Here is a 114,998-nt window from a genome sequence, read left to right as displayed (position 1 = left end):
CAGCTGCTTGATTGGCACCACATCCACAAACATTCACTCCCTCCACCACTGATGCACTGCAGGAATTCACCAAGGCTCCTTAGACAGTGCCTTCCAAACCCACAACCACTAGTATCTACAACGACAAGGGCACCAGATAGATGGCAATACCACCGCCTGGAAGTTCCCCTCCAAGTCACTCACCACCTTGGCTTGGAAATATATCACTTCCTTCACTGTCGCTGGGTCAAAATCCTGAAACTCCCCTCCTAACAGCACTGTGGGTGTACCTACACCACATGGACTGCAGCGGTTCAAGAAGGCAGCTCACCACCACCACCTCAAGGGCCACTAGGGATGGGCAATGAATGTTGGCCCAGCCAGCGAAGCCCACATCCCGTGAATGAATAAAAAAGTAGAACATCATTCCTAGTTCTGCCTGTAATTGGTTCCTATGTGGACCATGACAATTGGATCCTTCTACTTCAAATTCTTCTCCCAATGTGAGATGTCTTTATCCCTGGCCAGGCATTGATTAACCAGGAATTCCAAATGTTGCAAAGTCAAGGGCCAAGACTCCTCCATCATTATATCCTGGATCCCCATATCTGCCTGACTTGTAATCACACACTCCTGTCCCCGATTGCTGAAAAGCTCAAGTGCTATTTAACCTAAGGGGTGCAATGCCTTCCTGGAATTAAGTGTCCAGATAACTCTTGCCTCCCTGACACTCTTTCGAGTTATCAACAGTCACAGATTGCAACTCTTTTCGAGTACAATCACAGTTCTTGGTTTCCGGGAGTGGGACATGAACCCACAACCCTCTGATTCAAAGGCGAGGGTGCTATGAACTGAGCCACATCTGACACCTCCTTGCCTCCCTGATGCTGCAGTTCAGCCTCCAGCTCAGCAACTCTGAGCTGAAGTTACTCAAGCTGCAGACAAGTACCACAGATGTGATTGTCCAGGATCGCAATGCTCTCCACAAACACCCATTCCCTGCAGTTACAGAATACTAGGGCACCCTTTCATGTCTATTTGACCTTTTTAGATTAATTAATTGGCTTATCTAGTTTAAGTTACTCATTTAGTAAAGTAATAGCATGTTACAGATTCTTCACAGAGACCACAGAAAAACACTCACCTAGCTACTTAAAGGTTTAAAAACCTAAAAAAGCAGTTCCTCTTTTTCCATTCATGGAATGTGGGCGTCACTAGCTAGGCCAGCATTTATTGCCCATCCCTAATTACCTGAGGTGGTGGTAGTTAGCTGCCTTGAACTGCTGCAGCCCATGTGGTGTATGTGCTTTTAGGGAGGGAGTTCCAGGATTTTGACCCAGTAAGTGAAGGAACGGCGATATATTTCCAAGTCGGGGTGGAGAGTGACTTGGAGGGAAACTTTCAGATGGTGGTGTTACCATCTAACTGCTGCCCTTGTCCTTCTAGATGGTAGTGGTCATGGGTTTGGAAGATACTGTCTAAGCTTGGTGAGTTCCTGCAATACTTGTTGTGGATGATACACACTGCTACCACTCTGCATGGTGGAGGGAGTGAATGTTTGTGGATGGGATGCCAGTCAAGCAGGCTGCTTTGTCCTGGATGGTGTCAAGCTTTAAGTGTTGTTGGACCTGCAGTCATCCAGAGTACTCCATCACACCCCTGTCCTGAGCCTTGTAGATTGTGGACAAGCTTTGGGGAGTCAGGAGGTGAGTTACTTGTCGCACGATTCCTAGCCTCTGACCTGCTCTTGTAGCCACGTTATTTATATGGCTAGTCCAGTTCAGTTACTGGTCAATGGTAACCCCCCAGGATGTTTATAGTGGGGGATTCAGCAATGGTTAGATTCTCTCTTGTTGGAGATGGTCATTGCCTGGTACTTGTGTGGCATGAACGTTACTTGCCACTTGTCTGCCCAAACCTGGATATTGTCCAGGTCTTGCTGCATTTGGACATGGACAGCTTCAGTATACGAGGAGTCGCGAATGGTGAACATTGCTACTTCTGACCTTATGATGGAAGGAAGGTCATTGATGAAGCAGCTGAAGATGGTTGGGCCAAGGACACTACACTGAGGAACTCCTGCAGTGTTGCCCTGGAGCTGAGACGATCGAGCTGCAACAACCACAACCATCTTCCTTTGTGCTAGGTGCTCCCAACCAAATTCCCCCTCTGCACCAAATTCACATTGCATGTTCAGGTAGAGTTGTTCTTGCGATGTCAGCGTTAGTACTTTAAGTGGCCTGGGGTATCTGCCTACCTCAGTAGAATGAGGAAGAATCAGAGGTTAAAGGCAAAACACCAATTTTTTAAAAAATTAGTTTACATTTTATTTAGTAACAACTAATCATTCCTATTTTACATTGCATAACACCTGTTGATGGAAACAAGATTTCAAATCAATTTCTGTCTCCAAGATGGACCCCCAATAGAGATTCTTACACATCCCGAGCTCTGTAATCTCTCAAGACAAGGTTCAGAGCGAACTCCAGGCAATTGGCCAAGTGGCTGCACAGCAACAAGTAGAGCCGCTGCATAGTGGGGACTACACGTAAATGTGTAATACAATGCAGTAAAGGTTATAGAATATCAGAAGACAAGCTTGCTGAGAGCAAAATCTGTTTCACAGGTTCAATCCTCCTCTTCTTCCCCACCCACCCCCCCCCCCCCCCCCCCCCCACCCCGCGCCAAATGTCCTTCCATTTTTCTGCAGATTTGACATTGTCCTTTGCTGCTTTACTTCTCTTAGCAACTCATTCCCGATATCGGCGTCGCGTCTTTGGTGTGGAGGATGGAGGGGGCATTGATTGCTCAGTCCTACTGACATCTGGGTGAAGAGAAGAACTGATGTTAAAATGAGCAGTCACAAGTTGTGTTGTTGCTTTGCAAAAAGGACTCTGCATTAGCATGACACATATAGTTGAAATAAAGAACCGCGCTATTGAGGGCAGCAGTGGTAACAGTGTGGTGCAAGAGATGCTATTGCAAATGAGTCTCTGGCACTGATTGAATAGATAATAGAACCAGACAAGAGCAATCCAGCTGGATGACAGTGGAGAGACATTGGAGGAGGATGGTGTTGTCAATCGTCTCAAAGGTTGCAGACAGGTCGCAAAGGTCGAAGAGGGAAAGCTTACCTTTGTCACAGTCACATAGGATGTCGTTTGTACATTAAGAGCTGTTTCTGTACTGTGGCAGGGTGGAAACCTGATTGGAAGCATTCAAACATGGAATTCAAGGAAAGATGGGCACAGATTTGACAGGCAGCACACATTCAAAGACTTGAAAGGAAAGAAATTGGAGATGGCGGGGAGTAGTTTCTCAGGACAGTGGGAGTCAAAGTTCAGTTTTATGAGGAGAGGACAATGATGGAAGATTTAAAGGAGAGAGGGACAACACTTGGAGTCAGAACTGTTAACAGCAAAATACTGTGGATGCTGGATATCTGAAATTAGAACCAAAGCTGTAAAAACTCAGTAGGTCAGGCAGCATCTGTGGGGAGAATTTCAAGTTGATATCTTTTCATCAGAACTGAAGATAGGTATAAATTAAGAATTTTTAAGCCAATAAGAGGGGTTCAAAGAACAAATGGTAAGGTCTGTGATAGGGTAGAGGCCGAGGGAGATTAAATAACAAAAGATTTCATGATGCAACAGCCAAAGAGTAACAGTAATGGATATAGTAAAGAAACAAAGATTGTAGAACCATAGAAAGGTTGTGGTGCAGAAAGAGGCCATTAAACCCACTGTCTCTGTGCCGGCCAAAAAAAAAAGAAACTAGCCACTCATTTTAATCCCACTTTCCAGCACCTGGTCTGTAGCCTTGCAGGTTACGGTACCTTTTAAATGAGCTGAGCATTTCAGCCTCAACCACCAACTTCACTGACAGTGAATTCCAGACGCCCATCACTCTCTGGGTGAAAAGGTTTTTCCTCATGTCCCCTCTAATCCTTCTACCAATCACCTTAAATCTATGCTCCCTGGTAATTGACCCCTCAGCTAGGGGAAACAGGTCTTTCCTGTCTACCCTATCTAGGCCTCTCATAATTTTGACACCTCAATTAGGTCACCCCTTAGCCTCCTCTGTTCTAAGGAAAACAAGCCTAGTCTATTCAATCGCTCATCATAGCTGCAATCTTCAAGCCCTGGCAGCATCCTTGTAAATCTCCTCTGTACTCTCTCCAGAACAATTATGTCCTTCCTGTAATGTGACAACCAGAACTGTACACAAAATTCCAGCTGTGGCCTAACCAGCATTTTATACAATTCCATCATTACATCCCTACTTTTTTATTCAATACCTCACCCAATAAAGGAAAGCATTCCATTTGCTTGCTTTCCCCACATTGAACACCTCTCCTGCCACCTTCAAGGTCCTGTGGACAAGCACTCCAAGGTCACTCGCTTCCTCAAACTCTCAACTTCCCATTTATTGAACATTCCCTTGCTGTGCTTGCCCTCCCCAAATGCATTACCTCACACTTCTCCGTCCGCCTACTCAACTAAACCACTGATATAATTCTGGAGTCAACAGCTACCCTCTTCGCTATCAACTACACAGCCAATTTTTGTGTCATATTCAAAATTCCCAATCATGCCTCCCACATTTAAGTTTAAATCATTAATATATACAACAAACAGCAAGGGCCCAACACTGAGCCCTTTGGAACACCACTGGAAACCGTTTTCCATTCGCAAAAACATTAATCGACTATTACCCCGTTTCCTGTCACTGGGCCAATTTTGGATCCAACCTGCCACCTTCCCCTGTATCCCATGAGATCCCACTTTCCTGACCAGTCTGCTATGTGGGACCTTGTCAAATGCTTACTGAAATCTATGTAGACAACATCCATGGCACTACCCTTATCAATCCTCAAAAAATTCTATTGTTAGTAAGACACAATCTTTTCTAAACACAACCATGCTGACTATCCCTGACCAATCCGTGCCTTTCTAAGTGACAGTTTATCCTGTCTTTCAGAATTGTTTCCAAATAATTTGCCCACCACCGAAGTCAGACTGACCGGCCTATAATTTTCTGGCCTATCCCTTGCACCCTTTTTCAATAACGATACAGCGTTCGCTTACCCCCAATCTTCTGGGACCTCACCTGTATCTAGTGAGGATTGGAAAATGATCCTCAGAGCATCTGCTATTTCCTCCTTGGCTTTCCTTCTTCAACAGCCTGGGTTACAATCCATCTGGCCCTGGTGATTTATCCACCATCCAGGATGGCAACCCCTCCAGTACTTCCTCTCTTATGTTTATTGTATCTAATATTTCACACTCCTCTTTAACTAGAATGTCTGCATCATCCCTCTCCTTAGTGAAGACAGAGACAAAGTACTCATTGAGAAACTTACCCACATCTGCATCACCTACAAAGTACCATGTACATCCCTGATAGGCCCTACCTTTTCCTTAGTTATTCTCTTGCTCTTAATGTACTGGTAAAACATCTTAGGATGTTCTTTGACTTTACCTGCCAATATTTTTTCGTATCGTCTCTTTGCTTTCCTAATTTCCAATTTTACTTCACTCCTGTACTTTCTATACTTCTCCAGGCTTTCTACAGTAGTAAGTCTTTTGTGACTGCCATAAGAGCTTTCTTTTTCTGCTTTATCTTGGCCTCTATATTTCTGGATAACCAGGGGGCTCTAGCTTTGGCAGTAGCATCCTGTTTCTTTGTGGGGACATGTCAACACTGTGCCCGTAGAATCTCACCTTTGAATGCCTCCCACTGGTTTGACAGTTTTTAATAGCTGTATCCAGTCCACTCTCATCAGCTCATCTCTCACCTTTGTAAAATTTGTCTCCCCCCCCAATTTAGTTTATGTTTTAGTTTAGTTAACACAGTTTATGTCCTTTTCCATAATGATGCTAAATTTAACTATATTATGGTCACTATCTCCAAAATGGTCCCCCATTGCTACTTCATCCACTTTCCCAGCTTCATTCCTAAGACAAAATCTAGAATTGTGCCACCTCTCATTGGGCTTGTTACGTCCTGACTATTCTGCTAGTTACGTCCTCAAAGAAATCCAGTAGGTTTGTCAAACATGATTTCCCTTTCAGAAATCCATGTTGACTTTGATATTTTCCAAGTGTCCTGTTATCACATCCTTTTTGCCCCTCAAGCCAAATTTGCGTTATAGCAATGATATAATGCTGCCTTGTGGCTGTGCCCTCAGCTCACTGGCTTTATTTACTATGTTCCTTGCATTTACATATATACTTTTTAACACTGCCAAATTCTTGTGCTGTACACTTTCTAACTTGTGCTGCTTCTGTCTTTCAGAGTCACTCACTAATGCTCCATCTTCCATTGCCTGCTCTGAATTTAGCCGCAGGTTCCCATCTTCCTGTCAACCGAGTTTAAACCACCCCGCCCCCCGCAACAGCACTAGCAAATCTCTCTGCAAGGATATTCGTCCCAGTCCTGTTCAGGTGCAGAGCGTCCAGCTTATACAGGTCCCACTTTCTCCAGAACCAGTCCCGAGGCCCTCCCATCCTACACCAGCTTTCCAGCCTCGTGTTTATTCGTTCAGTTCACTATTTCTATACTCGCTTGCACGTGGGACTGGGAGTAATCCTGAGATTACTGCTTTAGAGGTCCTGTTTTTCAATCTCCTTCCTAGCTCCCTAAAATCTGCTTTCAGGACCTCATTCCCTTTCTTATCTAAGTCATTGGTACCAACATGGACCACCTCTGGCTGATCACCTTCCCCCAGAAGAATGTCCTGCAGCCATTTCGTGACATCCTTGACCCTGGCACCAGGGAGCCAACATACCATCCTGGAGTCACATCTACGGCCACAGAAATGCTCGTCTGTTCCCCTAACTAATGAATCCCCTATTCCCCTCTTCCTCTCCGCTTTCTCCACCCATGTACAGCAAAGCTGACTGTGATGCTACAAACTTGGCTCTCACTGCACTCCTCTGAGGAACCACCGATATCCAAAATGGAAAATTGATTGGGGAGCAGGACTCCTGCATTACCTGCCTAATTTTCTTGGACAGCCTGGCGGTCACCCATTCCCTCTCTGCCTTCAGGCTCCTAAGCTGCGGTGTGACCACCTCTCTGAACGTGCTATCCACAAAGCTCTCGGCCTCGCATACGCGACAGTGACTTCAGCCACCGCTTGGAACCCAGAGCTCAAGGTTCTACAGCTGGCGACACTTCCTGCACATGTGGTCAGCCAATACACTGGTAGTGTCCACAACTTCCCACATATTACAGGGCATCCATTCCACAAGACCAAGCCGTTCTGCATGTCTTCAATTTAGTTCTCTTATGTTAACTTTATTTTACTTTGGTTTACTTATGCAACTTTATTTTACCTGGCCTCAACTCAAACTTTATTTCCCTATTGCTCGTGTTTCTTTCTTAAATGTAAGTAGCCCCTTCTTTTAAAAACAATGATTGTCAGCTACTTGATGACACTCCCCAACAACAATTTCTCACCAACCAATGAACTTATGTTTCTCCTGTGATGTTAGGTGCTAGGTGCTGCTGACCTGCCTGGCTCAGGGTCCTCCTCTCGCACTCTCCTCTAGGTGCTGCTGACTCCCTGTCCCATGGTCCTGCTCTCACACTCTCCTCTAGGTGCTGCTGACTGCCTGGCTCGGGGTCCTCCTCTCACACTCTCCTCTAGGTGCTGCTGACTGCCTGGCTCGGGGGGTCCTACTCTCGCACTCAAAATGAGGTGTGAATTGCTACATAAAAACCACGTGAATGCAACATGAAGGGATAAAGAAAGAAACAAGATGAAGACTGACCAAGCAAAACAAAAAAAATTTAGAACAAGATGGATGCAGAGGTTATGATCTAAAGTTGTTAAATTCAATGTTGTACCTTTCCATGCAAGCATAGGAGATGCAATACCTGCCCTTTCACTTCCTCTCCTCACTGTCCAAGGCCCCAAAAATTCCAACTGAAACAACAATTTACTTGTACTTCTTTCAATTTAATATATTGTTTGCGCTGGTCTCCTCTACGTGGGGAGATTAAACGGAGACTGGGTGACTGCTTTGCAGAATACCTCCATTCAGTTCACAAGCACTGAGCTTCTGCTTGCTTGCATTTTAATTCTCCACCTTGCTCCCATGCTGATCTTTCTGTCCATGGCCTGCTACAGTTCTGAAGCTCAACGCAAGCTCAAAGAACAAGAACCTTTGTGTCTTTACTCTATCTATTACCACTCTCTTTGGCAGTTGCACCTTGAAATCTTTTGTTATTTAATCCCCCCTGTCCTCCACCCTATAACAGACCTTCTCCTTTTTTCTTCCTGCCCCCTCCCCCTTTCCACTGGCTTCAAAACTCTTACATTTCTATCTTCCTGCTAACTCTGTTTCTTTCCACATGCTGCCTGACCTGCTGAGTTTTTCCAGCTTTTTTTGTTCTTAGAACTATTAGCAATATCAGCCAACATGGGGACCAGGATTGGAAGTTGGGTGATGAGCAGTTAAGTGGGGATATGGTCGAGGGAGCAGGAGATGGATCTCATGGACAAGATGAGTGCAGGACTTGAGAGATAGGAGAAAAACTAGAGAAAGATGTAGGGCAGCAGGGAATTTTAGCCCAATGAGATAGTAGGAGGAGGGATGCTGCAAAGGTAGCTGATCAGATGGGTTCAATCTTTGTGATAATGAAGTCCATAAGCTCCCTGCACTTAACGTTGGAGGTGAGGTTGGAGGAGTAATTCAGTAAAATATTTTAAGTTACAGGCTTGAAAAATAATTCATAGAAAATATGATTCAGAAATTAAGTAAACACATTGTTCAGTGCTGCCAGCAACAGACTAGAATCTATAGAACATTTACCCTGGACTCCCGATAACAGCACGTTTACAGAACAGAAACAGGTGGTTCAGTGAAAATCCCCTGTGTGAATAAACTGCAGGTTTCATTTTGTGGAGTTCTAAGAACCATGTGATTCTGTGTCCTAATTTTAATATCCGCTTTCTGTAAATATCCACCCACCCATTATAAACCTTTGCAAACCGAATTTAATGGTCTGACCTTGAGTACTCCAGCTATTTATAGATGGATTAGATGTAGGCGGAGACCAGGGCTAATTAATGCACTTAATATAATAATCTTGCTGATTAAACAGCTGTTACCTGGGATCTCATGAGGCCAGAACTGCCTACAGTTTGGACAGCAAGGGTCACCCCGGCCTCGGAAGTATTTTGCAGCACAGGGGAAATGAATTTTGGCTCCACAGACCTCACACATTTGGCCCTAGAAGTAAAACACAGTTTAAGGATATTTAATCAAATAGCTGAAATAGTAGACACAACACCGAGGGTAAAAGGCCCACAGTGGCTCAGGTGAGTGGCCTGTGTCTCTGTCAATGCTTCCCAAACTATTTTCCAACATGACCCCATTTTAACTTATGAAAATTAATGCCAGCAAAAACAAAACAGCAATAAAGCAGCTTAGTAAAATTCAGTTTATAAACATTAACGTTCATGTATTATGGATCAACATACATCATGAATTTGAAAATCTGTGTTTTTAAAGCACATTTGTAAAAATATATATGTACTCATGTAGGTTTCAGCCAAGCTCTCTAATTTCCCCAGTGACAGAAGACTCAATGAAGCCCCTCTCCCCCCACCCAACCCACATTGTAATCAGTCCCTCTTCACTTTGATGTGGGGAATAGAGTTAATACAATTAATGTGTTATAGTTACATTCATGAAAGCTGTCTCTCACACTACTTTTCCACCACTTGATGTACTTGGCCTATGCATCTGCTATTGTGTTCCTATATGTGTTTTGCTAGAGATGGAGTCACTGTAGCCAATAAGCCAGTGTTGTTTTTGAGTTGTACTTTGTTTTTCTTACATCCTGTACTTCCTCAATAACTTGCAAACAAAATAGCCTGACCAGCTACAACTGTATTGTGTATAAATGTATGTTACTGTAACTGCTCTTTAAGATGCTTCGATTTGCTGAAGCATTCCCCAGATGTCTGTAATAAAGATTCCCTAACTTTAACTAACTCTGGACTCAAGAGTGGCATTTGTCCCACAACAACTTGGCATCACGAACAGGATCCACTGACAGCTCCGATTAAAGGAAGGTTTCCGCAGACAGCAGACACCAGGGTGAGTATTGTTTATTTTATACCACCCGTGTTTAGTTAGGTCTAACTGACCACTGGGGCCTCCTTGGAACCTCTGGGACCCCGAATATTTGAATGGAGTTGGAGTGGCTGAAAGTAAGGGAAAAAAAGGTAAAGAATAACAAAGTGAATAATAGCAGAGATCACTGACAGCTGATAGACAGCTGGGTAGGGGGCTTAATGGCACTCCTCTGAAGTGAAAAGCCACACGACTGTTAGTCACCTTGATAGGGTCAAGGTGGGAATACTTAATTGGTAGTCCCAAAGGCAAGAGTCTTGTGCAAAGGGTCGAGGGCCCAGAAGAGACAGGTTGCAAGCACTAGGTAGGCGAAAGCCAGTCGTGCTATAGAACGTAACCTGAAAGTATGGCAGGGAAGGAGGTGGACACTCAGGGGCCCATCACAGAATACCTGTTCGGGAAATTCACAAAAGTAAAGAGTAATATGATAAATGATGGTTGGGACCCTGAGTGGATCCCAAGCCAACAAAAGGGAAAACTTGTGTGTAATTTGCTGTTTGTGTATTTTATTAGAGTCCTGGGATTTTCTTCTGTATCTGCATGTCAATGCCAAGCGTCTACAAGTCTCTGCACTAAAGGTTGGTTAACCTTTTGCATCTGGTCTTGCGTATTTGTGGTTTAAGTGGCTGTATTTTAAAATCAGGACAGAGGAAATGTGAGCTTCGGTCACTTTGGATTGATCCTGTAGGTGGAAACCTCGAAAGATCCCTCTTCTCCCCCCGCCACTGTAGCTTGATGTTTCATTCGGAGTAGGTTTCGAGAATACGAACATTTTATTGTAAACATTTACTTTTCCCTTTAGCTTTAATTACAGTTTTATTTGAAGAAAGAAGAATCAAAACCACCTTTAAGTTTTGTGTTGTTAAGACAGGTGCCATATGAGCAGAGAATGGAAAGTGTGCAATAAAGAATCTATGTAGATAATATGAGAGAGAGAGCTTTATTGTGTTTTCTTCCCTAAACTGAAATTTTGCATAGGAGTCTCAGCACTTTGGAAACGGGGTAGTTTAATGAGTTGAATTAAAGGAAAGCGCAATTAAACAAATCAGTATCTTCAGTTATAAGGTTCGAGTTGAGGTATCTGGCCAAAAAATTGCAACTTGAACGTGTTGATAAATACGTGGGATTTTTAATCTGGATACAAATTCACACAAGTGAGAACAGGATAGTTTTAATGTTCAATAGTGTAAATTGGAATTTTGAAACAACTGATCCAGAGTTGGATTGATCTTGGGTTAGAGACTTCTTACAAATTTAAAGGATTAAGGTATGGTTCCTGGCAAAGTTCTCAAAAGCAGAAAGGAAATATTTTTAAAGGTTTGGAAACAATTGACATTAATTTAAAATGCTGCAAGTTTCTGTGCTGAAAGAGTGTTTAAAATGTAGTTGTATAACTGTGAAAAGACCAGTTTGTTCTCAAAATATAAAGATAGGCCTGACGTTTTGAAGTTTGGCAGCAATCCAATTTGAACTTTTCAAAACATTTTAAAAAGAACTGCTAAAATTCAAATTAACAACATGTTTTACTGACTATTTCTTTTAAATTTGGTTAAGTAGCAAACATCAAAAATTGAAATGTTTTAAAGGAGAAAAAGAATAAACTCAACAGATATTGGGTGAGAAACAATTATAAAATGATGAAATGTTTCAAAACAATTGGAATTTAATCTAAAATTTGGCCATAGCTGAAGAAGAGCTAACAAAAGAATTAAATAAAGCAGGTCTAAAACGGAGTTTGGTTTTCGATTGAACTTCCCTGATGGAAGTAGGGTTTAAAGAAGTTACGTAAAGTGATGCGATTCCATGCCACGTTTTCGCCACCTCCTCCCGCCCCCAACACACAGCGGAATTAACCCTTTTGTGCTGACAGCTGCGCCCTTTTAAATTTATCACACGCCTTCAGATTACTAAAACTATATTGGGCATTATTAGATTTTAAGTTTCTAAATTTACAGATATGATGGTTTCCAGCTCCAAGTGAATCCAACAGTTTTGAGAATTAAAGCACAGCTTGAAGCCTTTGCCTTTCAAAGACTTGGCCTTAACAATTCAGGCTGTTTGTTACCACTTGTTATCTTTCGAGATAAAGTGCTTGAGAACAGGAGATTTGATGCAAACACACTGACCAATGAGTATCAGGCTTTTCAAAACCATCATTTAAAGCCAACAAACCTGGGCAATTGTTTCTGAAATTAGAATTGATAAAATAACTTCACATGAGTTGCTATTTTAAACATTCAAAGGGAAATTTGCCTGACGTTTAACGGGATACACAAATTCTAATTTTCAAAAAAAAAGCTAATGGAAAAACGGTCTAGGTGATTTTTTGGGATCAAAAAAAATCTGTTGTTTTAATTACATGTTCTTATATGATAATAGCCCAGAAATTAACAATGAACCTGCAAAAGAATAAGGAATATTATTGAGGTGATATCTGCAGGTGGGGAGTTCCCCTGCAAATGGATTCTGACCAAGAAGCCATTGCACAGGCAACTCCAAGGCATAAAAGTGGAAGTAAAATATCAGTAAGAAGCTGCTGACGGAGAGATAGGGAACTGAGCTTAAATCACCTAAGCAGAGTTACAGGACTAAGTAATGGTAAAGATAGTGTCTTCCAAACCAGGACCGGCATCCGTTGGATAGGGCCTCACATAATCCTGATAGCCAGTGACACTTGCATATGTTTGGATATGCTAGCGGGGAATTAATGGAAACACTGGCCTCAGGTTAAACTTTATGACTCACATTCTGTTTCTGCCAGCAGCAGATTTCTTAAATTATTTTATTTCAGATCACCCTCCTGGTAACTGCAGCAGCATGGGAAGCGTCCATCGTGCTCATCAACACAAGCACCTGTCTGCATCCTGGGCAACTTCTTAAAGGAGGCAGGAGAGAGTGGGTAAAGAAACCCAATGTGTGGAAATCAGATAAAATTACCTCAAGTTCACACACAACACAAACAGTTGTAGTACCCATGGGACCTGACTTGGGAAAGACAAATTACATTGCAGAGCCACCTGAATTGAATGGGCATGACATTGCGCTTGATGAACCCCAGCTGCAACACAATAGCAGGCCTCGGCAATCTCAAAGGATGGTATTTCTTACCCAAGGCTTCAAAGACAATGTTGTCAAGAACTGTGCACCAATATTATTAATCAATTAATTAGGATGGCATTGATATAAGATGTTTCAATTTAAGAACATGCGTTTATCGGAAGCCGACGCAGTGTCCCACCACTGTGCCGCCTCCCAAGGATGGCATGATTAGAATAGGGAATCAGGAAATATTGTTGTACAATGTTACCATGGTCAAATTAGAAGTAACATGTAACTTGAGTAGAATAATCCCAATATTGAAGGATAATCACGGGGGATCATCTCGAATCAGTTACTTGGGTAGGGCACAAGCTACTAGTGATTGTAATCACTAATCAGTGATTATAAAATTCGTATAGCCCCTGGAACAAGCAGCATATTTGGGGATGTGGGAAGACTATTCAGTAGTGTTAATTTGGTCTTGAATTCATGGCAACTCTCAAGTATAAACGATTATGCCTCATGGGAGGCGCAAGAGTACACTAGGGGTCTGTAATTTTCTGCTCAAGGAACAAAATACGAATTCACAGCTGTGGAGCTAGAGGGGAAGGGGTTACTAAATGATTGTCAGAACGGGAAGAGGCTGTAATAGTCAACTGATTCCCAGTCCAAAGGATGGATCTGTGATGTACTGGCCCAAGATCTAATTGATAATGTGCAATTAGATATCAAGTATATTAGGCTTGGGACTGTAATCTGGCATATACACGGGGTGATCAGTAGTTCAAGTTTAAGTAATCTGGAGCTAGGAAGATGAAAGCCACTGATAACACAACTGGCCAGCGGCAGGGAAAAAGAATACTTAGTACCTTGTGGCATTACAAGTAGATATCTAAGAATGTACCCAGGAGGGGTATAAAGTTGAATATCTAGAGGTGGTCGCAGATGGATTAGTGTATAGAATATGATCATATGCATATATGGTAAAAGGGACTGACAGCATGTTGCTCATGACCACAGATGAGTGCTGTACTGAATCACATTACATAGTGTGCATGTAACGCCTTAAGATCAATGAATGGCAAATCCTCAGTGACAGTCAAAGTAGGCCCTTGAAGAGGCCTTTCAAACAGTCCAGGCATCTCCAGCCCAGTGGTGCTTCCTGACTGCTGAGAATAATTACTGCTATAGAAGATTGGGCTGTAGGAACAACAATACATTCTGTCTTCAGGTTTGACTCATTCACCCTGGGAGATTTCCACCTGTCAGGGAGAACTGTGATGGGTAGGGTTTTCAGCCCTTGGTAGGATAACAAGTTAAATGAAGATAACGCACCAGGAAAGCTGCTTGAGAAGCAGTTAAAAAGACCTGACTGACAGCCAGAAGCCATACCAATAAGAGTCAGGTTACGGCAAAAAGGACAGTGCAAGTGGATTTAGCCAAAGGGAAGGCCAGGGTATTAAGGTGCTCTGTTAGTGCTAGAGCTGTGGGAAGCCACATACAATATAATTGGTGGGAATTAGGCAGAATAGCTGCCGCTGTAACTTCAGTGCTCATCCTGATCATCAGCATCTCCATATGCTGTTACCAAAGGGTGATGATTTCGCACGTTGTGTAAATAGTAATGATGTCAAACAGTTGCCGTCTCAGCACCACCTCTAAAGAAGGGATGTCAAGATGATAGTTATAGTGTTTAATCTGGCTATTCATGTTCCAAGCCTAGGTGGATATCACTAGGATGACCAACAAAGCTGTAAGAGAACTACAAATTGACTAGGGATGTAAATAGCACCATGGACTTGATGCCCACAGGAGTCCAGTAGGATCCCTGGACAGTCAGCTGAGGTTCCAGTCAGATGAGTTGTGATCGCCTGGGTCAGATGTAATCTGACTGGGGCCAAGAGGAGGGATTGATGTGGGGATTAAAGGCTTAATAAGATTAATGAGTTATAAAGTGAGTTATATTCACGAAAGCTGTCTCTCTCGCTGTACGTTTCCATCACAACCCTTGACCTATTCATCTGCTATTGTTTTCCAGGTGCGTTTAGCTGGAGATGGAGTCACTGTAGCTGATAAGCTCAAGCTGTTTCTTTACATCCTGTACTTTCCTACTAACTCGCAGACAAAACAGCCTGGCCAGCTGCAACTGTTTCGTGTGTTAATGTACGTTAATGTAACTGCTCTTTGAGATGAAAGCAAAAAACTGCGGATGCTGGAAACCCAAACAAAAATAAAAATACCTGGAAAAACTCAGCAGGTCTGGCAGCATCTGCGGAGAGGAACACAGTTAACGTTTCGAGTCCGTATGACTCTTCAACGGAACCAAGTAAAAATAGAAGAGAGATGAAATATAAGCTGGTTTAAGGGGAAGTGGGATAAGTAGAACTGGATAGAGGGCCAGTGATAGGTGGAGATAGCCAAAAGATGTCATAGACAAAAGGACAAAGAGGTGTTGAAGGTGGTGATATTATCTAAGGAATGTGCTAATTAAGGGTAGAAAGCAGGACAAGCAAGGTACAGATAGCCCTAGTGGGGGTGGGGTGAAGGAATCGAAATAGGCTAAAAGGTAGAGATAAAACAATGGATGGAAATACATTTAAAAATAATGGAAATAGGTGGGAAAAGAAAAATCTATATAAATTATTGGAAAAAAAAGGGGGGGATCGGAAAGGGGGTGGGGATGGAGGAGAGAGTTCATGAGCTAAAATTGTTGAACTCAATATTCAGTCCGGAAGGCTGTAAAGTGCCTAGTCGGAAGATGAGGTGCTGTTCCTCCAGTTTGTGTTGAGCTTCACTGGAACATTGCAGCAGGCCAAGGACGGACATGTGGGCATGAGAGCAGGGTGGAGTGTTGAAATGGCAAGCGACAGGGAGGTCTGGGTCATGCTTGCGGACAGACCGAAGGTGTTCTGCAAAGCAGTCACCCAGTCTGCGTTTGGTCTCTCCAATGTAGAGAAAACCGCTCTTTGAGATGCTTCGGTTCACTGAAGCATTCCCCTGCATGCTTTTAATAAAGATTCCCTAACTTTAACTAACTCCGGACCCAGAGTGGCATTTGTCCACAACATTTATCCCCACTCCACATATAGTAATCAACCCCCCCTCCACACCCCCCCCCTCCCCACACAAATAGTAAGGCCATAAGACATAGGAGCAGAAGTAGGCCATTCAGCCCGAGTCTACTCCACCATTCAATGAGATCATGGATTCTCCTCAGCTCCACTTTCCTGCCTTTTCTACATAACCCTCGATTCCCTCATGGATTAAAAATCTGTCCATCTCAATCATCTCCTCTCCTATCACTTCACCACAGCACCCCACCCCCAACCCCCCCTCCTTTGGTCTAGTCATTGGTGCCTACGAAGCTGAGTCACCAGCCCAGGGTAAGGGACCTGTACAACAGGCAGACAAGTGCAGAAACACAGTAAAGTTGAAGCCGCCCCTCATCTTCCCAGCTGAGCTGCATGACCTCTGAGTTTTTCTTGGACTCAGTGATTAAGTTACGCTTGTCGGCCTCTACCAAATAGACACACAGATATCATGGGTCTGCACAGCACTCGCCATTTATAAGTGCTTCCTAAGGTTAAAGGAAGTGTTGGGCTCACCATCCGCCCATTGCTGTTTGGCAGAATCGATCTAGTGGGTCCAGTGCTGTCTCGCTAGAGTCTCCAGAATTGCATTGCTGTCTTCAGAGGGGAGAGCTCAGGTTGCAGCCCACGGTTTGGGAACCACTGCTCTATATATTGCTTTACCATTCCAGCAGAATGAAAGTTCTGATTCACTCTCCTCCCTGCCCCAGGAGCAAACAAAAAGCTCCAACATAGTACACCTCCCCTCACCCCACCCATCATCCCTGTCACAGCATGGGTACCTGAATAGTAATGTTGTGGCAGATGTTGCACTCCTTCACTAGGTCCTGGTACATGTTGCGAATGTATTGTTCCAGCTCCATAATGCAGCGAGTGCTCAGAATGTACTCACCATCATTCTAATGAGGGAAAAGTGAACAGCAAACACACCAGAATATTCATCACAGAGGAAAGAAATTTCATCCACACATGTAAAAGTATAACTTTGATTAGAAGATGTGGTTTCTGCTGTCACCTGCCTCACAAAGCCACCTGTCCTGTACAAACCGCTGCAGCACTTGTTCTACTTCTTTCTTTTTCATTTTCTTGGGTTGCAGTTGATCAGCCAGGTTCAGGATGTCTGTAGAAGAGACCATCCCACTTTCTGACTCCAGAACTAGGTCCATCTGAAAAGAAAGAGCTTTGCATGGAATTCTAAATCATGTGAAACTGCTCCCAATCATCCATCCCAACTGCAACCCATCATCAGTTAGCAAGCTACTGTTGAGGCGCCCCTTGACATGTCAGCCCCTTTACTCTCCCAATCCAACAGGCACAGTTAAGAGACCAGGTGCATACACACTACCTCGGGCAGCCACCAACTACCCAATCAATCTCAGATTCTGAAGGGAGCCAATTCCAGCAAGGAACTGGACACACACATCCTTCTGCCATCAACCAAACGAAGGAAGCAGCAGCTGCTCAGGAACAGTAACTGGCTGATCATTAATGCTGTGCAGCATTTGTCTACCTAAAATCAGGAGCTGATTAAAGTATTTTGTTTGGACGGATGTACACTGGCCTTGAGAGAAAGGCTTCAGTGTGACTCTGAATGGCCAGCGCTATGGTACATTATCAGTCTATTAACGTATTAAAAACAGACAACCCTGATTTATGACAGCCTTTAAATAAAACAAAGAAATGCAAGATGTAACATTCAACATTTCCATTAGCTGGGTGTTGTTAGTTTGTCCAAAACTCTGTTCAAGTCCATGGCTCCATTAATTTTGTCCAGATCAGGTGTTTTGCCAGACACAGTAGAAATAGTTGCCTATGTGCGGAGTTCCCATAATTTGCACTATTACAACATTTTGACATCCCAGGTAGGAAGATCTGAAAAGGTCAAGTTTCCAGAGCAGGAAGATGGTTAAGAGTTGTGTTAAATTCTGATGTGGCTTTGAGTTCCACAAAATTCTTACTTCTATAATTCACTACAAACTGAAAGGTTAGAAACCCGCTGCTGATTTAAAGCTCTTCAGTTTTAATTAAGATTGAAGAGTTTTCACAACAGAAAACTCTCAAAACTTCACAGATGTGGGTGAAATTTAAACAGACAAGTGCGGTGTTTGAAATATGAGGCACTGAAGAGACTGTTGTACTCACAGTTTTCTTGAACAGTTCCAATTCAGTTTCTGTGTAATCGAATGCCATCCTGGTGATCTCAGTCTCCGCAAGGTTAATCTGGAGAAAGTGCAAGAGGGAGATTAATGGCACTTTACAAGAACCTGCAGTCTGGGAGCTTTCATTCAGCAGATAGGTGGCAGATGAAATTCAATGCGGAGAAGTGTGAGGTGATGCATTTTGGTAGGAAGAACATGGAGAGGCAATATAAAGTAAGGGGTACAATTCTTAAGGGGGTGCAGGAGCAGAGGGACCTGGCTTGATATGTGCATAGATCATTGAAGGTGGCAGGACAGGTGGAGAGAGCAGTTAAAGCATACAGTATCCTGGGCTTTATTAAGAGGGGCATAGTGTATAAGAGCAGGGAGGTTATGATGAGCTTATATAAGACACTAGTTAGGCCTCAGCTGGAGTATCGTGTACAGTTCTGGGTGCCACACTGTAGCAAGGATGTGAACGATTTGGAGAGAGTTTACAAGAATGGTTCCAGGGATGAGAAACTTCAGTTACAAAGATAGATTGGAGAGGTTGGGGCTGTTCTCTTTGGAGAGAAGACTAAGAGGAGATTTGATAGAGGTGTTCAAAATCAGGAGGGGGCTGGATAGAGTAGATAGGGAGAAACTGTTCCCGCTCGTAAAAGGATCGAGAACAAGAGGGCACAGATTTAAAGTGATTTGCAAAAGAAGCAAATGAAATATGAGAAAAAACTTTTTCACGCAGCAAGTGGTTCGAGTCTGGAATGCGCTGCCTGGAAGTATGGTGGAAGCAGGTTCAATCAAGGCATTCAAGAGGGCATTAGATGATTATTTAAATCGAAACAATGTGCAGGGTTATGGTAAAAAGGCAGGAGCATGACACTAAGTCATAATGCTCACTTGGAGAGCTGGTACAGACAAGATGGGCTGAATGGCCTCTGTCTGCATCATAACAATTCTGTGATTCTGTAACCAGCTGCGCAGATGCAAAAGCGCACCGATCTGAGGGGCAGGTTCTTGAGAACATGGGCTATCTTGCATACAATGATCAGGTTGAGGTTCAGTTGGCAGGACAGGGTGCAAAGTATCAGAGGTCAGGGATGTTCAAGAGCATTACGCCCCCCATAAACTGATTGTGTGTGTTAATATACACTACCCATTTTCAAACCTAATGGACTCTGCATACTCTTCATTTTTTTTAAGTCACTTCATGCCCCTCCCCATACCAAAATCTGAAAGGTCTTGCCCAGTGATTTTTCCAGAGCTGTTGTCAATACTGTTCTTTTAATTGGTTCGCAAAAGCTGGGCCCACTGGCATTTCAACACCCTTTTCCCCAAAATAGCAGCCCTGTCAAGAACTAGCACAGTTTAATCAAATGATAAGACCATAAGATGTAGGAGCAGAAGTAGGCCATTCAGCCCATCGAGTCTGCTCCGCTAATCAATGAGATCTTAGCTGATCTGAGATCATTTATTATGCCTGCCTCATTACACACTACCAGATCCAAAATAGCCTGATCCCTGGTTGGATCCACAACATATTATTCTAAGAAACTGTCCCGAATACACTCTTATGAATTCTTGCTTGCGGGTATCTCTGCCAATTCGATTTTCCCAATCTACATGAAGATTAAAGGCACCTATGATTAAGGTGCTGCCTTTTTTTTTTACATGCCCTCATTATCTCCTGATTTATTCTCTGCCCTACAGTATAGCTACTGTTAGGGAGTCTATAGACCACTCCTACCGTCTTCCCCTTGTTATTTCATACCTCCACCCACATGGATTCTGCATCTTCTGATCCAAGATCATTTCTTGACATCGTACTTATTCCATCTCGCACTAACAAAGCTACCCCATCACCCTTTCTTTCCTGCCTGTCCTTCCAAAAAGTCACCTATCCCTGAATATTAGTTCCCAGCTTTGATCTCCTTGTAACCATGTCCCCGTATTGGCTATAAGATCATACCCATTAACTTCCATTTGTGCCATTAATTCATTTATTTTGCTCCGAATACTACGTGCATTTAAGTAAAGCAGCATTAATTTTGCTTTTTTACCATTTTTTCCCCCCCCCTTTGACCCTATTTGCTGCTTTTTTAAAAAATGTTTGTACACTCTGGGTATCATTACCTAAATAGCTGCCCTGCAATGCTGCCTTATCTTTTTGCTTTGTAAGCCTACATATTCCCTCTCCAGAACCCTAACCCCCCACCCCCCTCCCCCATTTAGTTTAAACCCCTCTCTACAGCCCTAGTTATTTGATTCACCAGGACACTGGTCCCAGTGCAGTTCAAGTGAAGCCCATCCCGCCAGAACAGCTTCCTTCTGCCCCAGTCCTGGTGCCAGTGCCCCATGCACTGAAACCCATTCCTCCCACACCAATCTTTGAGCCACATCATTTAAATCCTTGACTTTATTTACCCTATGCCAGTTTGCCCGTGGCTCAGGTTGCAACCCTGAGATTATTACCTTGGAGGTTCTGTTTTTTAATTTAGCTCCTAACTGTTCAAATTCTTTCAGCACAACCAACTTTCTAGTCCTATCAATGTTGTTGGTACCATCGTGGACGACGACAACTGGATCCTTCCCCTCCCACTCCAAGTTCCTCTCCAGCCCTGAGATGTCGTCCCTAACCCTGGCACCAGGCAGGCAACGCAACCTTCAGGACTCACACTCACAGCTGCAGAGAAGAGTATTTATCCCCCCAATTATACTGTCGCCTACCACTATGTTCCTATTTCCTCCCCCCACTTGAATGGTTCCCTGTACCATGCTGTCGTGGTCAGTTCGCTTATCCTCCCTGCAGTCCCCGCTCTCATCCACACAGCTTGCAAGAACCTCGTAAGCTGTTGGACAATTGCAGGGGCCAAATTTCCTCGAACGCTACCCCCTGGGTCCCCATACTTGCTTCATCTGTAGTCACACCCTCCTGTCCCTGATCACAGTACAAGTTTGAATTACCTAATCTGAGGAGTGTGACCCCCTCCCTGATGTGGCGCAACGTCTGCAGCTCAGACTCCAGCTCCTCAACTCAAAGATCCTCAAGCTGCAAATGCTTACTACAGATGTGTTTGGTCTGGATCACCTTAGTGTCCAGCAGCTACCATATGCTGTAGCAGCAACACATCACCTGTCCTGCCATCACTATCGTATTTAACTTAATTAATAAATTACTCTAGTATCTCTGGTCTTTAGACTTGAAGAATACCCCACTCTTTACACTTTGTGATTAATTTTTTCTACACCAGTATCGATCTTATACTTAACAAGTTATTTTTATGAAAAAGAGAGAAAAAAGAGACTTCAACACAAACTAAAGACCTTGCTTTTATTTTAAAGACTAGAAATACTCACCAATCAGCTGCTTTCCCTACACTCGCGTCACGTTGTTATTCGTGACTTCTCCCCACTCTCTTTTTTAAACAACGTCTCCCTGCTCTCCGCGCTCCTTTAAAATTAAGTCTCCCCACTCTGCGCTCTTTTTTTTAAAAAAGTGATGTAAATCACTGGAAAGGAATATTTGGGGCCTTGGATAATGAGAGAGGAAATAAAAGGGCAGGTGTTTCATCTCCTGCACTTGTATAGCAGCGGTACAGCACATGGAGGTCTCACCGTAATGTAAAGGAGGTGTATCTCAGACTCAGCCTTCTGGGAACCCTGGGCAGACAACCCTGAGCAGACATTTAAGGTGCAGAAAGTAAGGGATATCAGCCTCCAGTGGCTACCTGTGATAGTTTATTACACCTGTCAGAGGTGCTTATACCCATCTGCCAGTGTAAAGAAGGAACGAAGCCTGAGCACCAAATGTCATCCACAGTTTCTGTGAAGTTCAGTTGGAGGCAAAACAAGAGGATATAACTCAAATCTATAAACTTTGGGTCAGGAGTCAAGCACTCAAGTATAGCAAGAAAACAAGAAACATAAATCAGAGATAGACTTTGGTTTGTCACTGACATGGAACTCAACCTACAGGAAAAAAATGGAAAGAGTTCTACAGCTCCTGTGCTGGATTCAGGGACTCCAAGACAGCATTAGAAAGTAAAGAGGGTAATGAGTCATGTACAGCACGGCTGTGAGAGTGCCCTTGCTGCTCAGTCCTTATCCTTCATCTACAGAGATGACAGAAAGATCTGAAGAGGTCAGTGCATTTCCAGGTTAGTTCACAGATCTTGCTTTTGTAGAATGCTCACTGCTTTGATAAATTGACGCAACTTTTTTTCCCCACTTATAGTTCTGGGCATGTGGTTATTTCATCTAGATAACTTTGCCCAAATTCTGCCCGATCTTCTACCAACCACCAGAAGTGAAAACCACAAAGACATCACACTTCCCACTCACCAGAGCATAATGCTGCTGTCCATCAACCTCACTCATCCCCTTCCTGATCTCCATGAAGAGAGGTTGTAGATGGGTGTTGATATTTTTGATAAACTCATCCAACTGGTCATGCCTGTAATGCACTGGAGATTGAAGAGAATGAACACTCGTTACAGGGCTGGCTCATGTGACAGACAGACTTTGACAGAGAAGCCATTTGTCGGGGAATTTACTTACAATCTCTTGCTCTATCCCCACCCCCATTAATCTAACCTAATTAGGCAAAAAGGAGGAAAACAGTTTTGAGAAGTTTCCTACTTTATAAGAGAAACTTAGTATGTTGCTAGCTTATTGCTAATGCCACTGCCTCTGGACAGAGGGGAGCTGCTTGTCGACCAAGTTTAATAGTGAGCACAAGGCTGGGTATTTGGTAGTGTGGGAGCAAGATATATCAATACGCCCATGTGCCAAGGACAGATGTTTGGGATAGGAGAAGTAAATGACAACCAAAGGCTGACAAAGAGGAGAGCTGTGGAATAAGTGGCATGAGGTGGGAAAGGGAGGTGACACTAGTTAGGTTTGAATTAGTGAAAGGGTCAGGAAGCTGCAGGACACATGCTATGGACAGAAGTTATGATTTGCTTTTGTCTCAGCTGTCAACGGTGATGGTAACTCTTTAACAAAGGCAACTTTCCCTGCATTTTTCTCCAGTGAAAACAACCTTTCAGAGAAACAGGAAGATGTGTAGTAACAGCAAGACATATCTACAACTATTTCTAAACCTAAAGCAACTCAAAGAACACGAGATATTGGAAGCACACAGGCGGTCCTAGAGTATCAAACAGGAAGCAGGCAGGTTTGCCCAGTCACAACTGAAAAGGATTCAATTTGCTGGCATTTTGAAGAGGTTTCCACACCTGAATTGTGGGCGTGTCTTCTCTCCTTACAGGTGCAACTGGATTCCTCTTCCAGCCATTTGTGTTTTTTTATCCCAGATTTCCAACAGCAGCTGTATTTTCCTGATATTTTGCAGCATCTTCTACCCAACCTTGGTTGCACAGTGATTTAATCCAAACTGTTATTGGTGAGGTTTTGGAAGGAGAGTTGGGTGCGATACAGTTGGATGACAGAACACCCGTGGCTCAGTGAACCATTCAACTATTCAGAACACTGGGCCTTATTTTAAAACTATGGCAGGACAAGCAAATATAAAATATTACAGAAAAATAAAGATTAGACTATACATAGTGTTTGAGTAGTTCAGTTACTGTTAATAGTCTGTGCATGAGCTGTAAGACAACCAAACATCTCTGCAGTTCAAGGCCCTTTTTATAGGATGCACACAATTGGAAATTACCAACACGAATATTCCAAAAGCACTGGCGTGATTCCAGCTGAATAAAGATAAGGCCTTTTCTGAGAAGCCTCTACAATGTTGACATGTCATACTATGCTGACAAAGGCCATCTGATAACAAACCAATAACCAAAGTTACACTAATTTAATCAGCAGGTTGATAAAATTCCAGGCATCCTACACAAGTGCTGTTGATTATCTACACTGCTCCCTGCACTTAATTGTTTCAACCACAGATTGAACCAAAGAGAACAATTTGAAACAAAAAAGTATCCAAGCTACAAGTACTTTGTTTATTTGAATCTGTTTTTCAAATCTCACTGTATTTTCATACATCTGGGGCTCAATAGTTTTTAGAAAGCCATGATTGAATCTACCTCCACCACACTCTGGTGTTGATTTCTAGCTCCTAACCACTCATAGAGAGAAAACTTTTTCCAGGTCCCTCAGGTTTGCTAGTCATCTTAAATCAATGTCTTCTGGTTCTCGACCCTTTCGCCAATGGGAACAGTTTTACTCTGCCTAGACCCTTTTGTAATTTTGAGCATCACCATCAAATATCTTCTCCAAGGAGAACAAACACAGCTCCTTCAATAAAATAAAAGCAAAAAAACTGCAGATGCTGGAGATCTAAAATAAAAACAAAGAGCTGGAAGAACTCAGGTCTGGCAACTTCTGTGGAGAAAGAAACAGCGTTAAGAGTTAGGAAGATTGAGCAGTTCAACATATGGTTGAAGAAATGGAGTAGGAGGGACGGCTTTAGATTTCTGAGGCATTGGGCTCAGTTCTGGGCAGGTGGGACCTGTACAAGAAGGACGGGTTACAACTTAACAGGGCTGGGACTAGTGTCCTAGTGGGGAGGTTTGCTAGTGCTGTTGGGGAGGGTTTAACCTAGATTAGCAGGAGAGTGGGAACCTGTGGGAAAATTCAGAGTGCAGAGGAGAAAAACTGGCAGTGGGAAGTAGTGAAGTATCCACTGATAACGAGGATATATCAGAGTTGCATGAAGGTAGATAGAATACTTGGAGACATCTTTGGCAGTCTCTTCTTGGCCTCCACCTATCACTGGCCCTCTATCAAGCTCTCCTGTCCCACCCCCTTCTACCAGCATATATTTCGTCTCATTTCTGTGTCTTAGTTCTGATGAAGGGTCATACGAACTCGAAACATCAACTGTATCCCTCTCCGCAGATGCTGTCAGACCTGCTGAGTTTTTCCAGGTATTTTTGTTTTTGTTCTAGAATACATGGAGACTTTGATAGGAATAGAGTAGGCAACAGTAAGTCATTAGATGGGGTCAGAATAAGCGGGAAAGTAAAAAAGCCTAAATCAGGGCTAATGTGTATGTATGTGAATGCACGGAGTATGATTAATAAGGCAGGTGAACTGCAGGCACAGGTTGACAAATGAAATTATGATATTATTGCTGTAACAGAGACCTGGCTCAAAGAAGGGCATAGCTGGGCATTAAATACTCCTGGGTACAAGGCGTTTAGGAGACAGGAAAGGAAGAAAAGCAGGGATGGGGAGTGGCAATACTGGTTAAGGATGGCATTACAGTACTGGAGAGAGAGGATGTTCCAGAGGGGTCAAGGACAGAATCTCTCTGGCTAGAGGTAAAGAATAGGAAAGGTGCAATAACATTAACTGGTGTAGTATATAGACCACCAACTAGTGGAAGAGATGTGGAGAAACAAATTTGCAAAGAAATTACAGAGAGGTGCAAGAGTTATAGAGTAATCATAATGGAGACTTCAATAATCCAAATATAGACTGGGATAGGAATAGTACAAAAGGACAAAAGGGGCGGGGGGGCGGAGAAAAGAGTCCTTGGAATGTGTTCAAGATAATTTTCTGCAGCAGAATGTTTCCAGTCCAACAAGAGGACATGCACTTTTGGACCTGGCTCTGAGGAATGAGTTGGCTCAAGCAGGTCAAATGTCAGTGGGACAGCAACCATTGTATCACAAGGTTAAGGTTAATCATGGAAAAGGACAGAACAATCCAGAGCAGGGATAATTAATTGGGGGAAAGCCAACTTCGATGGGATGGGAATGCATCTGAGTCGAGCGAGTTGGAATCAAATGTTGAGAAAAAAGACAGTGGCTGAACAATAGGCCACTGTTGGATCCAGTGCCCTTTGGTTTATTGGGGCTAAAAGATCTGGGTTACACACTTGGGGTGGCCGAGTTGGTAGAGACAGAGAACATCAGGAAATTATTAGAATAAATACATGCTGTTTATTTCCAAACTAAACTCAGAAGCTACACTTGTGTGCTCACAACTCAAAACTCTGTCTTCACTCTTCAGTGTCTAACTCAAGACTCTCCCCACAGAGGTAGCCAGCTCTGCTATTGGGTATTAAGATCTTGTGATCTTACATTACAGCACTTGTCTTAAAATGCGTATTACATGGCAGATTACTCCATCACCCTCCCCTTTAATGAAAATTACATTTTACAATTTTTTGATATACCAAGTTATTTACATAGATCAATTATTTACAAAGTCAGTCTCTCTGGGGGTTTCCTTATGCGTGTAGACGCATACAGCTCTACAGCTTCTGAAATTTGATTTGGAACTTCCTTTACTGGAGTCGTCTGAGCATCTAGTTCCTCAGTAGATACCAGTAAATCTGTTTCTTCGACTTTTCAGGTACATTCAGCCCTTCAATCACATTTGTACTCAGTTGAGTTCTTTCAACAGGAAATGTTGATTCAGTCTCGAACACTTGTGGAATCATCTCTGGGTATTTGGTTTCTCCTCTTATGTGATCCACGTGTCTCCTAATTACTCGACCTTCGACTTTCACATGGTAGGAAAGAGGTCCAGTTACTGCACTTATCTTGCCAACCAACCATGCTGGTCCTTCTCTAAAATTTTTCACAAATACTTTCTCTCCTACATTAAATGTTCTGTACCGACTGTGACAATCATGTCCAATTTTTTGACTTTGCTGCCTGCTTTCTACCTTCCCCCCCACCAAAGTTTGTCATGATTAAGCTCAATCTCGATCAGAGACAGCACTTCATCAACAATTCCGCTGGTGTGACACCTGTTGTTGAATGAGGGGCGGTTCTATGCTGGAAATCATGCTAATTTAGTCACTATCGAATCTCCAGACAATTTCTTCATATCTGATTTGAACATCTGAACTGCTCTCTTGGCGAGTCCATTTGAAGAAGTGTGGTATGGCGGTGTTTTCACATGAACAATATCGTTGAGACTTGTAAATTGGTTAAATTCAGCACTTGTGAATACTGCTGCATTATCTGATACTAGCACTTCAGGTAATCCATTAATTACAAAACTTTGTCGTAGCTTGTCTATTGTCGCTGAAGACATGGGTGACCTCACTTTGTACATGTCCATCCATTTTGAATAAGCATCTACGATAAGTAGAAACATTGTTCCCATAAAAAGTCCCACACAGTGTGTACTCACACCCACGGTCTTCCTAGCCAATCCCAGGGGTGTAACGGGGCTGTTGCAGGCAATTTTTGTACTTGTTGACACTGCATACAGCTTCTCACTAAGTTTTCTATTTCTCCATCCATTCCTGGCTACCACATATAGCTACATGTTATTGCCTTCATTTTGGAAATTCCGGGATGTGCAGTGTGAAGTTTGGATAACAATGGCTTTGACCTTCTGGAGAAACAATCACTCGAGGTCCCCACAATAAAATACCTTCTTGGCTGGTTCTCTCATATTTTCTATGGAAATATGGTTTCATTTCATCCGATTCTGGTTTTTGTGACCAACCACGAAGAACTTGATTTCTCACTTTAGATAAGACTGGGTCTCGATTTGTCCAATCTTTCATTTGCCTTGCACATATCGGCGATGAGCCCAGAAAATTCAATAACAAAATGAATTCCTGAGGAATTGGAACATCCTCATCTCTTACTTGCAAGGGTAGAAGATTGAATGCATCTGCATTTGCAATTTGACTTCTGGGTCTATGAATAAAAGTATACTCATACGCTGCCAAGGTCAACGCCCATCTTTGTACTCTTGCTGATGATATAGGGGGTATAGCCTTGTCTTCTTCCCCGAATAGTCCTAATAATGGCTTGTGGTCCGTTATGATAGTAAGGTGACGACCTTGTACATATTGAAGAAGCTTCTTAACACCGAAAATTATTGCCAGGCCTTCTTTTTCAATCTGAGTATTTTTTTCTCTGCAGTACTGAGTGTCCTTGACACATATGCTGTGGGTCATTCTGATCCATCATCCATTCGATGGGAAAGCACTGCTCCCACTCCATAGGGTGATGCGTCACACGTTACTATCAACTTTTTTTTGGGTCAAAATTTACTAGAAGTGTAGATGATTGTAACAACTGTTTCACTTTTGTGAAAGCTTCTTCTTGTGGTGTTTACCATGACCATCTCTGGTTTTTCTTGAGCAAGCAATACAATGATGCCAGTTCTGTCGAAAAATTAGGCAAGAAGCATCCATAGTAATTGATCACCCCCCAAGAATGATTTCAGTTCAAATGTATTCTTTGGATCTAGGGCTTCTCTAATGGCTTTCACTTTTTCTTCAACTGGATGTAGGCCATGTGAATCTACCTTGTGACTTAGGTAAGTTATCTCTTTTGCCTGGAATGTGCACTTTTCCTTTTTCAATCTCACTCCCACCTGCAAAAAACATTTCAGAACTTCTTCCAAGTTCATCAAATGTTCCTTTTCAGTGAGTCCAGTCACGAGAACGTCATCCAAATAAACTACAACACAGGGCAATTCCTGTAGTAGACTTTCCATGGTTCTTTGGAATATGGTGCAAGCAGAAGATATGCCAAAAGGTAAACAGGTGTATTGGTACAATCCCTTACATGTATTTATAGTGACAAACTTCTGGGATGCCTTCTCTAATTCCAATTGTTGGTAGGCATGACTCAAATCTAACTTCGTGTAAGCCCGTTCCACCCGTCAATTTAGCATCTAAATCTTCAATTTTAGGTATGCGGTGTCTATCCAATTTTGCTACTTGATTGACTGATAATTTATAGTCCCCACAAATTTGAATGCTTCAGTCAGGTTTAAGAACAGGTACAATCGGAGCTGCCCACTCAGAAAATTGTACTGGTTGGATCACTCCCAGTTTTTCTAATCTGCCCAATTCGGTGTCTATCCCACATCGCATAAGGTACTGACTGGTCTTGCCTTCATGAATCTTGGTGTTGCCTCTGGGTCTACATGAATTTTTGCTTGTAGCCCCAAATTTTTCCAAGTTCTTCTTTAAAAACTGAGGCATATTTTTGTAGTAGCTGTGAAAGTGCATTAGTTTTCAGTTGGAAGATTTCTGTCCATTCCAACTTAATTTCTTTCAGCCGGTTTCATCTGAGGAGATTAGGTCCCTCACCTTCTACTACCATCAAGGGTAATCTCACTGTTGAGCTCCGCAGTGTACTCTGACATGACATACAAGCCAAGAGCATATGTATTCTCCTGTGTAAGTTTTAAATTTATCAGTTTCTTCTAAATACAGCTTACTTTTAAATACCTGAATCAGGAAGAATGTATGCTCACTGATCACTGTAGTGGCTGCACCAGTATCCATCTCCATTCTGACAGGCTTCTCATTCACACTCATGGTTACATAGATAGGCTCTGTTTTTCCTACCTTTAAATTACATAACGAATAGATATCAGGATCTATTACTTCAGGCTTTTCAATGCTGTTAATCTCATTGCAGACTTGCTTTTGTCTGCAGGTCTGCCTGATTCTATCTTTACAATGTCTCATGAGGTGTCCATATCGATGGTAGAAAGAAACATTCAATCTTTTTAAACTGGTTCATTACAAAGTTGTCTGTTTCCACCTCTATTACTATTATGCCCTGTTTTTGCTGCTAAATTGCCCCTTTTAATTTGTCTGCTAGTGATGGCTGCTTCCCGCTTCTGAATAAAGCTCAGCACTTTCGCGCTCTTTTTGGTTGAGGCTCCCTACCCAATGTGCAGGAAGGCACCATTTTGCACTCCTTATATGGAGTCTGAGTCTTGCACTGCACCTTCCATTACCAGAGCGATTTCCAATGCCTTCTGAAAATCTAAATTTGTTTCAGCCGGTAATCTCTTCCGAATTGCATTTTCCTTTACATCGCACACCAAACTATCTCTAAGCATATCATTGATAGATGTACCGAACTCACAATGTTCAGTTAATTGCTTCAGGCTTGCCACATAACAAGCAACTGTCTTCCCCGCAGCGCTAATTCTTCAGTTAAATTTAAACCATTGCATCGTCACCGATGGCTTGGGTTGGTAATGATTCTTTACGAGGTTCACTAAGTCATCAAAACTTTGAGTCTGGGGCACTGGGCACCAACAGATTTCAAATTAGTCCATATGTCTTACTCCCACACATAGACAGAAGGATCGCGCGCCTCTTCTCCTCCCCTCAATGTCATCCACCTGGAAGAAAAACACGAGGCATTCAACAGTGAGGCCAGTCGTCTGAGGTTGGGTCGAAAGGCTCCACCCAGCCCTTCCAAATTGCAGCATGCTCTGAGGGGACTACTTCGATGATCAAGGAGGAAATTTTCTTTTACTTAAAACTACCGTGCGTAATACGGCGCGATTTTGGTTCTTCTGATTTCCTTCATTCTTCCTCACTTTTTTCCGTGGCTTTTCATTCTTTTACGCTTGTCGCCAGTTTGTTGGATCCAGTGCACTTTGGTTTGTTGGGGCTAAAGGATCTGGGTTGCACGCTTGATTCGGGGTGACCGAGTTGGTACAGAGACAGAGAACATCCGGAGATCATTGTTAGAATAAACACATGCTATTTACTTACAAACTAAACACAGCAGCTACACTTGTGTGCTCACAGCTCAAAACTCTGTCTTCACTCTTTCAGTGTCTAACTCAAGACTCTCCCACAGAGGTAGCCTGTGCTAGTCTGCTATTGGGTATTAAGATCATGTGATCTTACATTACACTTGTCTTAAAGGTGTATTACATATCAGATCACTACTGCCACCTTCAAAGAAAAAGTATTGCAAGCAATGTCAAGGTATATTCCCTTGAAGGGGAAAGGTAGGACAAATAAATCCAGAGTGTCCTGGATGACGAGAGAGATAGAGGTAAAGATGAAAATGAAGAAGTGCACATACGAGAGAGGTCAGGTAGAAAATACAATGGAGAATCAGGCTGAATATAGAAGGATCAGAGGGGAAGTGAAGAAACTAATAAGAAAAGCAAGGAGATAGCATGAAAAGAGGTTGGCAGCAAACATAAAAGGGGATCCCAAGTTCTTTTATAAGCATGTAAATAATAAAAGGGTGGTAAAAGAAAGAGTATGGTCGATTAGGGGCAAAAAAGGGGGCTTGCATGTGAAGGCTGGAGAAATAGCAAAGATGTTGAACGAGTACTTTGCATCTGTCCTTACAAAGGAAGATCTTGCTACCCGGGCCGAGGTGAGAGAGGAGGTAACTGGTACACTAGAAGAACTTACAATTGAGAGGAAGGTGGTGTTGGAAAGGGTATCCTTACTTAAAATAGATAAGGCACCAGGATACATCAAAGAGTACTGAGGGAAGTGAGTGGAAATTGTAGAGGCACTAGTGATAATCTTCCAGTCTTCCTTAGATACAGGGGAGGTGCCAAGGGACTGGAGAACTGCAAATGTTACACCTTTGTTCAAAAAGGGGTGCAAGGATAATGCTGGGAACTACAGGCAAGTTAGTTTGACCTCAGTGGTAGGGAGGCTTTGGGAAACTATAGTACAAGACAAAATCAATAATCACTTAGACAAGTGCAGGATAATTAAGGAAAGCCAGCATGGATTCATCAAGGGAAAATCATGTTTAACTAACTTGCTGGCATTTTTTGAGGAGGTAACAGAGAAGGTTGACAAAGGAAACGCTGTTGATGCGGTGTATGTGGATTTTCAAAAGGCATTTGATACAGTGCCACACAACAGGCTTGTGAGCAAAATTCTAGGTCATGGAATAAAAGGGAAAGTCAGCACTTGGATAAGAAATTGGCTGAGTGACAGGAAACAGATAAATAGTTGATTTTCAGATTGGGGGAAGGTTTATAGCGGAGTTCCTCAGCAGTCAGTGTTGGGACTCTTGCTCTTCCTGATATATATTAATGGCCTAAACTGCGGTCTGCAGGGCATGATTTCAAAATTTGCAGATGATGCAAGGATTAGAAATGTTGTCAACTGTGGTGGGGATGTCATGAAGCTATTAATGTATATATTATTGGAAAATATTTTTCTTTTAAAATAGAGGTTTAGTCTGTGGGTGTGTCTTAATTGGATTAAAGCCAGCTAGTCTGGGTGCTTTGATGTGTACTAGTTTTGAGATGCAAACAGAGAGGTAGAGTGCATTTTTTGAATAGAGCATTCAAGAAGTGGGGTGAAAACTGACACCTATCTAGCAGGTGCCAAGCAATATGTTTATATTGCTAATAAATTGGTACTGCAAAAAGGGTTTTATTGTTAGAAGAGGCTGGTGATACAATGAGAATTTACATTCAGTGGGCTGTGCTAGGTATAACTTCAGCAGTTTTGTGTGTGTAGAGCAGAGGCAATGTGAGATCAAAAGCAGCTGTAAGCCTCCAACTGTCTCCACAGGAACCAAAGTGAAAAAACCTCATTTTCAATTCATAAGGTGAAAATGCTTTGCCTGATGTCTGGTGAAGTCTATGGGTTGCTGTTGCCTTAATGGAGATTAGTTTGGGAATTTGTTAAAAGTTACAATCGTAGTAATTTGTAGCAATGTGTATATATTTAACTTGTGTAAATTAATAAAATGTTTCATTTAGCTTAATATAAAACCTCTCCAAAACTGGTGGTATGATTCCTGAATTATCTCAAACATAACACTTAAAATTATAGGTCATGACAGCTGTTTAAAGTTTCCCGCTGGGGTTTTTAAAAAAAATAACTCAGCTTTACCAACTGCTCGGTCATAACAGGGGATAGTCTGGAACTTCAAAAGGACATAGGCATGTTGGTGGATTGGGCAGACAAGTGGCAGATGAAGCTCAATACAGAGAAGTGTGTGGTGATTTGTTTTGGCAGGAAAGATATGGTGAGACAATGTAAAAATAAAGGGAGAGCCTCTAAAGGAGGTGCAGGAACAGAGGGACCTCGGTGTATACGGACATGGGTCATTGAAGGTGGCAGGGCATGTTGAGAGAGCAGTTAATAAAGCATATAGTATCTCAGGCTTTATTAATAGGGGCGTTGAGTACAAGATTAAGGAGGTTACGCTGAACTTGTATAACACAAATAGGCCTCATCTGGAGTACTACATCCAGTTCTGGGCACCATACTTGAGGAAGGATGTAAAGGCATTGGAGAGAGTACAGAGGAGATTCACAAGAATGATTCCCAGGATGAAGAACTGTAGCTATGAGGATAGATTGGAGAGGTTGGGACTGTTTTCCTTGAGAAAAGGAGACTAAGAGGAGACTTGACAAAGGTATTCAAGATCTTGAGGGGTATTGACAGAATAAAAAGTGAAAAACCGTTCCCACCCAAGAGAACAACAAGAACTAGAGGACACAGATTCAAAATAATTGGCAAAAGGAATAAATGTGGCGTGAGGAAAATTTTTTTCACCCAGAGGGTGGTTGGAGTCTGGAACAAACTTCCTGAATGGGTGGTGGAGGCAGATTTGATCGAGGTATTCAAAAGGAAATTCGATTACTACCGGAAGAAGGTGAATGTGCAAGGTTAATGGGATAAAACAGGGGAGTGGGCCTATGTTGAATGCTCTTTCAGAGAGCCAGTGTAAACTCGATGGGCCGAATGGCCTCCTTCTGCACTGTAAAGATATTGAGATACTGAGTCTAATATGACTTCTTCAGAACCCAGCCTCTCCAATCCATCCAAGTAACTGAAGTCCCTCATCCCTGGAATGTTCGCTAAAGCCTTCACATCCTTCCTGAAGTGCAGTGCCCAGAATTAGGCCCAATAACCCAGTTGAGGTCAAACCAGTGTTTTAGAAAAAAGTTCATCATAACTCCCTTGCTTTTGTACTCTATGCTTCTATCTATGAAGCCCAGGATTACACATACCTTTATAGCCACTTTATTAATCTGCCCTGCCACCTTCAACAATTTGTGCACATATACTGTCAGGGGCCAGGTCCCTCTGCTCCTGCACCCTCTTTAGAATTGTAATCTTTTAATTTGATATTGCCTCTCATTCTTCCTACCAAAATGTATCATTTCACACTTCTCTGCATTAAATCTTAACTGTCATGTATCTGCCCATTCCACCAGCCAATGTCCTCTTGAAGTCCATCATTATCCTCCTAACATTTCACCATACTTCCAAGTTTTGTGACATCTGTAAATTTTGAAATTGCGGCCTGAACACCCAAGTCTAGGTCATTAATGTAAGGTCAGGAAACGCAACGGTCCTAGTACTGACTCCTGGGGAAATCCCACTGTGTACCTTCCTCCAATCCAAAAAACAACAGTTCACAACTACTTTCTGTTTCCTGTCAGTCAACTTTGTACCCATGCTGCCACTGCACCTTTTATCAATGGGCTTCAACTTTGCTGGCAAACTTGTGTAATTATATGGGAAAAATAGTTTAGCTAATTGAGGTTGCAAACAGTTCAGTTCAGGCACCCACAGCCCCCACCTCTCCTATACTTGTATAGAAAGTATGGTTTTATTAGTTATGTTACTGGACTAACAATCCAGAGTACAGAAGTTCAAATCCTACTGTGTGGATTTGAGAGTTTAAATTTAATTAAAAACACCTGCAAACAAAAAGCCAGTTTAGTAAAACTGACCATGAAGCTGTCAGATTGCTGGAAAAACCAAACTGGTTCACTAATGTCCTTTAGGGAAGGAAACGTGGCATCCTTACCCAGTCCAGTCTCTATGTAACTCCAGTCCCAGAGCAATGTGGTTGACTCTGCCAACTGCCCTCCCAAGTGGTCGAGCAAGAAGCACATGTATCAAACTCAGGGCAACTAGGGATAGGTAATAAATACTAGCCTTGCCAATGACATCCACACCCAGCGAATTATCAAAACAAAAGATACGGATTAGCCTCTTTCTGACCCCCACAGGCTCCTGATGCAAAGAAGCAAAACTTATTTGCGTGAATCAAACTCATTAAACAAACAAAAATAAGATTCGCCATTCTACATTACTCCATGAAGTCACCATCCCACTGAGGCCCCAATCTCAGATCCTTCCATCATTGGGACTCCAGAGAAATATTCAGGGTGCCTTGTGGGTGTGTGTTTGTTCCTCTGGACATGGTTCAATTGGAGAGCTGCGGGGTTCTTACTCTACAATGAGTGGGATTTAGACCCTTGTGCTGTTGCTCAGAAGATTAATTTACAGCCAGAAAGAAACCAAAGGAAACTGTGGTTTATCTCAATGGCAGAGATGCTGGCAGGACCCCAAACTGTAGGGGAGAAATACCAGTCAGAGGTCTTGAACCTACTTGCTATCTAGGGACTGCTGTGGCATGTACATGTTTCTGTGCGCATCAGCATCCTGCAGCTAAATATCCTACCAATACCTGAGGAACAGTGCTACTGGATAGGTACTAGAGGGTTGGCAGCAACATTGCCTCAAAGGTGCATGGCTGCACAGCAAACTAAAAGCGTGGCATAGGCTGCACACAAGTTGTCCTCTCTAAATTACAATTAAAAGGGCGACGCACTTAAGTAAATCACCCACACACTCAAAAATTAAAGGGAATGTTACTTGGCAGTACCCGAGTAACTGTGCCATATGAAGTCAATGCCTTCAGGAAAGAAAGTGAAAAAGCACAAACATAAAGCAAATGTGATTCACATCAATGAGCATAATATGATAGAATTTTGCATTAAGCTTGAAAGGAATTAGGTTCATTCTGAAACTAGGGTCTTAAATCTGAACAAAGGAAACTATGAAGGCATGAGGAGCAAGTTGACTATGGTGGATTGGGAAAATACACTAAAAGATTTGACAGTAGGTAGGCAATGGCTAGCATTTAAAGAAATATTACATGGTCTGCAACAAATATACATTTCTCTAAGATACAAAAACCCAACAGGAAAGGTGAATCAACCGTGGTTAACAAAGGATGTTAAAGATTGTATCAGACCAAAAGAAGTGGCTAATAAGGTTGCCAGAAAAAGTGATAAGTCCAAGCACTGGAAGCAATTTAGAATCCAGCAAAGGAGGACCAAGAAACTGAAAGAAAGGAAAAAGAGAATATGTATGCAAGCTAGCGCGAAACATACAGACAGATTATAAAATCTTTTTTTTAGGTACATGAAAAGGAAAAGATTAGCAGGGACATATGTAGGGCTATTACAGGCAGAGACAGGAGAATTATAAGGGAGAATTGGGAAATAGTGAAAAACTAAACAATTACTTTGTATCTGTTTTCACAGAGGAAGATACAGAAAATCTCCCAAAAATACTAGGGAACTAAGGGGCTTGTGAAAATGAGGGACTGAAAGAAATCAGTATTAATAAAGATAGTCATTTAGTAGTATAGAACTTAAGCATTGCTGAAAAGAGACTTTTTTTGACAAAGCTATTCATCTTGCACTCATCAGGACAATTCGCAAGAAAATACCAATGTCAGAGGAAACAACATATTTATACTGTATGAGAAGAGAACACTGATTGGTTGTCAAGTGGACTCTGACTGATAGAGGAGTTGCCATGGAGAATGCAACAGTTGATGATGCCTGACAATTAACAGCCAAGCATAGTTTAAAATTTAAACCAGGCAGCTCGATTCTGATTGGTCAGACATTGACCCGGTGGGTGAACCAGCAAACGGCTGTCACATTTTGTTTAGCTGAAACAGGCACCATGTGTGTAGGTGTTCTTTCTGTCTGCAAAGAAGTTCTTTGGGAACTCTCTGAAAATGTAATTTAAATTGTAAACTTCCGATGGTTCCAACTGTGTTATATCAATAGTTACCCATAAAAAGTTACAAGAATAAAAACGCTTCTAGCTTCTGGATAACTATTCGACAGACACACACCGACCTCTCATGGGCCTCCCCCCTGTGACTGCCTCCCACCCCACCCCATGACTACCTCCACCTCATCCTACAACGCCCACACCCCACCTCTCTCCGCCCCCCAAATTCTGGCTACTTACCCGACAAACCTACCTTGTCCCAGGGTTGAAAGTGGCTGGACCTTTAAACTTACCTGATTTACGGCAGCCAGTGCCATTAAAAAAAGGAGCAAAATTCCATCCAATTCTGCAGCGCTCGACTGAAGGCCTCTGGAGCACGCTGTCCTGCCCAAATCTCACCATGCCAAATCTCAAAAGGTCGGGTGAGACAGGGTCAAGAATATTTCCGGGTAAGAGAGTAGGAATGGAGTGGCAATCCGACTCTGATTGCCACTCCACCGAAATTCAGGCTCTGTACATTCTGGAAAGGTTCCTGAAGACTGGAAAGTAGCTATTTAAGAAGGGAGGGAGAGAGAAAACAGAACTATAGGCCTGTTAGTTTGATGTCAGCAGTGGGAAAAATGTTAGAATCTATTATAAAGGATAACTAGACACTTGGAAAATAATGATTATGATTGGGCAGAGTCGACATGGATTTATGAAAGGGAAATCATGTTTGACAAACTTATTGGAGTTTTTCTGAGGATGTTACTTGGAGTATAGATAAAAGAGAACTGGTGGATGTGATGTATTTGGATTTTTAGAAGGTTTCTGATAAGGTCCAACACAGGTCAGAAAACTAAATTAGAGCACATGGTATTAAGGTAATATACTGATATGGATTGAGGGTTGGTTAGTAGACAGAAAACAGAGTAGGAATAAACAGGTAATTCATAGGATGGCAGGCTGTTACTAGTGGAGTACCATAAGGATCAGTGCTGGGGCCATAGCTGTTCACAAACCATATAAATGATTTGGATGTGGGGACCCATGTAATATTTCCAAATTTGCTGATGACACAAAATTAGGTAGGAGTGTAATTTGTGAGGAGGGTGCAAGAAGGCTTCAAGGGGATTTGGAAAAGCTAAGTGAATGGGAAAGAACATGGCAGATGGAATATAATGCGAATAAGTGTGAAGTTGTCCACTTCTGCAGAAAAATCAGTAAGACAGAGTATTTCTTAAATGGTGGGAGGTTGGGAAGTATTCATGTCTGAGGAACCTGGCCTTGTTCATAAGTCACTAAAAGCTAGCATGCAGGTGCAGCAAGCAATAAGGAAGGCAAATGCTTTGTTGGCCTTCATCACAAGGGGATTTCAGTACAGAAATAAAGATGTCGCGCTGCAATTGTATAAAGCCTTGGTGAGACTGCACCTGGAGTATTGTGTATAGTTTTGGTCTCCTTATCTAAGGAAGGATATACTTGCCATAGAGGGTGTGCAACAGAGGCTCACCAGACTAATCCCTGGGATGGCAGGATTGTCTTGTGAGGAGGGATTGAGGAAAGTGGGCTTGTATTCTCTAGGGTTTCGAAGAATGAGAGGTGATCTCATTGAAACTCTCAAAATTCTTACAGGGCACGACAGGGTAGGCTTAGATAGGATATTTCCCCTGACTGGTGAGTCTGGAACCAGGAGAGACAGCCGCAGAATAAGGGCAGGCGACGTAAGACTGAAATAAGGAGGAATTTCTCCACTCAGAGGATGGTGAGTCTTTGGAATTTTCTACCCCAGAGAGATGTGGAAGCTCAATCTTTGAGCATGTTCAAGACAGAGATCATTAGATGATCAGCCATGATCTAATTGAATGGTGGAGCAGACTCAATGGGCCAAATGGCCTACTTCTGCTCCCACGTTCCTGTGAGCTGCTATTGTAAATTGCAAAAGTGATGAAAAGCAGAATTGCCTAAGTGACTGCTGAGTCTGATGAAGTTCCTTTTTCATCACATCAAATGATTTTGAAATGTTTTTCAAATCTAAAGAACTTCTCATTTTTTGACACAAAACCTAATATCAGATCGAGGCAGCAAAGTTCAACCTCTAGCTCTGCTCCTCCCTCAGCCCCAAACAAGTGGGTATTGATATGTAATGTTCCTATCTAACTACTGAGCAACCATTATGCAAAGCTTAAAGTTTGCATTTAGTGCAATAGTGCAATATTCAACCACATTGAGGATGGGCTGTGAGTGACGCAATACTCAGGCTGAGTGACAGCTCTACCAAAAAAATAAATTGACAAAGTAGACGTGGAGCGGATGTTCCCCTTTCTGGGGCATTCTAGAACGAGAGGCCATAGTTTTAGGCTAAGGTGTGGTAGATTTAAATCAGAGATGAGGAGGAATTACTTTTCTCAAAGGGTCGTGAATTTGTGGAATTCACTACCTCAGACTGCAGTGGATGCCGGGACGCTGAATAAATTTGAGGAGGAGATAGGCAGATTTTTAATTAGAAATGGGTTGAAAGGTTATGGGGAGAGGGCGGGAAATTGGAGTTGAGGCCGAAATTAGATCAGCCATGATCGTAACAAATGGCGGGGCAGGCTCGAGGGGCTGAATTGCCTACTCCTGCTCCTAGTTCTTATGTTCTTAAATGCACTGCACAGAATGAAGTGCACTAAAAGTGGAACTGAGTCCTCAGCTTCTAGTTTTTATTTTACTGAGAAACCTCTAGCGTAAAGGGAGAAAGATAGATGTGCATTTCTATAGCACCTTTCACAAGCTCAGGACATCGTTAAGGTTTTACTGCCAGTGAAGTACTTTTTGAAGCATAGTCATGGTTTTAATGTAGGAAACACGGCCACCAGTTTGCGCACAGCAAAATCCCACAAACAATGTGATAATGACTAGATAATTTGTTTTAGTGATGTTGGTCAAGGGGTAATTATTAGCCAGGACACTGGGAGAACTCACCTGCTCTTCGTCAAATAATCTCACTGGATCCCCCTCAGAACTGCGTAACTCAGGAATCAATCGTAAACTGTACAGCTCGCTACCTCACATAGCCATGGAGCCATTTAAGGGTGTCCAACTTAACACTTACATTAACTTGATTTTAAATTCTTACCTTAGCATTGTTCTGCTGATATCCTACTCAAAATGGGGCAATATGACCCTCATCTTTTGGGCAAATAATTAGTCCATTACATTACAACCTGAGTGTTCACCCTATTGATTCTACATTGGGCAACTGATTCATTCACCAAGTAACTGCCCAAGTATCTCCAATAAGTATGATACACAACTGACAAACAGCAGCCCCAGGCAGATTCACCTACTGAACAAAAATCTGTTCCACACTTCCTTGTCAGATAAACTCAAAATGAAATTGAATATTGCGTGTTAGCACACACATACTCAGTGTTAGGGAAACTGGATATCAGTTATGTTCCTCCGTATTTTAAATATTTTCAAACTTTAAATTTAAATACTTGGCAGAAAGAAAAGCAGGTGCAATTAGCTTTGGCAAGCACTTCCCATGAAGGCCAACAAACTGACAGACACCTTTGTTCACTAGTGATCTACAGTGCTCCTTACTTTGAGAGTTCCATTGATTTAACATTCAGCAGTACACGTGATTTAGTGTTAAACACTAGTGAGGGAAGTCATCATGGAAAGTCATTGGGTGGGAGGCAGGTTGCACACTAACAGAAGTCCTTTTGTACTGTACAATACTGAAATCTCCACACATCCTCTGAAAAAACCACAATCAGCAAGGTGGCTGAGTTCAATGAGACTCCACCTCCGTGTAGGAAAGACTAATGACTTTTTACCCATGTTGGAAGTGAGCAACTATTGCCAATGTAGTGGATAAATTAAGGTGCTTCCCCTACATGTATCTTCCTCGCCCACCGAGACAGCGATCACAGCAACAGGAGTAGGCCATTATCCCCTTGAGCCTGCTTCATCGCTCAATGAGATCATGGTTGATCTGCAGCCGAACTCCACATACCTCCCTTGTGCCTTATATCCCTTAATATTTTCGGTTAACAAAATATTACCAATCTCAGAATTAAAATTAATAATTGATCTAGCATCAATTGCCTCTTACAGAAGAGAATTCCTAATTTCTACCACTCTTGGCATGTAAAAGTGTTCCGTAATTTCATTCCTGAAAGGTCGGGGGCTCTAATTTTTAGGCTTTGCCTCTTAATCCTAGATTCACTAACCAGTGAAAATAGTTTCTATCAACCCTATCCATTCCCCTTAATATCTTGAAAGCTTTAAACAACTCACTTTTTAACCTTGTAAATTCCAGGGAATACACTCAAAGTTTGTGTAATCTCTCCTTGTAATTTATCCTTTGGGGTGCAAATATTCTTGTCAATCTACACTGCATTCCTTCAAGGCCAATATTTCCTTCCTAAGGTGTAGTGCTCTGAACTGCTCACAATACTCCAGGGCTTTGTATAGCTGAAGCATGACCTCCAACCCCAGTATTCATGCCCTTTCAACAGTGACCAGCATTAGCAAATTTGATTTTTAAAATGTCATTAACAGGTGCAGAAACAATCTATATACCTGGACCACCCCATGTTCCCTTGAACCTTCACTGTTTCTAGCTTTCTGTTATTTATAAAGTACCCTGTTCTATCCTTTTTAGGTCAAAAGTGGATGCCCTCATATTTGGCTAATTGAAATGCATTTGCCACAGTTCTGTCCATTCGTTTAATCTATCCATATCATTTTGTCATTGTACACTTCCATCTACATTGCTTAAAATGCTGCTGATTTTTGTCCCAATGACAAATTTGGACATACGGCTTTCTTTCCCATCATCTAGGATATTAATAAATATGGTGAACAGTTGAGGTCCCAAGCCCATACTTGCAGCCTACCACTAGCCACATTCTACAAATTTGAATACCTGCCTATTATTCCTACTCTGCCCCCTGCCACTCAACCAATTTCCTAACCAAGGTCAATAATTTGCCTTCAATTGTGTGAACTTCAACTTTAGCTAACAGTGTCAAGGTCTTCCGGAAGATCATATAAAATAACATGGATCGACATTCCCCCTGTCCACGGCTTCAGTTACCCCTTCAAAAAATTCAGGTTCATCAGACATGACATACTCTTTACAAACCCATGCTGGCTCTGTCTGATCATTTGAAAATTTTCAAGGTGCTCAGACACTCTATCCTTGATTATAAACTCTAATCATTTCCTGCCAACAGATGTTAGCCAACAAGACTATCTACAATTCCCTGATTTCTCTTGGTCACCTTTTTTAAAATAGTGCAGTGACACATGCAATTTTTCAATCTAAAGAAATAGTTTCAGAATCCAGAGAAACCTGGAAAATTGTTAGAGAATCACCAATCCCCTCACCCAAGTCCTTAAAAACCTTGGGATGGAAACCATCTGGCCCTGGGACGTGTCACTTTTTAGTGCCATTATTTTCTTCATTACTGTTATTTTACTTAGACAAGTGCAGGATAATTCAGGAATGGGTTCTTCAAGGGAAAATCATGTTTAACTAACTTGGGGTTTTTTGAGGAGGTAACAGAGAAGGCCGATAATGGAAACACTGATGTGGTGTATATGGGTTTTCAAAAGACATTTGATATAGTGCCACACAACAGACTTGTGAGCAAAATTCCAGGTCATGGAATAAAAGGGAAAGTAGGCACTTGGATAAGAAATTGACTGAGTGACAGGAAACAGAGTAGTGATAAATGGGTTCCAACCAGTTTATATTTCACCCCTCTCCTAATTTTACTCAGTTCTGTTGAAGGGTCATGAGGACTCGAAACGTCAACTCTTTTCTTCTCCGCCGATGCTGCCAGACCTGCTGAGTTTTTCCAGGTAATTCTGTTTTTGTAGTGATAAATGGTTATTTTTCAAGTTGGAGAAAGATTTGTGGTGGAGTTCCTCAGTGGTCAGTGTTGGGACCCTTGCTCTTCCTGATATATTATTAATGACCTAAACTGTGGTGCGCAGGGCATGATTTAAACATCTGAAGATCATACAAAGATTGGGAATGTTGTCAACTGTGATGGGGATAGTCTGGAAATTCAAAAGGACATAGACATGTTGGTGGATTGGGCAGACAAGTGGCAGATGAAGTTCAATACAGAGAAGTGTGAGGTGATTCGCTTTGGCAGGAAAGATATGGTGAGACAGTATAAAATAAAGGGAGAGCCTCTAAAGGAGGTACAGGAACAGAGGGACCTCGGTGTATACGTACATACGTCATTGAAGATGGCAGGGCTTGTTGAAAGAGCGATTAAAGTATATAGTGTCTTAGGCTTTATTAATAGCATAGTAAGGTCATGCTGAACTTGTATAACACACTAGTTAGGCCTCATCTGGAGTATTGCGTCCAGTTCTGGGCACCATACTTGAGGAAGGATGTGAAGGCATTGGAGACAGTACAGAGGAGATTCATAAGAATGATTCCCAGGAGGAAGAACTTAGCCATGAGGATAGATTGAAGAGGTTGGGACTGTTTTCCTTGGAGAAAAGGCAGCTGAGAGGAGAATTGATAGGGGTGTTCAAGATCCTGAGGGGTATGGAGAGGGTAAATAGTGAGAAACTGTTCCCACTCAAGAGAACGTCAAGAACTAGAGGGCACAGATTCAAAATAATTAGTTAAAGGAGTAAATGTGATGTGAGGAAAATCTTTTTTCACCCAGAGTGTGGTTGGAGTCTGAAACAAACTTCCTGAAAGGGTGGAGGAGGCGGGTTCAATCAAGATATTCAGAAGGGAATTGGATTGCTACCTAAAAAGAGAGAATGTGCAAGGTTACGGCATAAGGCAGGGGAGTGGGTGTGGATAGAATGCTCTTTCAGAGAACCTGTGCAGACTAGATGGGCTTAATGGTCTTCTTCTGCACTGTAAAGATACTGTGATATTGTGAAGGTCATTGACGAAGCAGCTGAAGATGGTTGGGCCTAGGACACTACCTTGAGGAACTCCTACAGTGATGTCCTGGGACTGTGATGATTGACTTCCAACAATAACAACCATCTTCTTTTGTGCTCAGTATGACTCCAGTGGAGTGTTTTCCTCCCGATTCCCATTGACTCCAGTTTTGGTAGGGCTCCTTGATGCTACACTCATCAAGGACAGTCACTCTCATCTCACCTCTTAAGTTCAGCTCTTTTGCCCACGCTTGGACCAAGTCTGTGATAAGGTCAAGAGCTGGATGGCTTGTCGGAACCCAAACTGGGTGTCAATGAGCAAGTTATTGACGAGTAAGTGCTGCTTGACAGCACTGTCAAAGACACCTTCCATCGCTTTGCTGATGATTGAGAGTAGATTGATGGGCGGTAATTGGCCAGGTTGGATTTGTCCAGCTGTGTGTGGACAGGATATACCTAGGCAATTTTTCACATTGCCAGGTAGATGCCAGTGCTGTAGCTGTACTGGAATAGCTTGCCTAGTTCTGCAGCACAGCTGATAACATTCTGGCAATAGTACTGAATTGTATCAGGGCCCATAGCTTTTGCAGTATCCAGTGCCTTCAGGTATTTCTTGATGTCACGTGGACTGAATTGAATTGGCTGAAGACTGGCATTTGAACACCTCCTGTCATTTTACCCATTTAACAGATTTGCCCAGTTTATTGTGGACAATCTCTGTTTAATCCCATTGAAGTCAGCCTTACCTAAGTCTCAAATCTTAGCAGCTGTTTCATGTTTCTCCCTTTCAAGCACTACGTAGATAAATACTCATGTACCATTAAGCTGTTAACTAAATACGGGCTCACCACACATTACAAAATCTAATATGGCATGCCCATTGAGCTCATCGCTGGCATCCTCTCCAGAATGTGTCTGATGCTAGGGGATCTGCAAGATTCCAGTGTACCTCCCCCGACAAAAAAAACCTGTAAGCAACAGTTCAGCAATCAAACAAAAAGTGCACTATTGTGGTATCACAGTTTACACTGTGGGGCAGATACAGTGATGTAGGATTATAGTGTATACTGGGGGGCAGATATAGTGACACAGGATTAGAGTTTCTACTGCGGACAGATATAGCAGTGTAGGATTAGAGTTTACACTGTGGGGCAGATATAGTGATGTAGCATTAGAGTGTATACTTTACGGCAGATACAGTGAAGTAGAATTAGTATGTACATTATGGGCAAATACTGTGATGTAGAATGAGTGTACACTGGGACAGATACAATGATGAGGTACCATAGTGTACACTGTCAGGTAGGTCTATGTGAATGGGTCTTTTCATTACTTGCTGTAATGAAAAGTTAATACTCAATCTTGGTACACAGTACCACTCTCACTCCATTGTCCAGCACTGATCCCTGGATATCCGGAACAAGAATCTCAGTTGATTTATCTGTAAATTTCCTTTTCGTAATCCTCAGATGTGGAGACCATTTGTAGCACCCAGACTGGGATCAAATCTGGGAACTTCCAGACTGTCAAAAACTTGCATACCCTCTCTCCCTCCTTCCCATACGCTAGCTGCAATCAACACCATACCACTCACCAGTGCATATGCTTCCAACAAATCATCTTTCCGTGCTCCCAGGCCCCTCCACGTGCTCCCAGAACCAAGGGTTGTTCCCAGTGCAAATAAGATTATGTTCTGTTTACTAAATGACATGACACCCCAATTCCCATAAAAGCTCATGAGAATCACTCGACGGATTAGCAAATACATGTCAGTAAATGACCAATCAGCCACACTGCAGCAGCCCACAAACTCTCCCCTGTGTTGGACCAGCATTCCATTGTAAATTAATGAATATTTCAAATTAAATAAAGCCATTATTAAGACGATTGAAAAAGTGCAGGAAGGGGGATTTCCTACATTCATGCAGATGCATTAATCTACTTTCCCGAAAATGTAGGTAAGACTAAAGATAACAACTTATTCCTTTGAAACCATAAAGGAGCTCCACATGGGCAAGTTTAACAGTGATTGGTAGTGGGTTTTCCACTTTCTACTGTATGTTTCCATGTGTGTTAACAGAGTGACTCCGTTCAATTATGCACTACAATGTGGAGATCAAATTCTCATCAGCTCCGCTTCAACATGAAAATCAATTAAATGAAGACAGTGGAATACAACGCATTTGAACTTGCGTCCACACAACAAGCCCTTAATGGCGTTCGGAAGGCACTGAATTCTAGGTACATCACAGTGACAGAATGGTGGGGAGGCGGCACTGAACATCCCTGCAGGCTACGTCCTCAAAGTTCAGAGAGTCGGCATTACAGGAAGTAATGGAACTATCAGGATACAATTTAATGCGAGTCTTTGACAGTCTGTGAAATTCCCACATATGATCCTAATCTGGGAGCTACAAATGGCCTCCACAACCCAGGATTAGGAAAAGAAATTTTAAAAATAAATCAAATGGGATTGTTGTTCCAGATATCCAGGGATCAGTGCTGGACGATGGAGTGAGAGTGGTACTGTGTGCCGAGGGTGAGCACAGAATCAGACAGCATTAACTTTGCCACCAATAGTTGTTAGTCTAACAGTGCTCAAGGAGAATGGTCACTTTAGTTAGGTCCTGGAAGCAGCCCCTTGAATCACATCCCAGGAGTGTTCAATGTCTCCAGGGTAGGAGCAAAGGGATAGAACTAAAAAAATGCATTGGATAAAGTGTTTAAAGTTACAAAAATATTATTTCCTTCAGAAAAAGTTTCAGTATAATGGGGGACTGTGCAATCATTTCCTTCCTCATTTAGCTATAGTCACAATTTCACGAAAACTGATCTCACTAAGTTCCCAATATGTGGTTAGACAGCAACAACTGGTCAAAAGCAAGGGACTTCATAAGAACATAAGAAATTGGAGGGGTAGGCCACTCAGTCCTTCGAGCCCACGTCGCCATTCAATGAGATCATGCTGATGATCTACTTCAACACCATGTTTTTAATATGTAGAAATCTATCGATCTCAGCCTTGAACATACTTAGCAACTGAGCCATCACAGCTCTCTGGAGCACAGAATTCCAAAAATTTATCAACCTCAGTGAAGAAATTCCTCCTCATCTCAGTCCTAAATGACTTGCCCCTTACTCTGAGACTGTGTCCCCTGGTTCTAGACCTCCTCAGCCAGGGGGTTCCTTCCTGCATCTACACTGTCAGGCCCTGTAAGAATTTCATATGTTTGAATGAGATCGCCTCTCATTCTCCTAAGCTCCAGAGAATAAAGGCCCAGTCTATTTAATCTTTCTTCATAGGACAATCTCTCCATCCCAGGAATTAGTTTGGTGAACCTTCATTGCACTCCTCTAAGGCAAGTATAACTTTAAGGTAAGGAAACCAAAATGACACACAATACTCCAGGTGCAGCTCAAAATAATTGCAGTAAGGCATCTTTACTCCTGTGCTCAAATCCTCTTGTAATAAAGGCCAGCATACCATTTGCCTTCTTAATTGGTTGCCATACCTGCATGTTAGCTTTCAGTGGCTTATGAACAAGAATACCCAAGTCTTTTTGAAATTCAATACTTCCCAGCCTCTCATCATTGAAGAAACTCACTGTATTTCTGTTTTTCCAACCAAAGTGGATAACCTCACATTTCTCCACATTGTATTTCATCTGCCAAATTTTTGCCCACTCTCTTAGCTTATCCAAATCCCCTTGAAGTGTCTTTGTATCCTTCTTGGAACTCTCACTTCCACCTAGTTGTGGGTCATCTGAAAATTTGGAAATATTACATTTAATCCCCACATCCAAATCATTGATGTAAAGTGTGAATAAGTGGGGCCCCAAGCACTGATCCTTGCAGTACCCCACTAGTCACAGTCTGCCAACCTGAAAATGACCAATTTGTTCCTACTCTGATTTCTGTCCTTTAACCAGTTCTCAATCCACACCAGCATATTACCCCCAGTCTCACGGGCTCTAATTTTGTTTACTAACTTCTTGTGGGGGACCTTATCAAGACCTTTCTGAAAATCTAAATATAGCACATCCACCAGTTCCCACTTATCTATTCTGCAAGTTACTGAATTTGTGGCTGAAGTTTCACTCGTTTTTTTATTTATTGCTGGGATGAGGGTGTTGCTGGCTAGGGTGCATTTATTGCTCATCCTTAATTGCAATTTGAGGTGGTGGTGGTGAGCTGCCTTCTTGAATCGCTGCTGTCCATGTAAGTACACCCACAGTGCTGTTAGGGAGGGAGTTCCAGGATTTTGACTCAGCAGTGTAAGAACGGGGATATAGTTCCTAGTCAGGATAGTGAGCAACTTGAAAGAGGACTTCAAGGTGGTGGTATTCCCATGTGTCTGCTGCCCTTGTTCTTCTAGACAGTAGTGATCATGGGTTTGGAAAGTGCTGTCAAAGGAGCCTTGGCGAGTTCCTGCAGTGCATCTTTGAGATGGTACACACTGCAATGGTAACCCCCAGGATACGGATAGTGGGGTTTCAGCAATGATAATGCCAACGACAGTGAAGGAACAGTGATATATTTTTGTGTCAGGATGGTGACTGGCTTGGAGGGGAACTTCCAGGAGGTGGTGTTCCCATGTGTCTGCTGCCCTTCTCCCTCTAGGCAGTAGTAATCATGGGTTTGGAAGGTGCTGTCAAAGGAGGCTTGGCGAGTACCCGCAGTGCATCTTGTGGATGATACAAATGGCTGCCACTGTGCGTCACAGGTGGGGGGAGTGGATGTTTGTGGATGGGGTGCCAATCAAGCAGGCTGCTTTTTCCTGGATGGCGTCAAGCTTCTTGAGTATTGTCGGAGCTGCACTCACCCAGGCAAGTGGAGAGTATTTTATCACACTCCTGACTTGTGCCTTGTAGATGGTGGACAGGAGGTATTATCCGCCGCACGATTCCTAGCCTCTGAACTGCTCTTGTAGCCACAGTATTTATCTGGTTAGTCTAGTTGAGTTTCTAGTCAACAGAAACCCCCTAGGATGTAGATAGTGGGGGATTCAGTGATGGTAATGCCATTGAATGTCGAGAGGCAATGGTTAGATTGTCGCTTGTTGGAGACGGTCATTGCCTGACACTAGTGTAGCATGAATGTTACTTGCTCCTTGTCAGCCCAAACCTGGATATTGTCCAGGTCTTTGCCACATTTGGACATGGTCTGCTTCAGTATCTGAGAAGTCGTGGCTGGTGCTGAACATTGTCCAAACATCAGTGAACATCCCCATTTCTGAGCTTATGATGGAAGGAAGGTCATTGATGAAGCAGTTGAAGATGGTTGGGCCGAAGACACTACCCTGAGGAACTCCTGCGGTGATGACCTGGAACTGAGTGGATTGACCTCCAACAACCACAAAACATCTTCCTTTGTGCTAGGTATGACTCCGAACAGCGGAGAGTTTTCCCCCACCCTGATTCCCATTGACCCTAGTTTTGCTCGGGCGCCTTGATGCGACGCTTGGTCAAATGCTGCCTTGATGTCAAGGGCAGCCACTCACCTCACCTGTGGAGCTCAGCACTTTTGTACATGGTTGAACCAAGGCTGTAATGAGGTCAGGGGCTGAGTGATCCTGATGGAACCTAACCTGAGCATCAGTGAGCAGGTTATTGCTAAGCAAGTGCCACTTGGTAGCACTGTTGATGACCCCATTCATCACTTGACTAATGATCGAGAGTAGCCTGATGGGGCAGTAATTGGCCGGGTTGGATTTGCCCTGCTTTGTGTGTACAGGACATACCTGGGCAATTTTCCACATTGCCAGGTAGGTGCCAGCATTGTAGCTGTACTGGAGCAGCTTGGCTAGGGGCACAGCAAGTTCTGGAGTGCATGTTTGCAGTACCATTGCCAGAGTGTTGTCAGGGCCCATAACCTTTGCAGTATCTAATGCCCTCAGCTGTTTCTTGATATCACATGGAGTGAATCAAATTGGCTGGAGGCTGGCATCTGAGATGCTGGGGGCCCCCAGAGAAGGCTGAGATGGATCATCCACTCGGCACTTCTAGCTGAAGATTGTTGCAAATGCTTCAGCCTTATCTTTTGCACTGATGTGCTGGGTTCCCCCAGCATTGATGATGGGGATACTTGTGGAGCCGCCTCCTCCAGTGAGTTGTTAAATTGTCCACCACCATTTACGACGAGATGGGGCAGAGCTTAGATCTGATCCGTTGGTTGTGGAATCGCTCAGCTTTGTCTATCACTTGCCCTTATGCGGTTTGGCATGCGAGTCGTCTTGTGTTCCAGCTTCACCAGGTTGACATCTCATTTTTAGGTATGCCTGGTGCTGCTCCTGGTATGCCCTCCTGCACTCTTCATTGAACCAGGGTTGATCCTATGGCTTGGTGCTGATGGTAGAGTGAGGGATATGCTGGGCCATGAGATTACAAAGGGGCTCATGGTTGCCAGATCTGTTCGAAATTTAGCACAATGGTAGTGCCACACAACACGATGGAGGGTACCCCTCAATGTGAATACTGGATTTCAAACTGTGCGGTGGTCACTCCTACTGATACTGTCATTAACAGACGCATCTGTGGCAGGCAGTTTGTTAGGCTGTTGCTCAACTAGTCTGAGACAGCTCTTCTAATTTTGGCACTAGCCCCTAGATGTTGAGGGGGTTGCGGGGTCATCAGGGCTGAGTTTGCGTTTCCGGTGCCTAGCTCGATGCCATGTGGTCCATTCGGTTCCATTCCTTTTAGACTTTTTAGTGGTAGGATACAATTGAGTGGCTTGCTAGGCCATTTCAGATGGCATTACTGTGGGTCTGAAGTCACACGTAGGCCCGACCAGGTAACGATGGCAGATTTCCTTCCCTAAAGGACATTAGTGAACCAGATGGGTTTTCCAACCATCAACAATGGTTTCATGGTCATTGTTAGACTTTTAATTCAAGACTTTTATTGAATTCACCATCTGCCGTGGCGCGATTTGAACCCAGGTCCCCAGACCTTACCCTGAGTCAATGGATTACCAGTCCAAGGGCAATGCCACTACGCTACCGCCTCCCCCTCAAGGAAAGTGGGGAAAATTCAATGGAAACAATTCTGGTAAATAAACCACACTGCAGCGTGAGCCACAGTGGGCGAAGGAGGGCAAGGGGAGGGTGGGTGGATGATAGGCTGCACTGTGGAAATTTTTGTATCAAACACAAGAGAGAGATGGATTCCCACACCTCATGTACCTGCTAACTTTCCTCAACCAACTCATTCCTATATAAAATATTCTTTTTTTGTAACATCTGTCCACTTTCAGATATTTTTTAAAAGTAAAAAAACTGAAGCTCCTGGTCATTGATCTGAAGCTTGAAATTGGCCATTGGTACCTAATTTTCTTTATAACAAGCTACAATTAATTCGATCGACCTTATTTAAACCATTTTCCTCCAGAAGGAGTACCTAAGCAGTCTAGGTAAGCAGCTAACCACACAACTCGGCTTCAGACCCCAGGCTAGTCATGAGGAAAACTATAGCAGATCCACTGGTATCACGAAAAGTAGATCAACAGCTTTCAGCCTGCTGTTGGTGGGGTTGTGCTGTGTATATTTGCTACATAACAAGTCACTGCACTTGCAAGTAACTTATTTTAAATGTTTGAGATATGACAAGGTGCTATGTAAAGCAGCGGATGGTTTATGTAAACCAACGGATCAGATCTAAGATCTGCAGTCTTGGCACATCCAGTCGTGAGTGGTGGTGGATAATTAAACAACTCAATGGAGGAGGAGGCACCACAAATATCCTCATCCTCAATGATGGAGGAGCCCAGCACAGCAGTGCAAAAGACAAGGCTGAAGCATTCACAAAAATCTTCAGCTAGAAGTACCGAGTGGATGATCATCTTGGCCTCCTCCGGAGGTCCCCAGCATCACAGATGCCAGTCTTCAGCCAATTCGATGCACTCCACGTGATATCAAGAAATGGCTGAAGGCACTGGATACTGCAAAGGCTATGGGCCCTGACAATATTCCGGCAATAGTACTGAAGACTTGTGCTCCAGAACTTGCTGCGCCCCTAGCCAAGCTGTTCCAGTACAGCTACAACACTGGCATCTACTCGGCCATGTGGAAAATTGCCCAGCTATGTCCTGTACACAAAATGCAGGACAAATCCAAGCCGGCCAATTACCGCCTCATCAGTCTACTCTCGATCATCAGTAATGGAAGGGGTCATCAACAGTGCTATCAAGCGGCATTTGCTTAGCAATAACCTGCTCACTGATGCCCAGTTTGGGTTCAGTCAGGGCTACTCAGCTCCTGACATCATTACAGCCTTGGTTCAAACATAGAATAAAGAGCTGAACTCCTGAGGTGAGGTGAGAGCGACTGCCCTTGACATCAAGGCAGCATTTGACCGAGTGTCACATCAAGAAGTGCTAGCAAAACTGGGGTCAATGGGAATCAAGGGGAAAACTCTCCGCTAGTTGGAGTCATACCTAGCACAAAGGAAGATAGTTGTGGTTGTTGGAGGTCAGTCATCTCAGTTCCAAGACATCACTGTAGGAGTTCCTCAGGGTAGTGTCCTAGGCCCAACCATCTTCAGCTGTTTCATCAATGACCTTCCTTCCATCATAAGGTCAGAAGTGGGGATGTTCGCTGATGATTGCACAATGTTCAGCACCATTTGCAGCTCCTCAGATACTGAAGCAGTCCATGTCCAAATGCAACAAGACCTGGACAACATCCAGGCTTGGGCTGACAAGTGGCAAGTAACATTCGCGCCACAGAAGTATCAAGCAACGGCCATCTCCAACCAGAGAGAATCCAACCATCGCCCCTTGATGTTCAATGGCATTACCATCACTGAATCCCCCACTATCGACATCCTGGGAGTTACCATCGGCCAGAAACTGAACTGAACTAGCCATATAAATACTGTGACTACAAGAGCAGGTCAGAGGTTAGGAATTGTGCAATAAATAACTCACCTCCTGACTTCCCAAAGCCTGTCCACCATCTACAAGGCACAAGTCAGGAGTGTGTTGGAATACTCGCCACTTGCCTGGATGAGCGCAGCTCCTACGACGCTGAAGAAGCTTGACACCATCCAGGACAAAGCAGCTCACTTGATTGGCACCACATCCACAAACATTCACTCCCTCCACCACCGACGCACAGTAGCAGCAGTATGTACCATCTGCAAGATGCACTGCAGGAACTCCTTAGACAGCATCTTCCAAACCCACAACCACTACCATCTAGAAGGACAAGGGCAGCAGATAGGTGGGAACATCACGATCTGGAAGTTCCCCTCCAAGTCACTCACCATACTGGCTTGGAAATATATCGCTGTTCCTTAACTGTAGCTGGGTCAAAATCCTGGATCTCCCTTCCTGACAGCACTGTGGGTGTGCCTGCATCACATGGACTGCAGCGGCTCAAGGCAGCAGCTCACCACCATGTTCTCAAGAACAACTAGGGATGGGCAATAAATGCTGGCCCAGCCAGCGAAGTCCACATCCCGTGAATGAATAAAAAAAATGAAAATCCATGCCTCTCTTTTATCTGGCTATTGCATGACAAGGATTACAACTAATATCACATAACAAGTAAATCTGCTCCAGCATGCACCGGAAGCTTCCATACAAACATATGAATTAGGAGCAGGACAAGGCCTTTCGGCTCATTGAGCCTCTTCCACCATTTGATAAGATCATGGCTGATCTGATTGTGGCTTCAACTCTACTTTCCTGTCTATCCTCTATATCCTTTGACTTCCTTGTCAATAAAGAATCTAACTCAACCTTAAAAATATTCAATGCCCCTGCCTCTACTGCTCTCTGGGGAAGAGAATTCCACAGACTAACAACCCTTAGAGAAAAACACTTCTCATCTTCATCTTAAATGGGGGAACGCCTTATTTTTAAACAGTTCTATTCTCTCCCATAAGGGGAAACATCCTCTCACTACCACCCTGTCAAGTCCCCTGGGGAATCTTATATGTTTTAATAAGATCACCTCTCATTCTTCTAAACTCCAATGGATACAGGCCCAACCTTTCCTCATAAGATAAACCCTATCATCCCAGGAATCAAGGAACCTTCTCGGAACTGCTTCTAATGCAATTCTATCCTTTCTTAAATAAGGAAACCAAAACTACACACTACTCCAGATGTCGTCTCACATCCTGTTCAGCTGTAGCAAAGCTTCCCTACTTTTATATTCCATTCCCCTTGCAATAAACATCAACATTCCATTTGCTTTCCTAATCATTTGTTGGACCTGCATACTAACATTTTGTGATCCATTTCTCTCCGGACTGCAATCTCCCTATTTAAATAATATGCTGCTTTTTTATTTTTCCTGCCAAACTGGACAAGTTCACATTTTCACACATTATACTCCATCTGCCAAATTTTTGGCCATTTAACCTTTTATATCCCTTTGCAGACTCCTTATGTCCTCATCACAACTTATTCTCCCACCAATATTTGTGTCATCAGCAAATTTAGAAGCCTTCATCCTTTGGTCCCTTCATCCAAATCATTTATATAAATCTTTCAGGCAGGATTTCTCTACTGAGAAAAACCATAGAAAATAAATGTGCAACAAACAGTTGGCTGACCTTTATATGTTTCACAGCAGTGCTTGTGCAATTTTCTCGCCATGGAACCTTCCAGAATTCCCTGAGACATCATAGTCTGCAAGAATCGTCTGTGGCTCTCATTTAGTACTGCTGCCATGACGATTCCTCAATCTCCTGGAGAAAAATTCAGATTCTATTGAGATCCTTGGCATCAAGACATGTAATATGACAGTCGCACTTGAATTATATACAGAGTCAGCTCTGTATAGTGTCAGTCGTAGCATACAGTAGGGAGCACTCTCTGGCCTCCGAATCAGGACATGTACTCAAATCCCAGTTCAGAGGCTCAAGTATAAACATGTAGACAGACACCTCAGGTTTTTTGGATGAAACATTAAACCAAGGCCCAACCTAACCTCTTAAGTGCTATTTGGAAGAGCAGTGACGTTCTTTCTGGGTCTTGGGCCAATATGTATCTCTCAATTAGCAGCATAAAAAAATTAACTGGTCATTATTTCATTGTTGCTTGTGGGAGTTTGTTGTGTGCATAGGAAATACATCATTGCCCCCGCACCCCCTCACCCACCCAATTCCCCCATCTTCTCCCAAAACCCATCCCCTCCTCTTTCCCTCCCAATCCCTCCATCTGCCTCACCTCCACACCCCTCACCTCTCCATTCCCCCAATCCCACCTCCATTGCTTCCCCCTCTCTCCCAACATTCCCTCCCCCCTCCATTCACCCACGTCCATTCCACCCTCCCTCCACTACCACTTCCCACCTCCTTTCTCATTCCGTCCTCTCCTCCCTCCACCCTCTATTCCCTACTGCCCCCTCCCTCCCTCCACCCTCTGTTCCCTACTGCCCCCTCCCTCCCTCCACCCATTGTTCCCTACTGCCCCCTCCCTCCCTCCACCCTCTGTTCCCTACTGCCAGCTCCCCCCCTCCCTCCCTCCACCCTCTGTTCCCTACTGCCAGCTCCCCCCCTCCCTCCCTCCACCCATTGTTCCCTACTGCCCCCTCCCTCCCTCCACCCATTGTTCCCTACTGCCAGCTCCCTCCCTCCACCCTCTGTTCTCTACTACCCCCTCCCTCCCACCCTCCCAACTACCCCCTCCCTCCCACCCTCCCAACTACCCCCTCCTCCCCACCCTCCCAACTACCCCCTCCCTCCCACCCTCCCAACTACCCCCTCCCTCCCACCCTCCCAAATACCCCCTCCCTCCCACACTCCAACTTCCCCCTCCCTCCCACCCTCCCAACTACCCCCTCCCTCCCACCCTCCCAACTAACCCTCCCTCCCATCCTCCCAACTACCCCCTCCCTCCCACCCTCCCAACTACCCCCCTCCCTCCCACCCTCCCAACTACCCCCTCACTCCCACCCTGCCAACTACCCCCTCCCTCCCACCCTCCCAACTACCCCTCCCTCCCACCCTCCCAACTACCCCCTCCCACCCTCCCAACTACCCCCTCCCTCCCTCCCTCCTACCTCCTCCCTCCCTCCTACTCCCTCCCTCCCTCCATCCTACCCCCCTCCCTCCCTCCATCCTACCCCCCTCCCTCCCTCCATCCTACCCCCCTCCCTCCCTCCATCCTACCCCCCTCCCTCACTCCATCCTACCCCCTCCCTCCCTCCATCCTACCCCCCTTCCTCCCTCCATCCTACCCCCCTCCCTCCCATCCTTTCCCATCCCCATTCCCTCAAGCGTGCTCCGTTCCCTTCTTGCCAACCCATTCCCTCCTGGACTCTCCATTCAGTCCTCCATTCGTTATGGCATTCCTCCTTCTGCCTCCATTCCCTCATCCACTTCCCCCTCACAACTCCACTCAGTCCTCCATTTCCCCCCTCACCCCTTCCATTCCCTGCTGGATTCTGCCTTGCATTCCCTCCCCCTTCCATTTCCTCCTTGTACACCACCTCCCCTGTGCATTCCCCCTCCATTGCCTCCTCTTCCCCCTTACCCCCCCCTCCACTCCCTCCTTTTCCCCCTCAGCTCCCTTCTCCTCTTCCCCCTCAACCTCTCCCCTCCTGCCTGCCCTCCTCGGCCCTGCCGGCGATCCCTCTTCCGCCCCCTCTGCGCTCCACCCTCCGTTTCCATTCCCTCCTGCGTTGCCTCCTCCCCCTCCATTCCATCCAGCATTCCCTCCTACACCCTTCCTATTCCCTCCATTCCCTCCTGTGTTCCCTCCTCCCCATTTCCCCTCTACCCCTCATTGCACCTTGTCCCCTCCTCCCACCCTACATTCCCTCCATTCCACCCGCCATTGTCCCCTCTTGCATTCCTCCCCTCCATTCCCTCCTGTGCTCCCTGCCCTTTCCCTCCCCATTCCCTCCTGCCCCCACTACCCGCGCACTCCGCCCTCCGCCCCCACCCCCCGCGCACTCCGCCCTCCGCCCCCACCCCCCGCGCACTCCGCCCTCCGCCCCCACCCCCCGCGCACTCCGCCCTCCGCCCCCACCCCCCGCGCACTCCGCCCTCCGCCCCCACCCCCCGCGCACTCCGCCCTCCGCCCCCACCCCCCGCGCACTCCGCCCTCCGCCCCCACCCCCCGCGCACTCCGCCCTCCGCCCCCACCCCCCGCGCACTCCGCCCTCCGCCCCCACCCCCCGCGCACTCCGCCCCCACCCCCCGCGCTCTCCGCCCTCCGCCCCCACCCCCCGCGCTCTCCGCCCTCCGCCCCCACCCCCCGCGCTCTCCGCCCTCCGCCCCCACCCCCCGCGCACTCCGCCCTCCGCCCCCACCCCCCGCGCACTCCGCCCTCCGCCCCTCCGCCCCCACCCCCCGCGCACTCCGCCCTCCGCCCCCACCCCCCGCGCACTCCGCCCTCCGCCCCCACCCCCCGCGCACTCCGCCCTCCGCCCCCACCCCCCGCGCACTCCGCCCTCCGCCCCCACCCCCCGCGCACTCCGCCCTCCGCCCCCACCCCCCGCGCACTCCGCCCTCCGCCCCCACCCCCCGCGCACTCCGCCCTCCGCCCCCACCCCCCGCGCACTCCGCCCTCCGCCCCCACCCCCCGCGCACTCCGCCCTCCGCCCCCACCCCCCGCGCACTCCGCCCTCCGCCCCCACCCCCCGCGCACTCCGCCCTCCGCCCCCACCCCCCGCGCACTCCGCCCTCCGCCCCCACCCCCCGCGCACTCCGCCCTCCGCCCCCACCCCCCGCGCACTCCGCCCTCCGCCCCCACCCCCCGCGCACTCCGCCCTCCGCCCCCACCCCCCGCGCACTCCGCCCTCCGCCCCCACCCCCCGCGCACTCCGCCCTCCGCCCCCACCCCCCGCGCACTCCGCCCTCCGCCCCCACCCCCCGCGCACTCCGCCCTCCGCCCCCACCCCCCGCGCACTCCGCCCTCCGCCCCCACCCCCCGCGCACTCCGCCCTCCGCCCCCACCCCCCGCGCACTCCGCCCTCCGCCCCCACCCCCCGCGCACTCCGCCCTCCGCCCCCACCCCCCGCGCACTCCGCCCTCCGCCCCCACCCCCCGCGCACTCCGCCCTCCGCCCCCACCCCCCGCGCACTCCGCCCTCCGCCCCCACCCCCCGCGCACTCCGCCCTCCGCCCCCACCCCCCGCGCACTCCGCCCTCCGCCCCCACCCCCCGCGCACTCCGCCCTCCGCCCCCACCCCCCGCGCACTCCCTCCTCCGCCCCCACCCCCCGCGCACTCCCTCCTCCGCCCCCACCCCCCGCGCACTCCCTCCTCCGCCCCCACCCCCCGCGCACTCCGCCCTCCGCCCCCAACCCCCGCGCACTCCGCCCTCCGCCCCCACCCCCCGCGCACTCCGCCCTCCGCCCCCACCCCCCGCGCACTCCCTCCTCCGCCCCCACCCCCCGCGCACTCCGCCCTCCGTCCCCACCCCCCGCGCACTCCGCCCTCCGCCCCCACCCCCCGCGCACTCCCTCCTCCGCCCCCACCCCCCGCGCACTCCCTCCTCCGCCCCCACCCCCCGCGCACTCCGCCCTCCGCCCCCACCCCCCGCGCACTCCCTCCTCCGCCCCCACCCCCCGCGCACTCCCTCCTCCGCCCCCACCCCCCGCGCACTCCGCCCTCCGCCCCCACCCCCCGCGCACTCCGCCCTCCGCCCCCACCCCCCGCGCACTCCGCCCTCCGCCCCCACCCCCCGCGCACTCCGCCCTCCGCCCCCACCCCCCGCGCACTCCGCCCTCCGCCCCCACCCCCCGCGCACTCCCTCCTCCGCCCCCACCCCCCGCGCACTCCCTCCTCCGCCCCCGCGCACTCCCTCCTCCGCCCCCACCCCCCGCGCACTCCCTCCTCCGCCCCCACCCCCCGCGCACTCTCCTCCGCCCCCACCCCCCGCGCACTCCCTCCTCCGCCCCCACCCCCCGCGCACTCCCTCCTCCGCCCCCACCCCCCGCGCACTCCCTCCTCCGCCCCCACCCCCCGCGCACTCCCTCCTCCGCCCCCACCCCCCGCGCACTCCCTCCTCCGCCCCCACCCCCCGCGCACTCCCTCCTCCACCATTCTCTCTGCCCCTTCCATTTCCTCCCAACCCCCCCCCTCCATTTCCTCCCAACCCCCCCCCTCCATTTCCTCCCAACCCCCCCCTCCATTTCCTCCCAATCCCCTCCCCCTCCATTTCCTCCCAATCCCCTCCCCCTCCATTTCCTCCCAATCCCCTCCCCCTCCATTTCCTCCCAATTCCCACTCCCTCCATTTCCTCCCAATCCCCTCCCCCTCCATTTCCTCCCAATCCCCTCCCCCTCCATTTCCTCCCAATCCCCTCCCCCTCCATTTCCTCCCAATCCCCTCCCCCTCCATTTCCTCTTACGTGCCCTCCAACCCCTCCCCCATTCCCCCTTACCGCACCCCCGCCCCTGCTCTGCACTCCCCCCGCGCGCTCCCCCCTATTTCCCTCCTCTATTCGCTCCTCCCCCGTTTCCCCCTCCCCGAGAGCCACATCCCTATTTGTTCTCTCACCTCTCCCCCGTCTCCAGGTTTTCCGTTCCCACAGTAACCGCCACTCCGACGAGGCACCGCGCTCCCTGCCCCGCAATGCATTCTGGGCCAAAGCTCTTAAAGGGACACTCCCGCTCATTTCATAAAGGGGACCTCAGTCCGGCTTTGCCTTGTTCAATATATGTTCCAATGAGAGGTCCTCATCGACCTGAAACGTTAAATCAGTTTCTCTCTCTCTACAGATACTGCCTGACATGCTGACTATGTTCAGCATGTTTTACTTCAGATTTCCAGCATCTGCAGTATTTTGCATTTGCCACATTCAAAATCTTTTAGGGGCTTGCCTTCCCAGGGGATACATTTCTCAAACCTCTGGGCTCTAGATAGGTTAGGATCAACGCCCTGGGCTAAGGGCACAGATTGGTGCATGCTTTGCTATGAGTGTGATAACAGTTAGGAAATATCAACAGGTTTAGATAAAATCAACATGGGTTTACGAACGTGAAATCATGTTTGGCAAACCTACTGGAGTTTTTGAGGACATAACTAGCAGAATAGATAAGGGAGAACCAGTAGATGTGATCTATTTGGATTTTCAGAAAGTTTTTGATAAAGTTACACATAAGAGGTTAGTGTGTAAAATTAAAGCACATGGGATTGAGGGTAATATGGATTGAGAATTGGTTAGCAGACAGGAAACAGAATAGGAATAAATGGGTCTTTTTCAGAGTGGCAGGCAGTGACTAGTTGGTTACTGCAAGGATCAGTTCTTGGGCCCCAGCTATTCATAATATATATCAATGATTTGGATGAGGGAACCAAATGTAATATTTCCAAGTTTGCTGATGACAAATCTTGGTGAAAATGTGAGCAGTAAGGAGGATGCTAAGTGGTTTCAAGGCAATTTAGACAGGTTGAGTGAGTGGGCAAAAACATGGCAGATGCAGTATAACATGGATAAGTGTGAAGTTATCCTCTTTGGTAAGAAAAACAGAATGGCAATGTTGGAAATGTTGATGAACAAAGAGGCCTGGGTGTCCTTGTACACCAATCACTGAAAGCAAACATGCAGGTGCAGCAAGCAACTAAGAAGGCAAATAGTATGTTAGCCTTCATTGTAAGAGGACTTGAGAACAGGAGCAAGGATGTCTTACTGCAGCTGTACAGGGCCTTGGTGAGACCACACCTGGAGTGTTGTGTACAGTTTTGGTTTCCTTACCTAAGAAAGGATATACTTGCCATAGGGACAGTGCAACAAAGGCTCACCAGGCTGATTCCTGGGATGGCAGAATTGTCATATGAGGAGGTATTGGGCCGACTAGGCCTGTATTCACTGGAGTTTAGAAGAAAGAGGAGATCTCACTGAAACATATAAAATTCTGACAAGGATGTACCGACTGCATGCAGGGATGATATTTCCTCTGGCAGGGGTGTCTAGAACAAGGGGTCACAGTCTCAGGATGCAAGGTAGACCATTTAGAGCTGAGACGAGGAGAAACCTCTTCACTCAGAGGGTGGTGAACCTATGGAATTCTCTACCACAGAAGGCTGTGGAGGCCAAGTCACTGAATATATTTAAGAAGGAAATAGATAGATTTCTGGGTTCTAAAGGCATCAAGGGGTATGGGGAGAGTGCGGGAGTATGGCGTTGAGATACAGGACCAGCCATGATCATATTGAATGGCGGAGCAGGCTCGAAGGGCCAAATGACCTACTCCTGCTCCTATTTTCTATGTTTCTATGGAAGTTCTAAATAAAAATGCTGCACATTGAGAGACACAGAATCCAAATAAAAAGAATGAACATATAAACCAGCAGTGTCCAATGCCAAATAGTTTGCAAGGGAGACTCCTCTAGGTTCGATTCACAGATTGGAAAGGGCACATGGCTGAGAAAGAGGGCAGACAAAATAACATGGTGATTTAATTTGTCAAGTTTCCTTTCTTTTTCTGATTTGGGTTTTATTAGTTGTACGCCACCGAAAGGGAATACTTCTGTTAGATTACTTATTTGATGACATTGGCAACCCATTATCTCCTTTCCTTAAGGGTTTCAATTAAATGTGTTTTACAGCCAATGAAATATTTTTCAAGTGTAGTCATTGTTAAAATGTAGGAAATGTAGCAGCCAATTTACACACAGCAAGATTCCACAAACAACAGCATGATCTTGACCAGATAATAGTTAGCCTGACATCAGTCATCGGGAACTTGCTAGAATCTATCATTAAGAGAGTCTTACCAATGCACTTAGAAAAACTTAGTATTATTAGAACAAGTCAACATAGCTTTAAGAAAGGGAAATCCTGTTTGGCAAATTTATTAGAGTTTTTTGAGGATGTAATTAGTAGGGTAGATAAAGGAGAGCCAGTAAACATAGTATACTTGGATTTCCAAAAGGCATTCGATAAGGTGCCAAACTAAAGTTTAATACACAAGATAAGAGCTCCTAGAGTTGGGGTTGATATCTTAGCATGGATAGAGGATTGGTTAACAGACAGGAGAGAAAGTAGGGATTAGCAAAGCAATTTCAGGTTGGCAAACTGCAACTAGTGGAGTACCACAAGGATCTGCTATTTACAATCTATATTAACGACTTAGACAAAGAGGCAGAGAGGAATGTACCTAAGTTTGCTACCAATAGAAAGTTAGGTGGGAATGCAAGCTGTGAGGGCACAAAGAGACTGCACAGAGATATAGACAAGTTAAATGAGTGGGCAACAAGGTGGCAGATGGAGTATAATGTGGGGAAATATGAGGCACTTTGGTTATAAGAATAGAAAAGCAGAATGAAACTTGTAGATGTTGATTTTCAGAGAAATGTGTACTCGCACAAAGAACACGAAAAGTTAGTATGCAGGTACAGCAAGCAATTAAGAATGCAAATGACATGTTGGCCTTTATTACAAGGAGATTGGAATACAAGAATAAAGAAGTCTTACTATAATTGTATGAGGCTTTGGTGAGACCAAGCCTGGAATACTGTGTGCAATTTTGGTCTCCATATTTAAGGAAGGATATACTTGCATTAGAGGCAACCCAGCAGATGTTCATCAGTTTCATCCTTGGAATGAGAAGTTTGTCCTACGATAAGACACTAAGTAAATTGGGTTTATATTCTCTGGATTTTAGAAGAATGAGAAGTAATCTTATTGAACCATTCAAGCTTATGAAGGGGCTTGACAGGGCATATACCGAGACATTACTTCCCCTGGCTGAGGAATCTTGAACAAGGGGGTACAGTTTCGGGAAAAGGGGCAGATCATCTGGGACTGAGATGAGGAGAAATTTCTTCATTCAAAGGATTGTGGTTCTTTGGAATTCTCTACCCCAGAGAGCTGTGGGTGTGGCATCATTGAGTATATTTATGGCTGAGATAGACAGATTTTTGGACTTTCAAGGAATCCAGAGATCTGGGGAACAGGCAGGAAAGTGGAGTTGAAGCCCAAGATCAGCCATGATCATATTTAATGGTGGAGCAGGCTCAACCCACAGTATGATCTTCTCCTGCTCCTATTTCTTATGTTCTTGTGTGATTTGAGGAATAAATATTTGTCAAGACACCAGGGATAACTACCCTGCTCTTCTCTGAAATAATGTCATGGGAACTTTTACGTTCTCCAAAGAGAGCAACCAGCACCTCTGACAGTGCAGCTCTCCCTCGGGCACCTTTGAGACCTGGTCAGGACTCCATATGATGTTCAGTTTACATTCAGATTTTACTAGCTCAGCTCTGCAAAGGTTCAACATGGAGCAATCCTAATCTCTGTTCATTTTATCTACATTAATCTGACACACACAATTTGCAATAGACCTGCCAAATAAATCAAGTTTCCCAGGCTTGTAAACACATTTCACACATGCCTCATTTTGCAGATACTGCCAGCTTTTTTGAGGCACACAGTTGACGTGTTGGTGCTTGTTGTCTGAAGTCTGCCAATTTTAACTTTGCACTAACTCTTTGGGCTGGGTTTCCTACATTACAGCAGTGACTAAACTTCAAAAACGCTTCATTGGCTGTAAAACACTTTGGAAGCTCCTGAGCTTGTGAAAGGCACTAGATGGATGCAAGTCTTGCTTTTCTTTCTGAGTATTTCCAGAATGCCCCAAAAGCTTTTCATGTGAATGCACAGAATTCCATGTGGAACTGGTGGCACTCACACCGACTCTGGCCAGTAGCTGTGATATAATGACATTTTTTTTTAAATCCCTGGGAAGAGTCCACACCTTTTACAATCTCTGATTTGAATTTGAGATTTCTCCCATTGCTCTCGATCCATTTCTTTGTTCCTCTGCTGTGTTACTTTGATGCAGCTTCTGTTTATCAGCTCATTAATCTTTGGTTCTTCCTGATTTAACACATCTGCTGTATGTTTAAACTATAACTGGAAGAGGCTTCAATTCAGTCAAGATGTTGTTTAAATATAATCCTGTTCGTCACCAACTTTCTCCGATCTTTTCATTTGGGCTTTCACCACCTACCAACTTATCATTCAGCTTCTTATTTTTATCTAAACAAATCACTTGATATAAAATTAACAGTTTTATTTTTGTTGCTGTAGTCAATGGGTTATTATTAGAAAACGTACTGATGTAAATGAAAAAGAAAGACTTGCATTCCTACAGCACCTTTCACAACCAAAGTGCTTTACAAACAATGAATTACTTTTGAAATTAGTAACTGTTGTAATGCAAGAAACCTGACAGCCAATTTGCACACACCAAGCTCCCAGTAAACAGCAATATGTTAATGACCTGTTTTCGTGATAACAGGCTGAGATAAATATTGGCCAGGACATCAAGCAGAACTCTGCTGATCTTCTTTGGATAGTGCCATGGGATCTTTTATGGTGGCATAATGGCATTATCACCGGACTAGTATTCCAGAGACCTGGGGTAATGCCGGGTTCGAATCCCATGGCAGATGGTGAAATTTGAATTCAATAAAAATCTGGAATTAAAAGTCTGATGATGACCACGAAACCATTGCCAATTGTCATAAAAATCCATCTGGTTCACCAATGTCCTTTAGGGAAGGAAATCTGCCATCCTTACCTGGTCTGGCCTACATGTGACTCCAGACTCACAGCAATGTGGTTGACTCTTAAATGCCCTCTGAACAAGGGCAGTTGGGGATGGGCAATAAATGCAGGTCTAGCCAGCGATGCCCACATCCCATGAACAAATGAAAAAAGTTTCCATCTGAGAGGTCAGATGGAGCCTCAGTTTAACATCTCATCCGAAAGATGGCACCTCCAGCAATGCAGAGTTCCATCAATACTGCATTGAATGTCAACCTGGGTTATGAGCGTAAGTCTATGGAGTGGGAGCAGCCCCACCACCTTTTGACTGAGGTTGCGACCCACTAAGCCACAGCTGGAAGATATCTGGTTAACATTGTATTGATTTTTTACTGCGGTCGGTCCTTTTGATTTCCTGATTAATGTTTCATCTTTGAACTAAAACCAAGTGACAAACACTCAACAAGCCAAAAGATTAACTTGTTTCTCATCAGCTGAGTTCAGGCTATAAACTGTATTTATGAAATACAGCTGTCATTCGGTAATGCTGCTGGAGTTTTTAAATATTTAAAGTGATGAGATCTGCATTGTTGTCACGTACTGTGATGTAGAATGATGTTCTCATTCTATAAGTATTATTTTATTAATAACTTCTATAGAATAAAAACTTTCTTTTGAAACAACTTTCTGGAAGAAAATCACAGTACACTTAAAAATGCAGGAAAATGCACTAAAAAGTGTCAAAGTCAAAACTTCCAGTAAGGTTTGCAGCCGAACAACCCAGAACATAAATATTGCTTTTCAGAGCTCACTTCCTTCTCAAAATGTCTAAAACCATCACTGCAAAGCTTATATCTGTGTATAATTTCATTTTTCCTCCTCTGTTACAACTGTTGGCATATTGGGTGTGGCTGAAGTTCACTAACGGCAGGTTCAAACTCCATTTTACTCCCATTGTCTACTTGTTTTTAATTTGTCAAATGAGAGGCTATTGGATTTCAGTTTCGTCAGAAAAACAAACTGGATTGTGGAACGTAATCTCACATTGCAAACAAAAATCCTGAAAGCTCAATGTAATAGAAAAACGTCTAACTAGATCAGTTGACTTGAACAGTCACTTAAATCACAGGCCATTATTCAGGGCAATTTTTCAGTCTCATTTTACTTTTTGCCATTAGCATCCTTTCTGGACCCGTCTCAAATCATTTGAGTCTGTTGGGCAGCTTTGCTGAGTTTGTAAATTAACTAGTATAACACTCACAATTGACCGAATAATCAAGTGTGCATTTGGCGGGGATCATGCACGTGCTTTATAATCTCCCAATGTTTCTTGTAATCACAAGTGTTAATATGGCAATCATCTTGTTAAAACCAATTGCTAGTTAGACTGGTGGTAGGCATTAATTATCCCATCTAAATAGAATAAAAAGTCACAGCTGGAACACTTTGCGTGGAAGCAACTAGCATTGAGGAATTGTCTTGGAAATAAACCAGCTTTAACCAAGAGACCGGCCTTGATTAATCCTTCCATCACAAAGTCTTATTGTGAATAACATGGTTGCAGAGGATGAACTTTAAGTTTTGCTGATTAATTGCTGTATTTGAAGCTTTCTGTCTCAGTCCTTGGAGGGAAGAGAAGTGTACTGTTGCTAACAATTTAAGTTATGGAATGGTGGAAAGACAGTGCAAAATCACAAGCTTTGACTATTCATCAATTTTTTTCTGACTCTGAACCTTATCAGCAATGGAAGGCTGAAGTTGAAATGTGGACCTAGGTTACAGCTACACTCCGGAAGAAGCAAGGTGTGGCTTTGGTGTGATCATTACCAGTCAAAAGTAAGATAAGGTGTAAAGTATTTTCAGAGTGGAAAGTGGATGATTTGGATCATGAAGAGGGATTAAACCGCCTGATACAATTTTTGGATAAGTTAAATAAAAAGGATGAGTTATTGGAGTGTATGAAGCTTGGACGATCTTTGATAGGTTTAGGAAATCAGATGATCAGTCCATGGAAGAATATATCATGGATTTTGGTAAGTGGTGCAGGAGACGACAGTGATTTGAACTTGAAATTCCAGAATTGGTATTGGCATTTAAATTACTGGACTGTGCTCATATTTCCCATGTTGATAGTCTTTTAGTACTGACAGGGGTTCAGTTCTGGGAGAAAGAATCTCTCTTAGATCAAATGGCTGCTGCCCTAAAAAAAATTCTGGGGAAACAGTCGTTCCCTGCCACTTTTTCAGCAAATGTGAACAACTATGCTGTAAAACAGAGGATAGAGGATTTAATGGTGACTGAATTTTGCGGTCGACCAAATATTAGATAAAGATTCCAATATAAAGATGGGTTTAATGACGAGGTCTGAAAATGGTCGTAAACCTAGCCAATTTGAGAGTCTGGACAAAGTGTGTCTGGGATGGTGACTGTAGATGTTTAAACCCAAAAAATGCACGGGGAATGGTTAATCAGTGTGATTCCCAGTACCATTACACACTGAACTGCCCACAGAGAAGGAATCATGTTTTTGAAGTGACTCACGAGACGGAGTTATCTGAAACTGAAAATGATGATGGTGACTGCCATGATGGAATTGTATTGATCACTGATAGTTTGAATCCAGTGATGAGTATCTTGATGTTAGATTCCTTCAACTGTGCAGTTCTGGACAGTGGTTGCACTTCTACAGTGTGAGGCATAGACTGGCTTGACCGCTATCTGGAGTCTCTCCATGAGGCAGACCGGCTGAAGGTCAAGGAGTATGAAAGCTCTACCTGCTTCAGGTTCGGAGATGACAATACATTAACATCCTCCAAACGGGTGGCCCTCCCTTGTAAGATAGCAGAGATCAATCTTTATCAGTACTTATGTGGTTTCTAGCGAGATACTGCTATTGTTTGAGTCAATCTGTGATGAAGGTGGCTCAGATGACACTAGATATGAAGAATGATAGAGCAGTCGTGTTTGGGGAAAAATGTGGATCTCCATTTTACTCGGTCAGGCCATTACTGCTTGCCATTAAGGAAGCCAAAGATTTCTCATCAAAAATTTCATGAAGTTTTGTTAACTTGGTGGACAAAAAGAAAATAATTTGGAAATTACATAGACAGTTTGCCCATCCAGCGCCACAGAAACTGAAGACTCTGCTTCGAGATGTGGGAGTGGTCAATAAAGGATATGATGATCTTATTGAACAAGTCACTGCTCAGTGTGAAATTTGCCTTAAATATCGCAAGACACCACTGCGATCTGTTGTGAGCTTGCCAATAGCCAGGGAGTTTAACGATGTAGTGGCAATGGAGTTGAAAGTTTGGGACAAGGATAGGGGTATTTATTTACTACACTTCATAGATATGGCAACCAGATTTAGTCTATCCACTGATACATAGTAAAGACAAAAGGACCATTGTCAATAAGGTCATGGAGAAATGGGTAGGAACAGGATTAGGAACATCAATGAAGTTCCTCACAGATAATGATGGGGAATTCACCAATGAGGAATTTTGAGATATGTGTGAAAATTTAAACATCATAGTCATGCACACTGCAGCTGAGAGCCCGTTTAGTAATGGTCTTTGTAAAAGAAACCATGCTGTAATAGATGACATGTTACATAAAATATTAGCTGATCAACCAGTTTGTAAACTGCAAATGGCACTAGCATGGGTGGTGCACACAAAGAACTCTCTGCAAATGGTTGGGGGGTACAGTCCGTATCTGTTGATGTATGGAAGAAATCCAAAGTTACCTTTGGTGTTGTCAGATACTCCCCCTGCTCTAGAAGGGACTAGCATTAGCTCCACTTTTTCTGCTCGTCTGAACGCTTTGCATTCGGGCAGAAAAGCTTTCATTAAAGCTGAGGATTCGGACACAGTTCGGCGGACCCTACGGCACTGCATAAGACCATCAGGAATAGTTTAGACACAAGGAGACATGTTATATTATAAAAGGGAAGGCCAGAAAGAGTGGAAAGAACCTGGCAAGGTAATAGGGAGTGATGGGAAAGTAGTAATTGTGCAACACAGTAATCAAACTGTTAGGGTACATTCTTCACAGTTAATTGTTACTGACTATACCTTTACAGGTTCTGAACAGGACATAGAATGTAAGGAAGCACCATGCACTGCACATACACATACACTGGGTAGTTTTGAGGAGCAGACGATGGCAGATACAGGGTTGACTGACTATGAACAATGTAATAGAGGTACAGGACAATGCTATTCATCCAAAAGGGCAATTACCCAAAGTAGGAACAAAGGTAACATGCATGCCAGAAGGGACCAGTGTGTGGAGGGATGCCACCATCATAGGGAGAGCAGGAAGGGCCACTGGTGTATATATAAGCATTGGCTATAATGTGCAGGATGAAGTACCAGAGACAAGACCTATCGATTGGCAAACTTGAGGTAAAGATGTTTGAAACCCAGAAAGTGCAGTATGAATGGACCAGAAAGTGGCTGTGACCCTAGAAATGATCACGGACTTGCGAACGGAGTTCTGCTCGCGTGGGAGGATGATTATATAGTAGTAGTCCAGAAAGGGCGAGGATTGTGAGTAGAGGCTGTAGCTTAACAAAGAGGACTAGAGAGCAAGCTAGCAATCTCAATAGACGTAGAAGTCATTATAACAGATTCTAGTAGCTATTAATAAATTGGAAAGTAAGCTGATAAAGGAAGCCAAACGGAAAGAATTAGAAAGTTGGAAGGAATTTGGGGTACATTCTGAAATACCCGACCGAGGACAGCCAGCTTTATCTCACAGATGGATCTGTACAGAAAAGGTACTCCCAGACAGCACAAGGCCAAAGCGAGATTAGTAGCCCGAGGCTTTGAAGAGAGACTAGGAGATCAGGATGTTAGAGTGGACTCACCTACTACGGGGAAAGTGAGTTTGAAGATTTTTTTTAGCTATTTTGGCATCCTATTCCTGGGAATGCAAATCGATTGATATAAAGGCTGCGTTTTTACAGGGGGAGAAGTTTCAACGGGAAGATTTTTTGAAACCACCAAAGAAGCTGGGGATGTAGAAGGAAAGTTATGGAAATTGAATAAGTGTGTTTGAGTTGAATGATGCATCAAGAGTTTGGTATTTTTCCATGAGGCCTGTCTTGTTGAAAATCAGTTAAAGGCAGACCCGCGATGTCCTACTGGTACCATAAGGAGAAACTAGCTGGGATCTTTATCATGCATGTTGATGATTTCCTGTGGGGAGGATCAGTAGAATTTGAACAATGGGTAATCGAGTAGATAAAGTCGGAAGTCAGGCTTCTGGGGCCTTTAAATACATAGGTTTAGATGTTAAGCAGAGCAAGTTAGGGGTGTTATTGAATCAACAATCTTATCTAGAAAATGTTAATTATATCCCAATGACTCATTGTAGATTCTCACAAAAAAAGGATCCTGCTACTGACAAAGAAACGGAACAGTTGAGAAGTTTGGGCAGTTGAACTGGTTGTGCACTCAGACTAGGCCTGACGTGCTAGTTATGATGTGTTGGAGCTGAGTACCATGATGAAACATGCTACAGTTGAGCAAGTTCTGATAGCAAATAAGACACTTAAAAAAAAAAAATTAAAAATTAAATTCTCAGAGGCGTGTACTCAAGTTTCCAGTCTTGGGTGATCCAGAAGACATGAGGTTGGTCATTTTTAGTGATGCTTCACATGCCAATCTTCCAGATGGGCTCTCTAGCACAGCAGGGTTCATCATATTCTTGGTGGGAAAGAATGATAAATGTTGCCTACTGGCTTGGGAGGCCAAGAAAATAAAAAGGGTAGTGAAAAGCACCTTAGATGCTGAAACGTTAGCCTGAGCAGAGGCATTAGATGTAGAGGTTTACTTGTCTAATATATTGACAGAAATATTATATAAGGGGCAATGTGGGAAAAGTTGCCCATAGAATATTATGTTGATAACTGGTCTCTTTGGGACGACGTTCATTCCATGAAAAGTGTCACAGAAAAAGGACTACGAATAGACCTAGCCAACATAAAGGAGATGTTGGAAAGAAAAGAAGTCTCTAAGATAAAATGGTTTGACACAAGTCACCAACTATCAGACTGTTTTACAAAGAGGGGTGCCTGCTCTAAGAAATTAAATGTGTTGGAAGAGGGATGTCTTATAATGATGCAATGAAAAATTGTTTTTGTTTTATAATTGTGTGTATACATATGTGGTAAAAGAAATTCGGGAATTATAGACATGGAAATACGTTACATTATTTCCTTCTGTTTGTTTACAAAAGAAAGTGTTCAAGTTTTTGTTTTTTTTAGAGAAAAGGGAGTCTGTTAGTATGGCAATGATCTTGTTAAAACCAATTGCTAGTTAGACAGGTGATGGGCATTAATTGTCCCATCTAAATAGAACAAGGTACAGCTGGAACACTGTGGAAGCTACTAGGAAGTTAGTAGCACTGAGGAGTTGTCTTGGAAATAAACCAGCTTTAACCAAGAGATCAACCTGGATTAATTCTTCCATCACAAACTTATTATGAGTAACAGCAAGGGCTATAGAAAGGTTAAGTGAGTGGGCAAAATTTTGGTAGATGGAGTATAATGGGAAAATGTGAGATTGTCCACCTTGGCAAGTAGAATAGAAAAGCCAAATATTACTTAAATGGAGAGTCTGCAGAATGCTGTGGTACAGAGGAATCTGGCTGCCTTTGTACATGAATCACAAATAGCTAATATGCAGGTACAGCAAATAATTAGGAAGGTAAATGGAATATTGCCTTTTATTGCAAGGGGATAGAGTATAAAAGTAAGAAATTCTTCCTACAGCTGTATAGAACATTGGTGAGGTCACGCTGTCATGACAGCGGATCACAGCACTGAATTACTTACGGACATACTGAACTTTTTTAAGGAAGACGTGTTTTTTAAAAAGACCTATAAGCAAAAGTTGGCTGCGGATGTAAAGTAACCACTTTCTGGAAAATTCCTATGTGGATTACGTTTGACTGCCTAGTCCAGAGAGAACAGAATGCCACACCTAAAAGGTGTCGGGGCCTACTTCAGATAGAGACACTTGAAAGGGAGAGATGCAATGCAAAAAAATTGAACTTAAATCTCCTGCGGTTGCAGAGACAGTGGAGACTGATTACCATCCCAGCAGAAACCGTCTCCTGTTGAGTTATATCTCGGAATGTGGAAAAGATCTGAGTTGGAAGAAACCAGATTCTTGGCATAAGATGTGCTTGTTTTTCTCTTCTAGGAATACACAAGAGAAGGGGTTAAAAAGCCAGCTGCAAACCTGATCTGTGTGCTAGTTCCGGTGTTCTAGTTCTGGTTGCTAGTGTGTGCTGTGAAGGTCACAGCTGAAGAACATCAACCAGGCATCCCTGTAGCTTTCAGGTAAAGGAAAGTCCTTCTTTGTTGCTGGAGGCAAGTCAACAAAGACACAGTCAAAAAGGAAACAAGACAGTTCCTTCAGCTAACCTGCAGAACAAGTGCCTCCAAACCAACTGCTTAATGCCAGTTCTTCCAGAATCACCCAACTTAACAGCTATAACGTTTCACCATCTACTCCTCACGGACAAGCCAAAGATTCATATATCTTTTTTAACTTTTATTTTTGGACTCAACTTCTCATTTCTGAACTGTGTGTATGTGTTGCATTTTTATTATTTTTCTCGGCTTTTAGTAACAAATAAACGTACTCTTATTTTTGACTCAAGAAAGCCTCGTTAAATTGGCTGCTTCTAAAACATAAATATATTTGGACTAGGAAAAGGTATCCACAAGGGAAAGGACCCTTTTTTACATTAACCTTGTTGTGACCAACCGAGGGGGTTGAATAAAGAAGGGGTGCCAGCTCATTCCTCCTCACCCGGGATCATAACAAAATTAGGGTCCCATTCGGGAGGTTAAGAATTTGGGCATCTTGCCCGGGATCATGCCAAATTAGGGGAGCTCACCAGGGAACCGGTGTAACAACGCCTAGAGTACTGCGTAGACTTTAGGTCTCTTTATTTAAAGAGGAACATTCTTGCATTGGAGGCAGTTCAGAGAAGGCTCACTAGGCTGATTCCTGGGATGAAGAGGTTGTCTTATGATGAAACGCTGAACAGGTTGGGCTCATTTGAATTTAGAAGAATGAGATGTGACCTTATTGAAAAATATAAGATACTGAGGGGCCCGACAAGGTAGATGCTGAGAGAATGTTTCCCCTCGGGGGGAATCTAGAACTGGGGGCACAGTTTAAAAATAAGGGGTCTCCCATTGAAGACAGAGTTACAGAGGAATTTTGTTGAAAGGAGTTGGGCATAGTTTGGTAAGGTATTCATAGTCTTAGGTAGTTTACCAGTAAGTATTTATTAACTACTAGAAACTATATACGTAGGTATATATCTATAGGATACCGCTCTATCCAACACTACACTGACTGAGGTGTTGGTCATGTGTTCTTTTACATCACTATGTGGACAGTACTATTCCCAGTCCCACATTAACCTTTATGTGCCAGACCCTGCTTCTAAATTTCTTCTCGCAAAGGCTCATTAATCTGTGGGATTCTCTACTCCAGGGAGCAGTGAAGGATGGGTCATTGAATATATTCAGTGCTGAGTTAGACAGATTTTTGACTGGCAAGGGAAACGAGGGTTATGCAGAGAGGCAGGAAAGTGGAGTTAAGGCCATAATCAGATCAGCCATGATTATATTGAATGGCAGAGCAGTTTCAAGGGGCCAAAATGGCCTACTCTTGCTCCTATATCTCATGGTCTTAACTTCACACTATTATGTTGGGCCAGTTTCTGGCTCATTTATTGTGTTGGGGTCCACAGCACCCAAACAGCAAGGCTGGAACTGACTCCAGTGGATCCCTCTCATACGATCCTTCCACAGTTGAACAACACACCAACATTCATATTTAAGTTGCCTCTGTCTGTAGCAGGAGTCACATCCTTAAGAAAGAGTATAAAAAAAAATCAAACAGCATGAAGAACTCGTGGACCCTGTAGAAATAAAATGACAGATGATGAATATATGATAATGACAAAAAAAACTCTCGGCACCATGTAATTGCATCAGAGATTAAAACTGTGACGTTCTACTGCATAACAACTTGATATCCAAGCATGATAGCTCACAGCTCTTCAATTTCAAATCTGAGACAGCAATACTATACAGGAGACACTCCTATCAAACTGCTTCTTGCCCGCTGGCAATTTAAAGGCTTTCTCGCAGTGCTATCCCTATCAATCTGTGGGCTCTCTCTCTACGGGTCATGCACAGATAAAGAATCATGGAGTCAAAGTGCATGGAGCATGAAACAACAAAATCACAGGATCAGTGTTCAGGAAGCAATGTGAATAGGTTGGCTAATAAATGAGGGAGTTTTGGGGAAAATGGCACCTGGATGAAGTATTGTGGGGATACCAATCCCTTCGCAACATGAGGGAAATAAACTGGGAAAGAAATATTTCAAACCCAATAAAGGTTGAGCTCTATAATCTCTGTTAAAACCCCCATTCACCACCCCCCCCCCAACCCCCACTCTCCCTCCCCATTCTAAGATTTGCTGCTATGGCATATCCCAGGTCTGATGGACTGTTCATACTCCCTGGCAACCCTCAGGAATTTGTTGGTGGGTTATTTTACCAAGGGCTTGGAGAAAATATCAAGCCAATATTCACCAAACTCTCACACACTGATCAGCAAGATCGTGATTAGAAACATTCCTCTCTCCCCTGACACATTCCGCAGGAGTGTTGTGTCTTTGTGTGTTGTTTATAAAATGGTCAGATCAGATCTGTGATGAGAAAATTAGTCCTTAAAGTTTCTTATGTATTTGAAATATGAATGCATTTTGGGCCATGAGGTTCATGGCCCTCGCTGGAAACCACCTTCTTTCCTGCCTTTCTAATGCCAACAGTTGCCTACAAGAAGCCTGGTGTGGGTCAAAATCCTCAGTGGGATAGCAGGACTGATCTTTGGGCAGCATCTGCCACTTTTGATGGTCCCAGGAATAGATGTCTCCGGTGCACCACCCTTGGATTGTCCTCGTCACATTGAATCCAACCGTGAGCCCACTTTGTATCGCTACTGAACTCCAACCAGGGAAATAAATTTCCCATAATAAAGGTCAGCCTTGCCAATGACATCCACTTCCAGGGAATGATTGAAAAAAATTCATTGAGCAATTGGGTAAAACCAGAAAATCTTGTACAGTGAATCAGCTGCTTTATGGTAAGAAGGTCTGGTGTATGTCTCCAGCTTCCAGTCAGTGCTTTCTTTATTTCCGCAGGCAGGCAATTAGTCATTGAACTGTCAGAACTGGAGTGAATTTCAAAACCCACACAAAGACTCTGGGGAACTGCCCCCACTATTTGTCTTCATGTCTGGTGGACTGGTCCCCTCTCATCTCGACCTGAACTACTGCATAACCAACGCATTCTCAGAGAGCTTCACTAAGAAAAACATTACTTGGTAGGGACGCAATATACTGACTCATTCGTCAGGACGAGCTTGGAACAGGATAAGGCTGTTGGTGGGGCAAGTCAGTATGCAAATCTCGCATGTTCAACTGGAACTTATTTTTCATTTTGGACTTCCTCAAACTAGAACAGACTCCGTACGGACACACCTGGAGACTGAAGCAGCCAGATATTCCCTCAGGTACAGTACAATACATGTGGTCTCAAAGTCTGACGAGGTGGGGGGGAGGGGGGGGAGAGAGGTTGCTGAAGCTGGTCGGAGAAAACGAGAATTGAATCGCTGCAGTTTTACACTTCATGTATTCAGAATGTTTAAAGAGCTGGGAATGGGCCAAACTAATGTATAGTGTTCTGATATTAGAGTCACACAAGACTGGGTCCGTGCTGAGACAGAAAAAGTCCCAACTCAAATTGTAACCCCATGTTTCTCATCCAGGAGCTGCTGTGCCCTGTTCATTTCCAGTCATTTCTAGTTTGACGTCAGATTTATACTTGTCAGTCTCTCCGTGTGTTTGTGAGTCCATTTTCTCCTTAAACCCCGTCCATAATATGCTGTAATGGCGGTATATAGATTCCGTTATATCTGATTCCGTTGTGGTACTGGTTCCACCGACTCAGAAGGTTGTGGTTTCAAGTCCCACTCCAGTGACTTGAAACTGTTTTCCAGAGCAATGTTGGAGGGAGATCCGGACTATTGGAGGGGCAGAATTGGGGGTACTATCGGAAGGGCAGTAGAGAAGGAATGCCGCATTTGGAGAGGCACGACTGAGCGAGTGCTGCACTGTCGGATGAACAGTACGGAGGGCGTGCTCCGCTGTCGGAAGGGCAGGACTAAGCAAGGGCTACACGGTCGAAGGTGAACTCATGCACTGTCAGAGTTGGGTAATACTGAGGGAGTGTCACACAGTGTGTGCGTGTGTCAGCGTTAAGGTTGGACGTTAAAGTAAGGCTGTTTGTGCGGATGTTAAAAGATTTCCAAGCACTCGGGCTGCTGAATGGCGATTAAGATCAGGGTGATATTCCCTCGCTGGTCCAGACTTTATTGCACTCCACACCAATCCTCCTGAGCTCCGTTACATTTCCAGAGTGTTCCCGGGCCATAACATACACTAAATTTTCAGCCCAGAACTAACATCACAGCCCCCACCCCCCTCACCCACCCGGCTTGAGTCCACACTGTCAGGGCAGGCTGTTCCCAGTATTCTCGTCACTATGGACTGTTCCCAGCGGCGGTGTTAGTGGTATTGTCACTGGATTAGTATTCCAGCGATCCAGCGTAATACTCCGGGTAGCTTGGTTTAAATCCCATCACAATTGAAATAAATTTAATCAATAAAAATTAAAAGCCTAATGATGACCATGAAACTATTGTCAATTGTTGTAAAAACCCATCTGGTTCACTAATGCCCTTTATGGAAGGAAATCTGCTGCCCTCACCTGGTCTGGCCTACAACAATGTGATTGGCTCTTAAACACTCCCTGAAATGCCTAAGGAGCCATTCAGTTGTATCCAACCGCTAGAAAGTCTATAAGGAATGAAACCAGATGGACCACCAGGTACTGGCAATGGCAAATTCAGCCCTGTTAACCCCAAAGCCCTCCTCACACCTGGGAGGACTTGTGCCACAATTGGTCACACTCAGAATTATACCTTACAGATAATGTTCCAGAAACCTCCATTACCGTCCCTGAGGTGCTGGCACAGTGATATACAGTTGGGAAGGAGTTGCCCTGGGAGTCCTCAAGTCTCATGGCATCAGGTAAAACATGGGCAAGGAAACCTCCTGCTGATTAAGACAAATGCCACCTCTACCCCACCTCCTCTCAGCTGACGATTCCATGCTCCTCCATGTTGAACAGCACTTGGAGGAAGCACTGAGGGTGGCGAGGGTGCAGAATGTACTCTGGGTGGGGAACTTCAACGTCCATCACCAAGAGTGGCTCAGTAGCACCATAACTAACTGAGCTGGCCGAGTCCTAAATGACATAGCTGCTAGACTGGGTCTGCGGCAGGTCGTGAGGAAACCAACAAGAGGGAAATGCATATTTGACCTCATCCTCACCAACCTGCCTGCCGCAGATGCATCTGTCCCTGGCAGCATCAGTAGGAGTGATTACTGCACAGTCCTTGTAGAGATGAAGTCACGTCTTCACATAGTGGATACCCTCCATCGTGTTGTGTGGCACTACCACTGTGCTAAATGGGATAGATTTTGAACAGATCTAGCAACTCAGGACTGGGCAACCATGAGGCACTGTGGGTCATCAGCAGCAGAATTGAACTCAAGCACAATCTGTAACCTCATGGCCCGGCATATCCCACGCTCCACCATTACCACCAAGCCTGGTCAAACCAGGTCAACCCTGGTTCAATGAAGAGTGCAGGAGGGCATGCCAGGAGCAGCACCAGGCATACCTAAAAATGAGGTGTCAACCTGGTAAAGCTATAACCCAAGACTACTCGCGTGCAAAAAAGCATAAGCAGCATGCGATAGACAGAGCTAAGTGATCCCACAACCAACGGATCAGGTCTAAGCTCTACAGTCCTGCCACATCCAGTTGTGAATGGTGGTGGACAATTAAACAACTCACTGGAGGAGAAGGCTCCACAAGTATCCCCATCCTCAATAAGATAAAAACAAAATACTGCGGATGTTGGAAATCTGAAACAAAAACAGAAAATGTTGGAAAAACTCAGCAGATCTAACAGCATCTGTGGAGAGAAAGACAGAGTTAATGTTTCGAGTCCGTATGACTGAAGAAGAGTCATACGGACTCAAAACGTTAACTCTGTCTTTCTCTCCACAGATACTGTTAGACCTGCTGAGTTTTTCCAGCATTTTCTGTTTTTGTCCCCATCTCGAATGATGGGCGAGCCCATCATGTCAATGCAAAAGATAAGGCTGAAGCATTTGCAACAATCTTCAGCCAGAACTGCTGAGTGGATGATCCATCGCAGCCTCCTCTGGAGGTCCCCAGCATCATAGATGCCAGTCTTCAGTCAAATTGATTCACTCCGCGTAATATCAAGAAATGGCTGAAGGCACTGGATACTGCAAAGGCTATGAGACCTGACAACATTCCAGCAATAGTATTGCAGACATGTACTCCAGAACTTGCTATGCCCCTAGCCAAGCTGTTCCAGTACAACTACAATACTGGCATCTACCTGGCAATGTGGAAAATTGCCCAGATATGTTTTGTACACACGAAAAAAGCAGGACAAATCCAACCTGGCCTCTGTTACTGCCCCATCAGGCTACTCTCGATCATCAGTAAAGCGATGAAAGGGGTAATTAACGGTGCTATCAAGCACTTTTGTTTAGCAATATCCTGCTCACAGACAACCAGTTTGGATTCCACCAGGGTTACTCAGCTCCTGATCTCATTACAACCTTGGCTCAAACATAGAATAAAGAGCTAAACTCTAGGAGGTGAGGTGAGAGTGATAGCCCTTGATATCAAGGCCACATTTGACTGAAAGTGGCATCAAGAAGCCCTACCAAAACTGGAGTCTGTGGGAATAAGGGGGAAAACTGTCTGCTGATTGGAGTCATACCTAGCATAAAGGAAGATGGTTGTGCTTGTTGGAGGTCAGTCATCTCAGTTCCAGGACATCACTGCAGGAGTTCCTCAGGATAGTGTCCTAGGCCAAACCATTTTCAGCTGCTTCATCAATGACCTACCTCCCATCGTTAGGTCAGAAGTGGGGATGTTTGCTGATGATTGCACAATGTTCAGCACCATTCATAACTCCTCAGGTACTGAAGCAGACCATGTCCAAATGCAGCAAGACCTGGACAATATCGAGGCTTGGGTTGACAATTGGCAAGTAACATTCACACCACAGAAGTGCCAGGCAGTGACCATCTCCAACAAGAGAGAATCTAATCATCGCCCCTTGACATTCAATGGCATTACCATTGCTGAATCCCCCACTACCAACATCCTGGGGGTTACCATTTCAGTGTGTACCATATCAAAGATGGACTGCAGGAACTTGCCAAGGCTCCTTAGACAGCACTTTCCAATCCCACAGCTGTCTAGAAGGACAAGGGCAGCAGACACATGGAAAAACCACCACCTGGAAGTCCTTTTCCAAGTCACTCACCATCCTTACTTGGAAATATATCCCCATTCCTTCACTGTTGCTGGGACAAAATCCTGGAACTCCCTCCCTAACAGCACTGTGGGTGTACCTACACCACATGAACAGCAGCAGTTCAAGAAGGCAGCTCACCACCACCTTCTCAAGGGCAATTAGGGATGGGCAATAAATGCTGGCCTAGCCAGCGATGCCCACATGCCAGGAATGAATAAAAAACAACTATTAACAGTTCCCAGTACTCTCGTCACTCTGGACTGTATCTGGTACTCTAGTCACTATGGACTGTTCCTGATACTCCGGTCGCTATTGACTGTTCCCGATACTCCTGTCACTCTGGACTGTTCCTGGTTTACTGGTCAATCCGTTCCTCGTGGATTGTTCCCAGTAATCCCGTCACTCTAGACTGTTCCCAATACTCCAGTCACTATGGACCTTTCCTGGTAGTCAGGTCCCTGTGTACTGTTCCTGGTTCTCCCGTCACTATGCACTGTTCCTGGTACTCTGACCTCTATGGGCTGTTATCGGTACTCTGGTTATTAAGGGCTGAAGGATGGATGGAAAGCTAGGAAAAGCTGGTAGGGTAGCTCTATTAATTAAGGATGACATTGGTACAATTGTGAGAGATAATTTTAGTCAAGAAGATCAAGATGCAAAATCAGTTTGGGTAGAGATCAGAAATAGCAAATGGTAGGAAGTCACTTGTGGAAGTAGTTTATAGGGCTCCTAACAGTAGCTACACTGTAGGATGGAGTATACAGGAAGAAATAAATAGGGGCCAGGATTTTCCATTCGTCAGGCTGGCTCGGCGGGAGTGAGTGGGGGCAGTCACTGAGCCGACTGCCACCCGCGATCAACTCCGCACCGCGATTTCACGCAGGTGGGCCAATTAAGTTCCACCCAATGTGGATCGCGAGCAGGAGCGCTACCTGTGCAGGCGGAGTGAGGAGGGAGAGCTGGGCCTAGGGAGCAGTTTGCGCATGCACGCGAATGAGTGCTTCAATCTCCCTGAGGCATGGATCTGCCTCAGGGAGATTGAAGCCCTTTTTAAAAAAAATAAGGACAGTAAAATTTAATGAAACATGTCTCCCCTAGTGACTGTGTCACATGAGATGGGACATGTTTTTATTTTCAGAATAAAGTTTTTATTTCATCAGTATTAGCTTTAGGAAACCTCATCCTGCTCGTGGATGAAGTTTCTTAAAAAACGTAAAGGTTGCTTGGCCTTTTCGCCTGCCCGCCAGCCGTAAGGTTGGACGGGCAGCATAAAATGCAACTTGATTACCTAGTTAATGGCCTTAATAGGCCTTTCAATTATTGGCGGGTGCGCAGCCAACTCCGGCACGCGCCCACCAAATGAAATATTGCACGAGTTCACGATGACGTCGGGACGCACGCCTGATGTCTTTGCGCGTCATTTTATGTTCCAGCGTGTGGGGCGTGCACCCGCACACTGAATATAAAATTCTGCCCAGGGGATTGTAAGAAAGGGACTGCATTAATTATGGGTGATTTTAATCTTCATATAAATTGGATGAATCAGATTGGCAAAGATAGCCTGGAAGTATTCATAGACTGTATTTCGAACAATTTCTTTGGACAGTACATTCTAGAGCCAACCAGGGAGTAGGCTATTTTAGGCTTGGTAATGTGCAAAGAGACAGGATTAATTAATGGTCTCATGGTAAAGGAGCCTGTAGGCTACATATGATTGTAACATGATAGGGTTTCACATTCCGTTTGAGGGTGAGAAGTGTGGGTCAAAGATTAGTATCGTAAACTTAAATGAAGACAATTACAAGGGTATGAGGACAGAATTGGCTAAAGTGAACTGGGAAAATAGGTTACAAAGTAGGCCAATAGAAGCAGCGGAAGATATTTAAGGAGATATTTCATAACTCTCAGCAAAGATACATTCCATTGAGAAGCATGCACTATCCATGGCTAACTAAGGAAGTTAAGGATAGTATCAAGTTGAAAGAAAAAGCATAAAATACTGCGAAGATTAGTTGTGGGTCAGAAGATTGGACAGATTTTAGAAACCAGCAACGAATGACTAAAAAAAATGAGGAAGAAATTCGAGTATGAGAGAAAGATAGTTAGAAATATAAAAACAGTTTTTACAGGTATTTAAAAAGGAATAGAATAACCAAAGTGAGTGTTGGTCCCTTTAGAGGGTGAGAATGGGGAATTAATAATGGGAAACAAGGGAATGGCGAAAGCATTAAACAAGTATTTTGTGTCTGTCTGCATGGTAGAGGACACAAAAACATCCCAAGAAAACTTGGAAATCAAGAGATGAAAGTTAGGGAGGAAGTTGAAACAATCATCCTCACAATTACAGGGGAAAAGGTACAGGGAAAACTATTAGAACTAAAGGCTGACAAGTCCCCTGGCCCTGATGGCTTGCATCCTTGGGCCTTAAAAGAAGTGGCTGCAGAGATAGTAGATCCATTGGTTATGAGCTTCCAAAATTCCAAAGATTCTGGAAAGGTCCCGGCGGACATAATACCTCAATTTTAAAAAAAGGGAGACAGAAAGCAGGAAATTATAGGCCGGTTAGCCTAACGTCTGTCAGAGGGAAAATGCTAGAATCCATTATTAAGGAGGTAATAGCAAGGCATTTAGAAAATCGTAATATAATCAGGCGGAGTCAATATGGTTTTGTGAAAGGGAAATCATATTTAACTAATTTATTAGAGTTGTTTGAGGAAGTAACAAGGAAGGTGGATAAAGAGGTACGTGCCCGCCAATCGTAAATTGGATGGGCAGTGTAAAATGCAACTTAATTACCTAGTTAATGACCTTAATAGGCCTTTCAATTATCGGCGGGCATGCAGCCGACTCTAGCGTGTGCCCACCGAATGAAATATCGCACGAGTTCACGATGACGTCGGGACGCACGCCCATTGTCATCGCGCATCATTTTATGTTCCTGCGTGTCAGCGTGTTTGGATTTCCAAAGGCATTCGATAAGATGCCACACAAAATAAGAGCTCATGCTGTAGGGGTAACACATGAGCATGGATAGAGGATTGGTTAACTAACAGGAAGCAGAGAGTAGGGATAAATGGATCATTTTGGGTTGGCAAACTTTTACTACTGTGGGAATGGCATAGGGATCAGTGCTGGGGTCTTAACTATTTACAACAATATCAATGACTAGGATGAAGGGACTGAATGAATGGCAGCTAAATTTTCAGATGACAGAAAGATAGGTAGGAAAGTAAGTGTCAAGAGGATACAAAAATCTACAAAGGGATTTGGATATGTTAAGTGAGTGGGAAAAAATTTGGAGATGGAGAAAAATGTGGGGAAACTTGAAATTGTCCATCTTGGCAGGAAGAATAGAAAATCTACATTATTTAGATGGAGAGAGACTACAGAACTCCAAAGTACAGAGGGATCTGGGTGTCCTGCTACATGAATCACAAAAAGTCAGTATGCAAATTCAGCAAGTAAGGCAAATGGAATGTTGGTGTTTATTGCAAGAAGAAATTATTTTAAAAGTAGGGAAGTGTTGCTACAACTGTACAGGGCCTTAGTTAACTGCAGCTGGAGTTCTGTGTATAGTTTTGGTCTCCTTACCTAAGGAAAGATATAAATGCATTAGAAGCAGTTCAGGGAAGGTTCATTTGACAGATTCCTGGGATGCAGGGGTTATCTTCTGAGGGATGGTTGAGCAGGTTGTGTCTATACACATTGAAATTTAGAAGAATGAAAGGCGATCTTATTGAAACATATAATATCCTGAGAGGATTTGACAGGATGTATGCTGGGAGGATGTTTCCCCTTGAGGAGAGTTAGGTGTGACACAGTTTAAAAATAAGGGGTCTCACATTTAAGATGGAGATGAGGAGAAATTTCTCCTTTCAGAGGATCATGGGTTGAATTTTACATTGATTGGGCGACTGGCATCCGACCTCATCAGGCGTGAAATTGCGCAAGATGACATCGAGCGAAAGTCCCAACATCATCGCGCACTTGTGTGATATTTCGCTCGGCAGATGCGTGCAAAAGTTGGAAGCGCGCCCGAGACAATTAAGAGGGCAATTAAGCCCATTCATGGCGCAATTGTCTGCTATTTTTCACCGCCCATCGAACCTTATGGTTAGCGGATGGACGAACCAGCCGGACAGCTTTTGCATTTTTCATGAAACTTCATCTGAGGGCGGGATGAGGTTTCCGTTATGAAATAAAATAAAAATAAAAATCTGGGGGCAGCATTTTTATCATCTATATTTTCACATGCCTGATTGTGATGCTCGGACATTTTTTTCCTGCTTTTTAAAACTTTATTGGAACATTTTTGGGACTGCAGCTCCCTGGGGCAGCTCTCTGCCTTCAGGAGCTTTCTCTCAGCGCTCGCCCATGCCCATGTAGACATCATCGCCCACCCTCCTCCTGCCTCCGCCCCAGCAGAGCTGAGCTTTTCAGCGGGCGCTTCACGCTGACTGGCCGTTAATTGGCCAGCCAGCATGAAATTGCGGTCAGGGGCCACTTGCAGTTGGTGGTCCATTTTCCGACTGACCCCGGGCAGCCGATCGCGCCTGACTACTAAGTTTTACAATTCAGGCCCACAAGTCTGTGCAATTCTCTTCACCAGTAAGCAGTGGAGGCTGGGTCACTGAGTATATTCAAGGCTGAGTTAGATAGATTTTTGATAGACAAGGGAACCAAGGGTTATGGGGGGCTGACATGAAAGTGACATTGAGGCCACAGTCAGATCAGCCATGATCTTGTCGGATGACAGAGCAGGCTTGAGGGGCCAAATGGCTTACTCCTTTTCCTATTTCTTGTGTTCTTGTTCTTGACTGTTCCCGGTACTCTTGACACTATGGACTATTCCTGGTATTCCGGTTGATAAGGGCTGTTCTTGGTACTCTACTCTCTATGGGCTTTTCCCAGTATTCCAGTCACTATGGAGTGTTCCTGGTACTCGAGTCACAATGGAGCATTCCCAGTATTCGACTAACCATGGGCTATTCCCGGTGCTCTGATCACTACCATACGCTTTAAGGACTCAGCTCATTATGGTCCAGTGGTTGGGTTCCACCAGGGCCACTCAGCTCCTGACCTCATTACAGCTCTGGTTCAAACATGGGCAAAAGAGCTGAACTCCAGAGGTGAGGTGAGAGTGACTGCCCTTGACATCAAGGCAGCATTTGACCGAGTGTGACATCAAGGAGCCCGAGCAAAACTGGAGTTAATGGGATAAAAGCTAAATACTGTGGATGCTGAAACAAAAACAGAAAATGCTGGAAAAGCTCGGCAGGTCTGGCAGCATCTGTGGTGAGAGAAACAGACTTAACATTTCGAGTCTGTATGACTCTTCTTTAGAAGGACGGATCATCCAGCATCGGACAGCACTATGGGTGTACCTACACCAGGTGAGCAGCATTGGTTCAAGAAGGCAGCTCACTGCCACCTTTTCAAGGGCAGTTAGAGATGGGCAATAAATGCTGGCCTGGCCAGCGACACCCACATCTCATGAATGAACAACAAAAAAAAAATTGCAACTCCTCAGATACTGAAGCAGTCCATGTCCAAATGCAGCAAGACTTGGACAATATCTAGGCTTGGGCTGAAAAGTGGCAAGTAAAATTCGTGCCACACAAGTGGCAGGCAACGACCATCTCCAACAAGTGAGAATCCAACCATCGCCCCTTGGAATGGTATTACCATCATTGAATCCTCCAATATTAACATCCTGGGGGTTACTACTGACCAGAAACTGAACTGGACTAGCCATATAAATACTGTGGCTAGAAGAGCAGGTCAGAGACTAGGAATCCTGTGGGAGTAACTCACCTCCTAACTCCCCAAAGCCTGCCCACCATCTACAAGGCACAAGTCAGGAATGTGATGGAATACTCCCCACTTGCCTGGATGGGTGCAGCTACAATAACACTCAAGAAGCTTGACACCATCCAGGACAAAGCAACCCGCTTGATTGGCACCCCTTCCACAAACATTCACTCTCTCCACCACCAACGCACAGTAGCAGTAGTGTGTACCATTTACAATAATCACTGCAGGGACTCACCAAGCCTCCTTAGCTTCCAAAGCACCAAGCACCTTCCAAACCCACGACCCTACCATCTAGAAGGACAAGGGCAGCAGACACATGGGAACACCACCACCTGGAAGTTCCCCTCCAAGTCACTCACCATCCTGACTTAGAAACATATCACCGTTCCTTCACTGTTGCTGGGTCAAAATCACACCTATACACATGGACAGTTCAAGAAGGCAGCTCACCACCGCCTTCTCAGGGCCAATTAGGGATGTGTAATAAATGCTGGCCCAGCCAGCGACACCCACATCCCATGAATGAAAAAAAATCTGTTCCATGCCTATTTAGCTGATCTTGTCCAGGCTCATTGACTCCAGCCTAGCAGGGAAGAACACAGCTCTACTTAGAACCCCTCCAGAAATGTGTGCGATTGTGAGGAGAATAAACAAGGTTTGGCTGTCATACCTCCTAAGGTTGGATATCCAGGTGACATTCACACAAAAGGAATCATCACTTGCTACTGATGGAAACTGTAGCCCAGCCAAGACAGCACCTTCAGAGTTTGGGGTGTCAAATGGGTGTTGCTTTGATTTGAAAGTCTCTAAGTCACACACCATCCTGACCAGGAAATATGTCGTGGCTCCTTCATTGTCACTGGAATTCCCTTCCTAACACCTACATCACACTAACTGGCGCAGTTCAAGAAAGCCGTTCTACAGGGTAATTAGGGATGGGCAATGGGCAATTCCACATCGCCTTGCCAGCGATGCTCATGTCCGTGAATGAAAGAAAAAAAGAAATTATCAATCAACCTTGTGCATTAATAGTCATTTTAAGCCCTTCTTTGAAACAGATGGTTTCGCTCTTGATTCTCAAGAGCCTGGATCACCTCCTAGTGGCACAATGGGGAATTCATTAGGTTCACCCAGAATGGTCAATGGCAACCAGAATTAGCACAGAATAGATATGTTTGTTGGTGACTCTCCCTGACACCGCCCCCCCCCCCCCCCCCCCCCCCCCCCACCCCCCCACCCTCATCTCTATCAGTCCTCAGGAGGCTGTGAAGCGGTGTTGAGAGGGTCTTCACTAGGATTCTTACACACACTCATCAGGGCTGACCATACAGCCCATTAGCTCCAGCTGGTGATTGACTGAATTGGTGAATGCATGCTTCACCTCTCCTCACCAATGGGAATGGGGATAGGATGGGAAACTGGAGTTGAAGTAGAAGATCAGCTGTGATTTTATTAGATGGCGGAGCAGGCTTAAAGGGCCATATAGACAAATCCAGCACTCCTATTCATATGTTCTTAAGTAAAAGATTTTGAAGGTTGAGGGCCCAAGTTTGAATCCCTAGTCCGCCTCGAGTTTGTCGACTTCAATTTTGGGGAGCGATGATGATCTGTCCGTATGTGACACTTTCACATGATCTGTGTTAAGCATTACATCACTGATCAGTTACTGTTACAGTTCAACATAAATCAAGAGTTAAGGTATAGTGAACACAATAAGGTGTTTTTTATTAAGGCAATGTGCTATGATTATTATTCAGCTAGCCCACATTTACATACCAGCTGCCATTCAGGAAGAGATCTCAAAAGATGAGTGAGTGGAGGGCACCAAGTAAGGGCTGAAAACAAGGTTGATAAGAAATTATTGCAGATAGCTGTGTTAATGTGGGTCTAACCAGGTCTGTGTGCCAGATCCACCATTTGGCAGATGCCAGATCTCATGTTTTGGTATCTCAGCCACATTCCTGTTCTGACATTCACTGAGGAACCGATCTTGATGTCTGCATCTCCCTCACAGTGGCGGTGGTGGCAGGATGGGATGGGGGGAGGGGTGGGGTCTGGGCGGAAGGGGGGTGCGGTAAAACCAGGTGGAGGCCAGGATGAGCAGGAAGACACTAGCACTGCCCACCAATTGGGAAAAGATTTTCCTTGGTTCAGTGCCTGAAAGACATAATAATGTTTTTGGAATTTATTGTAAAATAGTGGTGTGTGTTGTGTGTTGCATGGTGTGTGTGTGTGACATAATTGGATTAAAGGCAGTTGGTCTGGAGGCTTTGATGTAAAAAAAGATGAGCTAGGTTTGAAATATTAAGTAGGTAAACATGGGGGAAGTTTAAAATATAAGAGGTAAAGAGAATATTTGCATTTTAAATAAACCAGACTATTTTGGGTTCAAAGAAAGGGAGTGAAATATTACACCTAGCCAGGAGAAGTAAGAAACTGTGTGTTTATTTTTCCTAACGATTACTGGTAAAACTTGGTACTATGAGGGATTCTTAATATTAAAAAGGTAAAGTCCAAAGACATAGTGAAACAATGGGAATTTGTATTCAAAGAGGAAAATATGTATAAAGGAGCGAAGGCTGTGTGTAAGGGTGGGCATTTTAGGATTTAACAAGTGTGAAAAGCCTTCAGCGTCTACACCTCAAGCCACTGTCTACAAAGTACTGAAGTTAAGAAGGCTCACTTTGAATTGAATTGTCAGGGTATCATGTTTCTTTGCCTGGGTCTTTTAAAATCTGTGTGTCTTACTGTTGCCTTAATGAAAGTGTAACTTGGAGTCAGATCAAGTAGGGGATTTAGGAGTTATTATAGTAGTAATTTGTAGATCTATGTATGTGCTTTAAAATAATTTCCCTTATTAATAAATGTTTAATCTAGTTTTGTAAAAACCTATAAGGCTTGGGGATCTTATTGCTTCTGAATTCAAGGCACACATCTCAAAATTTATACAAATTGCAAAACAAGTTGTGGCAGTTATTTCAAGTTTCCTTCATGGATTTGAACAACTCAGCATTTACCATTGGCCATGCAATAATATAGTTGGGGCTATTTGCAGGGTATATTTGAAATTCCTTGATTGGTTTGGAATTGGTGAATCTTAAGGTTATAAGTACGGAAAGCCCTTTGAATTCAGGAGTTGGTGTGAGGGCTTTTTTTTGTGGTGGTGAAACTGTAATATGGCTTTGGCAGTTGCTCAGACTTGTTTGGGAGTTGAAGTTATAACTGGTTTACAAAAGGTAGCTAAAGTCAAGTTAATGGAATTGGTGGATAAATTACAATTGGGGTTACCTGCAGGGACTAAGAAAACTGAAGTTATAGCACAGCATTTAAAGTTGGGAGTGATACCTGACACTAGTGAATCACAGCTGGAGGTAGTGAGACTTCAGTTAGAAATGAAGCTTGAACTTGAACAAGAAAAGAAACTGAAAAAACTTGAATAAGAGGCAAAGGAAAAAGAAAAAGGGCATTTGAAAGGGAGCAAGCGGAAAGGCAGGAGAAAGAAGGAAGCTGGAACTGAAATTCCAGGCAAGAGAGAAAGATAAGAAAGAGAGGAAAGGGAAAGAGAGAAGGAAAGAGAAAGGGCATACCAGCTTAAAAGGCTGGAAGTTAAAAAAGAGATCTCAGATTCTGAGGAAAGTTCTTATGAGGAAAAATCCTTTAACCCAAAACCCAGTGGGGAGATGTTTAAATTTGTACAAGCTCTTCCAAAGTTTGAGGAAAGAGATGTGGAAGCATTCTTTATTTCATTTGAGAAGATAGTTAAACAGAAGAAATGGCCACAGGAAAACTGGATATTGTTGTCACAATCCAGGTTGGTGGGTAGAGCACACGAGGTTTATGCTTCACTGTCAGAAGAAAGGTTGGTGAACTATGATATGGTAAAAAGGCTATTCTAAGTGCATATGAGTTGATTCCTGAGGCATACAGGCAGAAATTTAGAAATATGAAGAAACAGCCTGGACAAACTTATACTGAGTTTGAAAGAGTAACACAAAATAATTTTGACTGGTGAATACGGGCATTAAAGATGGAGAACACATATGCAGCTCTTAGAGAGGTAATCCTTTTGGAAGAATTTAAAGATTCAATCCCTTCAGTAGTGAGAACTCATGTGGAGGAACAGAGGGTTTAAACGGTAAGACAAGCAGCAGAGATAGCTTATGATTCTGAGTTAGTTCATAGAGCTAAACTTTTTTTCGTCAACCTTTTAAATTGGAAAATGATAGAAAGTGGGAAGGTAATATGAAGGTAGGTAGTGAGGAAAGAGAAGAAGTAGGTGGAAATTTCCAGGAAGTTTTATCTCAGAATAAAAAGGAAGGTGCTGAGGGTAGAAGTGGCATTCAAAAATTGAGGTGTTTTCATTGTAATAAAGTTGGACATACGAAATCTGTGTGCGGGAAATTGCAGGGGAAATCTGTTGGAATTATAGGGGTGCAGAAAAGTACTGGAAGTAAAAGTACTGTGGGTTCTGAGGTCAGGCACAGGAAAAACCAGTGGTTTGTGTACAAGTAAAACAGGGAGAACCAATGATAGGTAAAGAAGTAGGAATATGTTCACAGTTTACCCAAGAGAATTCAGAGGAGCAGGTTGCACAAATGTTTAAAGATTTTGTGTGTGAAGGGAAAGTCTTTCCATGTGTACAGGGTGGAGTAGCTAAAGATGTTAACATTTTAGGAGACGGGGCTAGTCAATCCTTAAATGTTGTGGGATAGTGACATTTGTTCTTCAGAGGGAGTATTGCAGGAACAGGTGGTAATAAGTGGAATTCATAGAGATGTTAAACCTATTCCATTGAGGAAGGTAAATTTAAAGAGTAAGTGGACAACAGGTGATTGTTGGAGTAGTGGAAAGGTTGCCCATTGCAGGGGTTCAATTTATTCTGGGTAATGATATAGCTGGATCATACTTGTGGGTGATGCCTATGGTAGTTGAGCAGCCTGTAGAAGTGTTTTCAACAGAAGTGTTGCAGAGACAGCATCCTGGAATGTTTCCAGATTGTGTGATAATGAGATCACAGGCTCATAGTTGAAACAAGAAGAACAGGAAGTTTAAAGGCAGGGAGAAGGTTTGGAAATCCAATTAGCTGACAGTGTTTGATAACATTGTTCAGGAAGGAAGACTGAAAAACAATTCAGCTGATGTGTTTAACTCAAGGAAGTTAGTGGAGTTACAGAAAAAAGATTTGCAAATAAAACATTTATATCAAGCAACTTACTCAGTAATAGAGGCAAAATGTATTCCAGAATGTTATTACCTTAAGGGTAATGTTTTAAAGAGAAAATGGAGGCCTTATCATGCTTCAGCAAATGGAAGATAGAGGGAGGTGCATCAGATTATACTGCCATTTGAATATAGAAATGAGATTCTGAGGATAGCTCATGAAATTCCAATGGAGGGACATTTAGGAATTAAAAAGACACAGGCAAAGATGCAAAAGCATTTTTATTGGCCTGGATTACATAGGGATGTAGTCAAATTCTGTATCACATGTCACACTTGTCAGGTGATAGAGAAACCACAAGCAGCGATTAAGCCAGTACCTTTAATTCCCATTCCAGCATTTGAAGAACCTTTTACCAGGGTCATGATTGATTGTGTAGGAGCCCTCTCTAAGACTTAAAGTGGAAATCAGTATTTACTGACAATAACGGATATATCTACCAGGTTTCCTGAAGCAATACCTTTAAGAAATATTACAACAAAGAAAATTATGGAAGAGTTAACTAAATTTTTTAAAAGATATGGTTTACCTAAAGAAATACAATCAGATCAGGGTTCAAATTTCATGTCATAGCTGTTTAAGGAAGTAATAAAGTTTGGGGATAAAACAGTTTAAGTCAACAGCTCATCATTCTGAGTCACAAGGAGCTTTGGAAAGGTGGCAACAAACTCTAAAAACTATGATGAGGGCGTATAGTCAGAATTATCCACAGGACTGGGATAGGAGAATTCCATTCTTGTTATTTGCTATTGGGGATGCTCCTAATGCATTAACTGGTTTTAGCCCTTTTGAACTAGTTTATGGTCATGTGGTAAGTGGACCACTGAAATTGATTTATGAGAAATTGGTGGGTCAAAATTCAGAAACTGTTCTCCTGGATTATGTGTCAAATTTCAGAGAGAGATTAGACGGAGCATGAGAGCTGGCTAAGGAATATTTAAAGATATCACAGCAAGTGATGAAAGTGAAATCAGACAGGAAAGCTAGAGCTCATAGTTTTGTTGCTGGGGAGAATGTATTAGTTCTGTTACCAGTACTGGGTAACTCATTAAAGGCAAGGTTTAGTCAGCCTTGCAGGATTAAAAAAAAGCTGAATGAACTGAATTATTTAATAAATACTCCAGATAGAAGAAAGAAGCAGAGGGTGTGTCAGATAAATATGTTTAAAAAGTACTTTGACAGGGAAGAGGGCAAAAGGAGGTGTTAGCTGTGGTAGATAATGAAAAAGAAGTAGAAATGCAGGATTCTGAAATTGATTATCCTCTAATCAAATTGGATAATGAGGGGTACTTGAAAATTTAAATGTAACATTGAGTTACCTCCCAGACAAGCGTCAAAGTGATTTGGAAAAGCTATTGTGGTCACACAAAGATATTTGCGGAAATAAATTGGGAAGGACAAATTTAGCTATACATGATGTATCTGTAGAAGTTTCATCTTCGCTAAGGCAACATCCTTATAGATTAAATTGGGCAAAGTTATCACAAGTGCAGAAAGAAATCAAATTCATGCTTCAAGATTATATCATTGAGTCTAGTTGCAGTAACTGGAGTTCACCTATTGTGCTGGTACTGAAACCAGATGGAAAACAAAGACTGTGTGGACTATCAAAAGATGAATGTGGTGACAAAAGCAGATTGGTTGGAAGATTGTATTGAGAAAGTGGGACAATCAAAATTTATCACAAAGATTGACTTGCTAAAAGGATATTACTAAGTACCGTTATCGGAGAGAGCAAAGGAGATATTAGCTTTTGTGACACCATATGGACTATATCAGTTTAAAGTCATGCCGTTTGGTATGAAACATGCAGCTGCAACATTTCAAAGACTGACAAACAAAGTAATTGCAGATCTGAGCAATTGTGCTGTTTATATTGACATCTTGATAGTTTTCAGTCAGATGTGAGAGGAGCATTTACAACATCTGGAAGAATTATTTACTCAATTACAAGAAACTGATTTGGTGGTGAACTTGGCTAAAAGTGAATTTGCAAAAGCGCAAGTTACGTATCTAAGCCATACCATTGAACGTGGTAAGGTGGCTCTGAGGGATGTGAAAGTCAAGGCTATCATGGATTTACCCATGTCTACAACAAAATGAGAAGTTTTGAGATTTCAGGGTATGAGTAGGTTTTATCGGAAAATTTGTACCAAATTTTAGCAGTGTGGTTACTCCACCGACTGAACTATTAAGAAAGAACAAGAAATTTCAATGGACGCTAGAGTGTCAGAAGACATTGACAAAAACAAAAAACTGCGGATGCTGGAAATCCAAAACAAAAACAGAAACAGAAATACCTGGAAAAACTCAGCAGGTCTGGCAGCATCGGCGGAGAAGAGTACAGTTGACGTTTCGAGTCCTCGTGTCAGTTCTGTTGAAGGGTCATGAGGACTCGAAACGTCAACTGTACTCTTCTCCGCCGATGCTTCCAGACCTGCTGAGTTTTTCTAGGTATTTCTGTTTCTGTTTTTGTGTCAGCAGACATTTGACAGTTTCAAAACTATATTAACTACAACACCAGTCTTGCAGTACCGAATTATGCCAAGCAATTTAAGTTGGCTGTTGACGCAAGCGATATAGGCATTGGGGCCAGACTGCTACAAGATGATGATGCTGGAATTGAAAAACCGATAGGGTAATTTTCATGTAAGTTGAATGAAGAAGATATTCAACGATCGAAAAGGAGAGTTTGGGTTTGGTATGAGTATTGCAACATTTTGAGATTTATGTTGCAAACAGCTCATCAAAAACAATTGTTTATACAGACCACAACCCTTTAAAGTTTCTGGACAAACATCAAGACAGAAGTGCAAGGCTACTCAGATGGAGTTTATTACTGCAACCATTTAATCTACAGATTATACATGTAACGGGATGAGAAAATCTGATTGCAGGTGCATTATCAAGAGTTGAGGCTTAAAGGGAAAATTGGACATTTGAAACCTGGACACAGAACTGAAATGATTTCAGCTGATACAGAGGATTTGTATATATATATTGTTATGTTAATGCGTGCATCTGGTAATGTAATAGTGTAAGTATATAGATAAGTATAGGAAATAGTATAAAATGGGTTAATAAAAATGAAGCCATCTTTTTAAATTATGACGTTTCATTTTTTAATAAGGAGGTGTCAGGAAGATATAATAATGTTATTGGAATTTATTGTAAACTAGTGATATCTGTGTCTATATGTGTATGTGTGTGTGAGACTTAATTGGATTAAAGGCAGTTGGTCTGGAGGCTTTGATGTAACAAAAGATGAGCTAGGTTTGAAATGTTAAGTAGGTAACATGGGGGAAGTTTAAAATATAAGAGGTAAAATTTGCATTAGACTAGTTTGGATTCAAAGAGAGAGAGTGAAATATTACACCTAGACAGGAGAAATAAGAAACTGTGTATATATTTTTCCCAAAGGTTACTGGTAAAACATGGTACTATGAGGGACACAGTGAAACAATGGGAATTTGCATTCAAAGAGGAAAATATGTATAAAGGAGCGAAGGCTGTGTGTAAGGGTGGGCATTTTAGGATTTAACAAGTGTGAAAAGCCTTCAGCGTCTACACCTCAAGCTGCTGTCTACAAAGTACTGAAGTTAAGAAGGCTCACTTTGAATTGAATTGTCAGGGTATCATGTTTCTTTGCCTGGGTCTTTTAAAATCTGTGTGTCTTACTGTTACCTTAATGAAAGTGTAACTGGGAGTCAGATCAAGTAGGGGATTTATAAGTTATTATCGTAGTATTTTGTAGACATATGTATGTGCTTTAAAATAATTTCTTTTATTAATAAATGTTTAATCTAGTTTTGTAAAAACATATAAGATTTGGGGATCATATTACTGCTGAATTCAAGGCACACATCTCGAAATTTATACAAATTGCAAAACAAGTTGTGGCAGTTGTTTCAAGTTTTCCTCTGAGATTTGAACAACTCAGCATTTACCATCGGCTGTGCTGTAACATAAGCTATATTCATTGTGGTACGGGGCTCAGCCTTGTGAGTCTGTTCTTGGATAGACAATATCAGCTGGGGCAGAGGTAGCTAACCTTAGACCTGCTACCTGAGTGAGGCAGATTGTTCAGCTGGGATTTCTACTCTCAGTCACTGTCCAGTGTTATTTTGGTGGTGGACTTGATTGTGATCATATCCATAGTGGAATAGCTTGCAGGCAGATACTGTCTGAGTTCCCTGGATAGTGACAGGTTATTTACACAATGTGTCCTTCCTTATAGGATTATCCGTTACTTGCAAATCGCCAGATTTATTTTTATCCTAAACTAGGTTGGGAGACCAGGAGTGGCTATAAGATGAGCAGCATTTCAGCGATTGGGTGTTTGTTTCTACTTGGCTTTGGGCTCAGTCTAGGTGAGTAACTGTATTTACATGTTGTATGATTGGCAACACATATTAAAAAACATAATTAAAGTTTCCATGTGACTTAAGAGGACATTGTGTTTGCCTAACATTGACCCAATGTGATAAAGAAACATGTCAATATATCATTTGTACAGGATTTCATCATAATGAAGCAGAACATGACTTTTCCCTGCCTCGCAAAACAGTTTGCTAAACACTTTTCATGAGGACAGTGCCCCTGTAAGGGCCACAGTATAGCAATAAAACTCATTAATTTCCCGCACAGTCCTGCTTGTTCTATTCTCAGCCTCCCCCCACCAAGCTCCAGGTGAGCAGATGGTAGCAGTGTTCACCATAGCCAAAGTCTGCTTCCCAGTTGGCCTGTGAAACCTCAGTGGGGATTGTGGTGTCGAGGGTAGTGGGAGGCATAACTCTAGGACTACCCACTACACAGCAAACTATGGCGAGACCAAAATCTTCAGTTCCTATAAAGTAGGGAACTCCCACATATTGGAGGAACACCTCCCCCTCCCAGTGGACAAGGGGACCTGGCAGATACTGGAAAGCTCTACTGGTGTAACACAACAACAACCCATAGCATGGGGCTGAAGATCAGATGGCCAGAGAGCCAATCTGTGCTTTCAACATCCTATGCAAAGTTTTATCCAGTAGAAATTTAGAAGGATAAACACAAAGACCAATAGCTGAGTGTAAATAATGGAAGTTCCTCAGTACAATGTCCTGTGCACTTTTCATTTCGTGTATCCTCACTGTTTTGCCATCAAGACTCATCACACCACCTCTGACTTTAATCCCTTTACCCCGCCCCAGTGTCAGATCTATTGAGCTTCTCAACACCCTTAGCTTTCTGGTCTGGGAGATGGAGGCTACCACTTCCTGCCTTGTTGACTCCTTATTTTGATACATTGCCCTCTGGGTACTTCAGTCAAATGCCCATTCTTCCCATGTTTAGTGATAGTATATGTTATCAGATTATTGAGCTAACAGAGGCATCACAACCAAGCCTGATCCTTTCCTAACAGAACCTCCAAAAGCAGGCATATTCTAGCAGGAGTAACGGGATAGTGATCAGGAATCACTCATCTATAGAACAGAAACAGGTCATTCAGCCCATCAACTCTATAGTGATGTTATCCTCCATATGAGCTACCCAGTGTAATCCCAGTTTCCTGCTCTGTCCCATACTCATTAATATCCTACTTAGTCTAATCCCACTCTCCTGTTCTTTCCCTGTACCCTTTGATATCTAATCTAGGCCACTCACCTACACATCTCCTGTACCTTTTAACATCTGACTCTGTCTAATCACACTCTCCTACTCTTTCCCCATACCTTTACTATCCCAGCAAACTAATTCCATTCTCCTGCTGTTTCCCTGTACCATTTAATATGCTACCCACTCAAATCCCACTCACCTGCTCACTCCCTGTACCCTTTGAGATCCTACCCAGTCTAATCCCACTCCCCTGCTCATTCTCCATAACCTCACAACTGCTTCTCTTGGCTCCACATCAAAGTAACTTTAAAAACTCAAAATGACAGTGTAGTATGCAGCCTGCGCATTTGCTCTGAGAGGAATCAGTTAACTCCCTGCTGTGTGGACTGAACTGTGCACCTACAAACTAAGCCATTGCGAGGTGTCAGCTGTGGCTCAGTTCATAGCACCCTCGCCTTTGAATCAGAAGGTTGTGGGTTCATGTCCCACTCCCGGAAACCAAGAACTGTGAATGTACTCGAAAGAGTTACAATCTGTGACTGTTGATAACTCGAAAGAGTTACAAACTAAGCCATCATGATAAGATGATCTGTAGAGCAAGCCATACCCTGCTATACCTCTACCTTTCCCTTGTTGAATTATACCATTGACAAAATGAGGCACTCTGGTTAGTGCTGTCCTGTGTTCCACACCTCCCTCATACCATCTAACATAATTGCATTTTTGTTGATTCTTAACTTGTGCAACTTGACAACTGAGTGGGGATAGGGTGTGACTGACACTTGTTACTGATTTACAGCTGGAGATGATGGTCAACCAAATCATCTTGAGTGTTACAATGACTATCTCAAGGAAATTATCTGCACCTGGAACGTAGACCCAAACACAAACTGTTCAGCTGATTACAGACTGCAATATGAGTTAGTGAATCTATCGTTGAGCAATGAGTAAGTAAATGTATTTTCACCCATACATCCCTGCGCAATTCTGTGTTGATGAAAATGAAAGGGGACAGAGGAGTAAGAATTGATAGGCAAAAATACCATGAAAGGAACGCAATATGAACAGATGGTACTTCAGGTAAATGAGGGAACAGACCAGCACCTGAATCCTTGTTTGATAACTACTGTTGGAGTGTATGTTACTGTGTAACAGGTAAGACCTTCTCCCATTGATGATGATAGCTGCACCCCACAAACTTCTTCAAGAGCATTTCCAAACAGTTAAAGCACTAGCACAGCTAAACATAATCGGATAGAAGGCAAATTCTCTGGCACTGGCACAGTAAGAACTGGAAATCAAAACCAAATCAAAAATTGAAAATAGTGCCTCTTTCTTTCTGTTTTACAGGACGACAGATATTAAAACTCTTCCAGGATCAATTTGTCAAAGCAGTGTCATGGCACCAACTTTGGTATTTCGTGCCACATATAAAATTACGGTCATCTTCAAAGGAATTGTAGTTCTCTCCAAAAGCATTGCATCATCACAGACCAGTAAGTGGGCTCCTGGTTCACTGTTTCTTGACAATAGCTTTAAACAAATGGTTGGCGGGTAAGTAGCTGTTCTTGTCAAGGTGAGATTTGTTACTGAGGGTCTGGATTCTTTTCCCCTTTCACTACCCCCCCTTGTTCCTTTTGCTCAAGGTACTGACTCCTTCGTTGGGTTCAGTTCCATGTTGGGGTGCATTTCTAGACATCCTCAGGGATTAAACCTTTGTTTCGAGATTTGCTGGAGAGCTATTTTTTGATTTTCAGGGGCTAATGTTTAGATTTCAGGGGCTAATTTTTCATTTACACCAATTCCTTTATTTGTCTGTCTGTCTGTCTCTCTGTCTGTCTGTCTGTCTGTCTGTCTGTCTGTCTGTCTGTCTGTCTGTACGTACGTACGTACGTACGTACGTACACACACATACATACACTCAGTCACTTTTCCAGAACCTCTTCATGCAATCCAGGGTCGGGGGAGTCAAAGCCTATCCCAATGGGCAATGGGGACTAGGTGGGGTACACCCACGACAGGATGCCAGTCCATCACAGGGCACACACTCTCACAATTTACCATAGCCAATCCACCTAACCAGCACGTCTCTGGATGGCGGGAGGAAACCGGAGCACCCGGCAAAAACCCACGCAGACACGAGGAGAACGTGCAAACTCCACACAGACAGACAAATTTTTTTGTTCATTTGTTATAAATAAATCTCCCATACTCTATTTCCAAATGAAAATTCTAACTACTTGGTACAAAGTAACTTATTGGGAATGAGTCTGACATTTGCAGCCCCCATTAACATTTAATAGCAAACAATTAGCACACTCCAGCATTAATTGGTTTTGTTCTGCCAATTTTGAGTTTCTTGCCCCTGAATACTTGTTTAATGTGAGTGTTGACAATATGTTAGGATACAGACTTCCAAAGTTCCAACTATGCAACAAGAGGAATATAAGCAAATTAACTCTGCAGTGCCAAGTTAACCATTAAAATAACAAATAGTTTAATCTGCATATACATTTCAGTGACATTTTTCCAAGCAATTGCACCTTCTTGTATGATCGTTTGTGTTTTAATGAGACATAGGTTGGAATGCCTTAGCACAGAAGCACCCTGGTTACATTCAACACAATAGCATTTTATAGACGTGGTTAACTCACTAACTGTACTCCTCAATGCCATACTTTTTACAAAGGACGTTAAAAGTCTGTACACAAATAAAGAAACAGACAGAGGTATGCTGACTGTCCAAAACATCTTTACTACATTTTCACAGCCTGACAGACCAGATGAAGCCATAATCCAGTTGCTACACCTAGGTTTAGCAAAAAGCAACTTGGGATTCAACAATGTATTTTATCTTCAAACCAAAGGCACAGCTATGGGTAAGAAATATGCCCAGCCGATGCTAACATATACATGGCAGAGTGGGAAGAGAGTGTTGTTGTGGCGTATTTTAAACCAACATTCAACACAAGGTCTTTCGTTCAAACGTCAAGCAGCTTTTATTTTTTACCGGTGGGGGTACAAATCTCTACTGGTAAACCAGGAGACTTCGTCAACAGCACAGAGTTTAAAGCAGTTTATATACTAGTCTAATTGCATTACAATCACAGTGATGCTCACAACAGAACTGATGCCATTAAGAAGGACTAGAATTTAGAACAATCACAACAATGAGACAGGATAACCACTATCATGTAATCTAATTAAGCAATGGAGAGGCAATTGTCAGAACCAAATGCCCCAGATAACGTCCACTCACCCCTGTCACGGAAAGAGAGAAATCTTTTACATAAAGATCAACTTTGGAGCCAGGGACAGCTCATCTTGGTAGGATCCATTGTTTTTAGTTGTGGAAATAACATCAGGACTGAGCAGATAAAAGCAAAATACTGATGCTGGAAATCTGAAACAAAAATTGCTGGAAAAACTCAGCAGATCTGACAGCATCTGTGGAGAGGAAGACCGAGTTAATGTTTCCAGTCCGTATGACTCATACGACTGAGTAGGACTCGTAGGATTGAGCAGGACAGAACAGATTTGCTGTATCAAAGTGGGTGCTAAGCACCAATCATCCAGCAGGATGTCCTCAGGGGATGTGTTTGTGATACTGTTTACTAAAACAAACTGTGTGACTCACACATCTGCAATAAAGATGCTTCGTTGCTTTTGCACCCAATACACTTAGCGTTCAAGAATCATTTTAACCCTGTAATTGCTGCATGGCTCGAAAGCCCCATTTCAGTGTATTTAAAAAGTGTCCCAGGCTTATGTGCTAATATTTGGATGACATGTGGGCTATTTGGACTCACACAGAAGTAGAATTAGAAGAATTCATCAATATCCTCAATAGTCATCTCCCTCCATTGAACTTAATGCCACAACAGGTTAATTTCCTAGACACAACAGTATTGAAATTGGCACAAGAAAACAACAAGTAACAAAAGCTTTTTGCAAAATAACTGACACACAAACACTTCTACACACAAAAAGCCATCACCCTAAACACACCTTCTGCAGACTTATGAGGTCACAGCTGATGTACTGGAAGATTTTAACCAGTTACTACCCTTTTTACTGCATTAAGGCAGAGGGGATACACAAAAAGATTTCTCAAACATTTCCAGAGAGCAAATCAACCCAACATTGCCAATTAGATTAACACCAAGGCCACCTTTAATTACAAAATACTGCACAATGACCAACAAATAAACAGTGGTTAAGAATCATCTTAAGTTCAAAGAGAATGTCAATTAATCTGAGCCAATATAACGTAACAGTGATGTTTAAAAGAGGGAGAAGCATAAAAGATTTATTAGTCAAGAGCAGAGTGAGAACACAGGATCTCCCACTTGCCAACACCTCTCCACGCCCCCCACCCCCACCTCCCACCGCCCCCCCGCCACACTCACTCAGCAGCCATACATCCCAACTCCCGCAGTCTCTTTCTCCCCAACTGACCCCCCCCGCAGTCTGTCACTCCCCCACTGTCTCAGATCCCTTATAGTCTGTCTCACTCTTGCTGATCCTCACTCACACAGCAACCACACTTTCCAAACCGTGCAGTCTCACAGTTACTCAATGACCCCTACAATCGCTCTCTCCATCATTGACTGCCACGGTCTCTCTCCCTCCCAGTCTTTCTCGCCCCTGCAGTGCGGCTCTCTCCCCTCGCAGTCTCTCTCCCTCCATTCGCAGTCTCCCTCTCCCCACAGTCTCCCTCTCTCTCCCCCCCCCACGCGATCTCTCTCTCCCCGCAGTCTCTGTACTAACCCCCCCACCCCCCAATCCGGTCTCTCCCTCTCTCTCTCCCCCCACCCCCGCAGTCAGTCTCCCTCTCTCCCCACCCCCGCAGTCAGTCTCCCACTCTCTCTCTCCCCCCGCAGTCAGTCTCCCACTCTCTCTCTCCCCCCGCAGTCAGTCTCCCACTCTCTCTCTCCCCCCGCAGTCAGTCTCCCACTCTCTCTCTCCCCCCGCAGTCAGTCTCCCTCTCTCCCCACCCCCGCAGTCAGTCTCCCTCTCTCCCCACCCCCGCAGTCAGTCTCCCACTCTCTCCCCCCGCAGTCAGTCTCCCACTCCCTCTCTCTCCCCCCGCAGTCAGTCTCCCACTCTCTCTCTCCCCCCGCAGTCAGTCTCCCACTCTCTCTCTCCCCCCGCAGTCAGCCTCCCACTCTCTCTCTCCCCCCGCAGTCAGTCTCCCACTCTCTCTCTCCCCCCGCAGTCAGTCTCCCACTCTCTCTCTCCCCCCGCAGTCAGTCTCCCACTCTCTCTCTCCCCCCCGCAGTCAGTCTCCCACTCTCTCTCTCCCCCCGCAGTCAGCCTCCCACTCTCTCTCTCCCCCCGCAGTCAGCCTCCCACTCTCTCCCCCCGCAGTCACTCTCTCTCTCCTCGCAGTCAGTCTCTCTCTCTCCCCCTGCAGTCAGTCTCTTTCTCTCTCTCTCTCTCCCTGCACTGAGTCTCTCTCTCTGACTCTCTCCCCCGCCCCCCTGCAATTAGCCTCACTCTCTCACTTCTCCCCTGCCCCCTGCAGTCAGTCTCTCTCTCTCTCCCCGCGCAGCCAGTCTCTCTTGCGCTCTCTCTCCCCCCCGCAGTCAGTCTCTCTCTCTCACTCTCCCCGCGCATTCAGTCTCTCTCTCCCCACGCAGTCTCTCTCTCTCTCCCCGCGCAGTCAGTCTCTCTCGCTCTCTTTCCCCCCCTAGTCAGTCTCTCTCCCCAAGCAGTCTCTCTCTCTCTCTCCCCCCGCAGTCAGTCTCTCTCTCTCTCTCACCTCTCCACCGCCCCCCCGCAATCAGTCTGTCTCTCTCTCTCTCTCCCCACAGTCAGTCTCTGTCACCCCTGCCACTCCAGCAGTCAGGCTAATAAGCCGCCACTCACTTTCCCCCTGCTTCTCCAATCACAGGCGGTCTCTCTCCTGAGTTTACTTTTGATGCATTCAACAGCATCTCACGAGTGAGCCTAATAGTAAGAGATACAGGAGAGAAAGAGCCTGTGTTTGGAGGAGCAGCTCCTCATAGAATCTGTCTCTTCCACATAGCAGGACAACTTTTCTTTCATTTGTGCCCCTCCTCCCAATCCTGTGGGCTTTTTGGCAGCTTTCAAGGGCAAATTCACACACTGCGCCAGTGGTCGCTGGACTATTTGGTGTGAGGAGATGCTTCAGAGTCAATGTCTTCATCCAAATGAAAGCACACACTTGAAACTGCCATTCAGGGATCATTAGAAACTAAATAAAAGCTACAACCTTAGCTGATCTTCCCCATCTTAATCCAGGGTACTGAGACCAGCTGAGGTATCAGGGTATGGGAGCTCTGGGAGTGAGAGTGAATAGGTCTTTGGTTTGGGTGATTATATCACTAGATTGGAATAGGTGGTGCAGAGTCCTTATTTTAACTGACCATTCCCTCTGAGTCCATGGGTAAAGTCAGTGGTTTCTGCAGACTATCTATGGCCACAAAGTAGAATGGAGTTTTCTTGTCCTGTGCTTTTCTTGTGTAAAGTTAGAATATTGTGACATTTCCTAAATTATTGAAACATTTCTTCCAGTCAAACCCTTGGCTCCGCACAACCTCAAGATAAACACTTCAGGAAACAACGAGCAGTTCCTGGTCTGGGATGATGATTACAAGGACGCATTTATTAAAAACAACCTGGAGTATCAAGTCACTTACATGACACCGGGAGGAAACTGGAAGGTTTGTGCCCCAACTTCAGACCTACCTCTTCTTGAGTTGCTTTAAATTTGTTCACTTATAGTCAAACCTCTTCAAAGTTTACAGTTTAGCTGCTCTCTAAATCTACTCTGGTAACTGAGGGTCTTCGAACCAGGTATTAAAATACTGCCTCTCCTTTGAGTGTTTTTTTACAAGACTTCCATGTGCAAAACCTGAAACAATTTGCTTGTTCTAAACCCTCACAGAAGTTGAAAGTTTTAACCGTAATGTTTAATTAGCAGCTATATTTGAGTTGCAGCAAACATAAATTTGTTTGTCCCAGTCAAATTTAGAAACAATCATTTGTTTCCAATAGGTCGTCCATCTGAGGCTATCAGAGACATGTAGATAAGCCAGGTTAATATTCAATCCACTGTGCCTGCTCCAGTTCAGTACAGCTGTTTTCTTATTTTTGATCATTTTGGCTGTATTCTTCCTGGACTCATTTCCTGTTTAATAAATCCTCTCAGAACTTCTAGTCTTGGAAGTGAACTTCCAAGGGGATTTTCCTTTCACTTTTCCAGAGATTCTGTTCCACCAAAGTTAGGGCAGATAATGGAGAACTCTGTGGAATTTTCCACCCTAAACCACAGTCTGCTGGAAGGTTTAATACCTTCCAAAGCTGTAGAAGGGCATATGAGGATGTGTGATATAACCAATATGTAATAAATGGGGCATGGGGAATTGGGGGGCGCAGCTGTTGTTCAGTCTTTGGGCTTACACAAATTACTGACAAGTCAAGGAGAGGTTTGAACCCATGGAAAATAAAAGGGGTGAGGGGATTGGGGACCTTCCCTGCTGCTTTTTATATTTGGAAACTGAGGTAAAGAGTAAACGCCCAATGTTTGGTTTATCAGAAGAGTTGAAAAGGGTAAAGGGATGATTTTGTTGTTGTGCCTGTTGTGGCAGGAGGGGTATGCATCCTGAGAAATCCCTAATATATAACAGACAATCACTAGTGGAATGAATCCCCAGTGATCACTTTACTCACCGCCCCTGCACTCCTCCACATTAGAAGCGAATCACAGTCACCTTTTAAAATAAAAAGATGAATGGTGAATTTCCTCAGGACTTCTCCCATTTATTGATGTATCTTTGGTGCAAGTAAGATGGAAACCAGGATTAAATGTGGAAAATTCTTTGCCCAAAGGTAAATTAGAAAGGGGTGATTGGATGCCCCAAGTTTGGATTTTTTTAAGATTGTAAATTGTAAGAGGCAGGGGAGACTGAGGGAGGTGAGGAGCTCCACCAGGTTGAGAAAGAGTCAGTTGGGATACGAAAGAAAAGAAAGATTGCTAACGGTGTAAATGAATTGACTTGCTGAGGCTGAGGATGGAGTAGAACCTATTGTGATACTGGAGGTTTGAGTTTTGCTCAATTTCTGTTGTTCTTGGATTTGATGTAGCTGATTAACACAACAAACCAGAAAATGTTGGTCCTCCAATCAGTGCTGGAGCCTGGATACACCTACCATCTGAAGGTTCGCTCCAAACCGCTACCAAACTACGATGGGGTGTGGAGTGACTGGAGCACCGAATGTGTGTGGCCTTATGGTGAGTGGTAAAAGTAAAAAGTAAATTTCACTTATATCTCCACTTGTGCCCACCCACTATCTCTACTGAAAGGGATACAGCTCAACCCTCAGTAACCCACCCCTGTGGCCATAGACAAACCCAGTCCTGGTCTTTGACTTATCCACAGACTGGATAAAACTTGGCAAGGCATCCTTTTCATGGTAACTTGCAAAACCCCATTTTAAGGTGCAATTAGTGAGGTCAATTTTGAGCTGATCCCAAATCCACCAGAGCCTCACTGAGAAACAGCAGAGCTCATTGAAGATTCTGGGCCTGTGAAGACATTTCACAACAGGTTAGACATGTGGTCAAAGGTAAAGGGGATAAGGGGATATGGGAACAGTGTGATTATGGGATTAGGATACAGTTCGCGTGGAGCCTAAATACCAGCACAGACAGGTTGGATCAGATGGCCTGTTTCTATTTTGCCATTCTTAACCCGAGACACTCAGAACATTTTCCTTTAAATTGAACATTTAGTTAATGGATTTTTTCCAGAAAAATCACCAAGCTTGCCTAAACCTGCTGGAGAATGTCTTTGCAATTTCCTGCAAACATTAGTAACACATTTCCCAGAACTACTGCCAATTCTTTGAAAGCAGACGAGAGGAGTTTCCTGTTAGTTGAAGAAATAAACAAAATTCTTTTTAAACTCTTCTGAAAAGCAGTGGGATTGTGTGGGTTGAAGAAGCCAGGCTATGAGTCAGTACTGAGTTCATGTTTCTCACTGTTTTCAGAACCAGAGAGAAGAGCCCTGAGTGTTCTTTTCCCCCACTGCCCAGACCGTTCAAAAATGGCTATTTAATGCCCCATTGTTGCATGTTTACTATCACTTTAAAACTAAAGAGCTGTTCCAGTCCTGTCACCAACATTCTTCACAATGATTTTTTTTTAGTATATTTTAATTATTTTCCTTTCTATTCAGATTCCTCTGACTTGATTTCATCAGCATTAATTATCTTGTGCATCATCATCCCTCTACCTGTGGCTCTCTGCTTCTTCGGTTTCAAGTTGTAAGTGATTTTCAAACCGTATGTACAGAGTAAAACTCCCTCTACACACCCCTAGGTAGGTACAGCAGGGGTTAGATACTGAGTAAAGCTTCTTCTGCACTGTCCCATCAAACACTCCCAGGTCAGGTATAGAATGGGTTAGATACAGAGTAAAGTTCTCTCTACAATGTCCCCCGAGCTCTACAGTGCAGGAGGTTCACTCCAGTCTGTGCTGAGTTCGCTGATCCCAGTCAGAGGGCACTGCCACCAGCCTTGGCGGAAGACTAGGGAAGGGTGGAAAAATCAACCTTACCTCACAATTCCCACCATCCAGTGTCCCCAGTGGAAACTGTTTTGTGTATGTGGAAATATTAAATGTATAAAGAATGGTTTGATTTCAGCTCACTTGTTGCTGGTGTCTGATCAGAAAGCACAAGTTTGGTTGATGCTTTCTCAGCAACGTCACTACAGAAATGGGCACCAACAGCTGCCAAAGAGCAGGACAGCATTAGCTCATCCTTCAGTTCCATGCTGTCCTGGGATGGAGATCACCTGACATTTGGTTACCCCTGCAGTAGCAGCTGAGACAGACCATGCACTGTGCGGGGGTGGGGAGGTCACTGCTACTGCTTGGAGATTCCCAGATGAATGCCTTCTCTCTTCTTCACAGAGCAAAAAAGAGCTGTTGGGAGAATATTCCCTCGCCTCAGAAGAGTGCTCTATCCAAGGAAAGTTTTGACAAGTTCCAGGTATTACAATAATTTGTTTATTTTTAAATCTGTTCAGATTCATGATTTTAGGAAGTCTCACTCTAAGGTACTAGCTCCTCAGTCATCACACACACACTCACACACACACACACACACACCCTGTCCCACTCTCAGATTCCACCTCCTTCACACAGACAGACAGCCTGCCCCAATTTCCAATACCAGCTCCCTCATTGCGCACACACACACTCGCACGCACGCACACACACTTTCAGATCCCAGCTCCTCCATCACCTACACATACATCTCATCTCACTGTCAGTTCCTCCTTCACTAACATTACTTTGAATGCAGTAGTGAGGACAAATTAAAGAACTAGAGTAAGCTAGATGGTGTATTTCAAGTTTAGGAGCAATAAGAGGAACATTCTGTGTACTCTTGGCCAAATACAATTGATGAAATAGTGAGAGGTGAAGTGTTTGCTGTTAGATGATCAGAGATAAATGTAGTGAAATTGGGATTTGTGTTTGTCCAATTATGCCAGACTTTGAGACTAAAAAGAATTTGTTTTTCTGAATCAGAAATTTGGACGTGTTTTCAGTGAAAATACACTTGATAACTGCAAAGTGGAGAAGATTTCATGCACCAATGAGCTGCCATGGTGAGTAGGGTTAGCTTCATAAACAATGAGTCAGATTCCTGTTGAGCTTGCAGTCCATTCAAATTCCATCAATAGAACCTACTTATAAAATAGTATCTGATTTACATCACTTAATTTATCAAAGTAATTCGAGTTGGATTAACCTGGATTAAATCACTTAGGGCACATTAAAAGCTTGTCATCCAATTAGTGATCACTCTCTCACCTCTGCTCTCTAATCTCACACTTGCTGTCACCTTGTATTTTTCTTGATTTTGCTATTGGCATTGGCATTGCTCGACTGAACTTCCCTATCATGCTTTTTCTCAGGTCCATGTTCCTCTGTCCTACCCACTCACTTTCCCCCTCAGAGTCTTCTGCAACCCTGGCACCAGGGAGGCAACACACCACCCTGGATTCATATCTGCAGCTGTAGAAACACCTGTCTGTTTCCCTAACTATCGAATCACCTATCACCATTGCTCTTCCAGCCTTCCTTCTAACTCCCTGTACAGCTGAGCTACCATTGGTGCTATGGACTTGGCTCTGGTTGCACTCCCCAGAATATTCAGAACTGAATACTCAAACCAGTATTCAGAGTGGGATGCACTCAGAGGACTCCTGCACCACCTGCCTGTTTCTACTTGCCTGAATGGTGGTCACCCATTCCCTCTCTCCCTGTATACTCTTAAGCTGCAAGGTGACCACATCTATAAATGTGCTATCCACAAAGCTCTCAGCCTCACAGATGCACCGCAGTGAAGCTAGCTGCTGCTCAAGTTCTGAAACCCAGAGCTTAAGCTGATGCAACTGATGACACTTCCTGCACAAATGGTTATCCAGGATACAGGGACTGTCCTGGAGTTCCCACAGAGCACAGAATATGCACTCCAGAGTTTGGAGCAGCCCTGAACTTCCTCTATCTGTTAGTTAATAACCTTGCTACTACTAATAAACATTACTATTGTTAATAAACCTTACTACTGCCAATAAACTTTTACTAATACTATTAAACGCTACTACTGTTAATAAACCTTACCAATACTAATAAATCTTACTAATCCTGATAAACCCTACTAATACTTAAGACAGCTTATTAGTATTAATAAACCTTACTTTAAAAAACAGATAAGACTCATCACTTTATTCCCTACTTTAGATAAGATAAATAGGAAATACTCACCAGCCAATCACCTATCTGCTTCCCTGTGACATCATGCCTTGATTTTTCTTTTCAAACGCAGGCTCTGAACCCACATACTGGCTCCTGGCAGCGGCTGAAAGCCCCGTTCCATTCTCACCGTTTCCCACTGCTCACCAAGTGAAGTCTCACCCTTTCTGCACTGCTTGAAGCTCGGCCCTTCTCTCGCTGTTTTCCACTACTCACCAAATGATGCTGCGCGCTCTCCGTACTGTTTTGAGCCCCATCCTGCTCTCGCTGTTTTCTGCTGCTCACCAAGTTTCCTTTCGCTCCAATTCAATCTTACTCAGGATTTCAGAATCATGAATATCCCCTCCTCCATCATTCATTCCTTCAAATGACAATCCACAATCACTATGACAATCCAATTCATAATCAAGCTCACTGATTTAGTTGGACTTCCCTTGTACTCTTTGCAACCTTGTTCCTGTCTTGCTCTATGAATGTCAGCCATGGTTCAGTGGGTAACTCTGTCACCTCTAAATTAGAAGGTTGAGAGTTCAAGACCCACATTTGAGACTTCAGCATGTGATCCAAATGGACACTACAGTGTAGTACTGAGGGAGTGCTGCACTGTTGGAGATGCTATTTTTCTGATGAGATGATAAACCGAGGGCTTGTCTGCCTTCTTGAGTGGATATAAAGGATCTCATGGTGCTTTTGAAGAGCTGGTGAGTTCTCCTGGAGTCCTGGTCAATATTTACTCCCTAACCAACATCACTAAAACAGATAAAAGCAAAATACTGCGGATGCTGGAAATCTGAAACAAAAACAGAAAATGTTGGAAAAACTCAGCAGGTCTAACAGCATTCATTGTCAGAAAGACAGAGTTAATGTTTCGAGTCCGTATGACTCTTCTTCAGAGCTTTAGCTGAGTTTTTCCAGAATTATCTGTTTTTGTTTCACTAAAACAGATTATGTGCTCATTGTCACATTGCTGCCTGTGGGATCTTGCTGTGTGCAAATTTGCTGCATGTTTCTTACTTCAAAATGCACTTCACTGGCAATAAAATGCTTTAGGATGTCCTGAGCTTGTAAAAGGTGCTATAGGAATGCGCATCTATCTTTCTCACCCTTGGCCCTTTACCTAGAGGTTTCTCAGTAAAGTAAAAACTAGAATCTGAGGCCTTAGTTCCACTTTTAGTGGACTTCAGTCTGTGCAGTGTATTTATTTTTGGGTAGAGCTGTCACTCAGTCCTGTGAGTATTGCATCACTCACAGCCCATCTTCAATGTGCTTGAATATTGCACTAAGTGCAAACAGAAATCATAAGCTTTGCATAACAATTGCTCAATGGTTACAGGGGCATTGTCTGCATGCAAATGGTTTTTGATAAAGCTTTGTTTGGGGCCTGTGAGGGAGGAGTTGATCTCTTAGCGTTATTCTTTAAAATTCATTCCTGGGATGTGGGTCTCCAAGAAAGGCTAGCATTTATTACCCATTCCTAGTTTCCCTTTTGAAGGTGGCAGTAAACTGCCTTCTTGAACTGCTGCAGACCGTGTGGTGGAGGTATACCCACAGTGCTGTTAGGAAGGGAGTTCCAGGATTTTAACCCAGCATAAGTGAAGGAACGGCAATATATTTCCAAGTCAGGATGGTGTGTGGCTAGGAGAGGAATTTGCAGGTGGTGGTGTTCCCATTGCACCTGCTGCCCTTGTCTTTCTGGGTGGCAGTGGTCATGAGTTTGGTAGATTCTTAGGTACTGCATTGTCTGTTTTTCAAGAAATGAGAACAGGCCTATAAAGAGCTCAAAACTTTAGCTATAAAGGCAGGCCAGAGGTGGCCTGGTTCAGCACTGTGTCCTTTTGCCTCTGGGGCCTGAGATTCAACCCAGCTAAGATGGATAAGGATGAAGAACTCCTTCCTTTCTAGACTGTGAAGCATCCCAAGCGAAACAAATCATTTTTGTTACATAAAGCACAAAACACTCAGCAGGTTTAGCACCAACTACCAAAATTATCAGTTTCACTGGGAGAAGTAGTACATGGACTGATTCAATGAGTAACTGTTACAGTAGAACAACAGCCATACCTGGCCTGAGTGGCTCGGAGGGTACTGGGCTGTACAGTCCTCCCCATACCTACCAAGTAAGGGGTAGGAGTTTATTTTATAATATAGGAAATGAATTGGATAATTTAATGTTCAAATACAGTTTTGCATTAAATTTTTTTTTAACGATTTTGTTCACCTATTTAATCTAGTTTCAGGGAGAAAAACAGGATTGAAAGCCCCGATGACCAACTTTGCACAGTGAACATCAACTTTCCAGCCGTTCAACCCTTGATGGAGGTCTCCAGATCCAATGAGAAATTCCCCTTCCCTCACTTTTCAGGTTTCAGTTTCCCAGTGCTGACAGAGTCCTTGTCCCCTTTCCCGTTGCCCTTTGAGGATTTGTCTTTGAGTGTCTCAGATGGTCCAGGTTACACCTTGTTCAACAGTGTCAGCAAAGACCAATGGGCAGTACATGAAGATGACAATTACCACCCATTCACCAGAAATGAAGACAAAGACTTCCCGCTCACACTAAACACCTACTCACTTTGCCCAGATACTGATAGTAAGGCAACTGGATCTTCTGAGCAAATTGGTTATAAGGCTTTCAACTGCTGTGTGTCTGCACCCTGGGCCAAAGCAGCAAGAAGTGGATGGAACCCAGGAGAGCAACAGAGCTCAGAGGTGATTCAAACGTATCTGGTGCCTGGTGACATCAAGTCAACCGAATATATGTCTTCTGATAAACTGACATTTAAATCAAGCAACGAGGTGACGCCAAACTGTGAACTGGATAAAGTTCACAACACATTGTGTAATTTCACTCTGGGCGCTGGGACTCACTTCCCCATGGACCCCTTCCCGATGTTCTGTGAAAGCCTTCAGTCTTTGGCCTTTCATTCAAACGGTCAGGAAGAGCCAGGGTGGTGGCAGCCCTGCCCCATCCACAGTGTGCCTGGTGCAGCAGTGAGCCTGGCAGGGTCTGACCTTGACTCACGTCTTGTGCCCCCTCAGGATTGCTGCCTGAGACTGGAGCCAACCTTGGACACACTGAGCCAAGGAGATGTGGGTCAAGTGGAGCCAGGCACTGAGGGCAATACTGTGAAAAAGGACCAGATGAAATACATTGTGGTCCCAGAGGATGCTGAGCTAGGCTCGAGCGAGCTGACACCCTATATGAAACTGTCCCTACTCAATGTGCAAGCAACAGATAAAAGTAAGGGAGCGGAGCCAATTCATCCCCCAGCCAAACAAGTGCATCTTAAATGTTAAGGAAAACATTTTAAAAGTGGAATATATGGAAGATATATTGCCTGTATTTACAGATGTGTTTCTTTTAAATTACATCCTGAATCTTAAAACCACACTGAGAGATGTTAACAAAAGCAAAATGCTGCGGATACTGGAAATCTGAAATAAAAACAAAAAATGCTGGAATTACTCAGCAAGGCTGGCAGCATCTGTGGAGAGAGGTCCTTGACCGTAAACATTAAATTTGTTTCTCTGTGCACAGAGAGAAGTTAACCTTGGTGAGAGTCACATTGTGTCTATGATGCAGCTTTGTGACAGAAAATTGATCCCCTCTTGCAAGGTTAACAGCTCATTTCTCATGTCAAAGGGAGGAACAAAGAGCAGAAGAGAAAGGGGAAAGAGGAAGAGAGAAAGAGGGAGTCGGAAGGAGCGAGAGGAAGAAAGAAAGGAGAGGAAGAGAGGGAGGGAGGGCAAGATATACATTTGCAAAATCCTTTCTCTCAGTGGAGCTCCACATCAGATTGGTAAATTGTGAGACTGAACAGAATCTTCATAATTAAAGGCGGGAATTTCTTATGCTTCCAAGATGCTGCTTGACCCCCTTGACCTTGAGTTGCCTGTAAGCTCCATCCAAGGAGGAATTGGGATTGTGGACGTGTGGTGATTCCACCTTCACCCCTTTGTAGGATGTTGGCACAGGATTGGCCCATTGGTGGCCCATCCATTCACAACAACTTTGGAACAGAGGCCCAAAAGGTGCTGAGAGGAGGGTGTGTGTCTCTGTGAGTAAGACAGGGAGAAGGGAGTGAGGGGAAAGAGGGACTGAGCTGATGGAGTGAGGGGAGAGGGTGTGAGGGGAGGGAGGGAGTATGAGGTGGAGGGGCTGAGCTGGGGGACTGAACAGAGGGAGGGAGGAGGAAGCTGAGAAGTGAGAAGAGAAGGGAGGGATTGAGGGAGGGAGTGAGCGCAAGTGAAGGGAGAAAAGGGACAGAGTGAGCTGAGGAAGTGAGAGAGGGAGTGTTGGCTGAGCGGTGGGAGTGAGTGAAGGGAGGGACTGAATTTTGCACAAGCCTGCTACATTTTTAATGTTTCTGGGCATTTTTATTACAAACAGGACGCAGGAATTATCTGAAATTACCTGTCACCAACTGGGAACTCTGTCCACAGTCTGCCCATTCTGTAAATTGAGGGAGTGATTTAGTTAGTGTGTCCAATAAGCTGGAAATGTCCTTGTGCTGGGCTTACTGGGCTGAATGTCCCATCTCCAGCCAGATCATCCAGGTGTTAACTGGTGACATTATTGCAACTGTGCTTTTTACAGCAATTCATCACCTCACACATACTGAATGCTGTCCAATGAACCCCAGTATTATAGTCCTGTGTTCCTCTTGGTGTAACAGGCTCTAACACCTGGCCCCAGTCTGGGGCACTTTGTTTCGTTATACTTTTTAAAAAGTTGTATTTGTGTTTTACTGGCTCACAATAGATCTGTTTCAAATTTTTAGCTGTTGAGATTAGAAAGCTTTACCGATACCAGTTTCCCTGTGAAACACTGTCAGGGCAACCATATAGATGGGTAGAAATGGGAACTAAACATTCCTGGCTGCAATGTATTCAGGAGGATTAGGGAAGGAAAAAGACAAGGAGGGGCAGTGGGAGTATTCATCAGGGATAATATCACAGCTCTACAAATGGACAATGTACTTGAGAGTTCAAAGGTTGAATTGTTGGGTGTTTACTGGGGACAGTGGTGTAGTGGCAAATTTTGAGATACAGGAGCTTTAAGAAAACGTGTTGGCCATATCATTTCTAAATCTACTATTACATTGATTTCCTATGTATTAATTGTTTGAGTCCCCAAAAATCAGTAAACCATGCTTTTTAAGTGAAAAATATTAATGCCAGTAGGCGGTAGCTATCTTATTTTGAACAGTGTGGTATTTTGAATCACTAGTCTTTGGCATAGCTAGAATTTAATTATGCACGCTTAATTATTTAATTCAAGCCTATTGAAAACATAAAGTACAGAAATTTTACTTACCTCTGACTGGGGGATGATACACAGAGGGACCACTGTTTTCCTTGATTTATTTTAATAACCTAGACCTGGGTGTACAGGGTACAATTTCAAAATTTGAAGATGATGCAAGACCTGGAGGTGTTGTGAATTGTGAGGAAGAAAGTGATAAACTTCCAAGAGGATATAGACAGGCTGGTGGAGTGGGCAGGCACATGGTAGGCGAAATTTAATGTAGAGAAGTGCGAAGTGATACATTTTGATCAGAAAAATGAGGAGAGGTGACATAAAATAAAGGGTACAATTCTAAAGAGAATGCAGGAGCAGAGGGACCTGGGTGTATATGTGAATAAGTCATTGAAAGTGGCAGGGCAGACTGGGAAAGCAGTTTGATGTGTTCAAAATCATAAAAGGGTCTGCATAGAATAAATGGGGAGAGACTGTTCCCATCGGCAGAAGGTTGAGAACCTTAAGGTGATTAACAAAGGAACCAGAGGCGACATGAGGAAAAACTTCTTTATGCACCAAATGGTTTGGATCTGGAATGCACTGCCTGAGAGTTTGGTGGAGACAGATTCAATTGCAGTTTTCAAAAGAGAACTGAATAATTAGCTGAAGAGAAGATTTTACAGGGCTACAGGGAAAAAGTGGAAGACTGGGACTAGCTGAGTTGCTAAACAAAAACAGAATTACCTGGAAAAACTCAGCAGGTCTGGCAGCATCGGTGGAGAAGAAATCAGTTAACGTTTCGAGTCTTCATGACCCTTCGGGGGTCATGAAGGGTCAAGTTACCCTTGAAGGGTCATGAAGACTTGAAACGTTAACTGATTTCTTCTCCACCGATGCTGCCAGACCTGCTGAGTTTTTCCAGGTAATTCTGTTTTTGTTTTGGATTTCCAGCATCCGCAGTAGCTTTTAGCTTTTTGTTTTTATCTAGCTGAGTTGCTGTTGCATTAGACTGACACAAAGACAATGTGCTGAATACCCTCCTGCTGTGCTGTAACCATTCTATGATTCTAGCACAAGTAATTTATCATGAACACTTTAATCACAGAAAATGGTTAATCTTCAAGGATTAAGAACATTCTACAAGAATTTGTGTTTTAAGACACTGGCCTTTAAAGGGTTAATGCAGGACTCTGCCATTCCTGGAAAAAGCATATTTTACAAGAAAGGGTAATTAAGCAGTTGAAGCAGCTGGAAACCTCTTGACCCTGATGGACTGTGTACAAAGAGGTGTCACATGCTAACTTGTGGCTCTGAGTGAAAAACCATGCCTGAAGAACTGTGTTTTATGTTTGGTTTTGTTTTGGGAAGAAAACCAACTGCTTGTGAAGAAGACTGTCTTTCTGCAGTCCAGAGCCTGTCCACAGCCAGAAGTGAATATAAGCTGCTTCTAAGTTGCCTATGTGTTGGAATAGAGTACCTGTGAGTGTTCTTCAAGGCTGCCTGAGAAGCAGTGTAAGAGTTATTGATTGTTTCACAGATCACTCAGCAACTAACTGTATAACCTGGACGCCATTTCAAGGACTCCACCATTTCCTTTGAACCATTTACTTTTAACCTTTGGCAGAATTCCTCTATTTTAATTTTATTATTTTAGTGTGTGTGCGTGTTACCTAGGATATTTCAAAAGAATAATTAGTATACTTTCATATTTCATGCTGTATATTAATAAGCTTTGCCTTTCTAATCAACAAGACTGGTTTTATAATAAACTAATATGTTTGTGTTTACTGAAAGAAGTCTGTTTAGATTCTCTTTTATTCTGGGTAACAGTAGCAAAGGTAAATAATTGGCCAGTTTGGTGAGTGAATTAGTAGGGCTAGATCAACTGCGCACTCCTCCCATCCTGGTCGTAACAATACATTCAAGGAACTCGGTAAACACACAAGGAATAAAGAAGCTGAAGGTTACCCTGATCATGTGATCAAGAAGGGTGGGAGGAGGCTTGTGTGGAACATAGGCTCACCAGTGAGCCTATCATCAGCAAATGCAGGAGGAACCAGCCTGTGATTGGATGAACAGCTTTATAGCATTTTTTAAATATAAGCCAGTTAAATGCCTAACAAGTTTGGTAGGCTGCTTTGAGTTGGACAAGACTGCTGTAAATAGAAGGTCCTGGAGTTGTGCTCCAGCAGCACTACACCCCTGGATGCAGCTTGAGTGACAAGTTGTCACCATTTTGAACCATCCTTCAAGGAGAGTTTTCTATGTCCTCTCCTGGAACACTGGCCATTATGAGTTGAAAAAGCAGGACCTGGCAGAGGAGACAGTTTTTTGCCACCCAGACACAGTATCCAGCCCATCCCAGTGGGTTTTACAGGAGTTTTACAGAATGCATGTGAAGCTGGCTTTAAGGATGACACTAAGGGCAGAATTTTCTGCCTGTTGGGTGGGTGGTGCCGGAGCGGGCGCCGACCCGATCGCCGTCCATGATGGGGTCTGCGCCGCCGTTT

General features: G+C 44.0%; 2 protein-coding genes across 3 annotated transcripts; one reads left to right on the top strand and one right to left on the bottom strand.

Moving 5' to 3' along the window:
* Window positions 1–2,643: 2,643 nt before the first annotated feature.
* On the bottom strand, window positions 2,644–59,371 carry nsmce1 (NSE1 component of SMC5/6 complex). Its single transcript, XM_078558431.1, has 8 exons — window positions 59,285–59,371; window positions 54,388–54,522; window positions 22,735–22,856; window positions 18,401–18,478; window positions 17,278–17,424; window positions 17,041–17,157; window positions 9,101–9,221; window positions 2,644–2,803 (listed from the first exon to the last, which is right to left on the bottom strand). The coding sequence occupies exons 2-8, from the start codon at window positions 54,503–54,505 to the stop codon at window positions 2,730–2,732; spliced, it is 777 nt and encodes a 258-aa protein (XP_078414557.1). The 5' UTR covers window positions 54,506–54,522; window positions 59,285–59,371; the 3' UTR covers window positions 2,644–2,729.
* Window positions 59,372–74,450: 15,079 nt separating this feature from the next.
* On the top strand, window positions 74,451–111,054 carry LOC144690688 (uncharacterized). Of its 2 annotated transcripts, none has more exons than XM_078558429.1 (10): window positions 74,451–74,901; window positions 94,144–94,227; window positions 96,255–96,402; window positions 96,806–96,951; window positions 101,996–102,144; window positions 103,568–103,715; window positions 104,662–104,749; window positions 105,399–105,477; window positions 106,020–106,099; window positions 109,481–111,054. In XM_078558429.1, the coding sequence occupies exons 1-10, from the start codon at window positions 74,802–74,804 to the stop codon at window positions 110,541–110,543; spliced, it is 2,085 nt and encodes a 694-aa protein (XP_078414555.1). In that variant the 5' UTR covers window positions 74,451–74,801; the 3' UTR covers window positions 110,544–111,054. The 2 variants fall into 2 exon arrangements, with proteins under 2 accessions (XP_078414555.1, XP_078414556.1); XM_078558430.1 differs by having other exon boundaries at window positions 74,779–74,901; window positions 94,095–94,227.
* Window positions 111,055–114,998: the final 3,944 nt, after the last annotated feature.

The sequence above is a fragment of the Cetorhinus maximus genome, chromosome 15 (genome assembly GCF_964194155.1).
Source record: "Cetorhinus maximus chromosome 15, sCetMax3.hap1.1, whole genome shotgun sequence".
NCBI lineage: Eukaryota > Metazoa > Chordata > Chondrichthyes > Lamniformes > Cetorhinidae > Cetorhinus > Cetorhinus maximus.
Note: the sequence above shows the minus strand (reverse complement) of the source record. Positions and strands in the feature narration are given on the sequence as shown.

Excerpts from the sequence above, each read along its gene's own strand:
- nsmce1 (XM_078558431.1), bottom strand. The coding sequence starts at position 54,505 with ATGGCAGCAGTACTAAATGAGAGCCACAGACGATTCTTGCAGACTATG. Across the intron at positions 18,479-22,734 it reads GACAGCAGCATTATGCTCTG|ATTAACCTTGCGGAGACTGA; the intron begins GTGAGTGGGAAG and ends CACTTTCTCCAG. Across the intron at positions 17,425-18,400 it reads TGGAACTGTTCAAGAAAACT|ATGGACCTAGTTCTGGAGTC; the intron begins GTGAGTACAACA and ends CTTTCTTTTCAG.
- LOC144690688 (XM_078558429.1), top strand. The coding sequence starts at position 74,802 with ATGTTCAACTGGAACTTATTTTTCATTTTGGACTTCCTCAAACTAGAA. Across the intron at positions 94,228-96,254 it reads TGGCTTTGGGCTCAGTCTAG|CTGGAGATGATGGTCAACCA; the intron begins GTGAGTAACTGT and ends ACTGATTTACAG. Across the intron at positions 103,716-104,661 it reads CGAATGTGTGTGGCCTTATG|ATTCCTCTGACTTGATTTCA; the intron begins GTGAGTGGTAAA and ends CTTTCTATTCAG.